Raw genomic sequence first — 104,860 nt, forward strand, 5'->3', positions numbered from 1 at the left:
CGGTACTTGTCTATCCCAAATTCATGTATTTGGTTTTGATGTTATATATATATGTTATATTTGTTATTCTCGTGGGATTTTGTCTATATGTGTTACATTTTAGTGTTATGTCGTTGTTCTCCTCTTATATTTAATGCGTTTCCCTCGGTTTTAGTTAGTTATCCCGATTTTGTTTTTTGTCCATGGATTTATGAGTTTTGAACAGCGGTATACTACTGTTGCCTTTATTTATTTATTATGTCTGTTTAGTTCACGCATCATTGTAAATATAACGGAATTTGATGAGACTGTCATCAAAGTGAGAGGTTTAGCGCTTTAAAACCAGGTTTAATCCACCATTTTCTACATTTGAAAATGCCTGTACCAAGTCAGGAATATGACAGTTCTTGTCCATTCGTTTTTGATGTGTTTTGTCATTTGATTTTGCCATGTGATTATGGACTTTCCGAAAAGTTCAGTATTTTTGTGATTTTACTTTTTTTTCATGTTTATTTTGTGAGAAATTACATTAAAAAAAATTAGTTTTCAAAATGGTGGCCTTCTTAGTTAGTGATGGAATTTTACTTATACATAAAAATGATAACTGCAATAACCAAAACTATTGGACAGTATCATAGATCTCAAAAACACCCGTCTCATCCGATGAAAATTGATTTAGGAGATAACTGTATTGTATTTTAAGCTCCGACGGCATCAATTGGGGATTTGATGGTCGCAAATTAAGTTTACTGGCGACGCGTTAGCGGAGACAGTAAACGGGTATTTGCGACCATCAAATCCCAAATTGATGCCGTCGGAGCTTAAAATACAATATTGTTATCTCCATTCTAATGAAACTGACAGAAAACAACGTTAAAACATGTATTTAAAATCTGTCATATGCCGTCTGCGCTTGCGCGTACGTCCCATAGCATCAATTGTCAATTTATGCCATGTAAGAAAGTGACGTTATCCAATCTAAATGAACGTTACAAACGTTGTTGCATTAGAATTACAAATACAGGCAAAAAAGAACAACATTACATGGTCCAGGTAGCAGAAAGTAAAATAGCAAACAAAAAAACGAACTCCTAAGAAAATATGAAAGTTCTTTATTAAATCAAAAAATCAAAAGCGCAAATACATAAAAAGAATGGAAAACAACTGTTATATTACTGACATGGAACAGAAATTTACTTATGTAGATAATGGTGGTTTAAACCTGGTTTTATAGCTAGCTTTAATTGTGTATTATTTGTGAAGTTGATAGGGTAAAAATCATCTTCAAAGAGCAATAACTCTACTGAATAAGGAGTCACAAGACTATGATGACTAATTTATAGAACTTGTCTTGCTGAACGTTTTTGTTTGTTTAAGTTTCTTTCTTTCTATTATAATGTTTAAGACATAAGGCAAAAACGCCAATAAAATTGGTAAAATCATCTACAAAGGCCATAACTCTAACAAGGAGCCAACTAACGATTTTGATGATGCAGACTTCTTCGTAGAAATTGTCTTGCTGAGCAGTTTTGCGAATCAAAGTTTCTCTTTATCTATTAAAGTTTAAAAAATAGGCAAAAAAGAAAACAAATAGTAAAATATATCATTTAAGGGCAATAGCTCATATTAAAATTCGTCTGATAGTTTTGACTTATAGACAATTGGTAGTGCTCAACATTCTAAACATTTCAGCTCAGTCAGATTTTCTCTATTTGATGCAAGGGTGATACAGCAATTGCAAAACGGGTAGATACGATCTGTAATTAAATAATTAAACTAATCAAAAGTTTATTTAGAGTAACCATATGCCGGATGAACAAAAAGTGTGCCATTTATTGAAAAACATATGGTTTGGTATAACAAGAAAACTTCTCTAGTGTTCAAAAACATTTCTCACAACCCCACCCCACCCCCTGCTTCAAGCTCAGGATCCTCGCCTGTATTCATAAAGATTTCCAAAATAGACATAACTTGCAATTTACCAATATGTTCAATTTTTAGCCATGTCGGTCATTTTGGTTAGCAAGCCGTATCATCAGACACATATTCTAAACTAGATACCCTAATGATGATTGTGGCCAAGTTTGTTTAAAATATGCCAAGTAGTTTACGGAGAACATTTTTGTAAAAGTTAATTACTGACAACAGACAACGACGGACACCAAGTGATAAATAAAGCTCAGTTGAGCTAAAAATTGGTTTCAAATATTAAAAAACCTAAACATTCATGACACTGTTTATCGTATTTGTTTTATTGTTCTTTGTTTTGTACATAAATCAGGCTGTTAGTTTTCTCGTTTGAACATGTTTTACATTTTGTCTTTTTGAAACCTTTTATTGCGGACTATGTGATACTTCTTTTGCTCATTGTTGAAGGCCATATGGTGACCTTTAGTTGAAAACTTCTCGGTCGTTTTGTCTCTGGTGAGGTAATTTCAGGTTTGCAGCACTGGTAAATGCATGATCTATATTTTTTTATATTAAATTAAGGTGTATTGGCAAACGCCTCATCATATATAACGTGAGGGTACCCAAATTGCACCTCTTTTGACAGTATTTTAACCTACATTTATTTATGCTTTAGATAAAAGTTTTCATTATGCGTTTATTTTGTAGATGTATCATTACTTACTATATGGTTTCACCAATTTAATTTTGAATCCATATGGAATCATAGAGAATTAGTCTTTACTGACCCACAAACTATCAATGACTCTGTAATGAGGAGTACCCAAATTGCATCTATGCTTAAATTTGCATCGTCAAAAGTCAAGTAACAGAGCATTTGTTTAATTTCTTCAAGTATTTTGAACAATTGGATATTAGTCCATGCTTATTCTTCATTTTTTAAGAAATGGATACTTGTAACATATTGTATTTGCTAATTTTAAAAAAGATGACGTTTTCGTACATTTTGCTTTTTCAGTAAACACTTCATCTGTTGATAAATACTGTAAACGTTTTGTGTATATCTAAATATTTTTACCTATGTTGAAAGAAGTGCATAGTATCAAATCATAAAAATACAAATGGTTTAGTCTCTAGCAAATCTTGTAAGATTTCCACTGCTTTTTTTGCTAAATAGGTGCAATTTGGGTACCGTGACGTTAGTATAAATACAATCATGAATGGTCCATTATAAGTCTAGATCCCAAGTAAAGGTAATAAACAGCTGCGCCATGAGCGCATAATATGCACGACGTATTGTTTTAAGCAATAAGCATATATTGTTTTTGAGATACGGCGGGATATGTAAACCCCCCCCCCCCCCGTTTTTTTTTTTTTACAAAAAACTAAATATCACTTAAATAAAATTTTGAATCAAAACCAAAAAGTATACAGATCTTTAGATTAATATAACAAAGAAGTGTGTAAAGTTTCAAGCAATAATCATAAATCATTTTTCAGATACGGCGCCACATGTAAAAAAAACCTCCCCCTTTTTTACAAAATACTCCATTACTCAAAAAACGGAATTTTGAATCATCACCAAAAAGTATACAAATATTAAGATTAATATAACTAAGAAGTGTGTAAAGTTTTAAGCAATAATCAAGAATGGTTTTTGAGTTATGGTGCGACATGTGAAAAAAAAACACCCCTGTTTTAGTTACAAAGTGCCGTAACTCAAAAAGTGTTAATCAAATTTTCACCAAAAAGTACACAGATCATTTGACCATCATAAGAAACACCTATATTAAGTTTCATTAAATTTGGATAAGTCGTTCTCAAGTTACTGTGCGACATGTTTACGCCGGACAGACAGACGGACAGAAGGACAGACAGACAGACAGACAGACAGACACTGGACATTTGTATACCATAATACGTCCCGTCAAAATTTGACAGGCGTATAAAAAATTCAATCAATTCATGGTGCCAATGAAATAAGGCAAATTCATCAATACATTATATCTATTCAATACATCTAAATCTACTTTATTCTATATGAAAATAACAGTAAGAGGGATACAAAAAATACTTTTGAATCTTCAGTGTCTTTGTCATGTTTATTTACATTTATCTTTCTTTGTTCAAAAATCTTTTACACACATAACACTAGCTTTCAGTAATTAGGTTACATCTTATAGTTTGTTAGCTCCCTTCCTGGAATCAATTTCTTAAGTTTGGTCATTTTTGGTTTGGTTTTTTGAAGAAATTTTGGGAGGAACAATAATTTTCAATTGTCCAGATTTATCAAGACTGCTGTCAACAAGATATCTGGAAAACCTATAGTTTGGTTTTGTGTCGGTATGGTTCTCACCAGTCTTCATTCTTAATGGCTTATGGTGTGGCGCCTTAAGACCAATCGTTGCAGTCAAGGTAGAGATAGGCTCCAGTGTTTTGGTAAGACTATCGATGGTTTTCTCTGATAACAACACATTTCTATCTCCAGTCTCAGAGGTGTTCTCTGTGTGGGTATCTACTTTCTCCTCAAATGATTGACGATTGCCAACATTAGTTTCTCTATCTGTACATAAGGGGATAAGATGTTTTCCAATGTCAACATTGATGTCTCTAACTGTACAGGAGGGAACAAGATCTTCAGTTGAACTTGCTGATGTTGGTCTGATAAATCTTCCTTTCTTCTGACCTAAGTCCTCACTCCCAAAACTCCTGAGAATAAATTAGAATCATGAAACAAAGGTATTGCAAAGTGAGGTATTACACAGATATTCCTGAAATTTGCTTTTCCTAAATAGCAAAGCAATTATATTGAACAAGAAATTAACAGAGACATAATTAACATGTATATTGATCATGCTTATCATTTACTCAAAGTCTGGTAGCATTTTAACCAATTTCATTTATTTTTAAACAGCAGTGATCACAAGTGTCAAAGAATTACTTATAAAACATTTAAACTACTTTTTGATAGAACTACACAATAAAAGGCTTAATAGATATCGTTTTTTATTAAGTTTTCTGTACTTTTTTATTATGAAAGTTGTGGTTACTAGTTTCTATCATTTTTATTGTCAGGATTACAAGTAACTTTGTTTAGATATTGATATAAAAAAACAGCTAATCGAAACTTGGTTGGATGTGATCTCATCTCAATATGATTCATTGAATGTCATTTCTTAATTTTGTATGAAATTTTTGGTTTTTGGAAATAGTAGCAATCTTTGTTAATGAATTGTATACAATATTTAAAAAGGAACATTTTAAGACTAATACTATAAATATTCATACAGGTTTGACTGATGATCATGATTATAATGATAACAAGAATGTGTCCCAAGTACAAGGATGCCCCATCTGCACTATCATTTTTTATGTTCAGTGTACCATGAAAAGGGGATTAAATCTCTAATTTGGCATTAAAATTAGAAAGATCATATCATAGGGAACATGTTTACTAAGTTTCAAATTGATTGGACTTCAACTTCATCAAAAACTACATCGACCAAAAACTTTAACCTGAAGCGTGACGAACGAACGTACTAATGAACAGATGAACGTACAGACGGAAGGACGCACAGACCAGAAAACATAATGCCCATAAATAAATGGGGCATAAAAAAGGGGGGAGTATAACGCTGTCTTTCAAAAAAGGTTTAGGTCATAAAGCTAACAACTATCAATCACAAAGTATATGTTATGTTAAAAACAGAAGCAATACCGCAGGACAAACCAAAGCCCATATGGAGGAGAACAGTAAACTGTTCCACTCTTAATGAAAAAAATGGTTTCTTTAATAGCTATTTAAAGGATATTTTCAGGATGGTGAGGTATTTTCTCAGCCATCATTTTTTTTTATAATGAAAACACAGAAAATGACAATAACAATTCTACTACCGGTAAATGTGATGGCACATCATCCACCTATCCTTTGAGACCATATAGGCAAAGCATAATACCTGATACATAAAGACTCGAACATACCATGTATTAGATCCAGGGTCTATTTTGTTTGGTCGTTTCTTCTTGTAGAATCGTCTGATTAACATGAAACACATAACCAGAGTCAGTAAAACTGCCAGAGTCAGCAAGATCGTCTTGACCACATTCAAGTTACATTTCTGGTACCCAATCAAATCCTCACAATCATAGAACACAGAACAGGGATTAGGATCACATTCATTTATATCTGTCTGACACCACTCATCAGTATAACCACGGTCACATTTACAGGAATATTTCTCAAAACTGGAAGCTCGTTCAACGTCATTACATTCAGTCGAGGTTCTGTTCAGGCAGTTACCATGGACACAGGGGGCAATCAAGATGTAAACATTGACCTCTATATTTTTGGTTGTGAATCTGGCTTGATCGTATCCTCTGGCTGTAAAAACTGTTCTCCCATAGAATGTTTTGTCAACTGAGAGACTCAGTTTTAACTTCTTTTTAAGTATGCCATGAAACTGAACAGGTTCAAAGGTAAAGTTACTGAGTAAAGTATTGTTTATTCTCATTGTGTAGTTTATTTCAGTAATTGAAGGGTCAACAAAGTCAACATCTAAGAAAGTCACATGTCCTAATTCATACTTCTTTGTAACATTTCCATCCAATAAAATTTGAACTGAATTCAAACCTTTACCAGGAACTTCTACTTCTTCAAATTTTAAAGCTGATTCAAACGGCAAAAGCATTGGAGCGTCATTTATAGGGGCAATGTTAATTGTTATATTTCTGGTAGCAGACAGTGGATGGAATGGAGGCAATAGTCCTGTTTCTACTACTTTAACAATAATAAAGTCAGCTCCATTATAATTACTATCTGGAAGATAATAAACTGTTCCATCTGATGTAATGTTGGCTTGTCCATGGAATGGTGGCTGGAGAATTGTGAATTCCACATCATCTGATTCACTGTCCTCATACTGTATTACTCTTTGTCCATTGTTGTCCTGGAGGTCATCCATGTCTTCACTCACAAATAGTTCTGATGTAGTGATACGAGGTGGTGTGTTGGGTGCTCTCCTAGACATCACCATTAATGACCACATTCTGGGTAATGGTATACTGGTGGGTACTGATCTTTTCTTTCTTGTTGAAGTTGTCTTTGAGAATACTTCTTTGCATGCCTAAATTGATAAGAACATTTGTTTATCAAACACTGTTTAGAAGAGGCAAGTCAGGCTCCTACAATTTTATTCCACTAAGATTTCTACAGAATTGATGGATTTCATTCACAAATAATTCAAATAGATATACAAAGATGTGCAAATGACACAACTCTCCATCCAAGTCACAATTTGTAAAAGTAATTCATTATAGGTCAAATTAAGATCTTCAACACAGGGACCTGGCTCACACCTAACAGCAAGCTTTATTTTCCAAATAATATTTTTACATTATTATTTTAACATAAATTTATTAATTAAAAGGTTCATCCTGAATGATTTAAGTCAAAGGAATGATAAATAGAGATCTATGAAACATCTACTAACCTGTGTAGTGAAAACTTTGTTGACGAAGTCTGTTTTATCTGTTACATTATTACAAGTGTCAGATGGGTGCTTCCATGATTCCTGAACTGTTGAAATACAAAATATCAGGCATAACATAAGGGAAGTCATATAAAACATGTTTTAAAAGATAATTTGAGAAAATAACATGAGAATGAAACATTTGTAATTTATCAATAAACTTTGAAAAGACATCAAATTAGTGCGACTCGATCATTCTAAAGATTTTATAAAATACATTTGATCTAATATTGATAGTCATCGAAAAATTGATGCATAATGTTATGCATCTTCACCCATGCTTTTGAGGCCAATATCAAGTAACTACTGCTGATAGTTTTTGCCTTTTTGGTACATCTTGAGTTTTATAACAGTTATATTTGGTCTATATTATTAGCATCTTAAACAAAGTGTAAAATTCAGTGTAGTATTGACACCAAAAAGAACCTATATATTTACCATAAAGGCAAAAACCTAAATTTTAATCACTAAACCATGGAAAGAGGCATGACAATTTCTTATTGCAAAAATACTCCTACTTAATATATATATGTCTTACAGTTATCCCAATAAACCAGGACAGGAATTTCTGTGTTTGTATCAAATAAACTGCTGTCGAACTTTACATTGATACTGATTTCTGTCAAGCTTTCTACTGAAGTTGTTGGTGATAAGTAAAACATCAATCCAGCATACTGCTTCAGTCTGAAATAAATAAAAGCTTGGATTGTCAATCTGTTTAAATATGAAAATTTATAAAAAAAAAAAACATTCAACCCCCCACCCCCATCCCCCCTTATCTAAACATAAATGATCATAAAGATGTACATGAAACTTGTAAATTAAATTATCCTTCCAACTCATATGTAGAATGATCTAATCATAAAATATTTAAAAAAAAAGATTAAAGCCATATCAAGAAGAGTTCCTCTTATTCATTTGTCAGAGTGATTGATGGATTTCAAGATTAATGAAATAAAAAATTGGTTTAAAAATTCACTTTACATTGAAAATTAGATACTAATTTAACCTAAACTACCAATTAATGGATATCTTATTTCCAAGCTACAGAAAATACACTATGTATAATTGTTAGCTATTGCTCACTAATGACACCTTAGCCTGTAGCATATTGTAATAGGTTTAAAAGCCGTACATTTGAAAAAGCATAATATGGTATAGCATGTTTACATACAGACTGATAACAAATTTCAGGACGCTCTTATGTGTAGTTCTGTAGAAAATGCCGACAAATTGTCAAAGTGTCAAACATGCTTTTTCTCCACAGAAAATCAAGTTGATCATATATTTATAGCAACAGTATTCATTGAAGTGTTACACCTCGATTACACCACATTAGTACATATAAACATTCTATATGGTGTAAACATTCATGGACAATTTCTGAAAGACTTGCTTGCAATTAAAAGACAATTAATTACATTTTTACTGAAATAAATTCTCTTTTTATTTTATTGTGTTCCTGATTTAGTTAGATTTATTTAAACCCTGATTAATTTCGATCATTATTACAGAATCAGTAAATGTTAAGGTAACATTTGTGAATATCCATGGAATATTTCAATCCAATTTATTTTAAAACCATACTAGCCTTCAACACATCATGAATAAGCATATATACTTGACCATATAACTAACCTATTTCTAAGAAAACATTATGTATCCTCCCACCTAGTACGAGGGTCTATAAGATATCTTACACTTGACCATATAACTAACCTATTTCTAAGAAAACAATATGTATCCTCCCACCTAGTAAGAGGGTCTATAAGATATCTTACACTTAACCATATAACTAACCTATTTCTAAGAAAACAATATGTATCCTCCCACCTAGTAAGAGGGTCTATAAGATATCTTACACTTGACCATATAACTAACCTAATTCTAAGAAAACAATATGTATTCTCCCACTTGTAAGGGTCTATAAGATATCTTACACTTGACCATATAACTAACCTATTTCTAAGAAAATTATATGTATCCTCCAACCTAGTAAGAGGGTCTTTAAGATATCTTACACTTGGCCATATAACTAACCTATGTCTAAGAAATCTAGATGTATCCTCCCACCTAGTACGAGGGTCTATAAGATATCTAGTATATTTAGCTGAGGCTGCAGTTCCATAATCAGCTGTTACATCTGTCTGGTTTAATATTCCTGCCAGTATGGTTACATTTATACCTAAAACAATATACAATATATATAGTACGAGGGTCTATAAGATATCTAGTATATTTGGCTGAGGCTGCAGTTCCATAATCAGCTGTTACATCTGTCTGGTTTAATATTCCTGCCAGTATGGTTACATTTATACCTAAAACAATATACAATATATATAGTACGAGGGTCTATAAGATATCTAGTATATTTGGCTGAGGCTGCAGTTCCATAATCAGCTGTTACATCTGTCTGGTTTAATATTCCTGCCAGTATGGTTACATTTATACCTAAAACAATATACAATATATATAGTACGAGGGTCTATAAGATATCTAGTATATTTGGCTGAGGCTGCAGTTCCATTATCAGCTGGTTCAATATTCCTGCTAATATGGTCACATTTATACCTAAAACAATATACAAATCTTTATAATTCAAAAAATCATTCAGTGGCAATATATAGCTACACGACATTAAAATATCATTTCAATGGCACCACATTATCCACAGAGGTAGTAATGATACCTTTAACATGTTTAACAAAAAGACTGATTTTTTATTTTAATTTTAGAATTAATTGATTTGTCACTGCGTTAAGCAAGTAATAAGGAGAAGATAAGTTTTGTCCCCTTGAACTTGAAGTGTAATAAATTTCTTAATTAAAGTCTTCAAATGGGCATTAACTAAGAATATTTAAAATATATAAGTGTGTTGTAAATTAAATTTGAGAATTTGATTCAAATTGGTAAAAGATTAACTTTACAGCTTATGCCCCATAAACATATTATGTTCAAGACCTTATTTAATAAGATATAATATTAGTTATTTTGCTGTTATCAGGGGTAAACAGAATTTTACACTGTGTTGAAAATTTATACACCTTTAGAGGAGGAGGCAAGAAGGTGTATGAATTTTTAATAATGCTGTAAAATTCTTTACACCCAGGACTGCACCAAGACAACAAATTATTTTTTATGAAGCTATCTTCTACTTATTTCTACACCTGGGAATCAATTAAAAAAAAATCTTATGAAAGTTCACAACACATTTTTTTTTCAACACTGACTTTGCTCTGCATTGTCAAATACTATTTTTTGGACCTTTTTAATTTTTGAGAGTTTTGAAAAATTTCATTCTTATCTTGTTGTCATTTTTTCACAATTACCATTGATTATATACTTTTTTTAAATTCAGTTTTTATTTTGTATTCCCTAATGATATAAGGTGGGGTGTTATTATACCTGGGTGATTAACCCATCAAATTGCAAGATTCTTGCGTCATAAGAAATAAGTATTCATATTCTTTAATTTTGTCTGCCAAATTTGCTTCAGACCTTCAAAACTCTCGCATTTATTGAAAACATTATAAAGTTCCAGTCTAATAGCTATATAAGTCTTATCATACGTTCTCTTTTCCCATTAACAAACACAGATTCAATATTTTGATTACAAATTTATGATCATTCACATATCTGTACATGTGATATAGCCCAAGTGTGCTGATTAGGCATAAACCATCAGATACAATTTAATCAAAATATTTCCACCATACCTTTGATAATAATATCAGCAGATACTTTGGTTGTAGTATCTTGTAACAGTATTTCTCCATGAAGCTTGCTACTTTTACGTTTTCTTTGGTCTGGTGTTCCCAATTCCAGATCAGAATCTTTAGTGCCTGAAACAAACAACCAAAATCAGCTCAAATTATGGATTAAAAATTTTCATAAAAATATTTATTTTATCAATGACCCAATTGTGACCTATAGAATAAGATAAATACTGGTTTGAACTAACATGAGCAACATCACAGCTGGTAATCTACACACGCAGAACATTTGGTTCTGCAATGAAAACCGTGAGAGGATTTTCCGGTGGTGCTTGAGTGGAGTAATTGTCACCGCTTCAAAAGGTATGTACATTTCTAAATCTCAATTTTCTTATTCACCTGATCAAAATATTAATCAAAGAGCTGAAAGCTCTGAAGAAAAATGACGCCACTGTCTCTAATATTGGGATAGTTTTTATGCAAGTCTTGATTTTCACATACCGTAATTAGTTTAACAATGCAACATGTATCGTAAGCATATAATTGATATTCGTATATGTGTGTGTGTGTGAAGTGAAGGTGACAACTGGCTGGTTTTTTAAGACAAATGAATAGGTCAAGACTAGCTGAATTGTACAAATAAATACCGTAGAAAGGCTTGTATATTTCTCACTGGTACATAGTCTGAATCTGAGTCCGTTCGCTTCCATTCACGTTTGCGCCCACTCATTTTCACCCCTTTCACTTTCACACCCTACATGTTCACACCCAATCTTAATTGGTTTTGTGTTTAATAACTATGTAAGCAAGTGTTTTCTTATAAGTATAATTGTTGTCATTGTCTCAAAATAAAGTGAGACAGCAATTTTTTTTTTGTGTTGAATAAATCTTAATTATGTTTTGGATAAGGTATTGCTAAAAATAATAATAATCCTTTCTAAATAAAGTGGTATTTTGTCAACGTTTTATTTTGTGTTGAATAACTCTTAATCATGTTTTGGTTAGTGTATTGCTATAACTTGTTTCATTGACTTGTTTCAAAATGAAGTGAGATTCTGACTATGTTTGTTTCTGCGTGTTGAATAAATTTTATCATGTTTTGGTTATATTAGTGGATTGCTATATTTTGGTTTCTATGTTTTATTGTTTCGTTGTTTCAGATCAATGGGACCAAGCTGTTAAAAACAATTATCTTTTGTGTTTTTTCCTTTAAAATCTTCAATGTTTTACTCATACCAAGCTATAAATACATTCAGTATTTACACCAAAGCAATTTAAAACAACAACCATAATTTTCCAATTATTCAACTTGAATTTGAATTAAAATTGGGCGTGAATGAGTAGAGTGTGAATGTGCGAACGTGTAGGGTGCGAAAATGTATTGGGCACAAACAGACCTGATGCCACACAGTCTGAACCCCCTTCTCCCACAAAATATTAAGTAAATAATCTTTTTGTTACTGCTATCAAAGGTCTAATGAAACTCAGATAGTTTCAAACATTTGTCAAAGAATTCTAGTCAAACTGGCACCTAGTTAAATTGGCACCTGACCATCGTAGGAAGGCGTCCCAGAAAAATAATAAAATAGCCTTGCCAGACGTCATAATTATTTGGACTAATACATGAGATATTGTGTATTTTTCTGCATTATTTTAACCAGTTGAGCATTTTACAGGATTGTTGGTTTAATGCTGTTTAAACTTTACTGAAAAACAAACACCTTAAATTTGCTAATTATTTGGCATGAAAGTTTGATTTATTGAAAGGGACTCATAGTTTTCCATTTTATTTTAATAATTGACTTGTTTTTACAATTACACAAATTGTCTAATTGTTAAAACAACAGCTTTGGTAAGGACTTCGTTGTTTACCTTTATACACTACATATTCACTTTCGTTTCGTGGTTTACCGAAATACACAACAACATATTCACTATGTACTTGGTAACAGTAATTAATTAATTGAATAGAAAATATTATATCAAATATTATTGGATGCCGAATTGACGTCGAATAGGTGCCGATTTGACTAGATGCCAATTTAACCAGGTACCGACTTGACTTGTACGTTTCAATTCCTCTGCGATCGTTTGCGGTATTTTCTTGAGAAAACCTATTTTCCATCATCAAAGAGAAGAAGAAACTGCTTTAAAATGATTCTGGAACGCTTCATGATTGTTAAAATAAGTTTAATTCACTCAAAAACAATTTTAAAACTTGCGATTAAACAGGAAGTTTCCAAAGCACGTGTAAAAGAAGAAATTAACCGGTGAGAGTGGAAATCCGTATATGACAGATATCCCTATAGTACGACTTTGAAAGTAAAACAGTTCAATCCTTTTGTAAAACAATCTTTAATATACCTATCACATTAATGTTTAAATGGTCTTAAGCTTATTCAAACCATATAAGTCGGTATGAAACACCAAAACGGAATGAACAATAACCGATTACGTTTTGTAGTTTACAAATTCTAAAACTGGTTCCCGTCAAACTACAACACTTTGTTCGAGTGAAGTGGAATACAAGCAAAAACCAGTGTAAACTGGGTCCTGGCTGGTTTAATACTACACAACGATGCATAATGATAACACAAGCAGGTTCCAGTTTGTTTGGAAAATAGGAAATACGAAACCAAGCGCGGTAGGCAGAGCAATGTAATGAAGTTCAGGTCGGCAGTTATGGAACAATGACTGCGTCATTTTCCAAAAATCAGAGAATGCTATGCTGTGGTGAAAACTTTAACGAAGAAATACATGTATCATTTACTGTTGTACGTAGAGTTGAACACTTACAAAATCAGTTGCCCCACGAGAAATCGCCTAAAAAAGTGACATTTTAATTTTAAAATGGTTCTATTTACAGACCTACAAGTTCAAATTTAGTTTTTTTTAGGGCAATGGGTATGAATGTTGTTTTTGGCGGCGTGTACGCTGTCCGGTGTTGATAGACGTCTTAATAATTCAAAAAACTACATTTTTTCATTAAGTCATGCATGAGGGGATCGGTTCTGATTGAGTACATCGTGAATGCGTGACGGGAAGTACAAATCATATCTTTTTTTTAAGTGCAGATTTGTTAATTGCATTGAATAAATTACCATCATTTGGTACTAGGAAGAGTAATGTTAAATAAATAGTTTGAGGTACTGAAAATTAAACATGAAATAGCCTTAATAATATAATCAAGGGCCACATCTTTTAAAATGCAAAAATTGAAAATGTTCAGCTAAATTTGCATTCTACTTTTTTGTTTAAAAACGCATCTTTAATTCAAAAACGTACTGCAAACAAAAGGTTGAATAGTGCTACAGTTATTGCATTGGAGCAGTTTCAAGTATTATATTTTTAAACAATGAAAAAAATAACTCAAAACTTCCAAAACTGAAATCTTCAAAAATGAAATTTGACCTCCATTGAACACATCAAAACTTGAGAAGGAGTTTTCAACATCATCCATGGTCACAACATAAAGTGCAATTTTTCAATGAAAACCAAGGCCAGTAACTCCTGTTACTTCTAAACTCCTTTTTAAAACAACATATCAAAATTTTAAAAGCATTCGAAATTGGAGCTGAACATCATGACATCTGAGTTATTCTATGTTTTAATTTTTTACTCATGATTTTTTTACTTACGTTTAATACATAATGGGTTAGAGTAAACAGTTGATGACAGATGAGATCTCCCTACAGCATACAATGTCACATAGACACATTTACCAGGCTCCAGGTTGAAGAAGGTGTTCATTTTAGCAGCCTTCATTGTCTCATTACTCCAGGTTGTGTTTGCAAATTCTCCAACTGAAGCATTGAGTGGCGTCTCATCAATCCACAGTTTACCATCTCTGATATAGGCTTTCTTTGATGCTGTGATACCAACCATAATTCTGGGGAAAACATCATCTGTACCTGGAGAAGATCCTATCTCCCATTCTGTAAAATAAAGCTTGTAGTAAATAGGAATCTAAATAATTCTGGGGAAGACATCATCTGTACCTGGGGAAGATCCTATCTCCCATTCTGTAAAATAAAGCTTGTAGTTAATAGGAATCTAAATAATTCTGGGGTAGACATCATCTGTACCTGGGGAAGATCCTATCTCCCATTCTGTAAAATAAAGCTTGTAGTTAATAGGTATCTAAATAATTCTGGGGAAGACATCATCTGTACCTGGGGAAGATCCTATCTCCCATTCTGTAAAATAAAGCTTGTAGTAAATAGGAATCTAAATAATTCTGGGGAAGACATCATCTGTACCTGGGGAAGATCCTATCTCCCATTCTGTAAAATAAAGCTTGTAGTTAACAGGAATCTAAATAATTCTGGGGAAGACATCATCTGTACCTGGGGAAGATCCTATCGCCCATTCTGTAAAATAATGCTTGTAGTTAATAGGTATCTAAATAATTCTGGGGAAGACATCATCTGTACCTGGGGAAGATCCTATCTCCCATTCTGTAAAATAAAGCTTGTCGTTAATAGGAATCTAAATAATTCTGGGGAAGACATCATCTGTACCTGGGGAAGATCCTATCTCCCATTCTGTAAAATAAAGCTTGTAGTTAATAGGAATCTAAATAATTCTGGGGAAGACATCATCTGTACCTGGGGAAGATCCTATCTCCCATTCTGTAAAATAAAGCTTGTCGTTAATAGGAATCTAAATAATTCTGCGGAAAACATCATCTGTACCTGGGGAAGATCCTATCTCCCATTCTGTAAAATAAAGCTTGTCGTTAATAGGAATCTAAATAATTCTGGGGAAGACATCATCTGTACCTGGGGAAGATTCTATCTCCCATTCTGTAAAATAAAGCTTGTAGTAAATAGGAATCTAAATAATTCTGGGGAAGACATCATCTGTACCTGGGGAAGATCCTATCTCCCATTCTGTAAAATAAAGCTTGTAGTTAATAGGAATCTAAATAATTCTGGGGTAGACATCATCTGTACCTGGGGAAGACCCTATCTCCCATTCTGTAAAATAAAGCTTGTAGTAAATAGGAATCTAAATAATTCTGGGGAAGACATCATCTGTACCTGGGGAAGATCCTATCTCCCATTCTGTAAAATAAAGCTTGTAGTTAATAGGAATCTAAATAATTCTGGGGTAGACATCATCTGTAGCTGGGGAAGATCCTATCTCCCATTCTGTAAAATAAAGCTTGTAGTAAATAGGAATCTAAATAATTCTGGGGAAGACATCATCTGTACCTGGGGAAGATCCTATCTCCCATTCTGTAAAATAAAGCTTGTAGTTAACAGGAATCTAAATAATTCTGGGGAAGACATCATCTGTACCTGGGGAAGATCCTATCTCCCATTCTGTAAAATAATGCTTGTAGTTAATAGGTATCTAAATAATTCTGGGGAAGACATCATCTGTACCTGGAGAAGATCCTATCTCCCATTCTAGAAAATAAAGCTTGTAGTTAATAGGAATCTAAATATTTCTGGGGAAGACATCATCTGTACCTGGGGAAGATCCTATCTCCCATTCTGTAAAATAAAGCTTGTAGTTAATAGGAATCTAAATAATTCTGGGGAAGACATCATCTGTACCTGGGGAAGATCCTATCTCCCATTCTGTAAAATAAAGCTTGTAGTAAATAGGAATCTAAATAATTCTGGGGAAGACATCATCTGTACCTGGAGAAGATCCTATCTCCCATTCTAGAAAATAAAGCTTGTAGTTAATAGGAATCTAAATAATTCTGAGGAAGACATCATCTGTACCTGGAGAAGATCCTATCTCCCATTCTAGAAAATAAAGCTTGTAGTTAATAGGAATCTAAATAATTCTGGGGAAGACATCATCTGTACCTGGAGAAGATCCTATCTCCCATTCTAGAAAATAAAGCTTGTAGTTAATAGGAATCTAAATAATTCTGGGGAAGACATCATCTGTACCTGGGGAAGATCCTATCTCCCATTCTGTAAAATAAAGCTTGTAGTTAATAGGAATCTAAATAATTCTGGGGAAGACATCATCTGTACCTGGGGAAGATCCTATCTCCCATTCTGTAAAATAAAGCTTGTAGTTAATATGAATCTAAATAATTCTGGGGAAGACATCATCTGTACCTGGGGAAGATCCTATCTCCCATTCTGTAAAATAAAGTTTGTAGTTAATAGGAATCTAAATAATTCTGGGGAAAACATCATCTGTACCTGGGGAAGATCCTATCTCCCATTCTGTAAAATAAAGTTTGTAGTTAATAGGAATCTAAATAATTCTGGGGAAGACATCATCTGTACCTGGGGAAGATCCTATCTCCCATTCTGTAAAATAAAGCTTGTAGTTAATAGGTATCTAAATAATTCTGGGGAAGACATCATCTGTACCTGGGGAAGACCCTATCTCCCATTCTGTAAAATAAAGTTTGTAGTTAATAGGAATCTAAATAATTCTGGGGAAGACATCATCTGTACCTGGGGAAGATCCTATCTCCCATTCTGTAAAATAAAGCTTGTAGTTAATAGGAATCTAAATAATTCTGGGGAAGACATCATCTGTACCTGGGGAAGATCCTATCTCCCATTCTGTAAAATAAAGTTTGTAGTTAATAGGAATCTAAATAATTCTGGGGAAAACATCATCTGTACCTGGGGAAGATCCTATCTCCCATTCTGTAAAATAAAGCTTGTAGTTAATAGGTATCTAAATAATTCTGGGGAAGACATCATCTGTAGCTGGGGAAGATCCTATCTCCCATTCTGTAAAATAAAGCTTGTAGTTAATAGGAATCTAAATAATTCTGGGGAAGACATCATCTGTACCTGGGGAAGATCCTATCTCCCATTCTGTAAAATAAAGCTTGTAGTTAATAGGTATCTAAATAATTCTGGGGAAGACATCATCTGTAGCTGGGGAAGATCCTATCTCCCATTCTGTAAAATGAAGCTTGTAGTTAATAGGAATCTAAATAATTCTGGGGAAGACATCGTCTGTACCTGGGGAAGATCCTATCTCCCATTCTAGAAAATAAAGCTTGTAGTTAATAGGAATCTAAATAATTCTGGGGAAGACATCATCTGTACCTGGAGAAGATCCTATCTCCCATTCTAGAAAATAAAGCTTGTAGTTAATAGGAATCTAAATAATTCTGGGGAAGACATCATCTGTACCTGGAGAAGATCCTATCTCCCATTCTAGAAAATAAAGCTTGTAGTTAATAGGAATCTAAATAATTCTGGGGAAGACATCATCTGTACCTGGGGAAGATCCTATCTCCCATTCTGTAAAATAAAGCTTGTAGTTAATAGGAATCTAAATAATTCTGGGGAAGACATCATCTGTACCTGGGGAAGATCCTATCTCCCATTCTGTAAAATAAAGCTTGTAGTTAATAGGAATCTAAATAATTCTGGGGAAGACATCATCTGTACCTGGGGAAGATCCTATCTCCCATTCTGTAAAATAAAGCTTGTAGTTAATAGGTATCTAAATAATTCTGGGGAAGACATCATCTGTAGCTGGGGAAGATCCTATCTCCCATTCTGTAAAATAAAGCTTGTAGTTAATAGGAATCTAAATAATTCTGGGGAAGACATCATCTGTACATGGGGAAGATCCTATCTCCCATTCTGTAAAATAAAGCTTGTAGTTAATAGGTATCTAAATAATTCTGGGGAAGACATCATCTGTACCTGGGGAAGATCCTATCTCCCATTCTGTAAAATAAAGCTTGTAGTTAATAGGTATCTAAATAATTCTGGGGAAGACATCATCTGTAGCTGGGGAAGATCCTATCTCCCATTCTGTAAAATGAAGCTTGTAGTTAATAGGAATCTAAATAATTCTGGGGAAGACATCGTCTGTACCTGGGGAAGATCCTATCTCCCATTCTGTAAAATAAAGCTTGTAGTTAATAGCTATATATATAGGTATCTAAATAATTCTGGGGAAGACATCATCTGTAGCTGGGGAAGATCCTATCTCCCATTCTGTAAAATAAAGCTTGTAGTTAATAGCTATATATATAGGTATCTAAATAATTCTGGGGAAGACATCGTCTGTACCTGGGGAAGATCCTATCTCCCATTCTGTAAAATAAAGCTTGTAGTTAATAGGAATCTAAATAATTCTGGGGAAGACATCATCTGTACCTGGGGAAGATCCTATCTCCCATTCTGTAAAATAAAGCTTGTAGTTAATAGGTATCTAAATAATTCTGGGGAAGACATCATCTGTAGCTGGGGAAGATCCTATCTCCCATTCTGTAAAATGAAGCTTGTAGTTAATAGGAATCTAAATAATTCTGGGGAAGACATCGTCTGTACCTGGGGAAGATCCTTTCTCCCATTCTGTAAAATAAAGCTTGTAGTTAATAGCTATATATATAGGTATCTAAATAATTCTGGGGAAGACATCATCTGTAGCTGGGGAAGATCCTATCTCCCATTCTGTAAAATAAAGCTTGTAGTTAATAGCTATATATATAGGTATCTAAATAATTCTGGGGAAGACATCGTCTGTACCTGGGGAAGATCCTATCTCCCATTCTGTAAAATAAAGCTTGTAGTTAACAGGAATCTAAATAATTCTGGGGAAGACATCATCTGTACCTGGGGAAGATCCTATCTCCCATTCTGTAAAATAAAGCTTGTAGTTAACAGGAATCTAAATAATTCTGGGGAAGACATCATCTGTACCTGGGGAAGATCCTATCTCCCATTCTGTAAAATAAAGCTTGTCGTTAATAGGAATCTAAATAATTCTGGGGAAGACATCATCTGTAGCTGGGGAAGATCCTATCTCCCATTCTGTAAAATAAAGCTTGTCGTTAATAGGAATCTAAATAATTCTGGGGAAGACATCATCTGTACCTGGGGAAGATCCTATCTCCCATTCTGTAAAATAAAGCTTGTCGTTAATAGGAATCTAAATAATTCTGGGGAAGACATCATCTGTAGCTGGGGAAGATCCTATCTCCCATTCTGTAAAATAAAGCTTGTCGTTAATAGGAATCTAAATAATTCTGGGGAAGACATCATCTGTACCTGGGGAAGATCCTATCTCCCATTCTGTAAAATAAAGCTTGTAGTTAATAGGTATCTTAATAATTCTGGGGAAGACATCATCTGTAGCTGGGGAAGATCCTATCTCCCATTCTGTAAAATAAAGCTTGTAGTTAATAGGAATCTAAATAATTCTGGGGAAGACATCATCTGTACCTGGGGAAGATCCTATCTCCCATTCTGTAAAATAAAGCTTGTAGTTAATAGGAATCTAAATAATTCTGGGGAAGACATCGTCTGTACCTGGGGAAGATCCTATCTCCCATTCTGTAAAATGAAGCTTGTAGTTAATAGGAATCTAAATAATTCTGGGGAAGACATCGTCTGTACCTGGGGAAGATCCTATCTCCCATTCTGTAAAATAAAGCTTGTAGTTAATAGCTATATATATAGGTATCTAAATAATTCTGGGGAACACATCATCTGTACCTGGGGAAGATCCTATCTCCCATTCTGTAAAATGAAGCTTGTAGTTAATAGGAATCTAAATAATTCTGGGGAAGACATCGTCTGTACCTGGGGAAGATCCTATCTCCCATTCTGTAAAATAAAGCTTGTAGTTAATAGCTATATATATAGGTATCTAAATAATTCTGGGGAACACATCATCTGTACCTGGGGAAGATCCTATCTCCCATTCTGTAAAATAAAGCTTGTAGTTAATAGCTATATATATAGGTATCTAAATAATTCTGGGGAAGACATCATCTGTATCTGGGGAAGATCCTATCTCCCATTCTGTAAAATAAAGCTTGTAGTTAATAGCTATATATATAGGTATCTAAATAATTCTGGGGAAGACATCGTCTGTACCTGGGGAAGATCCTATCTCCCATTCTGTAAAATAAATCTTGTAGTTAACAGGAATCTAAATAATTCTGGGGAAGACATCATCTGTACCTGGGGAAGATCCTATCTCCCATTCTGTAAAATAAAGCTTGTAGTTAACAGGAATCTAAATAATTCTGGGGAAGACATCATCTGTACCTGGGGAAGATCCTATCTCCCATTCTGTAAAATAAAGCTTGTCGTTAATAGGAATCTAAATAATTCTGGGGAAGACATCATCTGTAGCTGGGGAAGATCCTATCTCCCATTCTGTAAAATAAAGCTTGTCGTTAATAGGAATCTAAATAATTCTGGGGAAGACATCATCTGTACCTGGGGAAGATCCTATCTCCCATTCTGTAAAATAAAGCTTGTCGTTAATAGGAATCTAAATAATTCTGGCGAAGACATCATCTGTAGCTGGGGAAGATCCTATCTCCCATTCTGTAAAATAAAGCTTGTCGTTAATAGGAATCTAAATAATTCTGGGGAAGACATCATCTGTACCTGGGGAAGATCCTATCTCCCATTCTGTAAAATAAAGCTTGTAGTTAATAGGTATCTAAATAATTCTGGGGAAGACATCATCTGTACCTGGGGAAGATCCTATCTCCCATTCTGTAAAATAAAGCTTGTAGTTAATAGGAATCTAAATAATTCTGGGGAAGACATCATCTGTACCTGGAGAAGATCCTATCTCCCATTCTGTAAAATAAAGCTTGTAGTTAATAGGAATCTAAATAATTCTGGGGAAGACATCATCTGTACCTGGGGAAGATCCTATCTCCCATTCTGTAAAATAAAGCTTGTAGTTAATAGGTATCTAAATAATTCTGGGGAAGACATCATCTGTAGCTGGGGAAGATCCTATCTCCCATTCTGTAAAATAAAGCTTGTAGTTAATAGGTATCTAAATAATTCTGGGGAAGACATCATCTGTACCTGGGGAAGATCCTATCTCCCATTCTGTAAAATAAAGCTTGTAGTTAATAGGAATCTAAATAATTCTGGGGAAGACGTCGTCTGTAGCTGGGGAAGATCCTATCTCCCATTCTGTAAAATAAAGCTTGTAGTTAATAGGAATCTAAATAATTCTGGGGAAGACATCGTCTGTACCTGGGGAAGATCCTATCTCCCATTCTGTAAAATAAAGCTTGTAGTTAATAGGAATCTAAATAATTCTGGGGAAGACATCATCTGTACCTGGGGAAGATCCTATCTCCCATTCTGTAAAATAAAGCTTGTAGTTAATAGGAATCTAAATAATTCTGGGGAAGACATCATCTGTAGCTGGGGAAGATCCTATCTCCCATTCTGTAAAATAAAGCTTGTAGTTAATAGGAATCTAAATAATTCTGGGGAAGACATCGTCTGTACCTGGGGAAGATCCTATCTCCCATTCTGTAAAATAAAGCTTGTAGTTAATAGGTATCTAAATAATTCTGGGGAAGACATCATCTGTAGCTGGGGAAGATCCTATCTCCCATTCTGTAAAATAAAGCTTGTAGTTAATAGGAATCTAAATAATTCTGGGGAAGACATCGTCTGTACCTGGGGAAGATCCTATCTCCCATTCTGTAAAATAAAGCTTGTAGTTAATAGGTATCTAAATAATTCTGGGGAAGACATCATCTGTACCTGGGGAAGATCCTATCTCCCATTCTGTAAAATAAAGCTTGTAGTTAATAGCTATATATATAGGTATCTAAATAATTCTGGGGAACACATCATCTGTACCTGGGGAAGATCCTATCTCCCATTCTGTAAAATAAAGCTTGTAGTTAATAGCTATATATATAGGTATCTAAATAATTCTGGGGAAGACATCATCTGTAGCTGGGGAAGATCCTATCTCCCATTCTGTAAAATAAAGCTTGTAGTTAATAGCTATATATATAGGTATCTAAATAATTCTGGGGAAGACATCGTCTGTACCTGGGGAAGATCCTATCTCCCATTCTGTAAAATAAATCTTGTAGTTAACAGGAATCTAAATAATTCTGGGGAAGACATCATCTGTACCTGGGGAAGATCCTATCTCCCATTCTGTAAAATAAAGCTTGTAGTTAACAGGAATCTAAATAATTCTGGGGAAGACATCATCTGTACCTGGGGAAGATCCTATCTCCCATTCTGTAAAATAAAGCTTGTCGTTAATAGGAATCTAAATAATTCTGGGGAAGACATCATCTGTAGCTGGGGAAGATCCTATCTCCCATTCTGTAAAATAAAGCTTGTCGTTAATAGGAATCTAAATAATTCTGGGGAAGACATCATCTGTACCTGGGGAAGATCCTATCTCCCATTCTGTAAAATAAAGCTTGTCGTTAATAGGAATCTAAATAATTCTGGGGAAGACATCATCTGTAGCTGGGGAAGATCCTATCTCCCATTCTGTAAAATAAAGCTTGTCGTTAATAGGAATCTAAATAATTCTGGGGAAGACATCATCTGTACCTGGGGAAGATCCTATCTCCAATTCTGTAAAATAAAGCTTGTAGTTAATAGGTATCTAAATAATTCTGGGGAAGACATCATCTGTACCTGGGGAAGATCCTATCTCCCATTCTGTAAAATAAAGCTTGTAGTTAATAGGAATCTAAATAATTCTGGGGAAGACATCATCTGTACCTGGAGAAGATCCTATCTCCCATTCTGTAAAATAAAGCTTGTAGTTAATAGGAATCTAAATAATTCTGGGGAAGACATCATCTGTACCTGGGGAAGATCCTATCTCCCATTCTGTAAAATAAAGCTTGTAGTTAATAGGAATCTAAATAATTCTGGGGAAGACATCATCTGTACCTGGGGAAGATCCTATCTCCCATTCTGTAAAATAAAGCTTGTAGTTAATAGGTATCTAAATAATTCTGGGGAAGACATCATCTGTAGCTGGGGAAGATCCTATCTCCCATTCTGTAAAATAAAGCTTGTAGTTAATAGGTATCTAAATAATTCTGGGGAAGACATCATCTGTACCTGGGGAAGATCCTATCTCCCATTCTGTAAAATAAAGCTTGTAGTTAATAGGAATCTAAATAATTCTGGGGAAGACATCATCTGTACCTGGGGAAGATCCTATCTCCCATTCTGTAAAATAAAGCTTGTAGTAAATAGGAATCTAAATAATTCTGGGGAAGACATCATCTGTAGCTGGGGAAGATCCTATCTCCCATTCTGTAAAATAAAGCTTGTCGTTAATAGGAATCTAAATAATTCTGGGGAAGACATCATCTGTACCTGGGGAAGATCCTATCTCCCATTCTGTAAAATAAAGCTTGTCGTTAATAGGAATCTAAATAATTCTGGGGAAGACATCATCTGTACCTGGGGAAGATCCTATCTCCCATTCTGTAAAATAAAGCTTGTAGTTAATAGGAATCTAAATAATTCTGGGGAAGACATCATCTGTAGCTGGAGAAGATCCTATCTCCCATTCTGTAAAATAAAGCTTGTAGTTAATAGCTATATATATAGGTATCTAAATAATTCTGGGGAAGACATCGTCTGTACCTGGGGAAGATCCTATCTCCCATTCTGTAAAATAAATCTTGTAGTTAACAGGAATCTAAATAATTCTGGGGAAGACATCATCTGTACCTGGGGAAGATCCTATCTCCCATTCTGTAAAATAAAGCTTGTAGTTAACAGGAATCTAAATAATTCTGGGGAAGACATCATCTGTACCTGGGGAAGATCCTATCTCCCATTCTGTAAAATAAAGCTTGTCGTTAATAGGAATCTAAATAATTCTGGGGAAGACATCATCTGTAGCTGGGGAAGATCCTATCTCCCATTCTGTAAAATAAAGCTTGTCGTTAATAGGAATCTAAATAATTCTGGGGAAGACATCATCTGTACCTGGGGAAGATCCTATCTCCCATTCTGTAAAATAAAGCTTGTCGTTAATAGGAATCTAAATAATTCTGGGGAAGACATCATCTGTAGCTGGGGAAGATCCTATCTCCCATTCTGTAAAATAAAGCTTGTCGTTAATAGGAATCTAAATAATTCTGGGGAAGACATCATCTGTACCTGGGGAAGATCCTATCTCCCATTCTGTAAAATAAAGCTTGTAGTTAATAGGTATCTAAATAATTCTGGGGAAGACATCATCTGTACCTGGGGAAGATCCTATCTCCCATTCTGTAAAATAAAGCTTGTAGTTAATAGGAATCTAAATAATTCTGGGGAAGACATCATCTGTACCTGGAGAAGATCCTATCTCCCATTCTGTAAAATAAAGCTTGTAGTTAATAGGAATCTAAATAATTCTGGGGAAGACATCATCTGTACCTGGGGAAGATCCTATCTCCCATTCTGTAAAATAAAGCTTGTAGTTAATAGGAATCTAAATAATTCTGGGGAAGACATCATCTGTACCTGGGGAAGATCCTCTCTCCCATTCTGTAAAATAAAGCTTGTAGTTAATAGGTATCTAAATAATTCTGGGGAAGACATCATCTGTAGCTGGGGAAGATCCTATCTCCCATTCTGTAAAATAAAGCTTGTAGTTAATAGGTATCTAAATAATTCTGGGGAAGACATCATCTGTACCTGGGGAAGATCCTATCTCCCATTCTGTAAAATAAAGCTTGTAGTTAATAGGAATCTAAATAATTCTGGGGAAGACGTCGTATGTAGCTGGGGAAGATCCTATCTCCCATTCTGTAAAATAAAGCTTGTAGTTAATAGGAATCTAAATAATTCTGGGGAAGACATCGTCTGTACCTGGGGAAGATCCTATCTCCCATTCTGTAAAATAAAGCTTGTAGTTAATAGGAATCTAAATAATTCTGGGGAAGACATCATCTGTACCTGGGGAAGATCCTATCTCCCATTCTGTAAAATAAAGCTTGTAGTTAATAGGAATCTAAATAATTCTGGGGAAGACATCATCTGTAGCTGGGGAAGATCCTATCTCCCATTCTGTAAAATAAAGCTTGTAGTTAATAGGAATCTAAATAATTCTGGGGAAGACATCGTCTGTACCTGGGGAAGATCCTATCTCCCATTCTGTAAAATAAAGCTTGTAGTTAATAGGTATCTAAATAATTCTGGGGAAGACATCATCTGTAGCTGGGGAAGATCCTATCTCCCATTCTGTAAAATAAAGCTTGTAGTTAATAGGAATCTAAATAATTCTGGGGAAGACATCGTCTGTACCTGGGGAAGATCCTATCTCCCATTCTGTAAAATAAAGCTTGTAGTTAATAGGTATCTAAATAATTCTGGGGAAGACATCATCTGTACCTGGGGAAGATCCTATCTCCCATTCTGTAAAATAAAGCTTGTAGTAAATAGGAATCTAAATAATTCTGGGGAAGACATCATCTGTAGCTGGGGAAGATCCTATCTCCCATTCTGTAAAATAAAGCTTGTCGTTAATAGGAATCTAAATAATTCTGGGGAAGACATCATCTGTACCTGGGGAAGATCCTATCTCCCATTCTGTAAAATAAAGCTTGTCGTTAATAGGAATCTAAATAATTCTGGGGAAGACATCATCTGTAGCTGGAGAAGATCCTATCTCCCATTCTGTAAAATAAAGCTTGTAGTTAATAGGAATCTAAATAATTCTGGGGAAGACATCATCTGTACCTGGGGAAGATCCTATCTCCCATTCTGTAAAATAAAGCTTGTAGTTAATAGGAATCTAAATAATTCTGGGGAAGACATCGTCTGTACCTGGGGAAGATCCTATCTCCCATTCTGTAAAATAAAGCTTGTAGTTAAAAGGAATCTAAATAATTCTGGGGAAGACATCATCTGTAGCTGGGGAAGATCCTATCTCCCATTCTGTAAAATAAAGCTTGTAGTTAATAGGTATCTAAATAATTCTGGGGAAGACATCATCTGTACCTGGGGAAGATCCTATCTCCCATTCTGTAAAATAAAGCTTGTAGTTAATAGGTATCTAAATAATTCTGGGGAAGACATCATCTGTACCTGGGGAAGATCCTATCTCCCATTCTGTAAAATAAAGCTTGTAGTTAATATGAATCTAAATAATTCTTGGGAAAACATCATCTGTAGCTGGGGAAGATCCTATCTCCCATTCTGTAAAATAAAGCTTGTAGTTAATAGGAATCTAAATAATTCTGGGGAAGACATCGTCTGTACCTGGGGAAGATCCTATCTCCCATTCTGTAAAATAAAGCTTGTAGTTAATATGAATCTAAATAATTCTGGGGAAAACATCATCTGTACCTGGGGAAGATCCTATCTCCCATTCTGTAAAATAAAGCTTGTAGTAAATAGGAATCTAAATAATTCTGGGGAAGACATCATCTGTACCTGGGGAAGATCCTATCTCCCATTCTGTAAAATAAAGCTTGTAGTTAATAGGAATCTAAATAATTCTGGGGAAGACGTCGTCTGTAGCTGGGGAAGATCCTATCTCCCATTCTGTAAAATAAAGCTTGTAGTTAATAGGAATCTAAATAATTCTGGGGAAAACATCATCTGTACCTGGGGAAGATCCTATCTCCCATTCTGTAAAATAAAGCTTGTAGTTAATATGAATCTAAATAATTCTGGGGAAAACATCATCTGTACCTGGGGAAGATCCTATCTCCCATTCTGTAAAATAAAGCTTGTAGTAAATAGGAATCTAAATAATTCTGGGGAAGACATCATCTGTACCTGGAGAAGATCCTATCTCCCATTCTGTAAAATAAAGCTTGTAGTTAATAGGAATCTAAATAATTCTGGGGAAGACATCATCTGTACCTGGAGAAGATCCTATCTCCCATTCTGCAAAATGATGCAATGAATTGTTCCTCATTTTGCCATGGTTTATTTTAATATCCATTTAGTATACCATATTTGTATAATACAGTCTTGATTTTATAATTATGCATAATATACATCGTCCATTACCATTTATTTATCTTAGGTATAAAAGTGTGCAGTATATACAACCAGTATGGCAATGTGAAACTCATTATCAAACAAATTCAGAAATATGTATTAATGAAATTGTATTATGATTTTAGCTGTCTTATGATAGCATGGTAACCTTTAGAATAAATCATCGTTCCATAATAAAACAGAAGCCAAGCAAACTTTGAGGATATTTTCCTGGTACAATGTGTAGTAAAATGTACACAATTATATTTTTATCTTCACAGTATTCATAAATAAGTCTTAATTCAGCACTCATAATAAAATGTTTTAATACTTACCATAAAAAGCAACATCCTCTTTGCCTCCCTCCCATTCCAAACCAATATCATGTTCTTCTGCTGTAAATATGGTATCATCTACAACATCATCACTGTACATGTATGACAGGGTGACATTACTGACATCTGGTGGCATGATCTCCACGGTAACGTTACAGGAATCCTGGGACGTCAGACCGGCTGAGTTAACAGCTGTCACAGTGAGGTAATAGATATGGTCATGCAGGAGTTTACCCCTAAGTCCTTCTACCTTAATCTTCTTACTGAATCCAACAGAAACAGGCGGCTTGATGTCAGATTTACCTGCAAAAATAAGTTTTGATATCACCTTCAGTGGATGACTTGTTTATGTTATTGATATATATATATGAGTTCTTTGTTGTTAAAATACTTTGTAAGGAAGTGAAAAGTTAAAATTATGTCAAGGACACTTGACAGATACCTAAATTGAAGAAAAAGCTTTGATTTCAGTTGTAGCTGACAGTCAAAGAATTCATGAAAATATATTACCTATAGTGATGCTTGCATATTATTTTCCATAATTTTACAACACTTCATGTGATTCAGAAAAATGATCCACACAATAGGACATGACAAACAGTCACATTCATACCATATTCTCTTAAACCTTTTTCAGGGGGAGATACATCTTTCCTGCTCCTGTTCCAATTTGTATGATATAATCCACAATGTTACAAGGGGAGATAACTTAAACATCCTACCTGCTTCTGTTGCAATTTGTATTATATAATCAACAATGTTTCAGGGGGGGATAACTTAAACATCCTACCTGCTTCTGTTCCAATTTGTATGATATAATCAACAATGTTTCAGGGGAGATAACTTAAACATCCTACTTGCTTCTGTTCCTATTTGTATGATATAATCAACAATGTTTCAGGGGGGATAACTTAAACATCCTACCTGCTTCTGTTCCAATTCATATGATATAATCCATAATGTTTCAAGGGGAGATAACTTAAACATCCTACTTGCTTCTGTTCCAATTTGTATGATATAATCAACAATGTTTCAGGGGAGATAACTTAAACATCCTACTTGCTTCTGTTCCTATTTGTATGATATAATCAACAATGTTTCAGGGGGGATAACTTAAACATCATACCTGCTTCTGTTCCAATTCATATGATATAATCCATAATGTTTCAAGGGGAGATAACTTAAACATCCTACTTGCTTCTGTTCCAATTTGTATGATATAATCCACAATGTTTCAGGAAGAGATAACTTATACATCCTACCTGCTTCTGTTCCAATTTGTATATAATCCACAATGTTTCAGGGGAGATAACTTAAACATCCTACCTGCTTCTGTTCCACATCTTCACTAGCCAAGGGTTACGATCCACTCCCGCTCTCTTCAACCATGGCGGATTGAGCCAACATTTGTGATAACAATATTGTGTCATCTATCGGAAGATAAAAATCACGCCCATTCCGAATACATTATTATTGACCAATGGTAGCACTTGAACTCTTCAATTTGGAGGTAAAAACACGGTAGCTTCTAGATTCTACACACTTTGTAAAGCCGGAAATGAAAATATATGTCAACATTCATGCATTTGTGCATGAAACATACACAGGAACTTCTATTGGTTAATGAGACTTAAACATCCTACCTGCTTCTGTTGCAATTTGTTTGATATAATCCACAATAATTCAAGGGGGATAACTTAAACATCCTACCTTCTTCTGTTCCAATTTGTATGATATAATCCACAATGTTCAGGGGGAGATAACTTAAACATCCTACCTGGTTCTGTTCCAATTTGTATGATATAATCCACAATGTTTCAAGTGGAGACTTAAACATTCTACCTGCTTCTGTTCCAATTTGTATGATATAATCCACTTAAACATCCTACCTTCTTCTGTTCCAATTTGTATGATATAATCCAAAATGTTTCAGGGGGAGATAACTTAAACATCCTACCTGGTTCTGTTCCAATTTGTATGATATAATCCACAATGTTTCAAGGGGAGACTTAAACATTCTACCTGCTTCTGTTCCAATTTGTATGATATAATCCACAATGTTTCAGGCGGAGATAACTTAAGCATCCTACCTGCTTCTATTCCAATTTGTATGATATAATCCACACTGTTTCAAAGGGAGACTTAAACATTCTACCTGCTTCTGTTCAAATTTGTATGATATAATCCACAATGTTTCAGGGGGAGATAACTTAAACATCCTACCTGCTTCTGTTCCAATTTGTATGATATAATCCACAATGTTTCAGGGGGAGATAACTTAAACATCCTACCTGCTTCTGTTCCAATTTGTATGATATCATCCACAACATTTCAAGGAGAGATAACTTTTAAAAAACATTATACCTGCTTCTGTTCCAATTTGTATGATATAATCCACAATGTTTCAAGGAGACTTAAACATCCTACCTGCTTCTGTTCCAATTTGTATGATATAATCCACAATATCTCCCACATCTTCACTACATTCCCAGTAAGCTCCCATACTGCTGTTAGTACCCTGGTATGTTGTCGGTTCCTCCATGGAGTTAGAGGGATCCACACATCTCACGTACTGTAAGTCTGGAGGAGTTGTATCTACCATAATTCCCTTTGATTGAACCACAGTTTCCTGCCCAGCAAAGTTAACAGTTTTGACATTGTAATAGTAGCTGGTGGCATTGAATTGATTGCCGTCTGTAGAACTGTAGTTTGACTTCTCCACTGTAGCCGCTGCGAGTGACAGGTTTCTAACAACAATATCAATTATCTGGAAATCTTCTGTGTGTTTTTCTGTACATGACTTTTCACATCCGATATTACAACCTGATTGACACTGAATACAAAACGTTTTATACAGAGACATTGGAGCAATGGAACAAGTGTTATTAGTAGAATCTGATATTTCTATCCACAATTCCTTTATTTGACTTTCTCCATCATAAAAAGCTGCTCCATACACACATTTCATACTATCAACTTTAGGCAACGGTATTTTCAGACTTGTTATAACAGCCTCTCCAATGAATGGATCCATTATGTTTTCTATTGGAGGAAAATAATTATCTTTATTCCAGGTATACACTCCAGAGACACTAAAGTCCTTGAACTGTATCCCGTTAAACTGGACAATGGTTTCTCCATTTAGAAACACTTGAATTCCCCAAGTTGTAGTAATAGGAGTCATGACCTTTTCTAGATTGACAATAAAGTTGTTATAAGTCACAGTAGGGTCAAACTTCAATTCAACTTGTCGTGTGATTGTTTTATACTTGTCTCTTATCCATATGAAGCCATACCATTTCCCATTAAACTGATACCCAGGGATATGGAAGCCAACACCATAATGATCAAGAAGTTCAGTACCATAGTCATTAGAGCCATTTAGTTGTATACTACCAGGACCATTTGTTTTTTTTATTTGGTTAGTGATGACTGGATTCAATGTTGTAGTATAGAAACCAGTGACATTTTCAGAATCCCCTCTTTTGTCACTTAATCCATCATCAGTTGTATTCTCTCCCATCTCACCGTCAGTTACGAAATCTGTGGGGTCAGTGGTCATTTCTGTAAATATTTTGCTACTAGTTGTACTGGTCATTATAGGGACAGCTATGGAGTTTTCAACACCTTCCATTACCACATTGCTGTCATTATCTGGGAGACTGAAAACAAAATCTGAAAACACACTATCAAAATTAGAAGCCAGGAACCAGCTAGTTACCATCTGGTTCCCAGATGCAGCTTTCAGTGTGGTACTGTAGTTACCCTCTAGGATATTCTGAGAGGATAATTTTACACCTCCTTTTATAATGTGCTGTAATTGATCATCATGGCGAATGAACAAGGATAACGTGTCGTCTTTATGCACTACACATTCTGAATCAAAGTCTAATCCTATTGGTTCTATCTGTACTGGTGAATGGAATTCTGGGAAGACTTGAACTTGTCTCTGACATTCTGATGCCTTCTCAGTATGAGCTATCCCAATCATTCCCTCCATCTTGTCTGTAGCAGATTGGAAGGTTATGTCAGATTTCCAGTCAGTTCCCATTTTGACAGCCCCAGGAATAGGTGGTGTTATATCTAACCGTACTGGAGGTGACCTGACTGTTGTCATCAGTCCAGCTCCATTTATAGCTGTAATAGTAATTACATAGGTAAACGCTTGGTTCAGTCTTAAATCGTAGAATTCAGTTTGAAGGTCACTAGTTACCTCAGTTGATCTTATAACAGAATAACTACTACCAACGCCATCTTCTGGGAGTTTTCCAGCATCATAACATGTAGTACCAGAATATAGTTTGACTTCATACTTGTGTACAGAACTTTCTGGGTCCTTAAATTCAGACCAGGATATTTCCAGTCTCTTTGGATCAAAAACATATGCAACATTTGGACCAACTCCACCAGGCAGATATAATTCTCCAGCTGAAGGGGGCGTGGCATCTATCATTAAGGAGGGTCCATAAGATCCAATACATCTTTGTGTAGAATCAGTGGCTATTACTGCAACATAATACTGATGACCATGAATTAAGATTAAATTCTTTATTTCAGTAAAAGTATCAACCCCAACATCATGTAGAGGAACCACATCAAAGTCAGGAATGTATTGTTCATACTGTTTACAGCTAAGTGTTGTATTTGGCAGCTGTATAGGTTTAAAGGTAGAAACACCGACTCTGAATTGATCGATGCCCATATCAGCTTGGAATCCACTCCAGGAAACATATAGTTTATCAGTGTAAGATTGTACTGTACTATACTCTACTAATCCAGGGAATATCTCATCATGGTAGCCTACTTTGATTCCGTTAGAGCTTTCTTCCTGGTAACTGCCAGCATTACTGTAGCCTCTTACTGTCATATAATAGGTTAAAGTTTTGGCGGTTAAGTTCATGTTTTGAAATGAATAGGAGGTGTTCAGTCCGACATCAACAAAGTAGTGTACATTGCTCCTGGTTTTAGCATATCTTCTGTCAGTACCTATAGCTACTTCATACTTTCTGATCTTCTGTGTTGGATCATGTGACTTAACATCTCCAAACGGATCCCAGTTAACAGATAATTCATGTATAGATTCTTGATAAGTTAAATCGTCTCTCTCCCCATCCCTAACTGTCCCTGGAACAGGTGGTTCTATCTTCACAGCTATCCCATCAGACCTAGCAATTCTTGTCCTATTTAGAGAATCAACTGTTCTGATGATATTAATATAAGTAAAGCCATTGGTCAGATTCATGACATCAGAGTAGAAATGAGAATTAGCTGCAGACAAGGGGAGGTAATCCTGTAATACATTTCCTTCAATGTCCTCGACTGACCATTCTGCAGATTTAATCTTACATCTGTCTGAATACCTCCAATAACCTTGAATGACATTCAATGACGTCTGATAGTCCTCATCTGTAAGACTGGTTCCATCAATTACAGAAAGCTGAGGTACCAGGCTAACAATCACAGGGTCAGAGGTCACCTGGTTATATAACCCAGCCTTGTTAAAAGCTCTTACTGTAACTGTTACATCACTGCCATCCTCCATATTTAAGTAAGGGATCAAAACTTTATCTTGAACATTAATTGAAGTGAATACTTGGATATTTGTTGTCCTTCCATAAGCTCCAATGGCGGCTTCATACCTAAAACCAAACAATACAAGCAATTACTATTCAGTTCAAAAAATAATTACTGTGTGCTCAAGTCCCCACAAACATAATTTTGATATCAAGTAATCATTTTAAAAGTTGGACAGGTGAACATCCCCCTTATATGTATTTACATTCAAGATACTTATAAACATATATTCTTTCAATTCTACAGTAGTTAATATAAATTACCTCTCAATGCCTGAATCCTCATCCTGCCATCCATTCACTGTGAACTCAACAAAGCTAAGAGGTATCTGGCAATACTGCTTCATGATTGGTTCATCCAAGTCAATACTGGTCACAATGTCAACTTTTCCACCAATGGGTATACTTCTATCCACTATGACCTTATATGGTAATGTTTTAGCCATTCCAAGTACATTTTCTAACTTGAAGATGATGTATATTTCCGTAAGATTATTGTTTTTAATTCTGGTCAATAAATCTCTGGTCCATGACCGTTTATTTGTGTCCTGATTGTGGAAGAGGGATATGTCTGTCTTTGTTTCATCAGATCCGACTCCAACAGTGAAATTCTTTATGGTACTTTCAAATTCTCTAATCATTTCCCATTCACAGTCGACAAGAGACCTGAGAACTGATATATGTTGTGTACATCTCAAATCTAAGATCTCTGGTAGGGTGGTATCTACAGTAATAGAGGGAGAGGAGACAACTCTCTGGTTCCCTGCTTTATCTACAGCACCAGTATTAAGGAAGAATGTCTGTCCATGTTTAAATGAGACTGATCCTGCTGGTATATAATTGTCCTTAGTTACGGTTACTGGGTGAATGTCATGCTTCCCTGGTAGAGAACCAATAAACCACCAGTTCCTAACAATGCCGAAAGCATCCTTAGACTCCCATCTGAAATCAAGTGAATCTGTTCTATTTTGATACAAACTTGTTGTGATGGTTTCTGGATTGATCTTTTCATTTCCAAAACTGATCATTTTTATGTCAGGAGGAGTAGTATCTAATGAGAAACCATTGGAGCATGACAGGATATATTCCTCTTTACAACGATGTCCGGTCTGTGCCCTAACTGTTATATAATACGTTGATCCCTCATAAAGTTCTGTATGGATCTGACCTCTGCCATGGGTATCATTAACAAGAACTATTCCATATCTGGTAAACGGAAGGACATCATAATAAAATGGCTGACTGCCAATGGCCCATTCATATCCAACAATGCTACATTGCTCACTTTCAAAGCCAACAAAGGACATGCCCACTGAAGTTCTGTCAATGGTGAAGTCAGCATCCTCAAGGTCACTCCTGCCATCAAAAACTTTACCGGGAATGTTATCCTTCAGAACTATGATTGGTAATGATAAATTCTTTATTTCAGAGAACATTCCAGCACCATTTTCAACTTTGACCTGGACATAGTAATATACAGAATTATTTCCAGAAGCTGGTTTAAGATTGAGATCATTCAGGATAACCTTTGGTTCGGCTCCAAATTCCAGGAAACCGTTGGTTACGGATGTGTCACCGTAAAAAGTACCAATGGCTACATAACTTTTAATAATGCTACTTTCGGAATCATATGACTTCCAGGTCAAGGTGATGCTATGTTGATCATCATGTTCAAAAAAGCCTTTGTCGTCACTTATTTCCTGAGGAGCTGACTGAAGTCCAAGATGAATCTGAAAAGCAAAAAAGATAGAACTCAGATTTATATATATATTGTTGGGTTGATGTTAAGACGAGTTGTATATATATATATATATTTTATGAGGACTCTAAAGTGCAATGGTACTCTAAAGTGCGATGGTCACGCTAAAGTGCAATGGTCTACGCTAAAGTATGATGGTGTGTCACGCTAAAGTGCGATGGTTGTATGTTTGCTAAAGTACGATGGTAAAACACGCTAAAGTACGATGGAACACTAGGGTAATGTTTAAAGTCTAAAACATTAAAGTACATGGATGTTAAAACACAAGTTGTTTTGCAAAAGCTAATAGGCCTATGCTAAGGTATAACATACGATGTGATAGGCTTTATGATTTACGGCTTAATTGTATCTAAATTTAAAGGTTTGACCACTTTATAATTGCTATAAAGGTAATGAAGTTGTCACAAAATACTATATTTCCTGTAAATAAGTTTTAACAAGTATGGCGTATTGTATAATTGGTGTACCTTGCCGTTCAAACAGTCTATTGATAATGTGAAAACCTCCCCATACAGTCGTCATTGCAAATACAAAATTCGGCCAATGTTGGAATAAGTATAAACATTTATTTGTACAAGCTTTAATCTTAAGTGCGAGAAAACGGCGGTGTTCGCCTTGATTTATCCTTTTTCGTAGCGAGTACAAATACATGTTATTATTTCTCTCAATGCACAAACTGATATTAAGGTCCACAATTTATAATATTTCACCTTTAAAGCATGTACCTTTATTTTACCGGCGTTACAATAAAAGCGACAATATTTTAACGGGGACCGCAAAATAAACTGCAACAAACACATTGATTTTAATGAATTCGTTCGCTTCCAATAATAGCAAGATATTGGATATTTATGCGAATGCTATTTTATGTTTAAATAGTAAAATGGTCGACTGAAGGACAACAAAAAATAAAGCAAGGTTAGGTTTTAATTGATTTAGTCATTGACATTGTTATTATTGTTCACCTAATTTCGGTCATTTTCATATAACTTAAAAGTTGGTGCCCCATTTCAAAAACAGATTGTCAAAATCTCATTACTGCAGGAGTATGCTCCTACTCCTAGCATCAACGAACTTGTTTAACTGTTGCATCGCGTTTTCTTCATGATTTATCCCACCATTTTCCTAAAATCGATCAAGAGCAATTAAGGGAACGCAACAGTTTAAGAATAAAATGATTTTAATGACTCAAAATCGTAATTTTCTCAGTCATCCCTTACGTTTCTTTTGACTCTGAAAGTCGAAATTCAAACCGGATGTAATGCGACAATACTAAAACGAATAATTCCGGACTTATTCCCGGGATTAGTTTTGTTTATCAAATTCACAGGAAAACATCGTTTTTTTAATATTTTACCTTTAATAGTGTGAGAATATTAATGAAAATAGTTGCACTTGCTTTATTTAGCAAGAAATCATTTTAAATTTACGATTTAGTATCAAATCTGCGGAAGAGAATTTTAGGCATGCGTATCATAGTAAACAAAACATGTGTGTTAGTAGTGAAAAAAATCTTTTTTCTACGTAAATTAAATCAAGTTTTAATTTAATTTTAAATCATAATTGACAATTGTCTTAGCTGAAAAGTAATTAAATAATGAAAACAGTTGGTATTGAATTTTAATTTCTTTATAATATTAGTTCGGAGCTTGTGATTAATAGCCAAGTGTGAATTAAAAACACAGGTAAAGAGATTAGCGATCATTAGCCAATAGCTCCCCGAGGCATTAATATAGCTATTAGGAGGGCCCTCAGGATTGTTACACTTTACTGGAGTGGCAGTTTAATTACATAAAATCGATAACAAAACAAAAATAGGTTTAAAATGGCGATTTGAAACTCAATCTCAACGAAATGACTGAAATTATTTCTGTTGAAAAATAAAATTTGACTTAAATCCCAATAAATGATTTAGGACTTTTGAGTTTCCAAATTGGTCATGTCTGGCATATATGACCGTTTCCGGACCCTTGATTGTTAAACAATATTTGTAATTCATCTTCCGGCATGTTCATTTTTAGTTTGTATCAATTAAAGTCATAATCCAACTACGTTTCTGACATCTATACTTTTGCGGACCATCAGACTATAGCGTATGGAGGCATCGCACTTTAGCGTATACCATCGCACTTTAGCGTTACCATCGCACTTTAGAGTCCTACATATATATGCCTGCCTCATGTATTTATAAATGACAAATTATTCATTTTGATAAGTATGCATGACCAGAAACTTTTTTAAATTATTTTTCTACTGGTTTCTTAATATGAGGCAGGCATTACCTGTGAAAGGGGACGAAGTCTGTATGAATCTTTCTTTTAATTCAAACATGTTAAAAAAAAGAACGGAAATATCGTAACGTTTCCGATTTTGGTTCTGTTTATTAGGGATTTTAGTTGTGACGTTGTTTAAGTTATGACGTCATATTCAATGTAAACAAAGAAACGCTTTCAAGTAACGTTTTTTTTTCATTTCAAACATTTATTAAAAATGAATTGGTATTGAGTTCCTTCCTTATATTTTACTAGACTGATAAATATATATTTTATTCAAAGTCTCATGCAAACAAGACCTGAAAAAGGAAGTAGATTTCTGCGCAATTGCGGGGATTTAAAAAAGTCTGCAAAAACAAGAATGTGTCCTCAGTACACGAATGCCCCACTCGCACTATCATTTTCCATGTTCAGTGGACTGTGAAATTGGAGTAAAAACTCTAATTTGGCATTAAAATTAGAAATATCATATCATAGGGAACATGTGTACAAAGTTTGAAGTCGATTGGACTTCAACTTCATCAAAAACTACCTTGACCAAAAACTTTAACCTGGAGCGGGACAGACGGACAGACGAACGAACGGACGAACGAACGGATGCACAGACCAGAAAACATAATGCCCCTCTACTATCGTAGGTGGGGCATAAAAAGTTAACAATTTTTTAGTTCATTAGTAGAATGAAAATTTTAACATCTTGAAAGCACATTCAAAATTTCTTTCTAGTAGCTGTTCAATTTTTATGCCCCTCATCATAAATAGATATAACTGTTTTTAAAGTCTAAACCTATATTACCTCATCTAGAACAGGAAGTGTAGTATCTATCATAACACCAGTTGATTCCTGAGAGGTTGGCATATCTGCATGGTTAATGGCTACAACCTTCACTGAATACTTACATCCACTTAGAAGTTTTAAGTTAGAGAGATGAATATTTGCCGTAATATTTTTCTTAATTATTGGAAGTGTAATGTAATCTTGACCTTTTGGATAAAACTTATGTCCTTGACCTAGGTAAAAGTCTTCAATATAGTAACGATACTCCTTCATCCCAGATTCTGGATCGTAAAACTCCCATTTCAGATTGAGGCTTGTACCATTACTTTGATAATGTTTTCCATCTTCTGTGTCATACAGGTATTTAACAATGGGTGGAGTTTGGTCAATAATGAAACCATCTGATCTGATGACAGTGGAAATGTCAGCTCCATTTTTAGCTGTCAGTTTAACATAAATACGGTCGCCATGTTTCATACTCAGTGAGTAATCCACAAACTCTGTCTTTAGTCCATTGTGGAATGTTTGTGAGAGTTTATTGTTTATATAAACGTCTAGGTTGTAGGAGACGATTCCACTTTCTGGGTCACTAAATCCACCCCACATTGAGGAGACCTCAGCTGTCTCGGAAGAAAAGTTCATCTCATGCTTCTTTCCAATATTACCATCAACAATCCATCCTTTTACAGGTGCTGTTGTGTCAATAAGTACTACAATAAATAGATGACTGTGGTAGCTCAAGTTCATTTGTAGAACAAAGACTTTAGGAAAACTGACTTTTTTCACCGGGACCCTTTACAATAGATTGAAAAAGCAATTACTATTTCATATATTTCTTTAATGATTTTGACAACATTTTAATGGAGTTAAGGTGGTACCCAACACTTTAACTAAAATTGTTTTGGCTCGTTTAATTTTCTTAAAATTTTGACAAAGTATTTACTTTGACCCTTTTACAAAAATATAAAAATTTCAAAAAATTTGAACCAACTGTTTTCTCAGAAAAATTACACTGGTTATATAGCAGTTTGACAAACACTTATTTTGATCATTGAGAAGCTTTTAAAATATTCCCTTAACAACACAACGTAATTAAAACGTTTAGCTGAATTTACAGAGTTATCTCCCTGTAGTGTTAGGTACCACCTTAACAAAAAATAAAATGAATATCTAGAGTTGGTTGTATAATGTTTTTTTAATAATTGCCACTAGTACTGGACATTAAGCAAGAAATAATCAATCAATCATACTGTCTCATCTATTAATGTATCAATGTAATATTCCCAGACATTTATTATGCTGTGCAAATTACCTCCATTAGAATATCCCTCCACAGTTTTAGGATTCAGTGCACTATTTTTAGCTATAACAGTGGAGTAATATGTCTTGTTGTGTTGTAGTTGTACGTCAGCACAGGAATCCTTCACATCACGGGAAAATGTTTTATTTTTAAATGGCACAATATCATCTCGTCCCGCCTCTGTTCCTACTCCCCATCTGTATCTGAAATAAAAAGTTATTTAGAAGACTACATTTCTACTAAGATATGGCAATTGCTAATATTTAATAATATGAAAGTTGTATTAAATTCTTTCACCGCTTCTTAAGGGGAAGCTATGGACTGAACAAGATGTATAGATTTTAATACAAAAACTGATTATTTGTCACTGAGGAGCATACTTACAAGGACTACCCATAAAGTGGTTACATCTCTGTCACCTTATGTTAAAGAAAAGTAGACTATAGTAATGGCAGCTGTCATATGTGGCCCTGCTTGAGTATTCATGTAAAATGTAAAGTTAATTAGAACTCTAGAAGTTATCAGTGCTGTTCCCTTTTAAACATGCTTTAATCCACAGCAGGCAGATATTTCTTATGCACAATGTATTTCTCAAACCCCATTTCAAGGAAGTTGTAAGCTTAGATAGTTTAATCACATACCCCAAACCCTACATTGCCACTGGTTTAACTCCAACAATAGACCATTTATATAGGTTTCTTGTAGATACTTGCACTGTACATCTATATATTATGTCTTGATTAACTACACAGTTATATGCAATTCTGTAGTGGGGTTTCAAAGGTGTGGTTGCACTCAGACTAACTGTTCCAGTCCTATTTTAAGCTTAAGGCTATTGAAATTCAAAGGGCTTAAGTTCTAGAAATAATATTTTATCATAAGTTCCTGTTGTCATTCATGTACAAGGTAAATCATTATTATCTCCAAATTCTGTTGTGTGTGGTCTTAAAGAACATGGAGAAGTTGCGATGACAAGAGCAGGACTGACAGACTGACAAACAGTCTGGCTGACCGGACTGCCCATAAACATTATACCCTATACAACTTTGTGTTGGGTAATATTATTGTTTTTGCACAGGGAGGGTATTACCAAATGGACAGACAAGATGGCTAATATAGACATTCTGCATTAATCTGTGGAGCCCAAATAACAAAACATTGATTGACTGACAAAAAAAACCAATGACTTGACTTAGGACAAACCATGTTTAAATAGATTTTAACTTATATTGCTAATTCCTTACTCGCTTAACCCTGATTCAGGATCATAGAATCCGTTCCACTGAGAACACACTTTACTGCTATCAGACTGATACTGTAGGTCTTGATCCATAACTTCTCCATCTAAAACATGACCAGCTACTGGTTTTGTTCTGTCTATCAAGATAGGGTTATCACTGTGTGCTGTTTTAAACAGGTCAACTAAAAAGAGAATACATAATACATGATTAGCTATAAATGGATATAGGGTTATAACACTGCAAATATTTGCAAACAGATTTATTAGACACTGTGAAACATCAAATAATCATCTGAGATTATCAAAAAATTACCTTTTATCATAATAAATATGTTTATAAACAAATAATTAATTACCATTATTAACTGATCTTAGTCTAATCCAGACAGGTTCTCCTGAGGCAAGGTTTAAATCATCAATCACAATAAAAGTTTGGTTCTCTTTGTAATCAAACGTAGAGTACCCTCTCACATCTACATCATGTTTCGTTAGTCCTAAACCAAAATCTATGTTCTTTATCTTAGATCCAGGATCAAAGGTATCAAAATACATAGCCATCAAATTAAAATCCTCGTCAAAAACAATATCATCATCTGTCACGCCTCTGGAAAAGAAGGGCGGAGTTGTATCAACTGTGATGGGTGTCGAGTGACATACAGTTGTTACCATGGCACCACCATGGACCACATTGTTGATAGCTTGGACTGTGACATAGTATGGACCATCAGGCAAATGTAGGTTCCTGGCATATCCTGTGTTGGTCCAGAATTTAGGACTAGATAAGTGAGCATGTGGATCAGAGAAGGAAGCTATATCTGTTCCACAAACTGTTGTACCAACGGACCAAGTATATCCAAAGATACCTGTTTCATTGTCATTGAAGCCATCCCAGTTAGCTGTAATATAAAATGATAATAAAGGTACTGATCAATTCTATAAGAGAGTTGTTAATTTCTGTGTCATTTGGTCTCTTGTGGAGAGTTGTCTCATTGGCAATCATACCACATCTCCTTTTTTATATTAAACTACAGCATAAATTCAGCATTTAAGGGGATACAAATAGAAGTTAAAAACGACCTTGACTGGCTATACAGCCCTGGCACAGTCGGTTAAGGTGATACATAACACTACAGCTGATTTTTACATAGTTATCTCCCTCTAGTGTTAAGGTGGTATCTAACAAGAGTACTACAGGGAGATAGCTCTGTAAAAATCAGATGAATATTTAAAATCACATTCTACTGTATAATGATCAAAATTAGTGTTTGTTAAACTGTTATATATCACATCAAAATTTTCTAATGAAGTAATGAAAAAAAAAAGTGGTTAATTTTTTTTTGAAATTTTCATATTTTTGTCAAAAGGGTCAAAGCACATATTTTGTCAAAATTTAGTGAAAATTAAACTTTGAAAAAATGAAGCAAAAGATGATAGGATGAAATACTGTACTTACATTTAGTCAAAACTGGGTATCAGAAAGGATTCGTTTAAAGCCTTTTTTTCTGTTTTAATCTTATTTTACTATCACACATTTTTTTTTAGTTACATGTATTATAATCTATATCTGTGAGTGAACTCACAAAAGAATACCCTTGCCTTAAGAGAGAAGATTACAGCATATGTTTTTTTACAGAAATATTTTAAAAAGTTAAGTTAGATTATCTCCCCTTTAAATATCAAAATGAGAAAATATTCCTTTACACCCATCCTTGGTTAATGTGCTACTACTGCATAAAGTTTCATTTTTGTGTAAAAAATAAGTTGATCACTAATTTTTCATTGAGATAAATTTCATGTTGACATTTATGTCTCTTTTATGTCAACTTTATCATGTTTATAACAATAATTACCTGACATAAAATGATTGGCCAGTGTGTATAGAGTTTCTACTCCACCTTCATGTCCATTGAATACTGTGGAACCTTTAGGTCCATCTATTATCTTTCTATAAAATAAAATCAAGTTAAACTTTCATAAGTTCCACAAATACATTGTGTATGCATTGATAAATTTATTTTGTAACTGTTGTCCTTTGAAAATCTTACAAGTTTACATGGATCTGCCTACCCTTCCGTATTACCTAAGATTACTCCTAGTTTTTTTTTTGTTTTTTTTTGCAAGTTTTGTAGCTGCAATGTTGAGTTTTGTATACTGTTGTTTGCTTTTGATCGTTTTATTCTTTTTTATTTTTGTCAGTTTATTTTTGACTTATGATTTCGAATATCCCTTTGGTATCTTTAGTCTCATTTGCCACTTTCATAGAAACTTAGGAAAATAAATTCTGACATAAGTCATTTAATGCTGCTGAAATAGATTCAGATTATTCTCATAGTAATACAATCCCCATGGTAATGAGATGTGCTTATGCTAAATCAAGTGTTTACTTAATATTATCGACTTATCTCTAGCAGTTCCTCTTAAACTGACCTAACTAATCATTAAACATTATAAAAATAAGGAGATGTTATATGATTGCCAATGTCGGAATGAGAAAACTTTCCACAAGAGTCCAAATGATGTGGATTTAAGTAATTTTGTATACCTATAAGACAAGCTGAAAATCATACATACATGTAGGGCCAAAAAATAAATTTTGTTTGTTTCCCCTCCCACCACCGACCTGGTAAAATCTCAGCAACTCGAAAAAAATTTTTGACCATTCTTGTCCCAAATTATTTATTTTGCTATGTTGGTTTTTGGTTATGTCCTTCTGATGCTGTAGTAAACAATCGTTTTAAATCAAGGCATTTTTGCATTGAAACGTCTATATGATACGGAATCAAGGAAAACAAACATCACACGATTTGTGTTGTGTGTAAGGGTGATATTTGAAAATAAAAAAATCTGGAGAATCTTTCAACCAACTGAGTGCACCTTGATTGGCTTTGTCTTTTACCTCTGTTCCTGTTTAAGGGATAAAATCTGAGTAAAAATGGTCTGAATCATGCTTTGAAATCAATCTACTTTGTCTTCACTTCGAACAGGTTGGGCACAAGTCAGAAAATGTTTGATACGTGAATTACCTGCTTTCAGGGAACCTCCCTGATTTCTGGTGTAAACAAGACCAGTTTAAATGTGTTTTTATTTTTCATTTTATGGCATGAAATTTACAAAAGGGCTAGTTTTACGTTATAACTGCATCAGTTGAATTTGTAAATACTCATAGTATACTAGGAACAACAAAACATGAATAAGTGAAGCCTTGTTTTTTCTAGAACTCGAAAAAACATACAAATCTTTTGTTTAGGAATAAATTGACCAAGCTGCATGATCCAGGTGTAACTGAACATGACTGAATTATGTTCACTTCTATTGAAAAATTTAATTCATTGAATTTTAATTTCCAAGTCATTAACATATCTTTTTGTCATCTCATAATTGATGATCAAGGTATGAATTGGTGAACACAGGAATTGTTTTGTTGTGAGTTATGCATTAAATTAGACTTGAAATAAGCTTGATTTTTAACTAATTTAACACTTGCTTTCATTAAACATTGTTATCACATAAAGAATATGTGCTTTTATAGATTTCGTACCATAAAATAAATAGGGAAAAAAAGGAGTCCCTGCATACAGTTTTTAACACCCGAAAACTTGGATGTACACTGAAATCAGGGAATACCCCACTTTTCTTGACTTATCTTACCTGTTGAATTTTTGTAAAAATTCAATATAGAAAAAATTATATCAAGAAATAAAATAAAATAATTTGCCTACCTACCTACTCATACCCTGATAACCTCAGTCGGGGAGGGTAAACAAAGATATTTTTAATGTTGGCCTACATTTACCTTGAGAGTTCAGATTTACACAACATTGGCTATTACTATGCTTTAGTTACCTATGATTTGGTAGAGACGTTTGGTCAATACATCTTTGTGTGATTGCAGCCTTACATCCATCAAACTTTGTCTGATCAAAAGTAGCCATGCCAACTGGTCCTGGCTCTGGAGGGGTGTGGTCTATCATCGTTCCACCTGACGACACATAACATTTGTACCCAAGTGTGTTTGTTATCTCAGCATTTAAGATGTAGACCATACCATGTTGTAAATCAAGATTGTGATCTATAAAAGAGCTATAACCCACTCCGAGTCGTTCATAGTTTTTGTATGTGCCACTGATATGTAGCTCTGCATTAGGTCCTTCCACGGTGGCATGGAGGTCACAGGTTTCTGAATGATGTTCGTAGTCGAAAGCAACACATTTTCTCCCAAAATTAACACATTTCTGAGCACACTCCTCAACATGATCAGTTTTACTACTTGAAATCTTCTCTGCAGTTAATTTCCCCTCTTTACCAATAGTGAAGAACTTGAGAGGGGAATTAGCCTTTGATACGTTACGTTCTGTAGTAGATTTCAAAATAAGTGGTTGCCATGTAATGACCTCTGACCCTGATCCACCTTGACTTTTGGTAAATCCAACGGCCTCTGAATGAGTGTCCACTAACTCAGAATCATCAAAAACCACCACATTACCACTAATCTTCTTGGTATGACTTGTATAGGGATAGGATTCATCTATTCTACCATCAGGTAAGGTGTTATCAAATGTTTGTAGATTGCACTCAGTTATACTGGAATCACCTTGGCTATTTTTAGCTTTGACCGTCCAGTAAAGGGGTATTCCATAATGTTCTTCATGTAGTTGGACAGGAGCAGTTAGAGAGTTTCCCGTCATCCCTGTCCAGTCTTGGACATTTGTGCCAGATCTGTGTGTTCCAATAGCATAAGATAATGTAATATCACTAACATCAGACTTAGCTGACACTTCTAAAAGAAAGGCTGTATCTGTGATGTCACGACCTTCAAGTTGTTTGACCTCACAACCTCCAGGGCTTGATCTTCTCTGACGAGGATTGGTTGCTACAGATGATATCCTTGGTGGATGAGGATCTCTTTTCTCATAAGGTTTGTTGAAAATGTTTATTTTATAAGTCGGTAGCTTATACTTCCAAATACAAGCATCAAATACAGTCACAGTAACAAACAATAGTCGTAACTTGGCAAAAGCTTGAAGTTTCAGCTCCAGTGGTACAATTTCTAGATCAAGACGGAACCTGTAATACAGAAATGGCTTAAAATTAAAGTTTATAATGCAAATCCTAGATTAAAAGAAAACCTTAAATCTATTATAGACAAAAGTTTATGTTATATTCAGCAACAAATAACAACCACTGACTTACAGGCTCCTGACTTTGGATAGACACATACAGAATGCAATATATTTACAGTGGAGTCATTTAATTTGGTTGGTACCAATTTTTTTTATGAAAATTGTATATTTTGCTGATACTTGATGTTTTTGTTTTTTGTAAGTGTGCTCAAATACAAGAAAAAGAAAATCTGTACTTTGTTGAACATTTAAGTCCAAAATTTACCTTTACCTACAAAATAAAAAAAAATTGGTATCCAATGAACAATAATGAATCCACATATTAACATACCCTAATTTTATTGGAAATTTTCCAAATCCAAATTCTGCAGTGATTGGGAAACTAGTTTCTAGCAGGTGCCCCTCCAATCTGATTCCACCATATGCAAAACCAATATCTACCTTTATTGATCCCCACACACTGGTACCAATATGTGGTGTTACTACAGCCTATAATAACAGAATTATTCTTAGTTCTTTTACTGTTGGAACTTGTGTGTAAATTTTATTTCAAATTACTGGAAAAATTATAATCATTTCTTATTAAACAAAAAATTTTAAATAAAAAGTCTATTGTAAAATTGCATGTGTCATTTATACTGACCATCAGGTAATGTTAAAATTTCATTATGTACACTAAGAAGAAATGAATGCTGCCATGTATAATAAAAAGTATAGCTTAAAGAGTTGCAATTATTTCTCCAACACTTGCAAGGTATAAAGGGAAGGGAATATCCGCTAAAATTATACAATTCTTAATTTGTTATTTACTTATATGTAATTTAAGTATTGTTTATACAAACAGAAAAGTCTTTTCAGTTTTCAAGTAATTAATTTTATGATAAAGATGCTGACATCATGGATGCAATTAATTAACATACACGGACCACTTGTTATATCTTGAGGTTAATTTGTCTAACATTTGACACTTTGAAGTTACAACTGGAATCTAATGGACTAATCTTGTCTTAATCAGATACATGTCACAAACAATCACTGTGGGAGAGGAAGCAGAATATGATACCAGATCTCTTTAATACTGATTACACAATAATAGTATATTATTTGAGGGTCAGTAGGTCAGTCTCCTCCCCTGGATGTTAGATGTATCCAATCTGTGTGTAAAGCCAATTGCATGGTCTTTGTATAATCAGTTTCTTGGTTCATAGCAGCCTGACTAGTTGATGGAGTTTTACAGTGCTATTATTCAATTTACCTCCCACCTTCCCCTTCCTTATAACACCTTCAATATTGTTTCATGACTAGAGAAACAACTCAGCTTAAACTAGTGATATATTTTTTCTTTATTTCAGTTTTCCTTAATGGAATTTTATCACTGGTCATTTCTAAAATTTCATTCATCCCCAAGCATTTCGGGGACAAATTTTATCAAATTTATTCCAGTGCCAGTTTGATAGACCCCTGCTACTTCACGAGTACATGGGCTATCCCCCAGGCAGACCCTTGCACTACCTGGCTGCCGATGAGACGCCTAGTCTCATCACCTAAGTGGAGAACCCTCGCTTCACATTCCCCGGCTGGCGCATTGTCGGGCAGGCAGGTTCTTCCTTACACTTAAGGTTGCAAGCTGACTTGCTCAGGCAGGAACTCAAAATTGCGTTTGTATGCTGAGTGTTTCTCAAGGGCCAAAATTAAATGATTTTTTAATAAATATTATTATTATTCTAACTGTCTTTCTGCTTTAAGCCAGTATGATTTGCTGAGACTATGTTTTGGTTTACACACAGAAACCCCTTATATTTGCCTTGGTTGTAGTTTGTTTTGGGAGCAGTTATTTGGTCTTTTTTGCTCATTTATGTGGGCTAGCTATCATATTGCCATGCTGACTTTATTGAGATTTGCTATATCAGGATCCCTCAACAGTTACACAAACAAAGATTACACAAACAAAAGATTACACAACCTCCTACTAAAACTACAGAAATAATATTTCCATACGAGACTACAAGAAATAATATTTCCATATGAGACCACAAGAAATATATAATAAGAGTCTACAAGAAAATACAATAGATCACTACAAGAAAATACAATATGAGACCACAAGAAAATACATATGAGATCAGGATACAAACACCTTTGAAGTTTGTATAAACAAATGCAATTTCTTAATTTGTTACATACAATTTCTTAATTTGTAAAATGTAATTTCTTAAGTTGTAACATGTATTTTTTCCATCCGTTACATGAATTTCTACATTTCTTGATTTGTGAAATGTAATTTCTCAATGTGTAAACACAATTTCTTAATTAGTTAAATGTATTTTCTTCATTTGAGTCACGTTTTGTGAGATGTTTCTTTGTAATTGTTACCGTAGCCGCCAATGAAATGTTCTAATTCTAAAGAAACAAGAATGTGTCCAAAGTACACAGATGCCCCACTCAATCATTTTTCATGTTCCATGGACTGTGAAATAGGGTAAAAATCTAATTTGGCATTAAAATTAGAAAGATTATACTATAGGGAACATGTGTACTAAGTCTCAAGTTGATTTGACTTCAATTTCATCAAAAACTACCTTGACTAAAAACTTTAACCTGAAACTCCCACTTTCATTTTCTATGTTTAGTGGACCGTGAAATTGGGGTCAAAACTTTAATTTGGCGCTAAAATTAGAAAGATCATATCATAAGCAACAAGTGTACTAGGTTTCAAGTTGATAGGACTTCAGCTTCATCAAAAACCACCTTGACCAAAAACTTTAACCTGAAACTCCCACTTTCATTTTCTATGTTCAATGGACCGAGAAATTGGGGTAAAAAGTCTAATTTGGCTTTAAAATTAGAAAGATCATATCATAAGCAACAAGTGTACTAAGTTTCAAGTTGATTGGATATCAGTTTCATCAAAAACTACCTTGACCAAAAACTTTAACCTGAAGCGGGACGAACGAACGAACGGAGCCACAGACCAGAAAACATAATGCCCCTCTACTATCGTAGGTGGGGCATAAAAATACAAGTTACAAATCAACATGTTACAAATCAAGAAGTTTGACAAGTCTAGAAATACAAATCTAGAATAAAATAGTACACAAAATCGCTGTGGAGCCATGTCAACTCGTACCTTCGCAAACTCGTACCCAATATTTACCAACTCGTATTTCTACCAACTTACACCCAATATTTTAGGATTTTATATCCATTATAAAAGTTGTTATCTTCTTTTCTATAATATTAAAACATACACATGAAATTAAGTGCAACTGCATTGATAGGTATTCTGATGCAATAAGTTTTCAAATCAGAAATGTCTAATGAGTTAACCATTTCAAGTGTCTTAAACAATCAGCTCTATATTCCGGACACGGTATAAGACGAATCGAGAGTAAACAGAGCGTACTAGCTCTTCGTCAACAAATTTACACACGACCCTAAAAGTCTACCCCAAAAATCACAAGACAGTGACAGGGTGTTTACCGAACACAAATGCTCCACCAACTTAATTCTTGCAGATAGCGAATGGTGCGGCAAGTAGACTTTCTAAAAAGAAATCAAGTATTTATAGAACTGTAAATAATGAAAAATAAACTGTTATCACAGAGATGATGTCTCGCTTTTTGTAATGTCTATAATGCAAATGTTGAAATTAAAGAAGTCAATGAACCATGACTGAATGTACATGGCTAAAAATTCTCAATGGAAATGAGATGTGCCAATGCTGAAACAACTGCATACACATATCATTGACCCACCACTAGTGGTTCCCCATAAACTGATTTAATCACAAACTAGTTCATGAAAACTAAGCAAAAATTTCAAAGTCAAAAGACCATGACAGAAGGGGCCGGGCCAAATAATCTCCATGAAAATGAGATGTGCCAATACTTATAGAACTGCATACCAATTATCATTAACTTACCACTAGCGGTTCCTCATAAACTGACCTAATCACAAACAAATACATGAAAAATAAGTAAAATTTCAAAGTCAATAGACCATAACTGAGGGGGCGGGGCCAAATAGTCTCATGGCAATGGGATATGCCAATACTAATACAACTGCATACCAAATATCTTTGACCTACCACCTGTGGTTCACTAAAACTAAACCTAATCACAAACTAATACATTGTTGACGCTGCCGTTGCTGCCGATGACAGAAACAGTATACCTATGCCTTGCTGTTTGACTCTGTCAAGCGAGACAAAAATTGAAAATTGATAGTTTAGTTTCTAATATGTTTGTGGGCTGACCAACAAAAATGCTTTCTTCGGATTTCATTGACATCTTGCTTGGACATCATATCTGATTATTTGATGAAATGATGTTAACTAACATGGATACTTTAAACCTACTAGACAATTATATCTATTTTAGTTTTTTTAATTCTTGTTCTGACTTTGTCGCTTCAAAAATATACGGATTGACAGTTTCCCTATCGAAGGTCAGTGGTTTTCTCTGGGTCCTCCAGCTTCCTCTACCAGTAAAACTGTCCGCCACGAAATAGCCCTAAAAGGGGCACTTAAAAGTGGCATTAAAACAATAACAATCGATCAATCGATTTTGAAGTAACGAAAGACTTTCATATATAAACTAAAAAGAAAAATCTCCTTGTTCACATGTTCAACGCAAAGATCATTGAAAAAAGCTTCATAGAATATTTTATACAGTTATTTAGATACTATAACAGATACACACCATGATTAAAATAAAAAAAAATCATACATTTCGCGCTTATTTTCACCCAATCTTAGTTTTCACAAAATCAATAAGTAAAACTCAGTGGATTGTGGTGTTCAAAGTGCAAAACTGATGCTTGAATCTATAGCTATTTTTCATTAAAACAACCCAATTCTGATCTATTTTTGTATGTTCGAGCCTAATGTCCACTAATCAGGTGCCAATCAAGCAAAAAGGGGGTTCCAACACTTTCAAGTCAAATAGAAATGGTTGTTCCAACCATATGTTCCCATACTAAAGTATTAGTAGTCAAACAAAAAAGGGGGATCAACCCCCGGAACATCTCTATCCTTCCCGGCCGCCACTGACTAATGGTCCAAGACCACACAAAAATCCGGTTAATAAAAATTAGCACTTCGGAAGCTGTCAAAAGATTTCAAGACACCCTGAACATAAAATTGTCCATATTTTGAGTTAAAGCTGATGAAGTTTTCTATAATTTTGATATAATTTGTTCCAAAAGTAGTACAACACACTGTAAAAATATCATTGAGAAAGTGTAGGTGGGATTTTTTTAATTTTCATTTATGTTCTAAAAAGAAATGCACTACGAAGTAATTGTGGTCTTGGACCTAATGATCACTGATTAGATTATATTATATTATGTTTTAATATTATAGAAAAGAATATAATAACTTTAATGGATATAAATCGTAAAATATTGGGTGTGAGTTGGTAGAAATACGAGTTTGTAAATATTGGGTACGAGTTTGCTAAGGTATGAGTTGACATGGCTCCACAGCGACCTTGTGTACTATTTTATTCTAGATTTGTATTTCTAGACTTGTCAAACTTCTTGATTTGTAACATGTTGATTTGTAACTTGTATTTTTTTCTTTAGAAACGGAACTTTTCATTGGCTGGCAGCGGTAACAATTACACAGACACATCTCACAAAACGTGACTCAAACAAAGTAACTACATTTCACAAATTAAGAAATGTAGAAATCCATGAAACGAATGAATAAAATACGTTTAACAAATTAAGAAATTGTGTTTACACATTAAGAAATTACATTTCACAAATCAAGAAATGTAGAAATTCATGTAATGGATGGAAAAAATGCATGTTACAACTTAAGAAATTACATGTTACAAATTAAGAAATTATATTTTACAAATTAAGAAATTGCAGGTTACGAATTAAGAAATTGCATTTCACAAATTAAGAAGTGTATTATTATGGCGGATATTCCCTTCCATAGGTATAGACACGGTAAATCTCATTCCAGTATTTAGACTTACTTTAGCTTTCATACTCATGATACACATCTCTAGTTTTAAATCAATTCCCATTCTAGCTGTCGCTCCAAAGGCTGAAAAATAAAACAACAAATAGAAAAATATCTCCATGTTAATTCACTTTTATAATGATTTTTTCATGTATTTCATTTGTCTTGTGGTTTTTTGTGTTACTGTGTTGTGGTCTCCTTACAGACTGGTCCCCCATCTTATGTTATAACATAAAAAGGTTTATTTTTGCAGAAATTAAATTTGACAGAAATCAAATTTTGAAATCCTAAAAACTCTGTTTGAAAGATTTTATATCAAAACGTTTTTCTTCCAGAAAGAATATAATAAGGATGGAATATTTTCAGTATACAGTATTACTGCATATTAATTTTTTTCATTTCCTTGGTTGTAAAAACATATATGATTTCTGATATTCTTCTTCAATGCTGTTTTCATGTACGATTTAAACATGAAGTCAAACTTTCATGCAAATGTCTGTAATAACAAGAATGTGTCCATAGTACACGAATGCCCCACTCGCACTATCATTTTCTTTGTTCAGTGGACCTTGAAATTGGGGTCAAAACTTTAATTTGGAATTAAAATTAGAAAGATCATATCATAGGGAACATGTGTACTAAGTTTCAAGTTGATTGGACTTCAACTTCTTCAAAAACTACCTTGACCAAAAACTTTAACCTGAACTTCGCACTATCATTTTCTATGTTCAATGGACCATGAAATTGGGGTCAAAACTATAATTTGGCATTAAAATTAGAAAGATCATATCATGGGGAACAAGTGTTCTAAGTTTCAAGTTGATTGGACTTCAACTTCTTCAAAAACTACCTTGACCAAAAACTTTAACCTGAAGCGGACGGACGAACGGAGGCACAGACAGACGGACGGACGGATGAACGGAGGCACAGACCAGAAAACATAATGCCCCTCTACATAGTAGGTGGGGCATAAAAACATTTAAGTCTATGTTTTTCATTGCAGCTATGAATAGATTATATGTCTATTGTAACACAAGAGTGCACACTCTGAAATATCTCACCTTCTTTTTCTAACTATTGATATTATGTTAATAGTCCTAAATATAAAGTTTAACTACAACTATCACATAAAATTAAAATTATCCAACAAAAATAAGGTCAAGGTCAAATAAATCAAACAAGAAATACATGTAGTCCTTACAATCATTTAATACACTGAATATATAGTTGACATATTACTTGTAGTTTCTAAGAAACAGACTTAACAAAAAAACTAAACATTGACCAATGAACCATGAAAATAAAGTCAAGGTCAGATGAACCATGCCAGACAGACATTTACAGCTTACAACCTTTCCATATAACAAGAGAAACAGACCAAAACACAAAAACTTAACACTGACCACTGAACCATGAAAATGAGGTCAAGGTGAGCTACCAGTAGCTATGTCTGTATCCTATCTTATAATTACCCAAATCTAATGCTACTGGTCCAACAAAGAATTGGAACTCTATACCAGGAGGAGTAAAACCAAACATCTTATTAGGTCCAGGATTAATAATCTGCATATCTAATTCTGCCAATGGAAGACTTCCTTCAAAACAAAAATCTTCTTTCTCAGGAAATTCTCCATCCACATGTTCACCTTTCTCTCTCATTTCCATCAACTAAAATACAATACAGATCTGTTTTATATGTATATATCACAAACAAGCCTTTAGTGTTCACCAGGTATCTTCTTTTCTGTTCATCCAACTATATTTGAAAGGAACTTGTAGCTTGCATCTAATTTATGCAATTTGTAAAAATTGATCATGTTATCACCATAAATACTGAAAGTATTTTTTATAAAATATCTATTTACAAAAAAAAAAGTTACACATCATTGTCAATATAAATATAATTTTATGTGACATGGTGACTGTCATACAAGTGAGAGTTTAGCTAGCTATTCAACCTGGTTTAAGCCACCATTTAAATTTTCTACATATTAAGCAATTCCTGTATCAAGTCAGGAATATGACAGTTTTAACCATTCGTTTGATTGTTTGAACTAATGATTTTGCCATTTGATTACTGACTTCTGTTTTAAATTTTCCTCAGAGCTCTGGATTTTTGTTAATTTACTTTTTTTTCTATGTATATTTGTTATAAATGATGAACATCACAAATTCAAATATCCAAAAAATACTCACTGCATGCAAAGTGGCATTCCTAATCTCATTAATAAGAACTAGACACTTTGTCATATCCAATCCAAACTCAGATACTTCTTCAAGAAGGTCAGGTAAGGTCAAGGAATAAACTCGGTCTTCAAATGGATCTCGTGCTTGTTCTGACGGAAAAAGCAAAAGTATATAATTTAAATAACATAATTCATTTGGAAGATCAAGTTAAACTGAACACATCTAGTTTCTGCGCATATATCTTCTCAATTTCATAAAAATCATAGAAAAAACCCAGAATTTTATTGATGAATTTCATCACTCTATTATGTTTATGGTTAATGATTTAAGCATACCATAAGGAAGAAAACAAATTATATTCCCTGATTACCTTTGTCGTATATACCTGTGTCAGACCAGCAAAAAACAAACATACAAAGAATCAGCTACAGTCATATATATAGTCCTAATTATTTTGAACAGTTCTGGTTTATAATATTGACCTATTCTGATAATGGAATATTTTTTTGGATGGAATTCTATAATCTGTTTCTGTTCAGCCCATCTTAAACCTTGAATGGATGTTATTTAATCATGTTATTGAAGCTTCATTTGTATGTTTCTTTCAATTTTTTTTTAAGATTATTTGTTTCTTTCATTTGTACTGACTAGAGAATTTTGATTTAACTTGCATTATCTAACTGAAAATTAAGTCTAATATTAAAAGAAAATTAAGTCTAATATCAAAAGAAAATTAAGGAAGATATCAACTGTTCAACGGACCAGTATTTTGAAAGCTAGTGCCGGTCCTGATGACCGATGTAAAAACAACCATTGCAGTGCCTTTTTTATCGGTAATTAGTGGTAACGCAACTTATTCCAATATGTGTTAACATCGTTCTTCAGATGTACCTGCTACTAATTTCCGGTACTGGTTTCCTGTTATAAACAAACTTAAAAACCTATGGAAACCAAAGTGCTGATCTACACGTGGCCTTCTAAATTTGTTCATGCCAAACAATCAGCGATTGAAATCTTAGATGGAGATAACAAATACTGAGAAAATGGTTCAGGCCTCACGGTAATAAAACTTTCGAGCATGATTTTTTTACTCAGACTCGAAAATCAACCAATCAAATTGCTTGATTTCATGTTTCGAGCATGATTTTTGTGCTCCGAGCACTGAGCAAAGTTTTATGCCTTCAAGGCCTGATGATGAAATGGATAGAGAAATGACTTTAATTAAGAAAAATCAGAAGATCAGAACTGGTCCTTCATTATTAATTTGTCCGTGGCTGTGAAAAATAAAACTAACAATAATAAAGTTACTTTGGATAAAATATGTTATTATTTTTATTTTAGGACCAAATGGCCAGATTTTTTTAGGACTGGCTAAAATTTTGTAGGACTGACAAATAATCTTTCTTTGTCGGTCCCATGACCGACAGGTCAAACAAAGTTTTCTGCGAACTAGATCCTCTCCTCCTCAATAATTTACTGTTTTAACAAACTTTGTTGTGAGTACCGATCAGTAAATCTCATGAATTCTTTATTACTTACTATTGTAACACACACTGTTATGAGTACCAATCGGTAAATCTTTCAGGAGTTCTACATCTTCAAAGCAGGAGTAATGAGTTGTAGAACACACTGCTCCAGATAATGTAACATTTACTCTGCTGTCATTTGACGAGTCAATTCTAATATCAAATACTAACTCAGTGTTCTCTGTCTTAGATAGATCAACAACCATAATTTGTTTCTGAGCTGTAAATTAAATATTTTCATGTTGATTCGATAAGCTTTATATTAGAGACATATTCAAAGTGCAAATGGTGAGATTTCAAATTTTCAAAAAAAAGGGGGAATCCACCTCTTGATGTGTTGGTAAGTATTGTGACTTTTGACATTCCAAGAAAATATACACAATAGGAGAGAAATTCTAATGTCAGAGTCAAAAAGGACAATATGGATTTAAATTGTTTTGAGAGTAGTTTATGAAAAATACATTGCCTGGGTATATTTGGAGGAATGGAGTTTACTTTGAGATAATTGATCAGTTTCTTTAATTTGTTTCAGAAGATAATCAGTTCAACAATTACAAGCTAAAGTAAAATTTTATGAAGGTTTGCCAAAAAGGACTTCAAAGATTAGTTTCAAAAGGATATTTTACGATTGTTTTCCACTTACAAGTGAGTGTAAAGTTTATCATTTGATCCTTGATGGTGATGTGAAGCTGATTAGAACAGCTGTCAAGTCTAACGTCAACCTTGACCAAAGCTCTCTTAAATCCATCCCTGAAAACCATTCCACACGTAATACCATGGCAATCTTCATGGGCTTCACAGTAGTGGCCGTATCCTGCTATTATGGCATGTTCAAAAGGTTTACATTCTGGAATAAAAGAATAAAACAGAGTTACACTGTCCCCCACATTTTACATATTTTATCTATCCAGAGGCAATTAACTAAAACAGTTTTTTGTTTTGTTTTAAAAACAATTTATGAATAAAAAGTGTGCACGGGGAACAAAAAAAACTTTTTTTCATTGTATTCTAAATATTTCAAACAGACCCTCAGGGGCATTACTTATAGTATACTATAAGTTTTATAAAAAAAATTGTACCCAAGAGATCGACTAGCTAGGGTGCTAAAGAGGTCATTTTCTATAAATTTAATATTTCTAAAGGGCCATAACTCTTTTAAAAAAAGACCATCTGCTACCATTATAAAACTTGTCCAAAGTTTATTGCTGATATTACCTATAGTATCAGTTTAATAAAAATTTGGCAAGAACTGTACCTTTGAGAAAGCTTACAAGAATAGACAGACAGACGGAGAGACAGACAGAGTGACTGACCCCTGGTATCTCTGTGTTAAACAGGGGACAAAAATAGTATCATAACAATAATATATATTAAGTAAATTTCCTAAATTGCTAAGTTGGCACTTGGAAACAGTAAAACTTGCAAATTTTCTATTTTCTCACATCTAACATATATTCACAAAATATGGTAAATTTTAACCCTGTTATCCCCAAATCCAGTGGTTATCCTTGTTATTTTTTTGTTGGAATAGTATCCGTAGAAAAATTGTCTTTTTTTAATTTATGTTTATAGAAATTGAAATAGTTAATACTGAGATAGACAACATACATATCCTATTTAGTATTCCTTAAAGCTTTAAAAGACCAATATAAAATAAGGAGATGTTCTATTTATGATCATGATGATTGCCAATGAGACAACTATTCACCAGAGACCAACTACATGTATAAGTCACTGGCTGTATCAATATCACACCAGAGACCAACTATAAGTCACTGGCTGTATCAATATCACACCAGAGACCAACTATAAGTCACTGGCTGTATCAATATCACACCAGAGACCAACTATAAGTCACTGGCTGTATCAATATCACACCAGAGACCAACTATAAGTCACTGGCTGTATCAATATCACAAGCTATAAAAGGCCCAAACACAACAAGCCTTGTGCTATTTTCAATCAACCTGAACTATTTTCATTATAAAAAAACAAACCTTCAACAGCCATTCCCAGTAACTTGTCAATCATAGAAAGTCTATCTCCTGTTACTGTAGTATGAGCTTTCATCAGTTTACGTCTGATCTGTTGTAATGGCATCCCATCAGGGTACATTAATGGTTCTGTTCGTAGTTTGTTTGCTACTTCTTTAACTATGACATCTAACTGTTGTATCAATGGTGAACCAGCTAACAGGTGCTTGATTTCTGTCAGGGGCTTATCATCTATATGAAATTTAGGCAGAAATGACCTGAAAAATTAGTCATAGGTAATTTGAGATCAGTAAAGCTGAAACATAGGTCACCTTGATCTTCATTTGATAAAAAAATTAACATGTTAACCTTAATGATTTTACTTGAAGCAATTTAAAACTATTTCATCCAAACATCTGTACACAAAATCATACTTTCTTATCAATAATAGGTGTGTGAACTAACATCTCCAAGACAGCTGCTCCAAAACAGATGAGGATGCAAAAAGATTTTTGAACATGTTCTCTTTTATGAAGAATTTGGATTTAAGAGCGATTTTCAAATCAAGAAATATTTTAATTGTTAAAACAAAGGAGACATTCAACCCATAGGAAGATTTCTATCTCATGTCAGCACAATATAAAATAATTAGCCTCTCACCAAACCAGACATAAAGCCTTGAAAATTACTTCATAAATAACATTACTTTAATTGAACTATAACATGTATAATGTTATTAATTTATCCATTGATACACAATATAACTAGTTTATTAAACAATAATTGGTTTCTTAGACAATAATCGGTTTCTCAAATACATGAAATAATAATCGTTTTTTTAGACAATAATTGGTTTCTTAGACAATAATTGGTGTCTTAGTCAATAATTAGTTTCTTAGACAAAAATTGGTTTTATGTTTTTTTTTATTCTAAAAATAAAAATACATGTATTTTATACTTACTTTACTTTTACTTTGGACAATATATTCTTGAATTTATCAAACTTTCCAGTCATATTGTGAAACTTCTCCTTAAAAGTTTGCATCCAAGTTGGATGTTCTTGTTGGTTCTCAACAGATCTTCCCTGACGATTTTTGCCACGTTGACCACCAGATGGCTTTGATTTACTTCCTTGACCACGTTGACCAAAGGGTGTCTTTGATTTACTTCCCTTAGTTGGACGTTTGATCTTTTCCTTCTTTTCTTTAGGATCACCAGTCATTGTCCCATCCTCAGCATTCATACCAATGTAAAAATAGGAGAAACCATTACATGTTGACTTGTGACGAGGCCTTGGGAATCTCTTCTTTAGATAAGGAGCTGGATCAATATAAGAATAACCACCATTTGATGTAGATTCAGTATTGTTTGGTCGTTTCCTCATTGCTACAAACAAAAAGTTAGTGTCACATTCAGTCGATTTTGTAGATAGTCCAATCCTTTTGCCAGCCTTTATGAAAGTCCCTCTTTTACCTTCATCAATTACCGTGTCCAGTTCAAAGCCACTGACCACTACTTCATACATAGCTAGATCTGCTCTTGAAGGACGAACTAATACTTCTGAGTCACTTATTCTATGGACAATACCATGGAATGGATTCACTACGTCCTGTAAAATATAAATGTGAATTGTCTGAAATAATATTTGTATTCATGAATTAAACTACCATGAAAGTCTAGAGTCAAACCCCATAATTGTGTTGGTCAATCAAGTATGTGCATTTCCATATACATAAGGAAATGAGTGTACAAAATCAGGAATAGGAGCTTTTTCTGCCATTTGACAAGGAACTTTCTATTTAAAATTTAACTTGGAGCTTAGCATTTTTGTTATTTTACTTTTTTCCATTGCCTTATTCTATCTGGAAGGACTTACACTACAATTATCTGGATTCAAACTAAATATGATTTAATAGAGGACAGCAACTCCATTCATATATACCTGTAAATATATTTCTAAATACAATGGCAACTGAAATGATAATCCAATGTAATTGTGAAACGTTAACCAGTCACTGAAATCTCACTAGATCATACTTATAGCTTATATATGTTAAATATTAGTTAGACCAAAAAGTATTCATAATACACGGATGCCCCAATCCCACTATCATCTTCTGTGTTCCAAAGTATAAATATATATATATCTATGGCATACCTGATAACCTGGCTTAAATGCCAGATCTACACCTTTTCTTCCTTTGTTATCTCTGAGATACATACCTGATAACCTGGTTTAAATGCCAGATCTACACCTTTTCTTCCTTTGTTATATCTGGGATACATACCTGATAACCTGGCTTAAATGCCAGATCTACACCTTTTCTTCCTTTGTTATCTCTGGGATATTTTCCACATCCACACTTTGCCCCACAGGATGCAGGAGTTTTGGGAAATTTACGATGAAACTTTGACCCAAATAGCTTCTGCATGTAATACTTTCCTTTATGATATCTGAATTTAAAAATATAAGTTGTTTGCAAAAACTTCATAATTGTACATTCAAAATAGCTTAGTAGTAGCTATATATAATATATAGCTAAGTTCACAATTACTAAACAATCCATAGGAATGCTGTTTAAGATGAAGGTGATGCAAACTTGTACAAAACAACAATCTTAAAAGCACTATCATTTCCTGACAGTACGTTTATAAGCAATATGTCTTATGGTTTTGGTAAGGAGGATTTTGGAAAACCATTAATCAAATTTAAAATCCAGTATCTGGTCTAAAGAGTTGTTTAAAAAACATTCTCCACCATTGAATATTCTGATTCATTCCTGTGTATTCTAACCAAATATCAATGTTGCCTAGAACACTTTTTCTTTTTTTACATTATATATAGTCTATTTCTTCACAAAATAAAAACACAATCAAAATTAAAATAATATTCTTAAAACTTGTCATTATATATAAAATACATTTTTGAAAGACGCATAAGAAAATATTAAACTACAGTTTTACTTACGCATCCCGAAGAAATGTATATGCATGTTTAATTTTCTTGAACATGTCCATGAGATGAGAGATCTTTTCCCAGAATGGTTTAGCCAAAGTGATCACACCAGATAAAGTGGAATTAATATCATCTACAACTCCTTTGATAGTCTCTTGAATGAACCTCTTTGATCCCTGAACAATACAATACAATATTATTACTATGAGTTGCTTCCCCTTGAATAGATGAGATGAAAATATCAAGCATTGACGTTTAACATTTTAATAGAATACATAACATTTCAATAGTGAGTGAATAATTGTTAAATAAATGGAGAACTTGTTATTTAAGAAATAATTGATGCCAGCTATACTTTATTGTAGTTTTCACATGGGTAGGCATTATATTCGTGATTATTTTTGCCAGAGCGATAGCGAGGGCTAAAATAACACGAATGTAATGCCTATCCATGTTAAAACTGAAATAAAGTATAGCTGGCATCAATTATTTCGATTCTGATTAGGACAATTACGGTAATTTCTATGTTCGCTGTGTATAAGGGTATAGTATTTGTGTAGGCAATTCCATCAACCTCCCTGTCGATTTTTATCCAACTAGTTCAAACCAGTTTAATTTCGCAAAGTTGTGTTTCTAAAATTCAAAATTGAAACAGAAATTAACAAATTTATTAACTTAAACAATATTTGTGACACAATATAACAGAAAAGTTATAATTCAACGTCTTTTTGTTAGAAGTTAGAGGTCAATTTCTGACAAGCACATTTTCAAGTCAGTTGTCAATGGCGGTGGACGCACAAGGAGAATCGGGTAGGTCGATCTTTATTTACTAAATTAATTGTCTCGAGGAGCGCTTTGACAGAGATTCATTTATACGCTACAACGGCGTCCCAGAAAAAAAATTAAATAGCCTTGCCAGACGTCATAATTATTTGGACTATACTTGCGGTAGCTACACCCTGTAAAATTGATGAAAGGGCACGCCTTTGTGCATCTGATGATTTCAAATTCTGTATTACATGATGATTAAAATTAATACTGAGTGACAATCTTGTTGCATTTGTAAAATGGATTGGAAACCTTGGTGGTATATTGATAATTACGCCTATTTTTTTTATAGGAGAATGGGGTTCGATTCCCTGCTAGGGTCAATCCATTTTATCATAAATATGAAACAATTTTGTCATTTCAGTACAACAGTTATAATTAACCTATACTTTATTTTATATTTTATCATCAGATCATATGTTTCATTGAAATTATTTTTATACATGCCTTTTAACACTAAACAGAATAGATGAAACATGTTTTTCAGAGGGAGGGGTTTTGAAGTTAGAACAGCCAACATGAACGTTGAGGTATCTAGGTCAAATATGTCAATTTCGAATTGTAACACATTGTTGTCATTGTAAAAGTATTAGTAACAAAATGTGTATCATTTTAGTGTTTGAAATTGTCCTAAGTTAATGAAATAATTTAAATGCGTATACCAATTTGATAAAATTCATTTTCTGCCGTAGTCAATATACGCATGTGTAAACTAATTTTATTGGATAATAAAGTATGGTTTCTTTACAAAGCTAAAGAAGCACGTCATATTAGAATGAGAAATAGATAATGCCCCAACTTACATATAACTTTATATAGGAACATAAATCAAGAATGGTAAAAGTGACACCACTCAAATTTGAACTTGATCTGTATGTTGTGGTAAAAGCATTATGTGTATATATTTGATAACATTTGGTTGAGGCAAACTAAAGTTATGAAGAATGACAACTTATTTCAGAATGCAACAACAAAAGAAACAACATACCATACAATATAAGTATGGTCTATTCAAATACTGTACAATGTAAAAATCATTTGACCTTGAGGTGGAATATCAGAGTAAAATCCAAATATTGAAGAAAGGGAAATGTTTCACAAAAACAACAACCTGACCAAAGTGCACAAAACACAGCCAAAACAAGTGAAACTGCGAGCTACTGCTCACTGATGATACCCCCGCCGCAAGTGGATAATATTAATAGTGTAAAAATATGCAAGTGTTCGGTAAACAGGAAGTTGTCAAGTGATGAATCTGAAAACGCATCACACGGTATAGCTGACTTATAAAAATCCTGAAACCAAATTTCAGAAATCCTTGTATTGTAGTTCCTGAGAAAAATGTGACGAAAATTTTTAACTTGGTTATCATGTGTAAAATCATACAAGTGTTCGGTAAATAGGAAGTAGTCGAGTGATGAATCTGAAAACGCATCACACGGTATAGCTGACTTATATAAATCCTGAAACCAAATTTCAGAAATCCTTGTATTGTAGTTCCTGAGAAAAATGTGACGAAAATTTTCAAATTGGCTATCATGTGTAAAATCATACAAGTGTTCGGTAAACAGGAAGTTGTCGAGTGATGAATCTGAAAACGCATCACACGGTATAGCTGACTTATATAAATGCTGAAACCAAATTTCAGAAATCCTTGTATTGTAGTTCCTGAGAAAAATGTGACGAAAATTTTCAACTTGGCTATCATGTGTAAAATCAGACAAGTGTTCGGTAAACAGGAAGTTGTTAAGTGATGAATCTGAAAACGCATCACACGGTATGGCTGACATATATAAATGTTGATACCAAATTACAGAAAGGGTGGATGTGTAGTTCCTGAGAAAAATGTGACGAAAGTTTCATGGGACGGTACGACTGACGGACGGACAGACTGACGGACGGACTGACAGACAGAGGTAAAACAGTATACCCCCCCTGTTTTAAAGCGGGGGTATAAAAAACCCTTCACCCAGAGGCCTGCTGTAAAATTAATAAATCATATAAGACAATATACATGTACACTTACATTAACATTAAACCCATCAGTAATCATATCTGGTGACAGACTTGAACTGGCTGTTGGGTTATGGTATATATCATGAATTTCCTCTTTAGTCATGTTATAAATATCCTTCAGGTCTGTTAGAATACCTTTAATTTCTACTACAGGATGAAACCAGTATGGAGTTTGTCCTGTAAAAATCGTCATGTACAATTTGATCATATACAATACAATATAATGTATCATTACACATGTCACAAGGTCAGCAGAACAAGAACGGTTTAGCCATCCATGGAACTTATTCTGACCATATTCTAAGGAGGACCATAGAAAGAACTGAATGATGTCATACCTTCAGCAGGAACTATATAATATGTATAAGTTACTTGACCTAAGTTGTGTTACTCAATCTTTTATTCTGTGTATATTATTTTGCTCTCATGGATTTTCCTTCTTTTGGCAGTGATGCCTGTTCTACAACTTATATTTTATTTATGTCAACTAGAAATATCTGTATGATATGAATGTCCTAGCTACAGAGAAGTATGCATAACTCATATGGTGTATTAGTCATTGCTTCTAAACAAATATGAAGTCATTATGAATTTAGTACATCTATAGTCTTCTCATATCAATATATCAACAAGAATGTGTCCCCAGTACACGGATGCCCAATCTGCACTATCATTTTCTATGTTCAGTGGACCGTGAAAATGGGAGAAAATCTCTACTTTGGCATTAAATTAGACAAATCATATCATAGGGAACATGTGTACTAAGTTTCAAGTTGATTGGACTTCAACTTCATCAAAAACTAACTTGACCAAAAACTTTAACCTGAAGAGGAACAGACAGACAGATGAACGAACAGACACACAGACCAGAAAACATAATGCCCATAAATGGGGCATAAAAATGTTGATGAACTATTGTGTGCAGTATATTACATTAATTGTGAAGTTATAATTTAATTTTACCTTTAGAAAAAAAACAGGAATCCATTATTCTGTTCTTGGCTTCAATGAAGGTTGCAACAGCTAATTTAAATCTGAAAATCAATACATTGAGGTTTGGAATTTGAAGCAACAGAAATTATTTCTTGGGTTCCTCAAAAACAAATCCGGAGGGACATTTTTTAATGTTAATTTGTTCATTGAATTTAATATGAGCAGCATTCTGAGTGGATTGAGGAAGAAAATATAGTTCATTTGACATTTGATTTTGTGAAATGTGTGCAATACATTGTTCGTACTTACTTGAGAAGTGCCATTTCAATGCCATTAAATGATTGCACAGGATTTTCCCAGAATTTCCAGCTGTCTTTGATTAAGATAAATCCTTCCCCCATCTCATGGGCCACAAATGGTAGAGTAACTGTCATTGCATCTGCTATACTCTAAAACATACAGTTTTCAATTTACAATGCAATACACTGAAACAAACAAGATGCCCTTACATTACAACTAATACACAATAAAACATATAATTTTTGTTTAAAAGTAGACTTGTTACACATTTTGACGTTTGAGGGGAACATGTTTACTACGTTTCAAGTTGATTGGACTTCAACTTCATCAAAAACTACCTTGACCAAAAACTTTAACCTGAAGCAGGATGAATGAACGGACGGATGGACCCACAGACCAGAAACATAATGCCCTCTACTATCGTAGGTGGAGCATAACAAGAATGTGTCCCAAGTACACAGATGCCCCATATGCACCAGTGATATTGTTGGCTTTTTTCAAAACTATCACTACCCTTTTTTATTGGGAAAATATGCATCATTTTCATCAAATTGGGAAATTTAAAATTAACCATGAATTTGACTGAAACCTCAATTTACAGACCCATTTTCAAGAGTAAAACCCTGCTTTAAAATAAGACCCCATTTTGTCAGTGATGATACATAAATAGACCCCCAAATGTGCACATATAGTCATTTTAGGCATGAAAAATGTTTAAATGAGTGTTTTTCAGTTTGTATTCATGCACAATTACTACTGAGATTGCACTGTTTGGGAAAAAAGTTGTCTTTTTGGGAATAATTTTAAGCCATTTTTTTTCAAATTCTTCTCCAGGGGAAAAAGCCTTTATTCTCCACTAATTTAAGGCAAACAATATCACTGTGCACTATCATTTTCTATGTTCAGTGGACCTTGAAATTGGGGTAAAAACTCTTATTTGGCATTAAAATTAGAAAGATCATATCATAGAGAACATGTGTACTAAGTTTCAAGTTGATTGGACAACTTCATCAAAAACGACCTTGACCAAAAACTTTCACCTGAAGTGGGATGAAGGAACAAAGGGACGAAAGGAAGGACGAACGGACCTACAGACCAGAAAACATAATGCCCCTCTACTATTGTAGGTGGGGCATAAAAAGTGGGGAATTTCATTTCTAGAAAAAAGTAAAATCACAAAAATACTGAACTCTGAGGAAAATTCAAAAATGGAAAGTTCCCTATATCAATATGGAAATTGTGTTTGTTGGATTGATTTTTTTTAAAATATTTCATGCATATGTTCAAGATAATTTTTCTTCTTTCAAATACTAATGTAAGGGGAGTTAACTCCAATAGTTTTGTTCTAATAATATAAAGACATTTTTGTTGTCTTTCTATTTAAACAAAAGCGGCTTTTTCTGTGTACAATCCTTCTAAAATCTGATAATTTGGCACAAAATGTAGCTTAAAAAAGCTGTCAGACACATAACAATTTTCATAAAAAAGCATGATATTAATTTAATTTAACACAGTGGCTTGATTTTTATTTCCACTTATTCTTTTAAAGATTTTTAACATGTGCAGTGCTTAAATAATTCTGATCCTTACTTATTCTTTAATAAATTGATAAAAAAGATTAAGTCTGAACTAATCATTACGTTGGAACAGTTCACTTACATGGTAAAATCCTAACACATCAGATTTTACATCGGTGATGAAGTTCGTTACTCTGCTAATCACTTTCTTGAATCGGTCAATTAACGGATAGCCATCATAATCAATCAGTTTATTATATGCTGCGACTACTGACTCAACTATTTTGTGAATTATATCTGGGAGATTTTTGAATATTTTTATGATTTCCTTGACAAGTTGGACAAATGTCATTTCTGTCACCATCTCAATAAGTTCCTTTATGGTTTTTGCAGCTTCTAAGACTGGATCTATAATCATGTTGTAAAGTCTGTCAAATAGTGTGGCTACATTTTGGATATCATCAAAACCAAAGTCCTGAAAAAATACCATCTTTTTTAGTATGTATTTCAAATAAAAAAAATTAAAAAGTCAATTCATTGGGTTGTTTTTTTTTTTTGATAGAAAGGCAATACTGTGTGCATTGATATTGGTGGTATATTAATTTTAATGGGTAAGAGGAAAGACAACTTTAAATACTTAAAAAAAACAAAAACTGTCAGACTTTAATATGATCAAATAATGATATGTCAAAATAAGGTAAATTACTAAGTTTTTCTCAAAGTAACAAAAATTGGAACAATTCTACAAACATACATATTTGGATCTACAGGTTTTTCCTAACAATATGGGATATCAATCTACTTCAGCAATAGTCCTATAACTGTAGTGTTTAAATATACAAATGGGCTTATAAAGGATTTCAAATAATAACAAAGAAAGATTGTAAGACTGTGATTATCATAAAAAAAAACTTAAAATCTTAAGTATGGCCTTTTTTTTTAAAGAGAAGTTAAATTCAAATATTACAAAATGGAAAACAAACCTTAAACGGACATTTAAATTTAAAAGACGTATACCAGTGTTTACAAGCTGAATTTTTATAACTCTAATAACTTATTACCTTCAGCACATTAAGATCATATTCCACTTTTTTCTTGTAACAAAGAGACACTCTGAAGATGTCAAATTTCTTTCCAATGAGACCAACATTTACTTCAGCAAAAGCCAAGTTATCTACTTTCAATTCAAACTTCCCTTTAAATGGCTCTGAAAAACAGGACAGAATATAATTTAATTGATTATCTTTTTGAAATAATTTTTGTTCAACATATTTCGCATGCCATACCTGTATGGAAACAGATTTGGGTGTCAATCTCTTATTTCAGAATATAAGGTACATGTTTTAAAGGTATAAGATCACAGAAAAACAAATTTTAGAGCTGTCTATAAGGTATGGGATTTTTCTCATTGTTTGAAAGCTGTATTGTTGCCTATAATAGCTTACATCCACTTTGTTTAGCTTTGGTTAATTTTAGTCTCATTGCATTGGCAATCATAAAAATTGCATCAAATTCCATTATATTGACAAAAATGTGCGACTAAACAAACAGACACTCCCCTTATTTTTATATAAAATACTTGACATACAAATACTGATTAATGGCCAATGCTAGGAAGTAATCCAATGTTGAAGATGACAACAGTAACTATTATTATCAAATCATTTCACCATTATATTAAGTCTATTAATAATATTAATATTTATGTCATATAGAATTGGCTAGCAATTAAAATCGGAATGGCAACTTCAAGTAAAACCCTGCTATTTTATATCTCATTATATTGCATACTCTGATCTTCCATTTGTAATAAGATTCATACCTAGATGTAAGTCTACAAAATTTTCTTGTCTGAATCCAAAGGATGCTCCAAACTTCTTACTTCCAACTGTCTTACTCCAGTCATACTTTGGCATGCCAAGATGAAAACTTAATGCCTTAAGAATGTCTGCTATAGTCCCCCGTCTTACTCTCGTGATCATTGGGTAAGTGTACTTTTGTCTGTAAAGACATGTACATATTATATGGATATTGTATGGATATTGAATTCAATATTTTTGAATCTAAGGGCTTCTGACTAAGTTCTATGTAATTCCATTGTTAGTCTAAATGAAATTGAACATGAATGCCCCACTCACACTATCATTCTCCATGTTCAGTGGAACATGAAATTGGGGTTAAAACGATAATTTGGCATTTAAGGAAGCATTTTAAAATATAAATTAGATTGAACCCTCAAACCTGTATATATTCATGATATTAAAGAATAGAATGAAGAATGGAAACAGAAAATGTGCCAACCTATCTATAAACAGAAAACAGCCCAAGGCCACATATGGATCTTTAACACAGAGAAAATTCAGCAATCAGAGGCGGGCTTCAGCTGGCCCCTTAACAATAATGTTTAATAGTTCAGCAAAATGGATGACACAAAAATAAATCTCAGAAACTTACGCCAATACAGCATCTTTTTGTTCTTTGGTCAGCTGTTTACTTTCAGGGTGTTCCATATAAATCTCATAGGCGCTATGCCTGACAACATCTTCAGAGTCAAACAATGTAGATCTTAATAGATGTGCAGCACTCTGAAACATATACATGAAAATGCAATTCATCTATCTGTACCTAGAGTATAACAAGAATCAAATGAGTATATAAAGTACTATCATATAATTAAAAAATATTATTTCGGACCTTTTAATTTTATATGAAATTTAGACACAAGGGAGATAATTCGTCCAAACATTAAATTAAAAAAAAAAAATCCAAATATGCAACTATGTAAGATACTGTACACTTCAATTATATATCCTCACTGCTCTAACAACACAAACAGTGAATAAAAGCTGCAAAAAGAAGAATATTCAATCAATCAGACTTACTTCACTTTTAATTTATCTCATCAGATATGAATAAAATTGAAATAGTACTATTTGATAATATTCTTGTGAAAGTCTCATAGTATTTTTGGCTAGCTGTCAAATTGAATCTATGTCTCAATCTTTTCATTCAACATAGTCATACCCTCAGTAATATTACAGGTAAATTGTCTCAATGCATGGGTAGCGGCCCTCTTTAATGTAGGGTTGGCTTTGATTGTCATATATATAACCTTGTAATATTACCTCATTACAGGTAAATTGTCTCAATGCCTGGGTTGCGGCCCTCCTCAACTCAGGGTTGGCTTTATTCAGCTCCATATAAGATGTGATATGTTGGAGAGATCTAGGATGACCAGCGTTCCCCAGAATATGTATCAGTGATCTCTTCAGGGCTACATGGTTGTCTCTATCATGGTACTTTCTACCTAGGGATCGTCTCTCTCTTGGTTTTACTATTTCCATAAATTCCGCTTAAATATTTAATAAAAAGCAAAATTATATGAATAAAATATTCAAGTGTATAAGGCATGGCCCAAAATAGAAGATCAACCCTCTTGTTTTGTTTTTTTGTTTTCCTGAAATTTAAATGTATATCAAAATGAAGTTGTAGTTTGCAAATTAAATATAGGCCAATGTAAGGCCTTCAACAATGCGGTACTCATTTGGCTATTAAAGGCCCCAAATGAAAAATTAAAAACAAGCAAAGAGAGAAAAATAATGGACTAATTTGCAACTCATTACAAAAATTTCTTGAAGGATGTTGCTACATGTATAACAAATATATCCAACATCACTGATGTATCTTTATACCCCAGTGGATATCATTGGACTGAGGAATTATATTATAATTTTATCAATACCTTCTTTATGCATTCCTAGCCAGGTCTCAAACTTTTCTATTATTCTTTGAGCTTCTGTATCATTATCAATGTCTCTGAGGTTCTTAGCCAGAGCTCCTAGGGTAAGACAGGCTCTCTTCTGGGTCAAGGTCATATTTTTATTACCTGTTCAAATTAGATAATAAAAGCGTATTCTTTTTCATCTTGTTTTTCACAAATGGTTTTGGTTTTTTTGGTCAAAGGCGACAAATCTAATAAGACCGGTATAAATCTTTTGACTCTTGTCTGAGGGTGACCTTTATATACAGAATCAGCTATACGTATTGCCTGAACATCTTTTAAATTTATCGAAAATTTTTGAAATAAATTAAATTAAAACAAGAGTGCACACGCTGAAATGTCTCGCCTTCTATACTAATCATTGATATTATGTTGATAGTCCTAAGTATAAAGCTAAGCTTTATTACAACTGTCACATAAACTTAACATTAACCAAGATAACTAAACAAAGACCAATAAACCTTGAAAAAGAGGTCCAGGTCAGATGAACCATGCCAGGCAGACAGGTACAGCTAACAATGCTTCTATACAACATATATAGTTGACACATTACTTATAGTTTGAGAAAAATAGACCAAAACACAAAAACTTAACACTGTGCAATGAACCCTGAAAATGAGGTCACGGTTAAATAAAACCTGCTCGACTGACATTAAGATCATAAAATATTTCCATACACCAAATATAGTTGACCTATGGCATATAGTATTAGATAAAAAGACCAAAACTCAAAAACTTAACTTTGACCACTGAACCATGAAAATGAGGTCAAGGTCACATGACATCTGCCCGCTAGACATGAACACTTAACAATCATTCCATACAACAAATATAGTAGACCTATTGCATATAGTATGAGAAAAACAGACCAAAACACAAAAATTTAACTATAACCACTGAACCATGAAAATGAGGTCAAGGTCAGATGACACCTGCCAGTTGGACATGTACACCTTACAGTCCTTCCATACACCGAATATACTAGCCCTATTGCTTATAGTATCTGAGATATGGACCACCAAAACTTAACCTTGTTCACTGATCCATGAAATGAGGTCGAGGTCAAGTGAAAACTGTCTGACAGACACGAGGACCTTGCAAGGTACGCACATATCAAATATAGTTATCCTATTACTTATAATAAGAGAGAATTCAACATTACAAAAAATTTGAACTTTTTTTTCAAGTGGTCACTGAACCATGAAAATGAGGTCAAGAACATTGGACATGTGACTGACGGAAACTTCGTAACATGAAGCATCTATATACAAAGTATGAAGCATCCAGGTCTTCCACCTTCTAAAATATAAAGCTTTTAAAAAGTGAGCTAACGCCGCCGCCGGATCACTATCCCTATGTCGAGCTTTCTGCAACAAAAGTTGCAGGCTCGACAAAAACTCTTTATGAAAATAAGGAGATATGATATGATTGCCAATGAGACAACTACATGTATCTACCAAAGTTCAAATGGAGTGAATGTACACAATTATGGGCTAACACACTGCCTTAATCTTTTAATCTATTTTAAAACAATCTGCTACTTACGACAAAGACTGAAATATTTACCAAATAAGTTCTTGATGGCTTTTCAAAATATTATTTTTGTATCATACAATGTATTTTACTTGGTAAATCTGTTTGGTTGAACAATGGATAAAAACATTGCTATATATAACTTGATCACAATTTTATACATTACCATGAAATGAGTGATTCTTTCCAAGACATAAATGTTCTACTGCTTTTACAAGGTTCTGCAAATAATAAAAAAAAATTCCACTTTGTATATTTGGCCCAGTTATTGCATTTGAAGTTGACAATTGTTAAAAACTGTAAATCACACACTAGACATGTATGCTAGATCTATGTTACCTCTGGTTAACTATAACCACTGTCTCAGGTTAGGGGAGGATTGAGATACGTCTAACATGTTTAACCCCTCCACATTCTGTATGTATGTGCCTGTCCCAAGTCAGAAGCCTGTTATTCAATGGTTGTTGTTTGTTGCTGTTACAAATTTGTTTTCTTTCATTTTTTGTTGTTGGCATAAATAAGGCTGCAAGTTTTCTCGTTTGAACTGTTTAACATTGTTCATTTCGAGTTCTTTTAAGCGGACTATGCCGTATGGGCTTTGCTCATTGTTGAAGGCCATAGTGACCTATAGAAGTTAATTTGTTGGTGTCTTGTGAAGAGTTGTCTCATTGGCAATCACATCACAACTTCTTATTTATATATAATGTAGATTTTCTGATTACCCTTTATCACCATTCAATTAAATGTTATATTGTGGTGACTGGTGACATACTATTACTTACAGATATAGGTTGTTTTGTAGCTATACTGTGAATCAAACATCTCCTGACTTCTTCCACACTGGCATTCCTCTCCAAGACATAATCTACAAGAATTTGTTGTGATGCATTGGATCTCATCTGAGATATCACATCTATCATGAGATATCTCTCCTCCAGACATTTGATATCTGAGATATTGCATGTTTTATTTAGGGCTGAGTGAGACAATTGTAGAAAACTCTCCTGGTCCAGCTTACCAACCTCCCAAGTGAGGTTCCTGACACAATTTGTTCTATTCTGTGCATCTGCAAATAAAAAAAAAAAAAACTTAATTAAAATGCTATATACTTAATCGTGTTCCTATATGTTCATCACAAACGGAACATAAAATTTCTCAAAGGACATTTGTAGATTCGAGACAGTTTAAAATATGTATCTAATAGATCATTCCTATCTGTCGGATTCTTGCAAAATGCAAATACATTTCATATTTCTTAGATGTTACTGAAATTTGTCTAAGTCATATCAATGCCTAAAATATACACAATATGTTATATTTGGTTGAAATCTGTGAATAAGTGATTGATAGATAGAAGTGCCAAACTAAATAGATTTATGTTTACCCTTCTCAAGTCCTTTACCTCAGATTGGAATACTTTGTAGTCTATCATGTTAAATGTATCAACAGATTTGATTTCCGAAGGTTAATGTACAAAATTATTTTTGCCAGAAATCTTTGCTTTAATGTAACAACTAGCATGACTAGCTTGGGTCAAGTAATATGGTCTGTTAATCGTGTTACACAACTATTATTTATGTTTTTTTCAAACAGCAATGACTTCACCAAACAATGAGTTTGACATGCCACTTTGAGTGTATTAAACTACAGAAAAAAAACAGGAAGAAAGAGAATTAATAAAAAAAAAACATTTTGGTGCACAATTAAATTATATTATCATGATTATTTCAAGAAGTATTCTTTTCCTCCTTATTTTTCTTTTATTTCTACGTCCACAAATTGTGTTTAACTTATGTTCCTAAAAGTTATACTAGATTTCATATCAACTGAGTTCATCTTGTCAGTGGCAAAATAGCATTGAACAGGAATTATGACGCAGTGACTGACAAAATATCTTGATTTATCTGAGTTTTAGTCACTACAAAGTTTGACTAAATGTATATATGTAACTCAGGTCTTCTTAAACAAAATTAATACACTGAACTACTAATATTATTTTTCCAATTAAGACTATAACCTACATTTATTTTCATGTCTCTGCACACATGTGATTAAATCTTTGATAATTTCTCCGGTCTCCTTTAGCGTTGTTGGCTTTGAAGGTTTCTATAATTCAAGTATATATAATTAGAGCAAGAAACTTACAAGACAAATATGAACTTCACTTTCATCAACATAGCATAAATTAAAGAGTTCATCAGTAACCTGAAAGTAAACAGAATTTTCAAAAATAAGTTATAGTTTTGTTCTGTAAATACAGATGGTAATTTTATATCAATAGTTCTCACCAGGAATTTTGGATAACACCATGGTAACGCATGTGGACAGTTTGGTGAAATATTTCATACAATATAAGTTGTGTCACATCACACCGTGTCACATTGCTTAGCTCTATTTCTTGTTACTGTAGTTTTTTTGTCTCTTGTTTCAATAGTGTGGTACTGTGTTATGTAGACATTGTGCCTTTAACATTTGTTTAAGTAGAAGTCATATTTTGAATTCTAAATGTTTGCAATTGTAAATCAAATATATCTAAATTGCAAAGAGGAAAGTACTGACTATAAATTGTGTCATTTATACGGGGTGATCAGGACCTTAAAGAACCTCAGGCCTGCAATGTATAATTTTTACCGTTGGGGTATCGTTCTTACCGGGATGTATAAATTTTGTCTGTGGTGCTAAAATTTTCAGTTAAAAAATCGTAAATCTGTTTTAAACAACTTCTTCAATATTTTCCGTGTGTATAAATTGTGTTCTTATAAATGGGAGAATGGAAAGATTGAAGAGAATGATATTACCTTAGTTACTACTATACTGTCTCTTACTAAACCATCACTGACTGAATCACCAAACTCACTAGAATGAACTTTCCTGCAAAGTTATGAATTAGTTTTATCACTCAATTATTTTCTTATCAAACATGTCAAACATAATCACTTTAGAAGAATGATTTGCCCTTTAATATTTATAAATTATTTTAACGAGTCAATATCTGTTGATAATCTGTATAAATATTCCTATCAAGTGATGTTATAGTTTTCCAGACAATTCCCGAATCCGGGTCCGTCCGCCCTGATTTCTGTTCGCCCTAGTTACTGTTCGCCCTAGTTCCGTTTCGCCCTGATACCTGTTCGCCCCTAGTATGTTCGCCCTGATTTTTATTTTTTATTATAGCGTTGTGTTGTGTGTATTTAATTGAATATGTTGAAGTCAGGCTACAATTTCGCCGAATATTTACGATGTATTATGTTGTCTACAGCTAGCTGCTACTAGGTTATAAGTTCCTGTAAATTTCCGGACTACTATATTGTGACTTCAAGGTATTGAGAACTAAGTTAGTATCTGTATGCAATTACGTTACAAGGAAATTAGTTTTTGTGAATTTCGATCAGCACTACATTGTATTTTTAAATGTAAAACAACTGAAGACTAAATTATTTGTATGTAATGGCATATGATGAAGTCTGTTTACATTCACCGAATATTTATTTAAACTAACTAACTAACTAATTTTATTCAGTATAAAATTCAGAACAAAAGGATCATCGCTGAAACACATGAACACATATAAAACATATACAAAACAAAACAGCAATAATACATAACAGCCAACAATTTTTATGTTCATACTGACAAGCAAGAGACAAAACTCACACTTCGATATTATTATTTATGATGTATTACGTGTTGCTGCTTTTGGGAAATAAGTGTCTCGGAATTTCAGGCTCAGCACTACCTTGTATTTTTAAATGTACTAAGTTAGTATGTTGTCTTGCTGTTACGAGGATAAGTTTCTGTGAATTCAAAGACTACACAGTATTTGACATGAAACAACTAAAGACTAAGTTATTTATATTTTTAACTTTAATTGATACATTTTAACAATATCAAAATATTCACTAACAGTTATAACAAGATCAATTCCGAACTGCACTTCGCACACATATTTCCTAAACGAATATTTTAAAGCAATAAATTGAATTACTATATTAATCCATCAAAGACAATTCATATACCAATCAGTAATATCAAAATTTTTAAATTATACCTAATCAGCAATCAAAATTTTTAAATTATACCTAATCAGCAATCAAAATTCAATCAACATGCAGTAATTAAAAGTAATTATAAAATAAAGTGTAACAATGCAGCCAAGAATTTTATTTAATTAATATTCTGTATTTAACTTTTAATAGATATACATAAAGTTTCATATATATATAAATATATATTTCTTTCATTAATGTAACATATACATATCATAAATGAAAATAGGGCGAACGAACCTAGGGCGAACGGATTGCCAGGGCGAACAAACTCAGTGCGAACGAACCTAGGGCGAACATGTAATCAGGGCGAACGATCCCGATACCAAATATACATGTATTGCAAATACTGCATAGGTGTAGATATTAAATAGTACATGTATATCTAAACGAGACTTAATTTGTTTTAAACTTTTATTTTAACTTTATATACAGGTACATTGTATGTATATGCATTATGTAACAATGTGTATAATTTATAGAAGGCATATATATAATATAACCATATACAGACCTTTTCAGTGTTAGCAGTACTCTTGTTTCAGCTGTGGCTGAGATACCTGGAAAATCTACAATACAAATTTAGATAGTTCAATCGATGGAGGAATACGAAGGCATTTTGAAATCAGACTGAAATCTCAATTCAGACATGTCAGATGTACATGTATTTTGGCGTAAATAAAATAATACATGTATATATGTAATATCAAGTTTTCAGTGAAGCGATTTAAATACAATTTGATGCAATTTTGATTTAGTAAAGAAGAATTATACACAATAAGAGACTAAGGTGGGCGGAATTACGGACTGGGACTGCATCGTATGCATTATCAGTTTATACATAATAATTATCATTTTATTTGATGCATTATGCATTATAATTGTTATAATGTTAAATGTGTCTTTTTCAACTGGTTAATTTAGTAATTTTGTATTTTTCTTTGACTGTTTGTAGAATGAGATTTGTTTGTTTATGTTTATGTGTGTATTTTTTGTGTTTATTTTACAAATGTTCTGAATAATTTTAGCCCTATCAACTGAAGTTGTAAGCAAAATATAGAATAACGATTATCACCTCCTGAAGAATAGACTTTAATATCTCTGTCGACTGGCAAAGGTGAGCTGAAAGAAAAGTAGAAACTTCAAAAGTAAGCTGAAACTTTTTTTTAAAATGGCGCGCCTAAAGAGTTACCTACCTTTGAAGGGGTCTCACTAATTAGCGACAACAAGCGTCAAGAAGCGACAACAAGCGACAACAAGCGACAAGAAGCGACAACAAAATTTAATTTAGCGACAACAAGCGACAAGAAGACTATTTAGCGACAAGAACACATTTTTTTTTATTAGATATAAAGAAATTTGTATTTATTGGTTTTTTTTTAAATATACGAGCAGATATGTCTAATTAAAATGTTTTATTATATAGATAGACGAAGAAATGAAACATTTGTGAGAAAGAAAGAGATTGTGAAGTTTATATTAGTATATTGTTAGATGAAGAAATTTAACATTTGTGAAGAAGAAAGAGATTGAGCTTCTTTTTTTTATTTTTAAATATGAAGAATAGTCTATTGAAGTTGTTCAGTGTCACTGGACTAGTATATATTTGTTTAGGGGCCAGCTGTGGGACGCCTCCTGGTGCGGGAATTTCTCGCTAAATTGAAGACCTGTTGGTGACCCTCTGCTGTTGTTTTTTATTTGGTCGGGTTGTTGTCTCTTTGACACATTCCCCATTTCCATTCTCAATTTTAATATGTATAAGATAATGTATGTATCTGTTTTCATCAAAGTCAAAGTATGAATAAACGAAGGGAGATATATATATGGAGCGGGCATAATGGAATATAATATTTTGATTCATTTGCTTAATACTATGCTTAAGTGTACTCTTGTCAATTCGAAGATTGGTATATTTAATAACCTGCGAATTTCCTTCAACAAACAGGTGGGACCATTCACCCAAATTATTTATGATAACTAATTTCTAAGTGGATTAATGCGATAGATTCAGTTGTCTTCAGGACAAATTAAAAAAAAAATTGCACGAAATTAACAAGTTAATGATTTTTTTTGCGACGACCTCCATATACATGCACCCATCACCAATATTTAGGATAAATTTATGTTCAGTTCGTCACTGAGATGGAGTAAGACGTACTTACCAATCACTAGGACTATTATACTAACTATAGAATAAAAGTCCCTGCAAAACGTTGCTTCCATAATCAAAACATTTGGTATTTATAACATGTTTAACGGGGCACTAGCTACGAGGTATGAAACAAAAATGGAATATGTTGGTTTTTTTTTTTTATTAAATAGTACGATTAAAACAGCCCTAATACTACAATCAAAGAGCAGAATGCTCTGAGGGATACGATTGCCATATAGTTTTCATTGACACATATATAGCAGTTCTGCCAACTTTTCATTAAGCAAATTTGTGAGATTTGGCCAAAAAGAGGAAAGATTTGATCCAGGGATACTGCTGCAAAAAAGCATGAACATGCGTAAGTCTCACGCATTTTTGGCAGCCCTGGCCTTGATAGTCCAAATAATTATGACGTCTTGAAAGGCTATTATATTTTTTTTCTTTGACGCTTTATTTCGACGTCGAAGTAAGGCGTCAAAGAAAAAAAAAATATGATAGCCTTCCAAGACGTCATAATTATTTGGACTATGGCCTTGAAGGCATAAAACTTTGCTCAGTGCTTGGAGCACAAAAATCATGCTCGAAACAAGAAATCAAGCAATTTCATTGGTTGACTTTTTAGTATGAGTACAAAAAAACTGACTCGAAAGTTTTATGACCGCAAGGCCTGGTACAGCTGGATAGTATTATTTTCAAAACTAATTCAACTGCACATGCAAAGGTAATATAAATTTGAATAGTCACTCAACTTTAAAAATAGCTAATCCCGGATACAAGTGTAGAAGCAATGTACTTATTGTGTTTTATTTGTGTGCTATCAATTCCAAGTTTACTTTTCACAGCAGTCCCTGAGAGAGAGAGAAGGTATTTCACTTCATAGTTCGAGATTACTCTGATGTCCGACGGCTGATTTGCCAGACAAGCTGGGACCATAGGGACTTTTATGCTAGTATACTTAAATTACAAACTTAAATAGTCCCAGTTCCATAATATTATATCAAGTATTATTGGATGCCGAATTGAATTTTAAATAGGTGCCGATTTGACTAGATGCCGATTTAACCAGGTGCCGATTTGACTTTTTCTATGGGTTCCGATTTGACTTGTACCCAGTAATCTCGGGACTATTCACTTCGTATCTTATCACCGTTAATTCTAAGAGGAACCCCATTTCCCAGTCTCATATATTATATCAAATATTATTGAATGCCGAATTGACTTTTAAATAGGTGCCGATTTGACTTGTACCTAGTCCAAATAATTATGACGTCTTGAAAGGCTATTATAATTTTTTTCTTTGACGCCTTACATCGACGTAAGGCGTCAAAGAAAAAAATTATAATAGCCTTTCAAGACGTCATAATTATTTGGACTAACTTGTACCCAGTAATCTCGGACTATTACTTCGTATCTTATCACCGTTAATTCTAGGAGGAACCCCATTTCTAACTCTTTAATTATTAATTTCCTTTTGGTCAGTGGGCATGAATCCTTCCGTACACTCCTCTGTTTAGACGATTTTTGACGGGAAAAATACTTCTGAAAGGGAGACAACTCGAAACGATAATATGGAAGACTCCATTTCGGCTAAAGGGGTGTTATAGGTAAAACTTCATTGATTTTAATTTAAATGATGCATATGATTTTAAATTATGCAACAATATTAAACCCTCAGTAGCAGGCATACATAGAAGACATAGAATGAGTTTCAAATTAATTAATAAGCGGGGAATACAGAACAACCACTCAATCTGATACCCCTTGAAATCAAGAAAACTATACGCATGCGCATTTATACATAAACAAACCCACGATTTGCGATTTGGAACAAGAACGTTTATTCAATTTATGATATGATGAATGAGTCTCAATTTCTATATGAGAGTACAGTATCAGTTTCATAACGGTAAAATATAGAAAACTCCACTTCAGTTCTTATATGACAGAAATAGAATTATCGAAATTCAAAGAACTCTCGCATTTATCAAAACTGGGGAATTCCCTCTGACGTGTTTCTATATTTATAAAAACACTAAATATAAATACTGCTTAATTCTGATTTTCCGTGTTGTTAAAAACACGCATATAAGTCAACGGAAAAATCAAACATGAAGATTATGAGAAGAACATTACAGGAAAGTTGTTTATGTTCAATCCTTTTGCTTGTTTTTACCTTTTAAAGCAAGACAATCATAAGAATCTGAGATGTTGCTGAATGTTTAGAATAAAACGGTTGACGTGAGGGAATGAGCCCCCGAGTCAACGGTAGAAGTCTACAGATTGCTTAAAAGCAATCGTATCCCAAAAACGGCATGTGTCATACTGGTGACCAACTTCCAAGCAAAGACCGAAGCTCATAAACTCGGCAATCAATGTTAAACGCAGGACTTCGGGAATGTTCGGAGAGCCGACAACCTTGCTTCGGAAGTTGACTGGTGACGTCATCCTGGTCATATAAATCTCGTGACATATATTGATTTTCGGTCAAGTCTAATAATTCCAATACGTACTGGCAATGAATCCTAAATTACATGTAAACATATATTGTGCATGTAATTCAGGATTCATTGCCAGTCCGTATTGGAAATATTGGCCCTATATCATCACATCATTGCCAGTCCATATTGGAAATATTGGCCCTATATTCACATTTAATATATGTAATACAGCATTCAGAACAAGGCTGTATTGAAAGAATTGGATTATTTAATAAAAGTGTTATGAACTGGTTGTTTCTGTATTGGCACTGGTATAGATTCTCGGTCAGCTGTATTGACCCTCTACCCTACGGGTCTTGAGGCCAATTGCAATACAACAAACCTTGAATCTATACCAGTGCCAATACAGAAACAGCCAGTTAATAACATTATAGTATAGTTCAATCATTAATATAAGTGAAAAGATGAAATCATAATTCGTTTTAGCAACTAATTTGATTCAATTTTGTCAAATTAAGCAAAGAAACACTGCTGATAAACTATTCACTTGCAACTGATCGAATAATTCCACCTCATTGAATCTGTATTCATGTGACCTTCAATTTAACACAATAGCTAAAGATTGGTAACGCATGTATAAATCGGGGTCAGTTGGTCTTTAAAAGGGGGAAACAAATCAATATTGAAAGCGAAACAAACGTGAACCATTACGTTGACCGATTCGATCCACCTAAAAAACCATTCTTATTCAGGTAAAACGATAATTAACCTTTTATTTCACCCATTACATGAAATCAAACAGACCCAGAAAAATCCAATTGCACGAGGTCGCTATTTATTTATTTTTATGTTTATGTTTATCATGAGATCGACAGTCTCCGTTGGTAATCTCGAAAGTTAATATTTGGAACTTTACTTTAAAAAAACACGTCAAAAATATTGTAAGAAATTACAAAAATATCTGTTGAAAGTACAATGAGAAAATATAATAAAAACGTGTCGAAAACTAATGCAAAGATATAATAAGGTAGCCTTGTCATATTTGTTACTTTAAGAATACCAGTTGTTGATTTTCACCGATTATTATGTAGAGTTGATGATATAATTGGTAAAGATGAAAGTTTGTACAAACTATCATGTGAATTTGGCATATTAACCTCTTGTTGCGATAATGATGATAGGGAACCTTTGACACGCAAAATTGAAAATGCACATTGGAAAACAGTAGGATTCTAATTACATCGGCTCCTGCAAAACAAGTCAGCTTTTCTCTTTCTGCCAAGAAATGCAACAACAAGGAACATGCATGAACCAAACAGGTGCTCCGCAGGGCGCAGCTTTATACGACCGCAGAGGTCGAACCCTGAACAGTTGGGGCAAGTATGGACACAATATTCAAGCTTGATACAGCCCTTTATTTGGATTGTGATCAAATTTTTTACATAATATGAGTTTCTGACACAAAACAAATGTCAAGACCTTACAAATCTATTATGCAATATTGTGCAATTAAAGATTTCTTCTACAAACTTTTCAAAAATTTGGAAAAAGAAATTGAAAACTACTACCACCCCCCTTTTTTGCAATTAAGTCCAAAACCTGACATTCTTTATACATTATTTACAAGGAGTATAAGGGAGGTAAATCTGAACATACCAAGCATTGTGTGTTAACTGTTTTTGAATTACCTCCCTTACACTGCTTTTAAATTGTCTTAATTGTCCATTGACCAGAAAACCTAGTTTCCCCTCCTTTTTTGGCCCCTAATTCCCCTTTTATTACCCCTAATTTCAAAACATTTTGAGCCATAATCCCCCAAGTCATTTCTAACCATCCCTTAATGGTATGGAAACTTGTGGTATAATTTCAGAGAGATTCATCCACTTAAACACAAGTTATTGTTTGAAAACTACAAATATGCTTATTCTGGGCCCCTTTTTTTGCCCCTAATTCCTAAACTATTGGGACCATTACCCCCAAGATCAATCCCAACCTTCATTTAGTGGTATTAAACCTTCTGGTAAAAATTTTATAGAGATCCATTCACTAAATATAAAGTTATTGTCCAGAAACTAAATGCGTCTTCGGACGACGACGACGACGACATGACACCATTATACGACGCAAAAATGTTTTTTGCGGTCGTATAAAAATGTAATTGTAAAACATCAGAAGTTCCTTAAGGCAGCAAGTGTCGCTCTAGTAGAGAGTGCCAAAATAGGGTTCAGATAGACATTTCAATAATTACTTAATTTCAATTGATTAAATGTATTCACTTATTCACTTTATTCATCAAAATGTAATAATGTTAATTTGTAAAACTCAGTCAAAGATTTTGACAAATGACAAATGTAGTCCCTAGTGTGGACAGTGTGTTACTTGCCAATTTTTTGTATACCCCTTCCAAATGTATTTCTCCATGTTTTATGCCTCAAATAGCAAGTCAAGGGATGAAATGACACATTCAAATAATTTGGGTCATGAATTTTAAAGTAAAGTAGTGATTTGAACCAGTTGAAAAAGATTAAAAATTAGCACTTTGGAAACTGTCAAAAGATTTCAAGACCCCCTTAACATATAATTGTCCATATTTTGAGTTAAAGCCGATGAAGTTTTCTATAATTTTGATATAATTTGTCCCAAAAGTAGTCCAATACACTGTAAAAATTTTATTGAGAAAGCGCAGGTGGGATTTTTTAAATTTGCATTTATTGTCTAAAAGAAATGCACTGCGAATTAATTGTGGTCTCGGACCTCAGACTCATAGTGAACAAATACACCAGTCTTCTAAAAACAAAAATCTTAATAGAGCAATGTTGGGCTTAATTTCAGACAAAGAATATATATCTGTAAAACTCACATGCATGTATTTTGTCTTAGTGTTCTGAGCGAAAATTGAATTCATATGTATCGTGATAAATAAATTCGTTAGACGAGACACTTCGGATCCGATATCTTATTATGCCTTTTCACCGTTTTTTCATCATCAACATTTACATGAAATAGTATAGCTATACATATCTAAATTATTAACCGGAGAACACGAGTTTACTTTATCCAATTGATGTTGAGATTTGTGTTTTGAATGTCGTCTTTTTCTTTCGACCATAATGTTGCCAATCTTTCTTAGACTTGAGGGTTCTGATTGCGTTCAAGAATGGTATCTTCTCCAACTTTGTACAATACACATATGCTTATTAAAAGTATAATGATCAGTGAACAAAATTCGATATATGGAGTATCAACAGTATAGCAGGTTGATAATGTGATAGCTTATAAAAAGTGCGACACGATGCAAAATATCACTAGTACTGGAATTCGCCAGAAACGTTTCTTAATAATGCATTACATACCCCAGAGTGCGCTGTGTGGCTGGAGCATCACCATTCATGGTAATATTATCAAAAGCTTTCACTTCCCTGATATTATCAGAATGATCAACATGCATCACCTGTAATAAAAAAGTTTGAACAAACAGAAAAATGGTAAAGCAATATCAAACTTCACTATTCGTGTCCGAGAGGGGGTCTGTGGTGTGAAACAAAGCCTTGGTTTTAAAAGATATTCCCAAAACGCAGATCACTTCATAAACATTTATATTGAAATCTCATGAATTTTAAAGCTAGCTTTTATCACCGGCTAGCTTCACACTAGTTTCCGCAGGTCATAAGACCGTCATTTATATTCATTACTTACTCAAGTATTCGTGTTCTCTTCAGATGTACAGGTACCATTTTTTAATCACTTGCTAAATAACAAATATCTGTGACAATATTATCGAACTTCAGAGTTTTGGTTTGAAAAACGTTTTTTCTCTCTGTATGATACCTATAGCTAATTCCAGACAGATGCATATCCATGGCATATACCTGCATATATTGTTTAGATAAATATATTTTTCATAATGATATTCTTATATTTGTCAGAACTATGAATCGAAGTCAGTGCCTACCTTTTTATGTGTTCTCAGGACAGTTTGGGAACTATAATGATGACGTGTCAGTGTGTATCCGTTGGTTGTCTTTTCCCCTTCATACTTGTGATCAAGGTAACCTGAAACAGTGTTAGAATTTACAAATAGCCTTTTTCCATAATATCTAATGTTTTCTAATTCAATTTAGACTTGAAAAAACCTTTTCGGATTATCACATGTTTAGTCTTTAATTCTCTTCAACTTTGTACTTTATTTGGCCTTTTTAACTCTTTTGTTTCGAGTGTCACTGATGATTCTTTTGAAAACGAAACGCATGTTTGGCGCAAACAAATTTAATCAAGGTATCTATGATAAGTGAATATACGACCAGGTTGATAAGAGATTTATATTTCATGTATACATTTTGTATAATGAATGATACTTATAATTCTATGAAAAGAGTAATTTACATAGTACTAGGTAATTAATTGATTGCATAAAATGCATTTTATTTTAACATATTACCACCATGATCGGCATCAGTTGATAAATACCGCCATGTTTGGTGGTCGCTTCTCTGAAAAAAATATATATTGCGATGTTTTATCCTATGACATATTGGTGTTTAACACACTAAATCGAAATTTTATTTCAAGAATCGAGTGGATTTCATATTTGGGTTTTAAAATAATTCACATGTTCTGACAATAATAATACAAAGTATTCGGTAAATTGTTATAATATGTCTCTTATGGACTGATAAGTTTTTTCTTTCTATTAGTAACTTTTGTCATTTTATGACCCTTGTATATTTTTTCAAAACGTTCAAAGTGTCACATATTTTACAAAAATCCAACGGTCAAAGATCCGATACATGTAATGCATTGTATAAATAAACAGTTTTGTTAAGCTCTTGATTTTTATGTATTATACTTGTTTTACTTGGAATTTAGCTGACATTGTTCCAACCAAAGCTTTCTTTAAGGTGACCACTTCTGTCTTATCTTCCTGATGATAGTGAATGAAATGAACCAAACCATCCGGTTCCATTTCAAACAAAAATCTAAAAATAACAACTATCTAAATAAATTGATATAAATTCATTATTAAATACATGTACGATTTTATATGCAAAATCATATTTAGGACTTTGTATAAGTAAAAAGTAAACTCACAACAATACTGAACTCAGAGAAAAATCTAATCGGAAAATCCCTAATCAAATGGCAAAATCAAATGACAAAACACATAAAAAACGAATGGACAAGAACTGCCATATTCCTGACTTGGTACAGGCATTTTCAAATGTAGAAAATGGTGGATTAAACCTGGGTTTATAGCCCTTAACCTCTCACTTTTGTGACAGTCTCATCAAATTCCGTCTAGTCATACTTTTAGAAATCGAAACTGAAATATAATTCACCCTTTCTGAAAGGAAAAGAACATGATAAACAAGAAAAAAAAAAAAAATAAATAGGCGACACAACACATAAAACATAGTATTCATAATTAAACGAGAGCCCTCATTATTTTTCATACACAATGTGTATGTAAGAATACTAGTATACCTCTTAGTAAGATCCCATTTGAAAGGATTGTCAGCATCTGTAAGATAAAGATAATGGGACGTTCACAATTATGCATCTGTCTTCCATCGAAGAACTTATATTCAATGTTGGAACAAACTATTATTTGTTCCATGATAATTTGACAAGACACGAAAAAAAAAAAATGTAATAAGTAACAATGTATTGCTATTTTAAATTTTTTGATAAAACCCTGATTCCGACTGAAGTTGTATGCTTGGGTAAAAGAAATAAAAAGGATTTATACAAATGCATATAACAAATTGCACGGTGGGTATGGTTGTCCTGCGAGAGAACGTACTGTGCTGGTGATTCGGTCCTGACGGGTGCTGGTGATCAATGAAAAAATGTAAACAAAGACGAAAATTATGATTTTTGACGTTTTTACTCATAAAAAATGGAAGAAAACAGTTGAGATTTTCAATTTCGTTTCTTATGGGTTCATATATAAACCATTAAAAAATTGACCCTCTAAACTGTTTCAGTAAGCGTAACACAAAAATTCTCATTTTCAGAAAATCTCGAACTGAAAAAATAAAACAAAAATGCTCATAGAGTCCGCTTTCTATACCGCAATCCACACGACAAAACAATTTTGTGAAAAAACATTGCAATTTCTTAAAATTTAGCATTTTTTCAATTTATGCATGTCCTGATACTGTGCTGGTGGGTCCTGTCATTGTGCTGGTGGGTCCTGATACGGTGCTGGTGATTTTGGATAAGAAGTTGGTCATATTTGAAACAAATGTTACAAAATCAATAAAATTGGGCAGATAATTGTTGCCAACAGGATCTATGACTCCTATTTTAGCTCTTGTGCATCCATTAGGCTGTTTAATATGTGTTTTCAAATGATCTTAACTTGTATTACATAATAACACAAAAGGGCAACATCTTTCGTCCAATATCAGATAACAATATATAGTATCTAAAATAAGTTAAAAATTCCACAATACTATATAATTCATTTTATGTGTCAATTTGTTCAAAAAAAGTCGAAAAGAAGAGAGTTTAAGTTAATGTCATGATTATCTGTCGCTTTCTAGATCTATGCTTAGCATTTATTTCAGATGACATGGACTCCTCACCCTGATGACCCTGCTGCCTTTCATAACTTCATCCGTATACATATATTAATAGATAAACGAAAGGCTGCAACTGGTATTTTTGTATTTAAAATGATTCGTTGTAACGAGAATATTTGTGGTGAATGGAAACTGTGAGGGTCAAAATCTTAAATTGCTTATAAATGTTGCTGGACCTTGTTTCGTTATCTGATCCGAATTTTCTGAAATGTGCAAGGTAGATAGACATTTTGATTTGTTTACTCGGTAATGATCCCATGGTAAACATAACAAAAATCTCTGTACAAAGGTCTGTGAATTTTCTACAAAAATAGTGATTTTATTTTCACTAAATTCTCTTTTTTCTACTAAATACAATAATGAACTATAATAAATAATAATGCTTTGTCATAAACCGTACACGAAAAGATAAAATATTGATATAAGTACTTAATTTGCATCTTTGAACCCCCACCCCGGCTTGTTTTTTAGGAGCCTGGGGTGTCTAAAAATGGTCGATTACAGACAGCCGAGTACGCATTTTACTTTCCAGGCGTGTTTATGTTTTTTAAATATAAATTAAGGCTACATTTTAATATAATAATTCTATGAATTCACAATATAAAAAAATGCAGAAAAAAAATGAATGAAGTGAAATATCTTAGTAAGGAGTCATAACTACAGAGATGGTGTGTTTGACACACAAAACTTAAAAGCTTAGTGATATTACCAATATTAAAATAAAAGTGTATTTTAGTTGGGTATTTTTTCCATTTACTCATTTTCAATTATAATCAAGGCACATTTGATTTTTATTCATGAAAAATATTTAAATATAGAAAAGTAGGACACATTGTTCACTTCCTCCCCCGTAATTCTTTATCAAAAATATTTATTTTGAAATGAAAAAGCTAAGAAATCTTAGGTTTTTTAGTGTTTTCTAGGTTATCTCGTCTTCATTCTCTGACATATTCTAGCTTGCCCTTTCATAAAATAGTGATTTTTTTAGTGTTTTATCGAATTTTCGAAAAACAAATACCTGATAACCGCTTAGACAAAAAAAAATATGTTGGAAAAATCTTACAGCAAGTGATTCTTAATAGCTATAGCCTCGGTCACACCTTACCGGATAGCTCGAACGGACGCCTAACAGATAAAAAAAAAGTTATCCGTTGACAAAATTTGTATCTGTTGGGAGTCCGTTGGTGTACTAACGAACATGTAACGAATGCCAAACGGACACACAACGAACGTACGTGAAACGGATACGTACCGGACAGAATGGACGTCGAACGTACATCCAACGGACGAGTACCGGATAAAACAGACACCGCTATGGAAGCGTAACGGATAAAACGGATGAACAAAATAATCTGAAAATTAAAGGCAATAACCATCTAAAAATTAAAGGCAATAAACCATGAGAAATTTCAATTGGCATTTGTCCATTTTACATCCGGTAGTCATCCGTTTTATCCGTTATCCTTCCGTTAATATCCGTTTTACATCCGTTTTATCCGTTAGGCGTCCGGTAGACATCCGTTGGTGAATTGGTCTACCGGATCTCCAACGGATGCATAACGGATACGTAACGGATACAAAACGGACGAGTACCGTACAAAACGGATGCCTAACGGACGTTCAACGGACATTTTATCCGTTGGACGTCCGTTCAAAGTTTGAACATGCTCAAAATTTTCCACCGGACAGAACGGACGTCAACGGATAAAACGGACGCTTAACGGACATGCAACGGATATGGACGGACGCCTAACGGATAAGAACGGACGTCCAACGGACATGAACGGATTGAGAAAAAGTTATCCGTTAGGCGTCCGTTCGAGCTATCCGGTAAGGTGTGACCAAGGCTAATATAAGATACATTTTTCTTTTACAATCCACCTTTAAAATTTTACGGGAAACTATTCCAAGCTTTCACTGTAACCTCGCTCTAACTTATCCCCCTCCCTCCCCCACCCTCCCCAAAAAAAACCACCAAACAAACAAACCCGCAATACTATTGTCATTCTTATAGTCAACACTCAATTGTTCACAAACAAATGTGTTTTAAGCTGCTAAAGACATGATTCAAACGCTCAGAAAGTCCTTTGTTCTATATTTATGCAAAACCTTTCACATTTTTATTTTATGGGTTATTGTTGAAGGTCGTACGATGACGTATGGTTGTTAACACATACTTCCTTTGGTTTCTTATGGAAATTTGTCCATTGACAACAAACATACCACATCATCTACATTATATTAAGTATTGTATAAATTACAACGTATTTTGGTGATCTTGCAAAATGATCGTAATCCCGAAAATCGTAAACATATTTTCTTATCTTAAAAGGGGGCAAGAAGGGTTCCATTAACAGGCCAATAAATAAGATTACAGTTAATTTCATTTTTTTTTTAAATAGGGGTATTTTTTCTCTCATAATAACAGTAAACAGATTCACAACAATGTCAATTTCAAGAAAGCAGACAACAGCTAATTAGTCAACAACAGTACAGCATCAATGCTCTTGAATATATGCCACTTTTAACTAAAATATAAAAGCACAGAACCAGGACATAGGAGCACAGAACCAGGACCGTTTTTCTTATCACCAGCACAGCGTCAGGACAATTCCGTTTAACGAACTTGCACGACTTTTGCAATATAATATTGTTGTAATATACTTTGCATGGTACTTATGACACATCAGAGAAAAATTAAGCAACAAAACAGTCGTTTTATTGCCGTTCTGATACAAAGTAAACAAACCCACCAGCACAGAATCAGGACCCACCAGCACCCGTCAGGACCAAATCACCAGCACAGTACGTTCTCTCGCAGGACAACCATACCCACCGTGAATTGGGAAAATAAAACATCAAAATGGCCTTGAAAGAAAGCTGAGGATTAACGTGATATTCTCCGACGATTATATTTTACCCTTGCTTAGATGTAGGTTTATAGCAATGTAACCAACGAAATGCCTCCTGTTTTTTTCTCCTTTCAATTTTCATTCATTTAAGCCAGGTAATAGCATAGAACGATACCAGTGTTTTTCTTTTAGGTACCTTTGTGTTATTTATTTGGCTACAGTTTAAGAAGTAGATATGTAAGGTATTGACTCCTAGCTTGATACCACACATTTGTCTACATCCAAGTCAAGAATCTAGTCAGTGGTTAGCTGTTTTTATATCTCATTGCTTAATTATCATTATTGTTTTTTTAATTTCGAATGCTTATCTTTGGCAGTCGCTGTTAGAATTATTCAAAGCTTATTTTGTACCTTAACATATTGTGTTCAACTGCCACAAAAATGTATAGATAATATGATAACCAAGAAAATAAGAAAAAAAAATCAAAAACGAAAAATAAAAATTCTTACATTCACCATTTTGTGCATGTTGAACAAAACTGTCTACCGATAACTGATGGATTTTTATACCGGTGTTTGTTTCGTTAATCATCCGTATTCGGAACTGAAAAAAAAAACAAAATCAATATAAGTCTGAAAATTACCCCAAACATGCATGAACATTAAAAATCTGTACCAATATATAACATTGAATAGGCATATAAAACCTTATTCTGTCGCACAAATATAAACTCGTAATCATTGACATTATTCGAATTCCGAGCTGACCAGTCTTTGCTCATATTCTTAAATTTCGCATGTTTTGCGAAGAAACAGCAATTTCCGATTATAAGCTAAATCTATATAATATATCTGTAAAATATATAAATATAATACAATACATAATTAATAGGGCAAAAATGATTTGAAAAAATTCCAGTACTAGTTTATTTTTTTTATAAATATTTGTTGGCTTACATAATAATACATTTAATACACAGAATCAAATGTGAAGAAATAAAGGCAACAGTAGTATACCGCTGTTCGAAATCCATAAATCGATTGAGAAAAAAACAAAACAAATCCGGGTATAGGCATACCTTTAATACGGTGGTGACATTGTGCATCCCTAGTGTATCTGATGTTAGAACATACCTTTAATATAGTGGTGACATTGTGCATCCCTAGTGTATCTGATGTTAGGCCATACCTTTAGTACCGTGGTGACATTGTGCATCACAAGTGTATCTGATGTTAGAACATACCTTTAGTACCGTGGTGACATTGTGCATCCCAAGTGTATCTGATGTTAGAACATACCTTTAGTACAGTGGTGACATTGTGCATCCCAAGTGTATCTGATGTTAGAACATACATTTAGTACGGTGGTGACATTGTGCATCCTAAGTGTATCTGATGTTAGAACATACCTTTAGTACCGTGGTGACATTGGGCAACTCAAGTGTCTCTGATGTTAGAACATACCTTTATTACCGTGGTGACATTGTGCATCCCAAGTGTATCTGATGTTAGAACATACCTTTAGTACCGTGGTGACATTGTGCATCCCAAGTGTATCTGATGTTAGAACATATCTTTATTACCGTGGTGACATTGTGCATCCCAAATGTATCTGATGTTAGAACATACCTTTATTACCGTGGTGACATTGTGCATCCCAAGTGTATCTGATGTTAGAACATACCTTTAGTACCGTGGTGACATTGTGCATCCCAAGTGTATCTGATGTTAGAACATACCTTTAGTACTGTGGTGACAGTGTGCATCCCAAGTGAATCTGTTGTAAGAACATACCTTTAGTACCGTGGTAACATTGTGTATCCCAAGTGTATCTGATGTTAGAACATTCCTTTAGTACCGTGTTGACATTGTGCATCCCAAGTGTATCTGTTTTAGAACATACCTTTAGTACGGTGGTGACATTGTGCATCCCAAGTGTATCTGATGTTAGAACATACCTTTAGTACCGTGGTGACATTGTGCATCCCAAGTGTATCGGTTTTAGAATATACCTTTATTACCGTGGTGACATTGTGCATCCCAAGTGTCTCTGATGTTAGAACATACCTTTAGTACCGTGGTGAAATTGTGCATCCTAAGTGTATCTGATGTTAGAACATACCTTTAGTACCGTGGTAACATTGTGCATCCCAAGTGTATCTGATGTTAGAACATACCTTTAGTACCGTGGTGACATTGTGCATCCCAAGTGTATCTGATGTTAGAACATACCTTTAGTACCGTGGTGACATTGTGCATCCCAAGTGTATCTGATGTTAGAACATACCTTTAGTACCGTGGTGACATTGTGCATCCCAAGTGTATCTGATGTTAGAACATACCTTTAGTACCGTGGTGACATTGTGCATCCCTAGTGTATCTGATGTTGACGAATAAGTATAGTGATGCTCGTATCCTGCTTCATAATTAAAACCCTCCGTAGGATCCAACAATAACAGTATGAGAAACAACATTATTTCTGCAAAATAGCTAATTTGACATCTCTTCTCAAAATTTCATTACGGACAAAACATCCAGGACTTTTAAACCAATCTTTTTGTAAGTTCAAAAAGGTTATTTTGACTTCAAAGATTACATTGAAGTTTAGAGAAGTAGTTAAGATAAAACTGGCGAGGCCGATATTGATTTGTCATATCAGAATTGACACAAAGATTTGTTTTAAAGAATGCTTCTATAACAATAAGTTTAAAGTTTCTGGTTCAGATATTGAAAAAATCTAGTAACTGGACTTCAAATAGATTGTGATAAATGATAGAAAAGTAAACACTACCAGGAGAGCCTATAGTTATTTTGTTAAACAGAATTTCAATATAGAATATTTAATTTATAAATATAAATCGCCGATATTTTCTACTTTAGCTTATGTTTCTCTTGTATGCATGCACTCACACCACATCTCCCTATATCTATATAACTTTATACACTATAAAAACAATTGACGTATTTTTCTTAATTTATTAGATGAAAACATACAACAGTTGATCATTTCCTAAACTTTTACCAATCCGAGTTTGTGTTGTCCAGTAAGCACATTGTCGATATACGGACCGCGTTGATTTTGTATTTTTATAAATTTTAGATGTGATGTTTCCGACAATTGGGATTTCATTCATTAAAAGAGGGACGAAAGATACCAAAGGGACAGTCAAACTCATAAATCGAAAATAAACTGACAACGCCATGGCTAAAAATGAAAAAGACAAACAGACAAACAATAGTACACATGACACAACATAGAATACTAAAGAATAAACAACACCAACCCCACCAAAAACTAGGGGTGATCTCAGGTGCTCCGGAAGGGTAAGCAGATCCTGCTCCACATGTGGCACCCGTCGTGTTGATTTTGTGGTAACAAATCCGGTAAATACTAGTAGTCTAATTCGGTAGGTCACATTCATGAAGGGGAAGCGATTTTCCTGTTTGCAGACAATACCTCCGATGTGCTTTGAACAGTTTTTATTTATCTTTGGTGACTGTTTTATATCCTTTAAAAAAAAACTTTTTTTTTTATAAACTTCTGATAAGACATTGAACAATTATAAAACTCTATTCTTTGAAAAAGCGATGGGTAGAATGCGTTTATGATCATGCCGCAGCCTTTTATTGATTATCACATCCAAGAAGCCAGTTCTACTCTTTTGTATTTGATTACCGAAAAAATATAATGACAGTTAAAGAAAGATGCACCACCCAGCGGTTAAAACCTTTCTAGAGATCACCAGGTAACCCTCACAAGGATTTTATGACATACGAAAAGATCCGTTGCAATATACGCACAATTTTCGTTTCTCAGCCACTGGAACAAGGCAAGTTAATAACTCGAACAAGAAGGTATTTTATTTTACTTTTATCTATTAATGAATACATCCACATCGCTTTTTTTTTTATCTATAAAACATATATGCCATACGGTTTGTTCTTTGAGTTGATCAATGCAACTATTTAGTGTCAATCAAACCAGAAACGTGCAAATATATTTACTTCATAAATCTATCATTGTATTTACTTTAGATTGCACTTGGATTAGTACCTGTTTAATATTTGCCAATCAATCTTAAAAAAATATTTAAAAAACATACATCTCACAAGGATAATGTACAGATCTTACCACTATGCTTATGAGCAACTTTGTAGTCAATGCTTAAAATAGTGAAACATTTAGGTAATATATCGAAGGCATCCTAAGATTCTACATGACTGTCATGCACGTTAGAGGTTTAGTAAGCTATAAAACTAGGTGAAAACCCCCATTTTCTAAAGAAGGAAATACCTGTACCAAGTTAGAAATATGACAATTGTTTTTCATTCGTTTCATGTGTTTGAGGTTTTGACATTGTCATTTGGTTTCCGTTTTGAATTTCCCGTGTAGTTCGACAGTCAGGCACTGATAGGATATCGACAAACAGAAATGGAAAATTCCCTACTGAGAAAAATGTAATCGATTTGTGAATTTCGAACAGCGGTATACATCTTTTGCCTTTATTTAATCGTCACTTTAGCAGTAACGTTTACTCCTCAACTGACGCACATGGTTCTCTATGTAAGTGAAGCCTAAATTCCCATATGAAATTTACTGACCATCACTAGCACACTCTGTTACGAATATATCTTACCCACTATCTTAACATGTTGTCAATTTTGTCATAAATACAAAGCACATAATTATATAGTGGGACTCGCTTGAAACATAACTTCAATCAGTCAACAATTATGTTTAGGTATCTAGTATGCATGTAAGGTTAGTAATTTTTAAAAACCTATATTAATTGAGTCATGAGACAGGTGGATATTTCCATTATTTGCTTAGGGTTTACATAATATGTTTTAATAATGATATGTCCATTGATTTAGATTGGATAACAAAAAAAGTAATCTCCCAACACAGACAGATTGAAAAACATGTAAAAAACTATAAAGAGAAATAATCAGTATATACATTTAACTTCTAGATTATATACCCAGTTGTTCTCTACTTTGGGATAAATAAACAGAATAAATTATATTATGGTTCGCAAATTCATTTAATACGATAAGCAATGACCTGCAATCCCACTAGTGGATATATAAAGTTGTTATATTTTCTATTACTTCTGAATCTTGTCAGGTAAAAAACTAGCGTCTGGATAGTTTGGCGTCTGTACTGCATTTATATAGCCATTTGGTCGATTTTGACATTTGTTCCATAGGATATCACTATTTCAATTAGTCTTAAACGATTTATCCTTTTTTCAAGCCTATTGATTATTACTTTTTATTGAACTTAAAGTTTAAGTTTGAGCTCATGGTACATCTTTCCTGATTTGTCTAGTTGTTATTGTTCATTATGTGAGTGTGTATTTTAGACGTTATTTCAAAATGACCAAATCCATACGCGTATCAAATATGCACATGGCTAGACAGCAATGTGAATGGCATAAAGCCTGACCAGAACAGAACAAACTGCAGTATTATATTCGCTGGTTTTATTATTGTTTATCATAATGCTAATGTAACAATTGCCATTGTGTCAAACTTGACAAATTAAACAAGGAACCTTCGACATTAATCTGAACGTCAACACATATTGTTATCTAAAGACTTTAAAAAGATAAATACACCAACTGAATATCCTTAGTAGATCAGGGCTAAGTTGTGAGTGGCTTATTTTATTTTTAAGAATTTGAGAAGTAAGTTGCATTTTATATTTAAATAAGATTGATTATTTTTATTTAATTTTCAAGACAAGTTCAAATTGTAATTTAAAAAAAATATACATATATGATGAATAGATGGACAAAGAAAGCTAAGCAGACAAAACATATAATCATTCGAATGATAAAATATTTTGGTAACTATTTTGTTTAAATTTATTTCAAGTGGGCCCTCAGGTGAATCGATATCTCCCACAGTTTTCTTCATAGCGGTCTTTTCGGTTAATGCAATATCCAAACCCCTGTGTCAAAATTTGTATTAAAGTTTATTCCGTCCAGTTCAAACTATAGTTTTATGTTGCATCGAATACATTATTTCCTTCAACATGCACGTATGGTGTGGAATCACTGTTGATAACCAATTATTGAATTGAGATCGTCATGCATATGGGTGAAATACTAAACTAGAAACAGGTAGATAGTTGCGATTTAAGGATATTTTCGAGTTTATTCTTATTGTCAGCAAATACTTTCAAAAGTTAAATACGTGAATTATCATTATAATTTTCTAAATAGATTTTTTTGCCCTTTCATAACACTATGTAGGAGGACATTTTTCCTACCCCTGCTTTTCGTGTGCTCATTAGTTTTAAGCTAAAATGTCATACTTAGCAAAAGAGGGGAGAAAGATACCACAGTTATCAAGTATCTTTGCAAGGTGTAAGTATGCTCATTGACTAGCTTTTTATTTCATTGAATATTCCATATATGACGATATGTATTGAATTTTTAATTTTGATGTCTTTTTGTACATGGTATGTCTGTTTAAAATCCACAGTTGTTTAGCGTGAACGTTGCATATGGAATATACATTCACTAACCCATTCGGTATTTCAGAGCTTGCAGGTGCTACTCAGACTTTATAAAACGTCACCACCAGAGCTAAAAGTAGACGAACAGGGTTATATCAAAGAATGTCTTGTCCTTTTTCAAAAAAATCATCAGAAAATACCAAGATCTTGTTAGTAAGAATACCGTAACAACTTCACAAATAATACATGATAGTCTTGAAGTATGGATTCTAGATACTGACATTGTTTTTTTAATCTTGATTACGTCTTTACTTAAAGTGTTTTTTTATTTGTTTCTGTAAATTATTAACCTTATCTGTTTTGTTAATTTTGGTCATATCTCTATGCCGTGGGTCTGTACTTAAGCATCATCATGTCACAGTGTTGCTGTGCTGTGGTAAGTTTCTGTATTGTTTTTACGACTGTCAATACAGGTGACTACGAAAGCCTATTAGAGTCACATTTTTGATTTATTTATCACGTAAATATCTCTATCTCTTAATTACGAGAAAACTATCGCATAATTACGCGATAAGAAGTTTTTTTTTATCTCGTAATTATGAGATAGTTTTCCCGTAAATAGTCTAATTTCGTGGAAAGGGAACGGGATTGCAGTAACGACATAAGGAACATATCCGATATCATATGTAAAACAGTTAGTCCGTAACGGTCAACCAACTCATGACGGCGTCCGTAAAATTTACGAAGGGATGGTTTCAACTTCACCATTTGGAACTCTTGATTTAATAGCTTCCTTGTGAGCAGCAACCCTCTGTCAAGGAAATCATGATAGGAACTACAAGCTCGGGAATATCGTATCATTAGGAGATATATACTTCGTATGCAGGCGCTGTTGGAATGTTGATACATAGAAAAGGAAAGTTGACAAATGGGAAAGTTGACACGCGGGGTTGAAATTCTGTCAATTTTTTCAGAAGTCATGTATGCGGGGTACATAAATAGTGCACTCCTCTGGCAAGTTTCCGGCCTGTACGTTTGTATTCTTCAAATTGTTTGTAACAATACTAAGTTAGGAAGGGTGTTTTTTGTAAGGCAAATTCATCCAGAGTAAATTGTCATACATTATTGGATCAATCATAACTATTGCTGGCTTTACAAATGCGTCTTTCAGAATTTTTTCAAATTAAGATCATTTTTCTATCGGGTTAATTTCTTATTTAATTGATTATCGACATCGTTTCTTATATGTTGAATTGGTATGCACTTGCTGCCCGTTTTCTTCAACATCTCTTTAACTCTTGTTGTTAAATGAACTAATTGTTGCATTTTTTATGATCAATCTTATGAATCCATGACCACTTTTAATTGACCGACCTTTGATTTCGACCATACGAATTGTATTCTTGAATCGCGAAACTTTCTTACTAAACATTCATATTTTTGTTTCATTACCATTCGAAATAGAAAAAACAAAATCACCATTAGTTCATTAAGATCATTATCGGCGGTCGATATATAGAATATTTATAAAAACATATATTGTTTGACACCAGTATTTTCGTGAAAACCATAATGAATAAGTTGGATAGATGAATTCATATTTAAACTATAGCAAAACTTGGTTTGACAAATAAAACTATAAAAAACACTGACTGAACAACTGATTAATGAATAATCCTTCCGGTAAAGATTTCCCTGCTCCTCCTCCGAAAATCAAAATGATTTCCCCCTTATATCAATATATGGACTTGATATACAAAAATTGGTTGAACGATGACTTGATAAAACTGTTCTTAAGCTTGTAAATTTTTTAGTTGAATTGTTATTCTAAATCAAGATTACTACAGTACACTTTATACGGTAGAGGTTTAACTAGCTATTAAACCAGGTTTATGCACCATTTTTTACACAATAAAAGGTCTGTTAATAAAGATAATAGTAGTATACCGCTGTTCTATCTAACTGAAACAAATCCGTGTCACAAACTAAGACTGAGGGTAACACATCAATCATAATAGAAAACACCGAAACAACAGAAACACTGAACTCTTACAAAAACAAACACTTAAACACACACAGTAACGGACTATTTGAGGATTAACCAGAATATAACAGTTATTTTTCATTTGTTTTATGTCTTTGAGCATTTTGATATTTCTTTGAGTTCAGTATTTTTGTTATTTGACTCTTTACTGCATTTCAGCAATGAAAAAAGCATGGATGTAAATATAGTACTGCCTTTTTTGTTGGGTAAGTCAAATTATAATGCACACAATTAGGATGCTTTCTATTTCGTAACTACATGCGATAACAGAGAAACGACACTGAAAGTTAATGCACATTCTGTAATTCAAAGAAGAAATAGGAAATATGAGTAAGTCTCCATGAATGAAAAAGATAACATGTCGAATTTATGTTTTACTATTCATACCGAGTACATACTGAGTGTAAGATAAAGACACACTACTCTGTCATGCCCTTAATTTACTTATTGTTTTTCTGGATCTAATCCTTACTTCATATGAGCTGCGTATGATAGATATCGACATAATGTAAGTGCACATAGACTTTAACATATATAAAATTGATCAATTTTGGAACATTAATAACGAAATAAAAGATGAATTTTTGTCTGTTTTGTAGGGTTCTTGTAACAACTCAGTTTTAAATCAGTTACAAATTTGCATAAAGAGTTTTATAACCCGCATTAGGACGACATATGTTTTGATATTCACTTGCTTAAGGTCTGGTTTTATCCGAAGCAGCTCATATATACTCTCTATTTGGAAGGGACAATGCACATACAAAACAAAAGTACCCCTTTTGCTTGTTAACAGAAAAAAAGAGAATAAACATATAGAAATATGCCCAAACCAAATTTGAATTCATTACTTGTACAATAATGAAGTTTTAGATCTGCTGATTTAACGCAGCTGATGTTATTTCTCCGTTTAATTGAAGATATTTTATTTTTATATCGAATGAAAGAATGCATGTTTATGAATTAACAAATTGTTAAGTACAGCGATGCATCGCCGCAAATCAATTTTGTCGTAGTGACCAGCGTTAAAAAGACATTTGAAAAGAAAAATAAAGAACGAAATTTGAAATACTTCGGAAATCTATATCTTTTATCTTGTTTTTTTTTCAGGTTTTGCGGTTTTATGTTTATGCTCTGCATATGTTACACAGGTTTTCGGTAATTATGAAATAACTTTGAAATAACACTTGTTTCAAATAGTGTTAGCATTGACCGATTATTTGGTCTGATTGTGATAATTATTTTATTTAATTTGAATTACTTGTATCTATAAAAGAAGTAAAAGAATTGCATCACTGATATATAACACTGACCATGCTATTCGATTAACTGGTGAACTTATATGAGGATCTTGCATAATTTTGATTGGCTCTGTCTGACCATTATCGTTACCTCAAAAACTTTGAAATGAAATGTATATAAAAATACGTTATATTATGTTTAATCAACTCTACAAACTAGAGGCTCCAAGAAGCTTGTGTTGCTCACATGATATTTTATTTACAATTGGTGCATGAAATATTGCAACCGTTATACTTTTACACTAGTTTCATAAAAAAAAATGTAAAAAATTGCATTTTCCCCCTTTATTATAATTATAGCAATGTCGGATGTTGGTAGGCAGACAGGGTCATCGGACACATTTAAAAAAAAGTAAATACCCTTATGCTTATTTGTGACAAGTTTATTTAGATTTATCTCAGTTGTTTCAGGAGAAGACTTTTGTACAAGATAACAAAAATTTACGAAAAATTAAAAAATTTGACTTTAAAGTGCAATAACTTCTTCTGAGGTCAATTGACCATTTTGATCATGTTGACTTATTTGTAGATCTTACTTTGCTGAACATTATTGTTTACAGTTATCTTTATCTATAATAAAATTCAAAATAATAACCAAAAACAATAAATTTCCTTAAAATTGCTATATCAGGGACAGCAACCTAACAATAGTTTGTCTGATTCGTCTCGAAGTTTAAGGGACAAATATATCTTAGCCTGATGAACATTTTTATCTATGTCAAATTTGCTCTAAATGCTTTAGTCTCAGAGATATAAAGCCTAAAACTGCATTTTACCCTATTTGTTCTATTTTGATCTATGTCAGCCATGTTGGTTGGCTATTGGGTTCATCAGACACATTTTTAAAACTAAATACCCTAATAATAATTTTTACCAAGTATGGATTAATTTGTCTCACTTGTTTCAGAGGAGAAGATTTTTGTAAGATTACAAAAATTTACAAAAACTGGTAAATATTTACTATAAAGAACAATAACTCCTTGAGGGGTCAATTGACCATTGTTATTTGACTTATTTGTAGATCTTACTTTGCTGAACATTATTGCTGTTTACAGATGATCTCATCTATAGTTATATCCAAGATAATAACCAAAAACTGCAAAATTTCGTTAAAATAACCAATTCAGGGGCAGCAATCCAACAACGGGTTGTCTGATTCGTCTGAAAATTTCAGGACAGATAGGTCTTGATCTGATGACAATATTTGGCAATATTATTTGGTCAGATTTTCTCTAAATGCTTTTGTTTCAGAGATATAAGCATAAATCTCGATTGGTTGGCCTGGTCATCGAACACATTTTTTAAACAAGCTACCCCAATGATGATTGTGGCTAAGTTAGGATAAATTTGGCCTAGTGGTGTCACGGAATAGAAGTTCCTTAATTCATAATATAAGTTCCAAAAGGAAGAAATATTCTAGAATATCATTTCCACAGGAATAAATATTACAGGATATGTTCCTAACGGAAGAAATGGTATAGAATATTTGTTTCCACAGGAATAGGTATTTTGATACTGTTTATAACAAAGTTTCCAGTTTACAGAGGTTTCAGAGGAGACCATTTTTGTAATAGTTAACAGACGACACCGGACGAAGGAAGCCAATTGATGAGAAAAGCTCAATTGGCCCTGTGGGCCATGTGAGTTAAAAAATTTACTTTGGGGATTGTATAATTGCGGGATCAAGTGAATAAAAAAATAACACAGAAACAAAACCAAACAAAACAAGCAAAACGCTCAGAATTAAAAATAATCGGATAATTTAGAGCTTGATTTGTAAACACTTGTCCATCTGGCAAACATGTCGATAGTTTTTAACTCGTTTGTTTCCTGTGCCGTTTAAGTTCACCACGTCTTTTATCTCCATTTATCATTTCTACTGTTGAACGATTATTTGACAAATTTATACAGTTTAAATTAAGAATAATTTAAATATTATCACTCATTTTTAACAGAAACAAAGACAACAGGCACTATTGAGGAACATAAGTTTGCAAACTTGAATTGTGCTTGTGGAAGAATCATCATCAGGAGTGCATTTTATGGTACAAATTATGACAAACCATGTACAAAGAGCATCCGTTTGACCGCATTCGTATTTAGATTAACAACAAAATTAATATTAGGTTCCAGATGTGACAAAAAACAATTTTGTCCGGTTCATGCATCAAATGACTGGTTTACAGATCCCTGTGTGGGTACAGGGAAGTACCTTACTGTGTCATATGACTGTGTTGGAGGTTCGTAAAACTACAAAGTACAATCATTAATACTGATCAGACGCTTTTTCAACTTATGATATTATAAGTATCTAAATAATATAACAAAGTTATTGAACTACACATACTAGAGGGAAACATATTTGTTTTGTTTTATGTTTTAAAAATAAACACTTAGAAATAAGATAATAAGGTTCAAATACAATTCAAACAACGATGATATCCACTTGAAATAACAATTAATATGGAGAATTGCAAACGTTCATTTCATTCCGTGCTCATTCTGTCATACTTCGTCATTAAATACCCACGAAACATTTACTCTGCAAATATAATTCGCTCACATCTTCTTATTCTAATAAATATATCTTCGTCAATTTAGGTTACAAATTAACATGAACATGTGGGTATAGTTTTTTTGTTTTTGTTTGTTTCTATATGTATAAATATACTCATCATTTATGATTTAACAAGGAAAGCCAGAAAACTGCAAAACAGATGTTTGTCAATCGGGTGAAAATTTATCGTGTCTACAATGCAACGATGAAGATCTTTTTAAACCTGTTAATGGTATCTGTCAGCGTAAGTGTTTTTAAAAATGATCACGTATAGCTATTATTACATAATCATACATACAACAATGTACAAGTAATTAGATTTAGGAAACGATGTATTTCAAGGGGTACAATCAAAATCACGTGATGGATATACACACACCGGAAGTAACAGTCGAGCAGACCGCTTGAAAGGTAAGTAGTCGTATTTACTTGTTTATATCAACACAATTCAATAAATAAGGTAGGGCACCGAATGTCGGATACTATCTAGTTTTGAAATACACAATTATCCTTGCTGGAAAGCGTGCAGTTAATGCTAACACTTCGACACAGTTCCAAAATTTCACCAGATAACACACACACCTCATATGTTATATAACAAAATTTCGGAAAAGTCAATGTTATGGGAGTTTTTAGTGGAAAAAGAATGCATTTTTTAATTCACCATCTTTAATTTTGATTTAATCAATCAAATAATTACGATAAATGGTCGTTTGACAGGAGAATAGCCGATTTTCACAAATGATACCACACACACCCCATTAATTTAACGGATAACACACACACACACAAACCGAAACTGAAGGTATGTACAAAGTTTCAAGCAAAGTCAAATGATGTATTTTACTACATTATACTAAAAACATAAGAACAATTTAATATAAGCCTTAACCTATAAAACATTTTAATTGAAAAGCAATCTCTCATCGCTTTAATTTTCTTATATGTCGCGTGGTGTATCTTACAAAACCTGGTTAGAGGTCTTGAAAAATTATACAAGTGAACTCGGAATGGTGTTCTGTTCGACAAATAATTTTTGCAGCTTTCACGACCTGGATTGTTTATCGAATGTTAATCGAGGGGACTTAACGCATTTGTATAACGAAGGGCAAACAGGTTTGATTAACATACAGAACTGAAATCATCTCATTTGCATATCAATATAAATACATAAATTTCAGTTTTCCTACCGTAAAAGGGCTTTATAGCCAGTCATAGTCGTTAACCTCTCCCGTAGTAGTAACTCACGCATGACACCAACATATCTTAAAACAGAAGCGATGAGAGATACGTTCTTAAATAGATTATATCTATTGTTAGATTATTTATATTTTTTTTATATTCATTTTAAAAAAATCAATTTTCTTTCTATTTATTTATAGAATATGTCACTTTTGTGCCAGCACTGTGGAAAGAAATTTAAAGGTCGAAGTGGTTTACGACAACATGAGATGAAGCATGATGGACAGGGGCCATATTCATGTAATGAATGCAAGCTTGTTTTTTTCAGCAAGTCAAATTTACTTCCCATTTGGCAAGCGAAAAACACCAAAACCATAAGCCATTCATATGTAAAACGTGTGGCAAGTCATTTGCAACAGAAGACTATCTGAAGAACCACTGCCTGTATGAGGACAAGGAAGGCGATCACAAATGTACCCAATGTTAATTAAAAAATTATTTTTTTTTTTTTTTTTTACAGAATACGTAAAAGCATGGTATGATCCAATCACAAGTCGCACAAATGTTGCCGCAAATACTAGCCAAAATTTCATTATTTATACGAGATAAACTTAAATAATGAATGGTTTAGACTATAAACTCATGAAGACAACCACTTAGTACGAACTGCATGTCATGATGATTGTTTTTTTTACGTTCTTTTTCATTAGCTTAAATAATGTGTGTGTGTTATCCGTTGTTTTTTTTTCGGTGTGTGTGGTATCATTTTTGAAAATTGGATTTTCGACAATAAACCAAGCGTTTATCGTAAAAACAATTAATGTATAAATCAGTAGTAGCGGTGTTGAATTGAGACATGCATTTATTTTGCCAAACAAATCATAAAGAAAACAATTTTATGAAATTTTGATAAAAAATAAGTGTGTGGTTATCCGTTGAAAAAATATTGAGTGTGTGTAAAAAGTAAAATCACAAAAATACTGAACTTAGAGGAAGATCAATTGGGAAAGTCCATAATCACATGGCAAAATCAAATAACAAAACGCATCAAAAACGAATGGACAAGAACTGTCATGTGTTATCCGTCGAAAATGTGGAACTGTGTCGAAGTGTTTGCAATAACTGCACGCTTTCTAGCAAAACAATTGTGTATTTTAAAACTACATACTATCCGACATTCGGTGTGCCAACTTATTAATCAAAATTTAATTGATATAAACAAGAAAATGCAACTACTAACCTTTCAAGCGGCGAGTTCGACTGTAACTTCCGGTGTGTGTATATCCATCACGTGATTTTGATTGTACCCCTTGTATTTGAAATATCCTTTAAGTGTTATACCACCCAATAATTTTACTTCCCATCCGGTTGCATACGAAAAAGTGTTGAAAAAAATATTCCCTTGATTTTAAGAGTTGTAGGTTATTAATCCTACATTTTATTGCAGTAAATAGTTGTTTCAAAGCAGCATTATTATTTTGTATTTGATTCTACTATAGAAAAGTTTG

The 104,860-nt window shown here is 33.5% G+C and overlaps 1 protein-coding gene across 1 annotated transcript; it reads right to left on the minus strand.

Annotated features, from left to right (window-relative positions):
• Positions 1–4,100: 4,100 nt before the first annotated feature.
• On the minus strand, positions 4,101–91,161 carry LOC139526729 (uncharacterized). Its single transcript, XM_071321892.1, has 50 exons — positions 91,105–91,161; positions 90,316–90,409; positions 85,851–85,887; positions 85,225–85,345; positions 84,808–84,859; positions 84,322–84,422; positions 83,723–83,820; positions 76,855–76,922; positions 76,294–76,348; positions 74,532–74,604; positions 73,755–73,839; positions 72,516–72,799; positions 71,900–71,954; positions 70,162–70,305; positions 69,545–69,771; positions 68,874–69,004; positions 68,242–68,420; positions 67,481–67,626; positions 66,562–66,894; positions 64,912–65,051; positions 64,633–64,703; positions 63,680–63,846; positions 60,838–61,001; positions 60,128–60,323; positions 60,028–60,096; positions 58,832–59,478; positions 57,894–58,147; positions 56,540–56,743; positions 55,910–56,116; positions 54,380–54,519; positions 53,656–53,851; positions 52,197–52,267; positions 46,541–46,698; positions 44,933–46,153; positions 42,940–43,034; positions 41,446–41,985; positions 41,094–41,271; positions 39,862–40,052; positions 38,568–39,259; positions 34,004–35,469; positions 30,594–33,805; positions 28,167–28,469; positions 14,767–15,063; positions 11,132–11,257; positions 9,748–9,866; positions 9,456–9,634; positions 7,954–8,099; positions 7,377–7,462; positions 5,869–7,010; positions 4,101–4,596 (listed from the first exon to the last, which is right to left on the minus strand). The coding sequence occupies exons 1-50, from the start codon at positions 91,159–91,161 to the stop codon at positions 4,101–4,103; spliced, it is 15,513 nt and encodes a 5,170-aa protein (XP_071177993.1).
• Between the last annotated feature and the right edge of the window lie 13,699 nt (positions 91,162–104,860).

The sequence above is a fragment of the Mytilus edulis genome, chromosome 6, assembly GCF_963676685.1.
Source record: "Mytilus edulis chromosome 6, xbMytEdul2.2, whole genome shotgun sequence".
In the NCBI taxonomy this organism is placed as follows: domain Eukaryota; kingdom Metazoa; phylum Mollusca; class Bivalvia; order Mytilida; family Mytilidae; genus Mytilus; species Mytilus edulis.

Excerpts from the sequence above, each read along its gene's own strand:
- LOC139526729 (XM_071321892.1), bottom strand. The coding sequence starts at position 91,161 with ATGTATGTTCTAACATCAGATACACTTGGGATGCACAATGTCACCACT. Across the intron at positions 61,002-63,679 it reads CTGATGGGTTTAATGTTAAT|GGATCAAAGAGGTTCATTCA; the intron begins GTAAGTGTACAT and ends TGTATTGTTCAG. Across the intron at positions 52,268-53,655 it reads ACCAGTAGCATTAGATTTGG|CCTTTGGAGCGACAGCTAGA; the intron begins GTAATTATAAGA and ends TTTATTTTTCAG.